Source organism: Clupea harengus, chromosome 3, assembly GCF_900700415.2.
Source record: "Clupea harengus chromosome 3, Ch_v2.0.2, whole genome shotgun sequence".
Taxonomy (NCBI): domain Eukaryota; kingdom Metazoa; phylum Chordata; class Actinopteri; order Clupeiformes; family Clupeidae; genus Clupea; species Clupea harengus.
The window spans coordinates 27,629,363-27,773,541 of record NC_045154.1 but is presented as its reverse complement, the minus strand read 5'-3'; the positions used below and the strand labels follow the sequence as shown (position 1 = coordinate 27,773,541).

The window sequence follows — 144,179 nt, the reverse complement described above, 5'->3', positions numbered from 1 at the left end:
TAGCTGAGCCGTGATGTCCGTTTTCTATTGATCATTGTAACTTGAAGTTAGCAAGTAATTGGTTGCTACGCAACACCTGAAACACATTGTGTCGTGAGAAGACTTTAGAGCTGAACAAAATTACATGTTTTCTATTTACAATTACCATTTCTTTTCATTTACAAAATGAAAGGAGCTAAAAATGCCATATAATAAACAACTTACTAACCTCAACCATTCGGTCATGCCGGGAAGTACTACTTCAGGAAATATCATACTTCGACTTTGGCGTATCAACTTCGCTATCGCTCGGTCGATACGTTAAAGCCTCAGTTTGATATTTCCCGGCATGACCTCACTCTCGGTTAGTAAGTAGTTAATATAATGTAGTTTGGATATATGCCTCATCCTATTGCAGAAAAGTGTGTACCTATAATACTATGAGAGAAACATTAAGAAAGCAAAGGCAGCTGACTTTAGCTCACTACCAACTATGTTTAATCAGTGCAGTTTCCCTGTAATAATCCTATGTTCATCGCCCATCTGTCTTCAAACCACACGTGCGTACACATTGTTTAACAGAATATACAAGAATATACCAACAGATTGCTCTCATACATATATATAAAATGTATTGATAAACAAAAATCAGTTGTGTTTTGGAGACTGCACATTGATGTGATGTGTGTGTGTGCACTGCTGTTCCTTCAGAGGAGATGCTGACTGATGTCTAATGACTATAGTAATGTAGTGATAATAATAGAGATGTCTCTAATCATCAATATATGTGTGTTCTTGTCAATTTGTTCAACACGGTTTCATTTGCACTGCTTTTATTCCCATTTATGATCTGTGTGTTTACTGATAGTGACCCTCTACTCCTGCTGAACAGCCACACTCTGCATCTCTGGTTCAAAATATGACCACAGAATGCAGTTCTAATAAACAGTGATCATTTTCCATGTGCCAAAACAATACAAAGTTTTCTGGCACTCAAAATCTTATATAATGGCAGCTCAGTAGCATATGACATAAGATGTTATGACATTTAAATGTCATGAAAATTCTTGGATACCAAATGTCAAGATGATTATTGACAGTACATGTTATCTATTGTAACATGTCTACAACATGGTTATGTCAGATGTATCAAGGATACTTCAAGTAAAAATTGTTACCAGGTTATCTTCAGTTTTGTATAACAATTTTATAGATATTAGGTTAAAATTGAAATGCTTGGGGGGGGGGCACTGTGCCGCGAGCCAATAAGCCCCCCATTTACGGGCTACAATGCCCGCGGGGACACAGGTTCGATTCCGGCCTGCTGTCGTTTCCCGATCCTCTCCCCAGCTCTTCACTCCTCCTCACTTCCTGTCCAAAATACTTCACTGTCCTATCCAAATAAAGGCTAAAAAGCCCATAAATAAAAATCTCTAAAATTGAAATGCTTTTCCGGCTAGGCAAATTATCAGCGAGTGTTTTTAATGCCATAACCTATAAAGTTGTGTCATACGTATAGAAACACGAGCAGGTTACAACAGATAAAGGATTCAGTGAGTGTGTCCCAGCCATCTATATTCCTTGCCAGCAGCTGTCACTCATGTTTCTTCTCTGCTCTGGAATCTGATATCTAGTGTAAACCCAGGCTGTCCATAGCTGGCCGTACATCCATGGAGCTGACAGAATGTTGACATGGGCAGTAAACACAGCTGAGAAACCAACAGTCTGTGAAATGAGCATGGAACAAAGTGCCAATATTTACTCTTTCAGTGGGTGACTTGGGGGTGGGGGGGGTGGGGGGCGGGGGTGGCAGAGGGCCCAGGTCTAGGGTGAAGTTATTGTGTCAAAACTCAAAACAACACCGCATTGGACGCTGTGATAGGTATGCCACTCTGTTTTCCGGGCACTCAAAACATTTTGCATCGCTGCATCTCATCCGAACTGGCTGGTCCCATTGTACCCAGAGGCCTTCTCCTTCTATATGTCTCAATGTCTTTCTGTCAAAACAAGGTCTGAAATAACTGTGAATATAAATTTGCCATGCACATTATCATTTCGGCATGACAAAAAAATAACATCTTTCCAGTATGATAATTTAGTCAAGATACACACAAAAAGTCTGCACTAAATAGGTTTAGTATGCTCATCTTTTTCTAGATTGGTTCTGTTATTATTCTACTACTACTACTACTACTAATAATAATAATATTATTAATAATAGTACTAATAATTACCTACCAATAACCTTGACAATACATGTTCAGAGTTCAGCTTCAGTGCATGTATCAGAGACACACACTGATTGTGAAATAAAACAAAAGCTCTATATTTACCCCGTCTATGATTATTGTCTTTACAAATGCAATTTGGCCATCTGTTTTCCAGTGTAATTGTTGATTATAGGACCCAGATCCAACTGGGCAAGAGAAGCAAGGTGGGAGGGAAGAAAGAGAAGGGATGCAGGATCAAATGGCCAATGTAAGATAAACATGGAGCACAGTTCACCATGCCTTACAGAGCTTGCCCAGAGAAAGGGGCACAGAGAAAAGCCAAGCATGGCAAAATCACACTTAAAGGTACACTTAAAGGTACAATAGCCCTCACCGCATTTTGAAAATGTGACAAAACTCAATTTTACCCGCTTGGACCATTGGTGAAGTGAGCACAAATGTCAAAAACTGCATTTGAGATGTTTGGCCTAGGTCTGAGCAAAAGCCTTTTTACTGTTGTTAACTTCACTCTTTGCAGATCCTAACCATGGCATTTCAGTGCAATCAACAGTGGTGTTTACTGCATCTTAAAGAAGTAGTGGATCACGTGGCCAGCGTGGGGAGAGGCATGGAAGTCAATCCACTAGCAGAAGATGTTTCAGGATTCTAGGAAAGGGGCAAAACATCAATGACTTGTGGCTCCCAGCTCAAGATCCTGTAGCTAGCCTGAAGGCACTGGTGGACGTGTGAGGCACTTCAATGTCCTGCTGGAATATCCACCAGTAGCCTGTAAATAAGCAACCAGAATATTACCGACGACAGAAAACACCAGGCTGGAAGATGTATACGTGTCTGAACGTTATGGAGCACGAGGAGCTATATGAATGGTTAATGAATGAACTGTTTATTAACACTATAAACTAAAATCTTAAATGTTTCAAGTATCAGTCAAAATGAATGTAAAGTAAAAACCAAATGGATAAGCACAACTGTGAATAACAACAATTGAAGAAACAGGTTGGATGCCAATTAGACCAAATATACTGGTATACCAAATAAATACATACGCCTGATCAACGAGAGAGTAAGAGAGAGAGAGAGAGAGAGAGAGAGAGCGAGAGCGAGAGCCAACAAGAGTAAAAGCAAAGGGAGTGTTACAAGATATCCGGTTTTAATATCTCAACACCCATTCCATGCATTTGCCACAATCCAATCCAATAGTATTGCTCAGTTTCCTCACAAGTTACATCACATGGATCATTTCAAGACTGAATATGAATATACTACATTCATATACATTTACAGATAGATTTAGGTGCTGTAGTCATCTTCAGATCCCTCTGTGCCTAAGTTGGTGGGGGATGCACACACAATGTGGGAGCAGTCTTCTCCTTCCCAGGGGGCGTGATGTATTACCTCAGAGGTGTGAAACTCTTTGTGGGGTTTTCTGCTACTGTAAACAATAAGTCCTTTTGTTGTGAGATCAGAGAGGAGTCCTCTGTCAAGATGACTTTTGGCCCTCCGGTCAGGCAGGAAATCAGGGTGTCCGTTTCATAGATTTGATAATTTTCAGAGTGCTTTCCACCTCACCAGCGTAATTTCACAGATATGGTGTGGGCATGTGTGACTCGTGGCAGTAACTCAAAATGGTGCATTGTGGATTTAACAGGAAGGAAATATCATAACTTGAGACTAAAAAAAATGAAATACAGTGTTAAACCTTATCTGAAATGTGTATGTCAATCTGTAATAATACAGTGCATTTTAGTAAGGTAAATCTGAACTTCTAACTGTAGGTCTTGTCCCAAAGTAATTACAACCTGAAGTATAACTATGACTAAACATATAGTACACGTGATTCTGTTTAGCAGAGCTGCAGAGAAAGAGTGTTGTCAGATGTTTACAAATTTAAAGAAATTAAAATACTATTGAAAATGACTTTGTTGTACTATACACAAGTACCGGGTGTGCTGGTACAACTTCTAACTAATCTAGAAAAAATCTAGCAAGATCATTGAAGGAGCGAATCAAGAAAGGACATGTTAATTCAAATGCTCTGTGGAGTGTGAACCTTTGTAATGCAAACCTGTATATTTCCAGAGTTTTCAGACATTGACAACATGCAATTTTCTCATGATTTACATCCCTGAAAGAGCCTTGATTCATTGCATAGAAGAACCATTGGTGAGTGACTGGTTTCAGTCAGCTGATGCTTGGAAAGTGCCTATACACTGAAGAGATTGTTGTTCATCAAATATCACAATATCCCTATAAGGTCTGTGAGGGGGAAATGTGATGTTTGTGGACGTATGGGTATGGGACAATATGGGTTGTATTGATTCCATATAAGGTTTAACATCTAGATGCTAGTTGTCAGCAGCATTTTTATTTCTTGACAGCAGGCCTGTAGAAGACACACTGTAGAGAGACAGGCTTTGATCCCCATTTTTGATTCTCTATTAAATCCATGAACAGAACCTTTTTACCAGCAGACATGTGAGATTGTGGCCCACCCACAATCTCAGAACCCTGAGGCTGTACATCTGCAACACGGTGATAAACACTGTAATTTTGAACCAAATAAATATTGATAGGCCCATGGCAAGTCAAAGTGACTTACAGAGGACACTCACACGCACGCTTATTTATTTAAAAAAATAAAAATAAAATTCCAATCATACCCAACCCATCCGAATATGATTTGCTGTTCCAGTTTCAATTCAATACAATTTGTTGTCTGTTTCTGTTCAGATTTGAAGCTCATCAAAACATTCAAGGATGGGCATCAACCAGAGACAAACAAGTAATCTAGGAAAAATAATCTCTATGAAATGTTGAAAATTGGAAATAACCAAACAATCCCAGAATGTATTGAGCCTGTGAAAGTAAGACCCTGTTAAGCCTGTAAATGGTTAACAGAGCTTCTTTCGTTAATCATCTGTTTTCACAATCTGAAAATGAAGAGAGCACATAAACAAAAGCTATGAATAAACAATCCCAATACATTTGAAAAAAGTAAAGCAAATAACAAAATCTCACAGATAATATGCATTGTCTCTTGAAAAAGATGAACACATTTCATATACGGCCACGTGTAGAAAGATGAACATATTTCATGTTCTGCCACGTGTAGAACGGTCTCTGGTCACTGAGTGGTATTTTTGGTGTGTGATCTCTCTGTCTCCCCTCAGTCATGCTCTCTCTCTCTCTCACTCTCACTCTCTGTCACTCTTTCTCGCTCTCTCGCTCTCTCTCTCTCTCTCTCTCTCTCTCTCTCTCTCTCTCTCTCTGTCTCTCGCTGTCAGCTTGGCAGGTAGCCACAGGCTAGTCAGGTGCTGACCTCTTTTCCTGTGGCCTATTTTCCTCCAAGGGCTGGAGGCTTAAATCCTGGGGTTTTCACAATGCTGGCAACATAGCTCAGCTCGGTGCTTATGCAGCACACCTTTTTGTGCAGATTTCGTCCATCCCTGGGTCTGGCAAATGGCTTTTCTGAGGCATCTCAGGTCTCTGAGTACTCCACAAACCCACGGGGATTATGGCCAGATCTGATTTTATTGATATGAAAATTGGGTCCTTGATCCCTTCATGTCCCACCAATAACCAAGTGAGCCTCTCCTCAAATCTCACTCCACATTCAATAACAGAGACACAGTGCCTTCAGAAAGTATTCAGACCCCTCCACATTTTTCACATTTTGTTCTGTTGCCAGCTACTGCTAGAATCGATTCTTTCCATTTTTTCCCCTCACCAATCTACACTCAATAGCCCATTATGATCAAGCGAAAACAGGATTTTTAAAACGGAAATACTGAAATATGACATTGAAATATCTCAAATATTCCGACCCTTTACTCAGTACTTAGTTAAAGCACCTTTGGCTGCAATTGCAGCCTTGAGTCTTCTTGAGTATGACGCAACAAGCATCACACACCTGGATTTGGGGATTTTCTGCCATTATTGTCTGCAGATCCTCTCAAGCTCTGTCAGCTTTCCCTCAACCCTGACCAGTAGCCCAGTCCCTGCCGCTGAGAAACACCCACAAAACATGATGCTGTCACCACCATGCTTCACCGCTGTGATGGTATTGGGTAGGTTCAAAGTGAGGCCTGGTATGGTGCCTAGAATTGAGGCCAAACAGTTCCATCTTGGTTTCATCAGACTAGAGAATATTGTTTCTCACCATATCCAAAACTCCAAGCAGGCTTCCTGTTGTCTTTTATTGAGAACAGGCTTCCGTCTGGCCACTCCGCCATAAAGCCCAGATCGGTGGAGTATTGAGTGATGGTAGTCCTTCGGGACGTTTCTCCCATCTCCACACAGGATCTCTGGAACTCAGCCAGAGTGACCATCAGGTTTTTGGTCACCTCTCTTACCAAGGCCCTTCTGCCCCGATTGCTCAGTCTGGCTGGGTGGCCAGCTCTAGGAAGAGTCCTGGTTGTTCCAAACTTTTCCAAAATTTTTTTTGTAGCTGTCACCAGATCCGTGCCTCAACACAATCCTGTGGCTTCAACCTCATGGCTTGGATTTTGCAATGTTGAGGTCATGAACCGCTGGCAGTAGCTTACTTTTCTCCCTGTATCTGCTCAAAATCTCCCTGTGAAATCCATTGTCATGGAACCACTGTTACAGGGTTGGAGACCACATTAGGCATAACTTATCTGGATTGTAAGTTCATGATTGATATAAATTCAATAAGGATATAGTACATTTTTGTGTTTTTGTCATGCAGTACGGAAGGCTATCGACCACAACTTATTATTCTAAGACCTACCCTTATAACCCCCTCCTTATAAATCTCTAAGTGTGTTCTTCTCTTGAGTACTTGCATATGCTGTCAGCAAGTCAAATATGTTGTTAAAATAGATGCAAATCATAAGGCATGAAGCCATTTGAATGAGTAATCACGTGGTGTCATCATAAATATTGAATGAATATTGAATGGAGTTCAGTCAAGAAACTCCTCCAGAATCCCTCTGCCAAATGCCGTTATATATGTCTTACTCAGGGCATAGTTTCACCTAAATCTATTATGTAGGATGTATACCTCCAGTGATGAGCTGTGGTTGCTGTAGGATACATGTACCTCCAGTGACGAGCTGTGGTTGATGTAGGATACATGTACCTCCAGTGACGAGCTGTGGCTGCTGCACCCAACATAATGCCATGTTTTGAGGGAAGAGCTGTTCCCGATGTGAACTTAACTGGCTAACATATTGCATTTTTTATTTGTTTTCATTTAGATCTGCTTTAATATGTGTGCAGGGGCAGGGATGTTAAGGTGAATTTGGTCGGGGGTTACATCATACCACTTTCATTTGCATAGCAGAGCATAAAAGCAAATCCAATCCCCTGCCAAATTAGAACCTTGTCATCCTATTTAAATCCTAATGATGTTACATTTACATTTGCTTTAAATTGGTGCATACATATTTCTGCTTCTCTGCCTACACACACGCACTGCTGCATTCAAATGGCAATGCCTCTTTTATGGAAATGATGTACCTCTACCGGAGTTGTCCTGACTAATCCTTAATTAAGTGGAACATGCATGACCCACTCCTGTTGTTCTGCATTTCCAGGTCACATTTTTGTTGGTGTGGAATCAGCAACCTGAAAAGAACTAATGTGGGGTTAAGACTTGCTGAAGACTGTACCTGCCTGAGTCAAATGGAAGGAGGAAGCGTAATGTTATAAATTTGTCAATTTGGTGTTGCATGACCTATTTTGCACAGAATTTTGTGTGATGTTATTTTCATGCAAACCAACACAAACACTCCAACTTGACATGTCTATTGCCTTGCTTATGACATGGAACATTCCAAGATCATTTTGCAATGCCTCAGAGTTTCGGACTGGTCTATGTGTGACGGAGGCCAGCAAGTCAGCACAGTGCAGTGTAAACCTACCTCTCAACACGCCATAGGACATAGCCATCAAGCTATCCATCACAGCTGTTTGCCTTGTGGTGAGAGCATCCTGTTTCCATGCCTAAAGTGCTGGGCTTGAGCCACAGGGGTGCAGTTATGACATTAGTGATGTACACCACCAGTGAGGTTAAAGAAGGTGAGCAGCATAGAGGGCAGTAAGGACATAGCAGTCTGGTGTGTAAACCTCATTTCCTGACACCTTTGTTATCAGGCTAGCGAATGAGTGTCATGGGTCATGGGTTTTAGCTCCCATGCTAGCACACGGGCGCCCTATGCCCGGCATTGCAGATTCAATCCCAGTGCAGGACGGGTCTTTGTTGAACACAAATTACTTTGGCGCTTTGACCCAGCTAGGGAGTTGATGTAACAGGGTGTGTTTAAAGGAGGCCAGCAGGTCAATGACGTGCAGGGCTAACTTCCTTTCCAATGACCTTTAGGTTGTGCTGGACATAATGCCAGCAGCCACAGCTTTTTCTCTTGCAGAAAGCCCGGGTCCACCTGTGTACAATGGTGTCATAGATCTGGATTTGGGAGATTTAGTTTGTATACCATTTAGGGCACTACTGATGTTTATGAAGTATCTAATACTGTTATAAGGGGAAAGATTCTTTTGAATCTTCAATCTTTGCTGGAAAATCAATTAGACATCAAACATCCAGCAGATGTAGTCAGCCAAATTACTCATCTACCAAATGCCGCAGTGGACTGTTTGAGTTCAGATGAGCATTGACAGCCCTCTGTTTAGAGCAAGAATCAGGACCGGCCTCAGAGTAATAAGCTATGAATTGCTTTGGAAAGCTTTTCTGCCTATAAGGCTAGAGTCTTCCATAAATAATTGCATTCTCGAACATGGGTACTTCTTTGATGTGACTGACGTGGTCTTACATTATGTTGTCGACTTTGAGTAGGTAAAGAGGAAAAGACCCATTCAAACCAACTACTGATCATATCCTTGCTTATCTTATTTTATTATCAGTTCATAGAGCTTGAAGAAGACAATGACAAGCTTGATTTAAATTCTGTGAAACATGGTACCTATGCACCTATGGCAGAAATGTATGAAAATTCTTGAAACATAAAAACACATTTATAACAGGAAATTGCTATTCTCATCTCCAGATTCTCTCATTCTCTAGCGGGCATTATATGTGGAAGCCATATTTCACAACCACGAACACTACTTCCATCAGCTTCACATCGGCACACTGTGACGAAGAGATATTACTGTGGCCTTGGTATGGTATATTTTCCTTTCTTTTTCCAAAGAGAGGTAAATAGAATTCACACTGGCTTGTCTCCTTTACAGGAGGAGGGGCACAAATGCATTGATGGGGTTCCCTTTTTCATCACACAATATATGTCTGCCTCTGATGGAATGCGCTGATTACATTATTTTCACAAATGCATTAAATCAATTTGCAATCTCTTTTTTGCTCCAAGGAGAAATTTGTCATTCTTTCAGAGATGATGAGAAGTTTACTCCGTGAGTGTTAGAGAAATGGAAACAATGTATGTTGCCATACCAACCACACTGACACACACTGAATGTCAGTTACCAACTAAGTCTGGAACCGAAAGTTTAGAGCTAGCATGTCTTTTTGAAGTACGAATATTGCAGAATAGTGCTTTAAGAGATTGATATAGATCCATAGTGTGCATTCAAGTTGGATTTGTTAGGTGTATTCCACAGATTAAGGGGCACAAAGCCCCCAGAAATAATGACTCAAGTTTAGACCTCAGTCAAAGTGAGAACATTTGAATTTATGTTTGTATGTGAAAGGTGTTGCTGACCATAAACAAAGTCAAAGTCAAAGTGTTTATTGTCGCATACACCAAATTTCTTCAGCGCAGCGAAATTCTTATGACTTGGCAGCCAACATCTACGCAGTAGACGGCATACAACAGGTAACACAAATAACATATACCAAAATAACATATACCAGAAATAACATATAACATATAACATATAACAAGTAACAACAGTTTAAAATACAAGAATGGCAGTTTCCAGGGTGGGGAATATTAAATTAAATAAGATAAAAAATGTGGGTTTATATATATATATGTAGCAAGTGTATTTGTATGGGTGTGAAGTACAAGGTGATGGCGACTGTTCAGTGTTGCTGATTCAGCAGCCTAACAGCCTGGGGGTAAAAACTGTTTGTGAGTCTGGTAGTCCGTGCTCGGATGCTCCGGTAGCGTCTACCAGACGGCAGCAGTGTGAATAGACCATAGCCTGGGTGGCTGTGGTCCTTGACAATGTTCCGTGCTTTTCTCAGGCATCTACTGTTGTAGATGCCCTGCACGGAAGGGAGATGGCCGCCGATGATACGCTCCGCTGTCTCTGCAGGGCCTTGCGATCGGCAGCGGAGCAGCTACCATACCAGGCAGTGATGCAGCCTGAGAGGATGCTCTCAATGGTGCATCTATAAAAGTTTTTCAGTGTTTTAGAAGACATGCCAAACTTCTTGAGTCTCCTCAAGAAGTAAAGCCGCTTCTGTGCAGTTTTGACCGCCGAGTCCGCTTGCATGGACCAGGTGAGGTCATCCTTGATGTACACACCGAGGAATTTGAAGTTGGAGACTCTCTCCACTGCAGCTCCCTCGATGTGTATGGTGTTGTGACCCCCCCTCTGTAGCTTCCTGAAATCCACAATCATCTCCTTGGTTTTGCAGATGTTTAGAGACAGGTTGTTGTCTTGGCACCATGCTGCCAAGCCCCTTACCTCATCTCTATAGGCGGTCTCATCGTTGTTAGAGATGAGACCCAGGATGGTAGTGTCGTCTGCAAACTTCAGGATGATGTTGGAACTGTGTGTTGCCACACAGTCCTGTGTGTACAGGGAGTACAGGAGGGGACTGAGTACGCAGCCCTGGGGGGCCCCGGTACTCAGGGTCAGTGAGGAGGAGGTGTGCTTGCCCATTCTCACCACCTGGGGTCTGCTCGTCAGGAAGTCCAGGATCCAGTTGCACAGGGGTGTTTTAAGACCCAGGCTCCTGAGCTTCGGGACGAGCTTGGCAGGCACAATGGTGTTGAATGCTGAGCTGTAATCCACAAACAGCATTCTCACATATGTGTTGCCCTTTTCCAGGTGGGAGAGAGTGGTGTGTGTTGCAAGGGCGATGGCATCATCTGTTGATCTGTTTGTGCGGTACGCAAACTGAAAGGGGTCCAGGGTGTTTGGAAGGGTGGAGCAGATGTGGGTTCTGACCAGCCTCTCGAAGCACTTCATAATGGTGGAGGTCAGTGCTACGGGGCGGTAGTCATTTAGGCAGGTGATGGATGATTTCTTTGGTATGGGGATGATGGGTGCCTGCTTGAAGCAGGTGGGGACTTCAGACAGATGTAGTGAGAGGTTGAATATGGAGGTGAATACCTCCGCTAGCTGGTCGGCCCACCCCCTAAGGACGCGGCCAGGAACTCCATCGGGCCCGGATGACTTCCGAGGGTTCACCCTTTGGAGCTCTCGCCTCACGTCAGCCACATTCAGGGACAGAGTGTAGTCGTCTCGGTCCTCGGCCAGTTTTGCGGAAGGAAGGGGGTTGGTTGCCTCAAACCTTGCGTAAAAGGTGTTGAGGTCGTCAGGTAGAGAGGCGGCAGGCTGATCATCACTGCTATTTCTCCCTTTATAGCCAGTGATGTTCCGCAGGCCACCCCACATGCGTCGGGTGTCGGAGCTGAGGTAGGTGGACTCCAGCTTGTCTCTGTATTCTCTCTTTCCATCTCTGATGGCCGTCCGTAGGTCACATCTGGACTTCCCCAAAGCCTCCGGATCACCAGAGTTGTAGGCAGAGGACCGTGCTCTGAGTTTGGCACGGACATTACCATTTACCCAGGGCTTTTGGTTTGGGAAAGTCCTAACACTGACCCAGGGGACGACATCATCGATACATTTGGAGATGTATGAAGAGACAGAGTCTGTGTATTCACTGATGTCCCCATCAGCTGCATCACAAAACACCTGCCAGTCTGTTGTATCAAAGCAGTCCTGTAGAGTGCTAATGGATTCAGCACTCCAGCGTTGAACTGCCCGAAAAACTGGTTTTTCCTATTTTAGGCGTTGCCTGTAGGTAGGGATTAGCATGATGGAGGTGTGATCCGACTTTCCAAAAGCCGGGCGGGGGAGGGGTTTGTAACTGTTCCGTATTTGCGTGTAGCAGTGGTCAAGAATCTGCTCGCCCCCGGGTGGGAAAGTTTATATGTTGATGGTACTTTGGTAGTACTTTCCTCATGTTAGCCGTATTGAAGTCTCCAACAACAATAGAAACTGCCTCAGGGTGAGCATCCTCAAGTCCATTATATATATTTCAAATCCATTATATATATTTCAAATCCATTTCATAAGTAACAATAAAACATTGAGTGATTCTAATGTGTGCTCTATTATGATGCATAATTTTTTCATAAATACAATTTGGAAAAGGTTGTTAACATATTTTATAGATGACACAATTTAACACTACATTAAATATTGCCTAGGCAAAAGTTTGTGAAGTGATCAAGAAATGACTTTGCTTGTTTTGCAACAAGTTTGATCATTACTAAATTATTTTTGAGCCAATATGAATACTAAAAAAAAATGGACAACTGCTGCCAGACAGAACAGCCAAACTTGATTAAAACTTACTTAAGACCAGTCTGATGGCTTTCCACTGTCAATGCAAGACAGTTAGCAGGTGAGTCCATATGAAGGGACATCTTATACCAGTGCAGCACTGCTGAATCAAATGAACTTAGCTGAACCATTTAGCTGAAATGAATGCTGGAACCTTTCTTTCCTAGCACTTCACTAAAGCAACTGACGATATGATTACATGAATTGTCAGTAAAATAAGTACCTTTTTGGATATTTCTAGATAAGGAATATATACATAGAAATATAAAGAAACATTAATTTCCAATGTCATAGTCATCTTTGGCTGTTAATTGTGTATTACTTGCATTTCATGTACAGATTCACTTTGGAAAAAGTGCAACATGGAAAGGGTTAATAAGGATCTGTGAAATAACACAGAAACAATAAAACAAAACATCAATGACAAATAAATCTGATGAAGAGTGCTCTAGTGAATCCAGCCAGTTATTCGTGATTACTTTATTCAGATGTACTACATTCAGCATATCAGTTTCCACGCTCTGTATTATTATTTGATAATAATCACTTTTGTAATTAAATTCCTTTCCGCCCAGTATGCGGACGTGCAAATCTTCAGAAAAATACTGCTGCTTCACATAATTAAAAAAAAAAGCTGGACTCCCAGGAAATTCACCTCCTAAGTGAGTGTGGTCTCAAATCTTGGTGTCTTCTTAATAATATTCTATCCAATGTGCAAGAAAAGATCAATGAAGTAAAATTATCGTAGACAACTACGCGTTCATTTCCATGAGGATTACAATTTCTGAATACAAGGTTGGATTTAACCTAAAGATAATAACGTTTCTCAATACATGGCTAATTAGCTGGTCAGATTCAATGGAAATGCAAATATGTCACATTTGAACTCCAGAGTGTCTTTAATATGCACAGATTTTCAGATTTCTCACCAGCGGGTAAAAAGTTCATAAAACAAGTTGCATATTTTTCCAACATTAGTAATGTTTACAGTTCATTCACTCATCTCAACAGCTGTTTAAATAGAAGTGATTCATCACACACTTCCAAAGTGGCTGGCAGCATATTGGCAGTGTACACATCATACACACAATAATCATCATATCTGCCCGTACTGGGTCAAAAGAGACACTGGGAAATAATGGTCTCTGTGCAATATCGAGATGTGGATTGTTTACCTCCGGATATGACAATCCGACTGAAGTCTTCCAAAAATAAACTAAAGATGCACACTGCGATGGCAGGCCCTGATGGAGTAGGAGGTGTTGATGTATTCCGTGGGGAGCGGGCCGTGGATAAGTGGGTGGAGGGTGTTTGCAGATCAATGTTCCCCGGCTGCTCGCGAGGCCCTGCGTGAGGTGGCACACGGTGGGGAGCTAATGGGTAGAACCCTCATCTCTCATACACTTTAGCGCTGCTCTAGAGAAGGGGGCGGGGGGGGGGGGGCGCATGTCGGGCCTAATTAAACCAGAGGCAGAAATGTGTGTATCGTGTTACGGTTAAGGTTAGGAGACTCTTCTTTCTCGTTCCCTTCTTCCGCTCTGTCTCTGTGTTTCTTTCGTCAGCATAAGCATGCAAGGAGTCTGCATCAGAGGCACAGCTGGGGGCAGATTCTCAGTAAATCTCCCAGATTAACAACACCTGTTGTACTTTGTCTGCTGTGTTTTGCTTTTCTGCAACAGACAGACACCATTTTCCACAGACAACAGTCTATTTCATATACTTAATTGTGTGATTTATATTGCAGCAAAGAGATGGATGATGTTACACAATGATCAGTTGACTTCTCAGAAATAGGAAACATATTTACCAGGCCTTTTGTGCCTTGTTCAAACACAAACAAACAATGCCCTTCTCCCAAAACATTGACTACGCGATTGGTTGTACTGTTTGTAAATTGCAAGCCTCTTTAACACTGATTGCCAGCACAGAGTAGACTACAGCCTCATCAAAATCCCTTTATATAGCACTGTCTCACATATATACTTACATCTAAATGTAAACATTAAAACATAAAAGACTAATTCTGACATCTCAAAACCCCATCTAAAGGCATGATTGCAAGACACACATACCACCACAGAATATGATAGGTGCCTGGTGAATAAAAATGTAAATGCTTTAAAGCTTCACGACTCTGGTCCCTGGTCACTGAGTTTTTGTTCTGACAACCTGATGCTGTTTGGCTGCTAAACACGGATCAATGTGATCCCTCAGGAGCCGAATGCTGCTGATGTTTGTGTTTGCCTGTCACGTAGCAGCTGTGGGCTTTACCCCTGTGTGCTTTACTCCTGTGGGCACAGCATTGGAGCTTCCTTTCCCTATGTCCATCAATTTGGGTTTAAATTGGTTGCAAGTTAACTCTAATATTTAGAAGTACTCAAGAGCATTTCAAGAGCAGGCATGGGCAGTAGGCATCCATCTGAAGCTATTTTAGACCGCTGGTGTAATACACTACAGACAGGAAAACCATTCGCTTTCAACCACATACTTTGGAATGAACCACGCCAACGAGGGAACTGAACTATAATGAACCCAAAATGGAGTATCTAGTCTGATTTGACTACATAACAAGCTAGGTTTCCTTCCAACTTTTTAATTGCAAATGTTGACCATTCGAATAGGAAATCCTAAGTGGAAACGCTTGAAATTCACATAAAAATATTCAAAGTCAAATAATAAATGTATTCGCTGGAAGGGAGTGGATTAACTCCCAATTCACAAAGAGTATAATGCGACTCAAGTTGATGGAAATCAACCTTAGTCGCTTAAGATTCACTTAAACTTGCATTTGTTGCCAATTTTAATAAATATCTTGGGTAAACCTTACGTTTTTATCCCATAGCTGTGCAACTAAGCAACTGAGAATGCGCACACTTTTCTTTCGCTGAATTATCATTTAGGATGGAACCCCAGCTACCCTCTCCCTCCTCTCCATTACTTATTCACAGACCTGGACTTTGCAAATGGCTTGAAATGGAATGAGAATAATTGCACTAACAAAGCAAACTGTTGTGGTTTGGGTTTTTAAAAGCAATTCATGCTGCAGGGAGATTTTCTTTTTTTTGGTACAGGTTCTACTTTAAACAGTGGAAATCTTTGTCCTCATCATGCCGAAACAGAAGAATGATTCAGCCACCGCAGAACTTCAAAACACTCCCTCTGCAATACACCTCTGGCATGTTTGACATTTTAAAAGTATTGCACATGTTGCCCCAAGCCTTAGGTAGGGTACAGATGGTGATTACCTTGTTATGCAACCTATCTGCCTCAGGTTTGGGGCTTTAGTGGTGATTAATTCTCATGTCCCTCTTGTTTTCTTTTACATCATTAACATACATTCAGATCTACCTAGGCTTCTCAGCATGCTCGATGGCTCCTCCAAGCTGATAAATTCATTTGGACTCCTGCATTTGAGTCACAGCGTTTAGGGAATGGCGAACAGATCCATTAGGGTTTAACTGAGTTGATGGAGCAAGCCAGACAGACTTGCTTGTGGCTGTGGAAGGTAATGATGCTCGCCATCTCATGCTATCAGGCACGATCAGTGAAAAACCACCGAGCCATTTGCAGTGTGACAAAGAGATGACTGATTTGAGAGAGCTCATAGGCTGAGGTGGCTTGTGAAGTCTGACAGAAGAAAATGCATGTTTCTACGGTGATGTTTATGCGACAAGGCAGGAGTTATCTTCAGAAGGCCTGATGCCACTTTTTGTTTTTAAATGTGAGAAGGCCTGGAACATTGATTTGTTTCATGCCCAGTTTTCAGATACTGACAAGAAAGCAAAAGTATTAGACCACACCATGTCCACCCAGTATTAGACCACACCATGTCCACCCAGTATTAGACCACACCATGTTCCCCAGTATTAGACCACACCATGTCCACCCAGTATTAGACCACACCATGTCCACCCAGTATTAGACCACACCATGTCCCCCAGTATTAGACCACACCATGTCCACCCAGTATTAGACCACACCATGTCCACCCAGTATTAGACCACACCATGTCCACCCAGTATTAGACCACACCATGTCCACCCAGTATTAGACCACACCATGTCCACCCAGTATTAGGCTGACAGTTACAAATTGAGAGAGTTATCAAGAGAATGTTGATGAAAAAGTTAAATTTTAAAAGCACCATATGACATTCTAAACGGATGTTTGGGAGGAGTGTGAGGAAATGTGCCATACATCTACTGTCATCCTCTTTCAGGCAACTTATTCCCAGCCCACCTGTTCAAGCTGCAGCTTTTGCTTCAAAACTCACTCTCATGGATCCGGCTGACTCCTGCCTGCACAGTAGACTCCTGCAGGATCCCTGCAAAGCACTCCAGGACCCTGGCTAGAGACCCTGTCAAACATGCTTTTTGCTCACTTCTCTTCAGGTGAATTTTGAGCATGAACTGGTAAAATTGGAGTTATTTGTCATGTTGGCATTTCACAGTGAACTCCAAGCCTAACAGGAAACAGTTTTGACTGCCATTTATATAAAGCACTCTCAGCTTGGAAAAACCCCACAATGGAAGATGTCTGTGATGTAGTCCAATTTAAAAGCACTTATTTCCTGTCATCACATCCACTGAATACCCATGAAAGATGTATTTGTTTAAAGCCAAACAAAATGCAAACTTGAAAATGTCTTTATGTCAGTGATGTGATTCATATCTTTCATCAAGGAGTCTCTGTCTAATGATGTTATAACGAAGAGTTACAACATTTACATGACTGGATTTGCAGTTAGACAACTTTTTTGATGACTTTGTCTGTTGTATCCAGCTGAGTGGTTCCAGATTGCATGCAAGGATAAACCTTCTCTTCCTTCTGGCTGCTCTACCAACTGTGAGACATCTTGGCACTGTACGAACTTTAATGTACTGGATGGGATTGGACATTATCACCTATATCTGAAAGAGGTATAGATAGAGGTCTGTGTTTAATATCCAAATACAAAAATGCATACTTAATATATTTTAATATTTGGTCATAAATACAAGGGTGCAAGAAGGAAGTAGTTGGGATTTTGTAAATTGTGAAAGTACACATAGAATATACAAGATTGTACATTTTGCCTCTTTCAAAGCAGTTCCGTTTTCACTCTAAAATGCATCAAAGCAATATTACATAAATTAAGGTTTATAAAATGTAAATGTATTCAACTTACATATAGCACACAGCAGGTGTCAGGTTAAATCTATACACTCAATTTAAACTTCAGATTGAATGTTAACTGCTGTGTGTATTCTCCAGGGTTGGCGCACAAGGCTTGAATTTTAAAAAGACAAACATCTGCACAGTACAAGGTTATTTAGAAGAAGAAAAAAGTCAAGTCTGTGTCTCGTATCGCTCATCTTCTTCCAGAACTCAGCCCAAATGGACTCGTACCACAGGTCACGTGTGAGGGTGGATAGCTTCCTGTCTGGAATTAGCACACTGGTTATGTATGGCTCGATAATGAGCCAAAAAGCCAACCTGCGATCATTTTAACTTGTGCTCAAAATATCAACTCTAAAAAGAAATGTCATTAAATATCAATGTTCCCATTCATATATTCAGAGGGTACACTCCCTTTTGTGCTCCAGAAGCAATGTGTTGATTAGCTGGGATTGTTTATGGCTTGGTCAGACACCATGTTTGTTTCTCATTTACAAAGCCTTTTTTTTTGGAGTGCATGCGCTGCATGGACAGCTAGAGAACCATGATGAGCAATTTGCTCAATTTGACAAAACAGTGTATTGGATTCGAATCATGGCCTCTACCTTTAGGGCTTGCCTGTGGAGATGGTTGCTAGGAGAGGTAGTGCGATGGTTCCTAAGCATCAAACTATTCCATGTGGGGGTTGGGATTTCAGGCAGAAAGGAGCACTGCAGTCATTGACGGACAAGTTACACTGATGAAACTCACACAAGATCAATACATGAGATACAGTAGGGGACAGGGGCATGAGAAAATCTTTTGCTATAAGGTTCACTATCAAATGTCAGAAAAGCTACAGAGAGAAGGATAGATATGTGGAGGCAGTGAAGAGATAGAAATAGAAATGGATAGGTGGACCGATGGGTGAACGATTAGACGGGTTAATGGCAAGATGGATTTTTTTTTTGTAACGTGTCTATTCATGATAACAGAACATTCAACAAAAATTGACTCATTTCATAATGATTTCTGTCTTGATCACTGGTATCCTCCATGTTGAATTTCAAACAATGAACATACTTTTAGACTAAACAACAAGCCCAGTTTCAGCATTTGCTCCTTACTTTACACACTTGGTTGTATCTATATTGTGAGCTTTGATACAGACCTAAAGTACATGCTATTAAAATCATATGTGCATTCCATGAAATATATGAAAAACAATTTAAATTTCATGAAAAGATACATGGCCCCTGGCATACTGCTGATGTGCACATCATTTTATCAGCATGCACAAGCTCGCTCGCTTTCACTGAGCCAATGCCAAAAGTTCTCCAGAGAAAGCAGATTTGTCTCGTGTTCAGCCTTAAATGATGCAATCAGTCAGCAAAGCCGTGGGTCTCTTTGAACCCCCAACCCCCCCACCCCCCCATCTCCCCATCTCCCCCATCTCCCCCATCTTCTAACAGAGACATATTCCTTTCAGAGAGCAGTATGGCGGTCACCATTTTGGACACTGGAGAACTGGATAGATTTGAACAGTGAGTAGGAAAGCAGCACCCGTATTGTGAGAGGTTTTCAAAGAGGTTGTTGGTCACGTTTAGCTGCATGAGAGCTCCATGGCCATTTGTAGCCATTTCTCACACCTTAACTTCTATTTTTAGCTTTTTAAAAGCCACTTCATGGTAGCCCTACATGATAAAGAGCTGCTGCTTTGCCCGGGGAAAATGTTGACATCTTTGAAACACATAAGGTTGGTGGTCTATGTCAGATCCAGTGTTCATATCTGATGTAGGTTGCTAGTAGTGGATTCTCCACTAAGTGCACAGCCACAAATTCTCATGTACTATGGTTTGGTGTTCACTGAATTCACTATTTCCATTCATGAACATTAACTTTTGATGGAGCTTGTAGACCCACTTCTATCAGTCTTTGTTGTCGAAGTGTGATGTGAATTATTGCTAAATTCATGGCAATTGCAGCCACTACTTGATTCTCCCGAAAGCTGAGAAATTCAAATCCAACAGTGCACTAATACATGGTCCATTTTTTTCCTTGAGTATTTACAGCTAATCACTCATTTCTATTAAATTCAGCCCAATTTCACTGATAAACATATAATTAGAAACCAAGGGTCTTGGAATTGTTGCACTGCACACTCCATTCACATGCGTTTGTTTCAGTTAATTAGATAGTTGCTATTTACTATCTGTAGCAAATTCTTAGTCTGAGGAATCATGCACTGAGCAACACTGAACTGTTTCTATGGAAACCATAGAAGTGGAAGACACTTCTTATATCCGAGAACATGCCTGGCTGAATTGCAGGACTGATATCTCAGTGAGGATGACAGTGCATGTGTGCATTTACCTCATTCTGATTGCAGCTTGCACACATACATGCCTTATATATAGGCATAGCAGACTAATACATATGCTAAGATATTACATAAATAACATTTTGATATAAAAAAAATGCCTGTTACTTTAATTATCTTCAGAACCTTCATGCTGGGCTTTGACTTCTCTCTCTGTCTCTCTCTCTCTCTCTCTCTCTTTCTCTCTCTCTCTCTGCATTCCATAAATTGTATTTCTCTTATATAAAATAAACAAACAAATAATAAAAGTACAGACCGTTCCTGTGGTCATGCATTTCTAGCGTCTCAAGGCAAACGGAGCACATCCCCACGTAGAGGAGACAGGAGCAAGCTGGAGGGGAGGAGGAGCCGCATTGTTTACCCTTCCCTGTGCCTTCCTCTCACCGCCCCGGCGTCTCTTAAATCAAAGAGCACACGAACGCTTTATTAAATGTAAAATATTGAAATCCAGACATTTCTGTTTTCATTCCACTCCTCCGCTCTTAAATTGATTTCACGCTCCACGGCTATCTGCATGGGAAATAATGCACTGAATTATTAACTGCAGGGACGGGGAGGAGGCAGAGGGGAGGGGGAGGAAAGGGTCTCTCCTTCACATGTAATCACAGATAAATGGCATCTGTCCATTAGGGGGACACAACAGCGGACTGGACATTAAAGATGGACTAGTCACTGGCCCCACATGATGACACTGCAGACTGGGAGCTGACAATGGGCGAGATCAAATCTGCTCCTGTCACTCCGGTTACATAATTAAACCTGTCGGCTTCAGGCTCAGTCAGGCCATTTGGTTTTTAATCCAAGCCCAAATGGAACGGCTGGAGTTTAGAATGTGTGGTTTGGTTCAGCATCGTGACAGAGACAGAACCTTTCTCTTTCTATTTAAAATCCCACAGACAGAAACAGACAGAAGTGTCATATTTCTTAAAAGGGTGTCATCATTTGTGCGACATTAGGATGTTATGTAATATTATCGTGTTTTACTTTATTCCAGTTGTAAGTGCTATACTAAGACTAGAAAATAGAAAAAAATGAGCACATTCAAATGTTAAATGTGTTATTCTTTAAGATGAAATTGGAAAAAAATAAAATGATCCTTGGTAAATGCAGCTGTCAGCCACAGGCATTCCCTATCATGTACTCATGCAAACTGATGTGTCCTCATCACAAATGAATGTTGCCTTGACACACTCAATGTGCAGTGTGGCCTTGCAGCAAAAAAAAATCAACTCAAAAACCTTACATTTTATACCTCACATTAGATTTTTAGCTTTCATTTTTTTAAAACATAGTCTATAAAGGTAGCGCAATACTTAGGACTTAATGCTTTTTAGTTGAAGTATGGATATTTTGTTGGGGACTTCTCCTGTTTGAATGTGTTTCAGCATCGATGAAACAAAGCCTCTCACATAAACAGCACTCGTAAATAAGCAGCACAGGGGGATCACAGGGCTGAGGTTAGTCATGACACAGAGAAGTGCTTTTTAATTTAACAGAGAGCATTTTATCTCTGAATTAGCACGCTTGTGTAAAAGGCCCTTAATCCCCCCCGTGCTGCTCTGAGTAAGAGATGATGTGTCCTACACTACAACCCCGCACAGCCACATCTCATGGGGCCCCTTGAATTTCAACAGACAGATGTAATGTCCAGCTGTCCTCCCACACTGGATCACACTGGCTCTCCCAGGAGAAGTGGGAGGCCCAGGAGTCAGTGCTGAGGGATAGTAACAATGGCAGGTCCAAAGACGATATCCCTTTGGGATGACAGCCCTGTAATATCAGCCATGCTTTGATACAGCCCAACACAAACACACACACATGTGTGCACACTTCATACTCATGCACCAATGTGAACACACATACACACACACACACACACACATACAGGTAGCATGTATCATTACTTGATATATTACACTGTACTTAATAGTTTACTAAAGGTGCTGCTATATCAGCAGTAGTAGCAGTTGTTTGTTTCTGTAACACAACATATAACATGAACATGTACTTATCTTTGACAATGAAATTAGAAGCCATTGCCTTATACAAGTAACAAACAGCGGGTTGCTTTTTTGATGGAGGTTCTTAAAATGCATGAAAAATGTTTTCGTAAATTGGGGGGGGGGGGGGGGGGGGGGAATCAGCTTTCAATATTCTTCCTGGCTTACTAGAGGGTATCATTATTATGCATTAGAAATGACAAGAAAGAAATGAAAGGTTGTAATTGATACCTGCAGCTACTGAATTGCCATTTTGAATCCTAGTCCTGATTCTGTAAAACACGATTCCAAGCAATTGGCCTTTAAGTCTATTAATAATTCATGCATTGTGTTCATAATCATAATGTTTAAAATTTGAACATATTCACCAGAAATAAGTATTGACTTCTAATACTGATATTTATGAAATTGATTCTGATAGCTCACTGTGTAAGGAATAACACTCCACCAGTCTGTCATCATTGCAAAAGCCTATCAGGGTGTTGAGAAACCCTGACACTGAGTAGAGGTGTCTTGTTACCATGAAGGCATTCATTTTTACATGATGGAGGCCAGCTGTGTGATAGTCATGTTATTACACAGTTATCTTCCGAACCAAATCAATAATCTGACAAAGAACATTATTTAGAAAGAACTTTGTAATATCTTTAAATGCAGCACTGGACCTGCTGCTGTGCAGTATCAACTGCAATGGTGTTCTTTTCTCCAAGTAGGCAATGAAACACATCAAGACAATAGAATATCTGCCCTGGCTCTATAAGAACTGTGTCAGGTATTTCAAGCTCCAGATAGTTTATTGTCTGCTCATAATGGGTCATCAACAAAAATTGCTATCATGACACAATATGCAGGGCCAGATTAACAACAGGGATAAAGGGGGCTTAAGACCCAGGGCTGACAGTGCCCTGGTTGACAGAAAAACTAGGGTAGGCATACATTGGTTCAGTGTAAATTTGAAGCCCACCTTGTGTATCTCGGATCAGTATCGGGCTGGGGACTACTTGAATCTGTACTCGTAGCTGTCGGGAAAAGTATACGCAATAGCCTACCATCATATATGTACAAATACAAATACAAATATATGATTTCTGCAATGGCAGGTCTAGCAACAAAACTGCACGCATGTCAGAATAGAGAATTATTTCAGACTAGAAATCAACTGGACAACCAGCCTTAGCTGTTTAAAAGTATTCTAGCTGACAAGTTGATAAGAAGATGCTGATTGGACTAATTCCACTTTTCCTCTCATCTAGTTATTAACGACTTGTGTAGCTGATTTGCCATGGGATAGCCCAGGCTACTGTACCAAAACGTGTGTGTCTGTGTTGTGTTTTCTGCAGAGACCTGGTCTTTTGTGTTGATTAATCATGTTGTCATTATGTGGTAGTTGTGCCATTGTTTTCTGTACATTGAAGGAATCAGCATTTCACATTTAGAGTTTATAATGATATGCCATAGTCAATAATTCAATGTATCTTATATATAGTTGTAATTGTGCTGCTATTTGGATTTAAGCTAGAATGTAACCATTTCTGGGTGAATACACTTATGATGGTTTGACCTGAGTGAGGAGTGAGGTGTGACAAGTGGTCTCACTCCCTTCCCCCAGGTCAAATCAAAGTGCCTTGTCTCCAAGGCCTATTGAATAGAGGGTGACACCCCTTATACGCAAATCTTTGACTGGATAATCAGATAATCTTAGGTGAAGCTCTGGGTGAGTGGAACTCAGGCTCTGTCTCACAATGGTGGCCACTATTGTTCAAGATTAAAACCTGTTTCATTGACTGACCAAATCCAAGACTGGATCTCCAATATATGGTATAAAATTAATTACTATTAACATTTAGCCTTGATTTTGTCCTTGTTTCAGGTTTGAAAATAATTGTTCAAAGAAAATTGTTTACTAATTTAAAATCATACCTAAACATCTTTCTGAATAGGAGTATTGAGTGTTACGTTTTTGACATTGTAATTAGCATCACCTCGTATTGTTGCTCAAAATTGGCTCAGCTGAGTTGTGAGTGATGAGATGCAGCTCTAAGTGTGCATCTGTTGTGTTGTGTTAAGGGTGTGTGGGTCAGGATGGCGCATTTTCATTGTGGTTGCAAATTGGTGCACTTCCTAGATGTCCTGGAAATATTGTGTGATCGTTTTCAGGCGTCCCTTTGAATAGGTGTAGTCCTTGCTTCATGGGTTCTGCCTTCCAAAACTTTTATCTATCCAGCATCCATGTATTTTCCATGCATTAATTGCAATTGGTTTGCACTGTGTCCATGTCAACATTATTTTTATTGCAAATGTTTATCTTAGGACTTAATATCACCATTCATGTTTTAGGCAGACTTTAACCAGGTTTGCTGAACATAGTTCTCTTCAAACAGAGATGGACAAAATGTCAGAATAGTAAGGCCTACTCGTTTAGAGATGGGATGGGGGTTATTTGAGCGGATGATGGAAAGCTGTTCATGTAGATAGGAACCTGATCTTGTCTGCCCTGATCTTGTATCTTGGCATTGCCAATTGTGTTCACAGAGACAAAGATAGTGCAGGTCTTTCTGGTGATTTTACTGGTGCATGCAGGCAGCCACCCACTGCCGAAATCAAACCTTATGTCTCTGATTATGTTATTCAAGAAAATAAGAGGCAGGGTTTGAAATGCACAAATCTTTATTAGAAGTAGAAGTGTAGCTGTATTTATCAGGGCTCAGCAAAGGATTGCAGTTTAATCAAAGAATGCTGACAATGATTTCCTTTTGGATGATGGTGTGATAGCTTTACTAGTTCCCTGGAGAAATCAGGTAGTTAATTTCCTCAGTGGAGATATTGCCATAACAACTTAAACTGCATACATCACATGCGATGGATGGGTGTGTTGGTAGTTCTCCCAGTAGAGTGTTGAATGGTTTTTGATGCAGGTAACTGATTTTGTTGAATGTCTTTTAAAATGAGTTTGATCAAGTGAATGTTAATACGTCCATTTATTTTCAGGAAAATCCACTCTCTCTCTTACCTCTTTTTGTAGAGAGGTCACAGAAGTTACCTATCTTTGTGTTACAAACAAGGCTGACTTCAGTCAGTTCTTTTATTGCCACAAGCGGCACACTGCAACACACACGTGTATTTTATAGACGTGACACAGGACACACACACAAAAACACACGCAGGCCTGAGGTCGCTGTGAAATGTACGCTCTGCATTTGACCCATCCCGGACCATCCTTCCTCCAGGACCCTCCAGGAGCAGTGGGCAGCTTCTCAGCGCCCGGGGACCAAGTGAACCGTCCGTCTCGGTCACGGACGGACAGGAGAATGTTCTGTTTTTGCATGTTTTTCCTGTTGGGGTTCTTATTGAAGGAAACCCCTTGTGAACACGGGGAGAACATGCAAACTCCACACAGAAAGGCCCGGGAGATAGCCCACCTGAGCACTGAAGGTCTGGGGAGGACCTGCCCATGAACCCATGAGCTTCTTGCTGTGAGGCGGCAGTGCAAGCACCTGAGCCACCTCCTCATTCAGGTGTTCTGACTACTGGTTCAGTAGTGGAATATTTTGTGAAACTGAATACTGCTATTTTTATGTTAAAACTGTGACTTCTAAACAATTAAATTCAGAAAGAATTACATCCTGCTCCGAATGTTATTCGGCTCTTGTGTAATCTATTATTGTTAAGTCCCTATTGAGGTCAATGAACATTTATATTTAATTCTTAGTCTCTTACAATGCTAGTCACATAAATGTTTAATACAAGTGTTATTTTAGGAGAATTTTTGAAAAACACTTTTCAAAGAAAAACAACAATTAACTAGCCAGGGAAACCCCAAGGTTAACTTTGTGCAACCCACCATATTAATTATGTAACGGTCCCTGTAGTGATGTGTGGAAATACATTACAGCTCAGAAATCCAAGATATAGTTGTTTATCACATTAGAAGTGATACGCAGGAGAATGTAAACATGTCAACACATGAGAAGTGGATTGGCACTAAGGCCATGATCTAGCCATTTAGAACCTTTAACATGTTTTATTACACATACTTACTCATGTACTAACATTGATTCGATTATCTGAGGTTCATGTCTGAATTACTAATTGTGTATGAGTTGAGTATGATTACATTACTACCTCCTATTCTTTTGAAGGTACAACATTCACAAAACATACGTGTGAGTGTGCTCACAATTATGTATGCAAGTGATTAAATGGACCATTTGGGATTTTGGCTCCAGGATGGTTTTTTTGTATGCATGGAAATATTTATAGCCTCTAACTCTGTTTTCATTACAGTGCAGTCTGCTGGTAGTGGAACAACCTGCTTATCCATGACACGTCAAGCATGAAAATATTAACATGCCATACATATTGTATGCACATATTGGTACCTGAAGCTATTTTAAAAGGCTACTTCCACACTGGTGAAAGAAGAGATCATGCATTTCTAATATCAGGGACTATATAAGAGTGTTTACTAATCTGGGCCATTCCCTACACCCTGTCTTAATCTGGCCTTCAAATCTGGTATTCTTTACACAGGGCAGCGGATAACAAGGTCACTGGAAAAAAAAATCCAAATAACATTTAAGCATTGTCTTCAGACTTGTAGAATCCCTCATACTGTTTGTTTGGATGGATTCATTATAGCACACTCTTTAAGATAAAATATGATTATTTTGTAACATAGAATGTTATTTGTCCATTATTAAGTAGAATCCTTCTGGATGTGGAATGTTATGTCCCATTACATTCTGAGAGTTTTTGCATGACGTGTATTCTGTCCAAGTCATATGCTGTGGTTGTACCCTTTGGCATGTGTGATCTAGCCTCCTGAAGGAATCTTCCCACTGTTATACATTTTAAGCACTTAGTCAGTGTGTACTCGGTGTGATTTCGTTTGCTGACTGTCTGTCATGGGTGAAAGGAGATTGGGTTGTGTCCTGCTTCGTACACTGTACTTAAATTCTGACTATGTTTGTGACAAGTTAAAAACCGGGGAATGGTTCTCAGTCGCACTCTTCCTCAGCAATATGTCTAAAGGAAGGAGGCTGGAGGTAGAATATTTCCCTTGCTAGACCTAACTGTCAAACCTGGTGAGATTGTTTGCAAGGCGCTAACCCACCACTTTTTGTTTTGCCCTCTCGTACCACAACGCAGGGCCACAGTACATTTTGGTAAGGTGAATATATTCAAATCTATTATGAAAAGAGTCTAATGTGCCAGTTGAGTAAGATGAATGATGACCTCCCCAGAGCTGACACAAGCTTGGCCAACAGTAAAGCTTCTGAGGCAATAGATCACGGCTGCATAAAAGGCTCTTACTTGGTAGTCAATTTTCTGCTCTCGTGGCCGGTATGAATAAGCTAACAGTGTGCTTCCTCATGTGGTGCTGTTATGTTGCATAAATAGGCCCCTGCAACTCAAAATATGTTTAGTTGTGTTATTGTTAAGTTATTGTTATATGTTATGTGTTATATACACTGCATGTGCATGTTATCACTAGCTGTTATGCACATGCTGAAATGAAACATTCACCCATATTCATCTGACTATTCATGTAGGCCATTTCAAAATCCGGAAAACACAACTGGCTTCTCCGATAGTTGTTTTGGCTGTGTGTTAGATCTGCAGTATCAATATTTTATGTTTCTGCCCTACAGGTCAAATGCCTTGTAATCCTAATCAAGTGATTCCCCCTAAGCTTCACTTACCAATATTCCAATAACAGACAAAACATTTCAGTGTTTGAGTGTGATTTTACAGGTAGTTGCCTGCATTGGTCCTCTCCCCAAAACAAAATTGGCAACCAAAATTGGTGTACTTTGATGTGTATTGTCACACGTTCAGCACAACAAGATTGTGTACCAGTGTGCCTTTTGTTCCCGTATGTGGTTACAACCCCAACCAGCCATCACTCTTACACACACAGGGGGGGGGGTTCTTGAAGTTGGACAGCATGAGTCTCAACTCTTTGTGATGATTAAAAGTGGTGAACATTCAGGGAGGGCTAGAGAAAAAATACTCATTCTCAGTTTGGTGCTTCTTAGCTTCGTTTTTGGGAATCACTGAACTAGAGCAGTAAAAAAACAAATGCTTCGTGTGAAAAGTCTGAGTCTGAAAAGGGAAGGAAATTGCTTAGCATCAAGTGACAACAGACCCGTGTTTTGTGTTTGATGTTAATCAGTCCGTATTCTTAGTTATGCTGTGAATTAATTATATAACAAACTTAAAAGAATCATCCAAATGCTTGAAAGAAAATACAACTGACTTGAAACTGTGCTGCTCAAAAAGAACTACAAAGAACTAAATAATTAATAAAAATGGGCATGTCAGTCAGTAACTGATGACAGGACCCAAAATAGTTATCCTCTATTCAAAGCAGAGAAGAATCCTCAGAACCGAATTCAATGCCGTATTGAGAGACATCCTGAGAGCTTTTCTGTCATGAATATTTTTTAAGAAAAATTAGGATTTACTCATTCTGTCTCTCTCTCTTTGAGGCCACTCTAAGCAACTGAAAGCCCACTGAAGCTGTGCGATTGTTACGACTCCTGACGGAGAAGGGAACTACCCAAGCTCACTCTTATTGTTGAAGAAGAAGAAGAAGTAAATCAGGGTACAAATGAAAGACCTACATGGTGTCACATTTCTTTCTCTGCCGTTTATCCTCGGAATGTCAGAACTAATTCAAAGTGAGATGCTTAGTTCCATTGTTCATTGAGTTCTGATGAGCGTAGGCCCCTCGGTTCCATCATAAAGCCAGTGTTGTATAACAGTATTGTGTGTTAAGAAAATAATAATAATAATAATAATAATAAATAAAATGGTATTAGCATGTAATACAAAAAAATAATATTGTAAAAGGATGTACAATTTGTTTGTGGCTGAAAGTTTTTTACCTCAACCACTAAGGTTGGTTGGAAACTTTTCTTGATTCCTTAATAAAACACACTTTCGTAACTGTAGCTAATGCCAGCAAGAAAGAAATCACATGTTGAAATTGACTCAATTGTTGACGTTTTTCTACCTCAAACCTACAAAAAGGCAACTGACCCTTCAATTTCTACTTGAGTCAAGTCTGAGGCATTAATCAGTCCTGAGTTTGATGTGCTGAGATAAGACATGGTCCTATTAGGTCTTCTATGCCATCACTTAATAACACACTCGTGCAGAAGAACAAAAGTGCAAAGAGCACAGAAACCTCACCAATTCCCCTGGGCATCCCAACATTAAGTCCAAACCCATGGGTTGTCCATTGTAATTAACTTCTACTTAATGCAAAATTACTAAATTAACTCATGGGAGAGCAGTTGAGAACACCAGCTACCAGTGTATTATTATGTACTAACATTGTCAGTATTTTGTTAAACTTGGTATCATGATATAACACATGATATTTTGTTAAGTGTGATTTAGGGCAGGGAATGACATTCTTTCTGATATCCTTCAGAAGACTTAACAACAGTTATTCGCCCAGCCTGATGACCAGTGACATCAAAGAAGAGATACAAAAGGCTAAACTCAGCAGCAGAATTGTAAAAACCAACGCTGACAAATGGAGTAGCCTTGCTGTGCTGTGTTCACTGAATCACGCCATATATCACATATTGCCTCAGCCACGGCTGCCCCATCTAATTTCATCTGCCTGTTGTCCTTGAGGCGAGTGGGCCCAAGCCAAATAATGTTTGAGTGTGGTAATCTACTTCAAGGTGAAACAATTGTCCTCTCAATTATTTCAGCATGACATATTCAGGTCCCACATAGAGGGCCTGGAAATAGAAGCAGATAATGGAAGGGGTGGGCCTCCTCTTTGTGCGCTGGCCTCATATTTACCCTGATGTGAACTGTCAAATAACAATGGAATTGCATCTGCAACATGGCCATCTGAGGTCCACAGAAATAGACAGCATGGTAGGAAAGAAAGAAAAAAGAGAAGCACATACACACATGGGCACATCACAGGAGTGAGAGGCATCCTATTTGAGAAACGACCCCAATGAGGAATGCTTAATGACAGACAGATGCATGCTTTTAGCTGTCACATTTTTAGAATTGGAAGCTCATGATTCTTTCATTGGGTGTTAAATAAATGAACAGGGTGGATTGCACTGCCTGGAGAGATACAGAACGTGGCATATGTCCCAAAATAATGGGCCTCGGCAGAAGAACTTTTGGACGAGGTTCCAGCTCACTGTTCAAGGCCCATCTGACACTGGCTTGGCACTCGGCTCACAAGGAGATTCGCTGAACAGAGGAGAGGGGAGTGTGTGTGTGTGTGTGTGTTTGTGTGGAGCTTTTGTTTTCGTTTTCCATTTGGTTTCTAATGAGCGCTGGATGTGTTGGCCTATCATTTCAAAGTTTGAGGTGGGAGTCCCCAGAGAGATGAACCAGACATGAGCCTCTGGACTCAGAGACATAAAAGACTCAGAAGTCTACAGTCAAAGTCCTGCCACTGTTCAACAGCGTCTTGGAATACATCCATATTTTAATGTCGAAATATTAATGAGATGCTACCAACGGATGTCCATGCAACTTAGCAGCATCTAACGATTAGGATAGGTGTTTAATAAACAACAAATGTACTTCGACAGTGAGGTGTTCATCATGTTTGCAATGCCTGTAACCGCAACACCCAGGGGTGGGTTTCCCAAAGCCTTCTTGACAGTAAGAAGTTCATTCATAAGTTATACCTTAAACTGTGCCTTAATGTTTTAAGGTTTTTCCCAGAATATCTACCTTCTTTAAGAGATTCTTTGGTAAGGTTGGTCTGGACCAACAGATAAAACAAATGTTTTAGAGCCTAAAAGTGTTGTGTTGGTGTCTGGATGTGTGCACTGACTGTGATGTAAGATCAAAATATGTGTTGCACTACATTTTGTGCTTCATTAAATAAAAAGACAAAAACCTCAGTATAAATACATTTGCCGTGAATTTGTAATCCCTTGCTAATACAAATTTATGAGCAACATTTAGCTGTTCTTATTTGGGAACTGTTTTATTTTAACTCGCCCAGTATTTCTTGCTGGTGTTCCCTCTACTAATGATCACCGGCGCTCCAATCTGAGTCATGCTCTTAATACTCATCTCACGCATGTTCTAACCTACATGAATGACAATAATGGATACCAGAAACATGGTACTGACAAAAAATTGCTGGAACGTGTTCTTTTGATAGCGGTCTCCCACAGTGTATTCAGAGGAAGATCAATCAGCCAGTATCAAACCATCCTTTCAGACAATTTGTCCATCCATCACATGCAATGACTTAGTATCAATATCACACTTGGTATGCCATGCACATTTTTAATCGTGAATGATTCCATTGCCATGGGGCACAGGCTCTATTTAACTGTCCTGTTTTATCCTAAATATCTGATCAAAGTTTCCTTCACCTGTCAGGCAACAATTCAATTCTATCTTAGGGTTGTTGAGTGTAGGTATATTCACTTGCCATTCTCCCAGCTGCAGGAGAGCCCGCTGGACTAGAAGAAAGAACGCCAGCTCCAGGTTCCATCAGACCCCATGATCAAGGGTCATGTGTGGCCACAAATAATCATGCTATGGAAAGTTGCAGTGTGAAAGCTATATTTTAACTGCACAAAATATTTATATTAATATTATATCATAATCTAGTGCTTAATTTTTTAAATAATAAAACTTTGAAATATGTGAGTACTTGTAGTCATTCTGGCAAGCATACAGCATTTTAAATTATATGTGGGGGCCATGCTTAAGAATGCAAGTGTGTGTTTCAGAAAAGTCTTTCTGAAATTCATTACCATACATTACCACATTGTTCACTCACTGAGATAGTCTTACCCTACAAAATCCCATCATGCATTGGTGTTTGTGGTCTGTGACTTGTGTGAGTTCATAATTGATGAGGTTTGCATAGACATTTACAGTGGTTCTTACCCTTGTTCTTAACCCATGACATACTATATTGCAGTACTGTCAAAGATAACACTTGAGCTACGCTAAATTATTTTTCATGTTTATGTGTGTGTGTCCTAGTCAGCGTTTTTGAATGTCTCTTCTGACAAAATCATTGAAATCAGAGATGTATACAGCATAATGAGAGACAGAGAGAACACATATTTTCTTTCTGAATGGCAGAGTAGCAGAACTTCAGGTGACAGATTCTGTCTGCCTTCACATACTGTACATTTGTTCTAGTTCATTTCAAGAGCACAAATAAGCTCTTTGTGACAGGAGACTGAATATGCTTTTAGAACTGCAGGGGAATGGAGGTAAATAGAATTAAGGTTGTTGTACACTCACACTTTTTGATTCTCTTGCATATCTCATGAGGCACAAATGAGACAGAAATTGATGAGATGAAAAGGCAAAATTGACTTTTGTTGACCCCAATCAAATTTCAGCCATAAAAAAACATCCATTCAAATCAAAGTGTAGTGTGCTAGAGGGAACACCTGTTTAATTATTTAAGGGGGGTGACTAACCTGCATTACTCTGACTAAATTGCTATTGGTTAACATGGAAATAAAACTGACTCTCAACATCTTAGGTCTCCTTTTAGCACCTTCTCTGTGTTTAATTCTCACGAGACATTTGTAAGACAGAATATACACCAGGGATTAATGTGTATTGATTATCTTTAAGGGATTAATGTGTATTGATTATCTTTATTAATGTGTATTGATTAACTTTGCTCCTAAGTGAAACAAATGGCCAAATGGTCAGCGAGATGCCTGGTTCTAACGGGGAACTAACATCAATTAGAAACCTCAGCGATACTTGCTTCACATTCAATCAAGTTAGAAACAGATGTAAGATGCTGGGTAGAGTTCTTATGGACTGCTGTCACGGTGGTCATCACCTTGATCTTCATCTTCAGCTGATTTCACTCTTTACACCCTTTTTTATTTGTTGTGTGTGACTTTTGAATAATTTATAGGGTATACTTAAATCAATATAAATAGAATAAACAGATAACAGAATAAATAGCAATGAATACTATAACTAAATTTAGAAGAAACTTTAAAATGATCTTTGGATTACTACTTCAGCAATGTGTGTTTTACAAGATGTTTTGCAGGTGGGCTATCTGAATGGATAGATTGTGTCACTATGATTAGGAAGTACCCAACAGAAAGTGCAGAAATAACAGCTACACCTGCATGTGAATGGGCATTTAAATGGTGACATTTATAAAAATAGCAGTCTGACTGATTTTGAACTCACTTGTAGCAATTATTTCATCTCACTTTCACCACATTAACATTAACGCCAATAAGCGTAATCACAGCGACACTTTGCATGATGTTGACAACTGGAAACAAGTACTAATTGGCCTGAAATTTTGTTAATTTTGGATAGGCCAATCCTAATCTGACATTCAAAATATTTAAGGGACAGGGCCAGAAGTCTCCATTCATAAGGAATGTGACTCCTATATTTGCACTACATGAACATGTTTAAAGCTAAATTGAAAGCAGAGCAGCTTAGTTCCACTAAAACATCAAGGATCCACTAACCTAATTTACCCGTTGCCTCAAACTTTGGATGGCATATTCCCTGTTAAGAAGGGGTTAATTCATTATTCCGGTCAGAATTGCTTGCTTCAACAATGGTGTTTTCATTGTTATGTACCTCATTTTTTCCTGTTAAACTAAAACGTGTATGAATGTTCAATAGCAGCAATAACATTGTTTGAACATTGAAAGAAAGTTCTCTTGAATGAAACCCACCATCAAATTTGACCATTCTCACTTTTCCTAAGCGTTTTTATTTCATCCAGAGCTGAAGACTGATTGTTTTGAAACCTAAGAATAATGTTTTGTCCTCCTGTTTCTCCATGTAATGCAATTATAAGCCTATGGTTATAGAACTGCATTGAGATAGGACTAGTGAAACTTTTAGAAAATCTCCATAGATTGTTTAATACAACATACCATATTTTCAACCATTTAACATCAAGAAAATTGTTAATAAAAAAAATCTGCATATTACCTTTATTGCACAGAACAACTGAACATATGTTTCATTTTGTATTTTTTTTTTTTTTTTAGATATTTTAATACAAAATTGGCATGGACTACATATTCACATAGTCCTATGTTGAACTGAAAACAGAAAAAGAAGACATTTTCAGAGTTGTCATTGAACTGATGAGGACCAAAAAGGCTCAGCACAGTAGTCACATTGAAACAAAGAGAGCAGTTGTTATCGTCATGAGCCACATCTCACGCTTCAGAAAAACAGATTACTTCAAAGCCTTTTCAGATCACTATGGGTAAAACCATCTGTGACTCTTCCATCTGCATATCTAGTCCATACTTCCAACCCATTACTGTATCATTTCTTATGTCATCCATCATACATAACTGAGGTTTTATCCGTGGTTTCACAAATCCCAGCTGTTCACACAGTGTACTTGAAAATGTAAGGTCAGTGTACACACCACCACAACCATCATTAGACACCTATGTTGTTTTCCATGTCTCATTATACATGTCATACCTTGAACATTAGATCTGGTACGTCTGTTACAGGAACAGCGTATCCTGTTGTTGTTTGAACTTTGTTGGCAACATTTGACAATCAAACCTCCACTAAACAAATATCTAGGTCTGAATGTTTGCAGGGTTGCTGAGCACATTACTAGTTTGGCATGGTTGACTTTAGAGGTGCAAGACGTCTCTCTAGATGAAAATGATTAGATACAACATCCAGTCAATAGAAGTTGTGAATAAGTAAAGCTCTTTATCCAAAGCTAGTCAATGTTTTCTTTTCTCTCTTTTTTTTTTTTTACAAAATGACAATGGAATCAACACAATATCCCTCCCACTGATGAAGTATTCAACCGAACGTTCTCTATGGACGATGTGAATAGGACATTTTGAAACAGATTTTACATTCTGTTCATGAGGTGTTTCAGAATTAAACCTAGAAAAAAAGATGTCTGCATGCTTCATTTTGCTCCCAAATTTTAATATGTAACATTTCAACCAACCTTCAGGTCATCAGATCATCTTTCGACATTTTATATTTCAATCAGAAATGTTTAATGAGGTTGCTGGATATAGTTAACAAATTGAAAATCAAATGTATGCCGTAATATTATACAGATTAATGGACTAATGTGCTCATCACCCCTTCCATTCTTCTGTCTCCGAATGACAAAGCAATAAAACATATAATATACCATAGAAAAGAAAAGAATACAAAAATGCAGGCAAAAGGGCAGCAAAGGAGAAAGATGATCCTGCCTTTTGCATTCCAGTGATTGATAGGAACATTTAGAAGGGTTTATTTTATATATATTTTTCTTTACTTTCCTTTTTTGAATACAAATCCACAAGAACTTGAATGTCTTAGGACAAAATTCACTTTCAAAGTAATGGTCCCTGTAGGCCATGTTAATATCCATCATGTAGAGTTTGGGGTATTTTTTTTCCTCGTACAGTCAAAACAAAGAACATTTCTCCTTCATATCCACCTTCAAAGTAATTGGGGGGAAAAATCAAATGCCGTAGGCTACTACATTAACTCTGTATCCAGGGGTGGTCACTGGGGAATCCTCTTGTTCCTATTTTTATGGGTTTATTTTTTTCAAAGTCATTAAGTCCCCTGAATGTGCTAAATCATTTTCATGTTAAATTTGCGAGGGGCATCTGCGGTACTGCTGCTTATACCAGCGTCGGACTTGCGTGGCACATATTCGATCTCTATGTTGTGCTTGGTGTTTCCTTTACCCCTGCTCCACAAAAACAGCAGCACGAGACAAAAAAGAACGACACCAAGGAAAGAGATGAACCCCATGGTGGTGGCGATGATCAAGGTTTTTATGTCGAAGGGAAAGGGGACGGCGGCTTTCGTCCCATTGGCACCATTCTCATTGGGCTGGTTAGATATGAAAGCGAAGGTTTTGTTGGGCTGATGAGGCCAATCTGGAGAGTAACTGTGAACATGCAGGTGGGCTAGCGCAGTGTCATTGCCACCGGCATTGCTGGCTATGCACATGTATGTTCCGTTGTCCTGGATCTGCGCATACCTCACTTCAAGGGTGCCATCAGGAAACACTGTAAGACGCCCAATGGTCTTGGTAGTGATAAACTGCTTCTGTGGGGAGAACCACATGATGACTGGAGCAGGGTCACCATCTGCTTGACATACAAAGTGGACAGTGGTCCCTTCATCAATGAATTTCTGCTGTGGCTTGCGGTCACGGATTCTCGACCTGCGGCAAGTGAAGTAGTTGGGTTGGAGGATGTCCGGGAAATCCTTGAATTCCTTGCCTTGTACAAACTCAGGAGAGGCGCAGGTTGGTTGTTGCCGGTTGAAGTTGAGTCTCCATCGTCTACGGAAAATCCACAGAAGCCTACAATCGCAAGCCAGGGGGTTGTCATACAAAGCCAACGTCTCTAAGTTTCCTACCGAATGAAAAGCAGATTCTTCCAACGTGGTCAGAGTGTTTGCAGACACATTGAGGATCTTAAGATAATTTAGGCCTCTGAAGGCATAGGGCTCGATAACAGCAAGCCTGCCGCCCACCAGATGAAATTCTTGAAGCCTAAGGAGGTCATGAAGCCTATTACCCTCGATGGTGACAAGGGGGTTGTATGACATATTGAGAAAACGCAAGTAGACCAGATGTCGGAGAGCCACGTAGGGAATGGACGTAAGATTACCACTGGTGATGGTCAGAGAAGTGAGGTTTAAACCATACAAGCTGTTTGTTGTCATGGTGTCAAGGAAAGGCCAGTTGGCAATCTCAAGCACTTTGAGTCGGTAGAGCCTTTTGAAGGCATAATCCTTGATGATGTTAATGTTGAGGTTGCGTAAGCGGAGCGAGATCAAGCTAGGGAGGTGGGTGAAGGCTTCTGTGGGGACGGCAGTCAGGTTGCACTTCTCCAGGGTGAGCTGTTCTAAGCTGCTGAGGCCATGGAATGCTCTATGGGAGATGAACACCAGGTCATTGTCTCCAACCTCAAGGGACCTGAGGTTGTACAGGTCTTGGAACATATAATCCAGAAGAATGACTATTTTGTTTTCGCTGATATCCAACTGAGTGAGGTTGCTCAGACCTGTAAACACGCCCAGCTGGATAAGCTTGAGCTTGTTGCTCCGGAGCCCCAGTGTCCGTAAGTTATAGAGGTTGTTGAAGGCCCCTGGTTCAATGACAGAGATGGTGTTTTCATTTAGCTCCAGCTCCTCAAGGTTTGGGTAACTGGCAAACTCATCAGAGTCTATGGTTTTGATGCGGTTCTTGCTGAGGTCCAGCAGCCGCGTCTCAGCAGGAATGCCCTCTGGGACGGACATGAGCTTCTTGCGGTGGCATACAACCGCGCGCTCCTGGACATTGCACTCGCAGCGTGACGGGCAGCCTGTGGTGGAGCCTGACAGCACAGTGCCAAGCATCAATATGAGAATAGGCTGCCAGCAAGCCACCAGGTAGCTGTGCCCACTCGCTTCCGCGGCCACCATCCTACTAGTTACCTGTGAAGACATGAAACAGAGGGAGATGATTAACTCTTTGTGCTGCATACAGTGGCAAAGGCTAATTATGAAACCAGACCAATTCTATGATATCTTATTATTAATCCTAAAGTTTAATGAGATTGCAGTGAGTTTTGTACCACAAGGCATTTTCATTAAACCGTTATATTGCCACACAAAAAGCAAACCGCTTTGAAGAATCTTTAAAGCAACAATATGTAATACAGAACTTGTAATTGCTTGTAGAATTAGTTATTGTGCAGGTTGGAATTTGTCCTTGGAAGGGAGGAATACCGGAAATGACAAATGAAAATGTATATTTCATAAAAGACTTGGTAACATCAGAGTAGGTTTCTAGATGTATGTGTTCAGATTGAATTCTTGTCCACTCCTAATAGGGAAGTAAGGAAGTATTTTATAACATAAATAAATAAATAAATAAACAAATAACAAATATAATATGTCATACAATATATACATTCATATGCTACTCAAATGTACAAATACAGTGAATTGCTTGGTCTAAAACACTTCCTTTTACTGCACATTATAATATAATAAACGTATAAGCATAACATCTTTATTGTTACAAAAAAATGCAACATGTAATCCCCATTAGAATTACCTGCAACAAATAGTTTCAGAGATGCAGTATTCTAAAAACACAATAAGTCTATAATAATATAATTTGCAAAATTCATTCCACACATTGACATTGAGAGATTAGCTAACATATGCTTAGAGGACCCAACCTTTCCATTTTTCTTTACACTGAGCATCAAAAGACTGCTTGGATATGATCATGTGTCTAGGCAGAGCTAACCACTGGAAGCTAATGCAGCCATTACAGCATTATCATCATCATTGTAACAGATTAATATGAAATATCGTAGCCCCAACAACCGACAGCTACTGTTGGAAAAACATGCTTGTTCCCGCAACACTGTTGCAGTTAAACAACCTGGGCGATTTTTATGATGCAGACCTGCAAAACACCATGCTCAAGATCAATCATTTTAGGTGAGAACCTAATACTAAATGATGGCTCTTCAAATAGGGCCAGGTGCAGGTAAATTAACAGCATTTTTCAGCGAGTAATCTAATTCATGCTGTGTCAGGTATCCGTATGCTAGGAACATCTGTGCAATATAAGGTTTGCATAAAATAATCTTTGTTCCACTTTCTCTCTTCATCGTCTTGACAACGATATGTGCTTAGGAAACATTAGCTGGATGTAAGTGAATAATGTCAGGATTGATGTATCTTGTATGATTAACACTAATCTCTCCAAATGCATACACAAAACTGTTGATTGTTTTGAAGCAAGCATGCAAAGTAAAAGAGAAGGGTATTACACCTAAAAGTACACACTAAGATTGCCATACAGTCAATATTCCTTCTCCTGATGTTATCATGAAGATAAACCTCTTGCTGTATGTTCTGCTTCATGCATCACTCTGCACTCTGAGACTCGTGCCATATAATTCTACAACAGTCCATGTGAGATCACAAACCGGACCGATTAATAAGCCTATATCTTTGCTTCCTGTTTGTAATGGTATAAAAACATTTCTATTGGCAACTTACATACTAACACATCAGAGTAATAACACTAACCATCTTTATGAAAGGTTGCAGTGTTATTAAGTGCATTAGTTAGCATACAAATGTGTCCTAAGGAAACACTACAATCCAACTTGGATGAAAAGAAAGGCCAAAGAGCAATGGGTTGCATGACTAAATCGGCAAGGAATCATCCCCTGATAATTGAACAGTCAGTATTTCTCCGACATCTGCATTTCCCGAGGTATAAATGTCACTTTGTGATAATCGGCACTGTCTTGCCGAGAATTCCCAGGGTTCTAAACTTTTTGACCTCCTTATTAATTTGTCGCTCAAAACAAATGTCATGTGGGTTAGGCCATTGACTGCTTGCCAAAATCTTGGCAGGAACTGAAATATGAATGCTTGTGATCCCCAGATGGAGTCAATGGTCAACGTAACGGCTCAGAAAGTCAACTCAACACTGAAGAAACGTCAATATTACCAGGCATGGAAGCTAAGGTCAATGCAGCGTGACCACTAATGGTGAACTCTGTACATATGAAAGCAATCTATTCCATGTATGATCATTTTACTTAAGTTTCATTTTATGAAGGCAAACACAGTTTAATTACTTGTGTATGAGTGATTTGCCTGAACAGTCAATACCACCTGAGATTACTGATACTAATCAGGTAATGCAGAAATCCTTTACTGGTTGAACTGGCTGAAAACCCTGTCTCAGTAAATTTGTGTTTTTGCCAAGCTTGGCCTCTGGCTTAGGATTTTGCTAGAGGGCCTGACTGAATGAGAGCTCTAAGTGGTTTTATAACTGCAACTGAAATATTTTTGCAAATATCTTTGTCACTGCTGATAAATCTATACAGTAATTTAAGGTGTATCACAAAACAGTCTGTCTCCTTAAACACTTGCTATCATATCCTCAGTTTCAAGCCAAACAACAGTGCCCAGAACCTCTGTATCAATCTCTTAAAAACACACTTCATTGTTGATGTACAATAATGCATTTCAGGGTTTATGGTACAGCTCTGACCGACTGCTTACTACCTGTGTAATAACTGATCTAAGGATAACTGACCTAAGAACTTATCCTGGCATGTACTTCTAAATGCCAGTCTCCTGCAGCAAAACCACTACTACAAATACAAATACATGGACACATTTATTTTTAGTTTCAGCTGTGTGCCTCCTTCACAAACATCCCTCAACAGGGGGGACATTCACCTAAACTTTAACAACAAACTTTCCTCATTTCATCAGGAACCAAGAACAACATTCTTTATGTGTCTTAGTGCATCTATCTGTCAGAATACATCAGTGGCAAGCCCAACCTACATACCGTGGTTAAATACCTGCGATCTTAAGGAAAGTCCCTCTTATGCAGCTGTCAGTGGTGTTGGAACAAAGTGTTAAACTCCTAAGCCTACGCGGGGGATGAGACTGATGTCTCAGCACTCTGGCTAATCCTCTGGGGAAAGGACCTTCTGTTTCATTGGTATTCCATTTGCATGACTTTGAAAGTCTTCTCCAAATTAATATGCAGTATACATATGTCTCTTAAGTAAGATTGACAAATTCATTTTCAAATATGCTTTTCCCCATTTATTTCACTTAAAATTATATATTTTCTGTACCTTTCCACCACTTTTTGGCCCAAGAGCTATAATAAAAATGGGTCTATTTTTCACTTGATTATAATAGTCACACAGCTGCCTCTCCTTTAACTATAGAATTAAAGCTCAGCATTAAAACCTGGGTAGATGGCTGATAAAGTATGGTGAGCTCCACTGGCCTAATTCAGACTGATCATCCACCCAGTTTCACCGCTTCCCTGCGTACTTCAATGAAATGCAGTGGAAAGGTGACCCTCATGTTATTGTGATTGAAATCTGGATCAGCACTGTGGGTTGACCAGGCCGTCCACGATAGGACACGGCTTAAATCTGAGTTGACGCAGGACAGATGGGTGGCAAGGCTTTAATCCTGTGGAAGAAGCAGGTTGGTGCAACAAGGTGCAAAATTCCAACTGTGACCAGCTGTTTCCCTCCAAATACCTGAGGTTCACCTCCGTGAGGGTCAAAAACAGACCAGCACACCAATCCACAAACACAAAGCTCATATTATTAACATGGAGGGTTACAGCCTTAAAATCTTGTTTTTTTTTATCTCTCTCTCTCTCTCTCCAAAAGGCAAGCCAAAATAGGTATTTGAAATCTGAAGATTAAAGAAATATTCCGGAATTTTTTTTTTTTGGAGCTAATCTCAATCTGCCTGCAGTAGTGAAATGTTGATAATCACAGAGAATAACAATAAATAAATTGCTTGCCATTCCCAGTAATGTGGCGAGGTCAGCAATTCAGTAGGCACTGGCTTTTAACAAAAGCCATGTTTACTTTCCATTTATTACTAAACCCTGACATTACTGTAAATAGATAATGGGCTTTACTTTTACAGTTAATGGCATATGTGTTGTGACTACAGAGTTCTGGCTAACACATAGCCAATGCCATAATTGACCATTGACCTCCTGACCTTGGGTTAACCCTATGGATGATCCCTTCTCCATTCACAACAGTTAAGCTTTCAAATACTGGTGGTGGAAACTAAAAAAAAAAAAAAAACATATACGGTAGACATTTCGTTCTTAATAAGGAATCTGATTTCATATAAAAGTGAAATGTGACTTTTAGTTTCTAACTTGCTGTCGTTATTATGTTTGGACTGCTCGTTGTCTGTCTACCCAGTAACTTTCAAGGTGGCAGTGCCAAATTGCAATTGCCTGAATGATCACAGATGTTAATGCTAACTTCTCCTGATGCGCTCCTGAGGTAGTATTTCAGCACAGATTAGCTTAATCATTTTTGTCAAAATACTTGATTAAATCTAACATCTGCTCCACATTAAATGCCACTGTCTCATTCACAGGGGGGATGACTGAGCAAAATAACCCGACGGACCGGGTTCCCGCTGAGCTTTGGAGGCAACTGACCAAATGGCCTGAGCTGCCCAGGCTTTGAAACACACGCTTGCATGTTTCGCACATACAAGGCCCAGACAGAGATGCAGACACCAGAGTGCCAAAAACCCCACCGAGGTCTCACTCCTCACAGCAGTGGAGTGTCCTTCCAGCAGCTGTTCTACAAGGCGCGTGTCCCCCAAGCATCACCCCCGCCTTTTCCCCCAGAGCCAGTGACCTTCAGAGCTCCTCAAAGCCACTTGCTGTTTAACTGATGAAAATGAAAACCGCACACCATGAAAAAATGTATAAAAAGTAATAATTGATTCATGGGTCACTTTGCTCTGTATTTTTTATGGCAAGTAACCTTGAGTGATGATTTGATCCTTGGTCATGTACACACAACATAATGTGATGATTTTGAAATCTACATTCAACCATGTCAAGGTAAGACCTACACCATGCCAAAGTAGTCCCAGATTTGATTCAAAATGCAGTAAGCCTGTTTGCCTATATCTTACTTGAATATTATGAAACACGTCAATGAAACAAGTAATAAAAGAACTATGCATGCCAGAGTCCCCCAGAGCATACTTCAACAAAACCATTGTGTGTGTGTCCAAGAGGTTCTGTATATACACTCTCTATTCTCAAGCTGTTTCAGAAATCTGTTCCATAGATTAGATGTTTAGATGTTAGATGTTTCCATGGGCATGTATTGTTCAGTCACTGCATGCCAGTAACCACCTCATCATGATCTCACTGCAACAAAGATCTCACTCAAGAGGTTGAGGTGTACCACAGCACAGAGTATAATCTTTTCTCTATTGTTGCAGAACAGTGTATAGGAAACAGATGCTATGTAAAGCAGCAGGGGTGGTGAATGCCATTATGTACACAATGCAGTCCACTCAATGCCTATTACATAGAGCGCATCTTGACTGTGCAATCTATCTATTTGCAGTCAATGAAAACATCCAACACTGAATCTTTATTTCTGTATAATTTGTTTCATACTTTGCTATTTGTTTTCTGTTTTTCTGATTTTAAGTTTGATCAGTTTTTATACGTCATTATTACGCTTCAGTGGTAAAGATTGATATTTTCCTATGTGTTAATTATACCATCATATTAGCAAAAATGTCCACTGTATACCATGAATTCTAATCTTCCTGAGAGGAACTCTGTACAACACAGAGTATCTACAATACGGAATCAAGTTTTCTAGCCTGATCATATTACAAATATGCTACAATCCTTCCTGGCAAAGATGATGAATCAAAATAAAAAAAGCCCTAGAGATTCTCCTATCTGGAGATTCTACAAATACTTTTTTGGTTAAGCAAGTAATTCTGCCCTCTATTTTTATTTCCTTTGTATGTGTGCTGTGTGAGCCCCATGTGGAAGCGGGTGGGGAATAGGAAGAGAGGGTAATGTTGGGTAATGATGGTAATGTGGGGAGTTATATGTGTTTTCTCAGCCACTGTAAAATCCCCACAAAAGGAAGTAAGCGGTGAATTACTAAATCTACCATTAGCTGAGTTTCCATCCAACTTATTTGCATTTTTACGTGCATTCGTGAAAATGAGGCTAAAGAAAATGTGAGTGTGCGCGCGTTTCCATCCGCTGTGTTGTGCAAACTAAACATGTACACTCCCGTATCAAGGGAGGAGTTGTGAACAGTTGTAGGATCAAAACATAAGGTTGTCAGGGCAACTTTAACTGAGAAATCTAATACAATTGCAATAAATGTGAATTAATGCAGATAAACCCGTTTCCATCAACCTTAGTTATACCGATGCAAATCGGGAGTTAATCCACCCCCCTCTAGCGAATCAAATTCTTATTGGACTTATTTTATTTCAATTCCAACCGTTTCCACTCAGGATTTCCTATTATAATGGTCAAAATCTGCATTAAAAAAAGTTAGATGGAAACTCACTTATTGACTGTGAAAACAATTCTAAATCTACCCTTAAGAGAGAGGGGAATTGTCTGTAAAAAAAAAAAAAAAAAAAAATATAAAACTGGAAAGTAGTTATGAGAAATGAGCACTCGTCAGGAGCTAAACTATAAAACTGCCCTCACTCACCAACATTGTTTCTGTGAAGATATGAATAAAGACACTCAGTGGTGGCAGTGACTCATGCGCTGGGCTGCAAATGAGACGCAAGCCATCGCTCCTCCTTCGCTGACACACTAGCACACACTGTGGGACAGGCCCTTTGATGTACGCCCGTTACACAATGCGCCATTCTCACACGGCGAGGTGGGGGGAAAAAGTGCCTCATCTGATGATGAATAATTAAGTCGCTGCTTATTATGCACATGGGCGTGTGTGCGGTGCATGGCGTTGCCGAGCGATATTGACTTAATAACAGCTGGCATTTAAAGACTTCCTCCCGCTGCAGAAAAATGCTTTACTGTTTGCTGGCCCCTCGAGCTCATATAGAGACATTTTAAGAAAATGAACGGTAATTAGAGCTCACTGAAAGCGAAGTGAGCCTTCACTAAAGGAAGAAGTGAACCTCAAAGCTCAGCACGACACGACGCCCGCTACTATCGCCGCCACAGACCGAACGCCACCGAGGGATGCTCAGGACAGAAGAGATGCCAAGGATGCCAGCCCAGAGTCCTGTTAGACTTGGCCGTGCAGAAGCCTTTATAAGCCAACAACGCCTGAGTTTACTTTACAGCATCCTATTTCGTATGCTACAATCAGGAAGGCAGTTAAAAAAAAAGAAAAATGTCACTGAAATGCCACTGATCAACCTCATATTGTCCTCACACTAACTCTCAGTCATTAATACAATGAAACACACATTTCAATGCATTCAGCTATATGTTTACGTAACATAAACAAAGGCTTACATAAAAGTAAAATGACTGTTCTCAGCAGCCGCAAAACAACTGCATGTCCAGTTACACATGGCCTGATACACTATGCACATACATTTGTAAAAACTCAGTGGCCTGTGACACATCATTACTCAGTATGGTGCAATGCACTTAATAGGGTAATTAACAAGGGGGCTGTAAGGGACATTCCGTAAGCATTGGCCAAATGTCTTCCCTGTGTGGGGATACTATGCAAGAAGTTAGATACCTTTTCATTTCAGTGCAACCCATAAAGGGAAACAAAGCTGCTGATTTCCCCAAACCCTCCTTGATTTATGGCCCTGGAAGCACAGGCGCTTGAAGGATATATATAACCGCCAAGGCAAACTCACTTCTGTTTACTCATTTCAAATTTATCCTCTCCAATGCAGTGGCTTTCAAAAACAATTTCTCATGAGTGCTTTGTGTAAAAAAAAAGAAAAAGGTGAATTATAATAACTGCATTGTAAAACAGCACATGCTGAGAAGGAGGGGAATAAACGATGGCTGTGCTGAAACAAAAAATTGCCTTTTGCCCTACAATTGAAGCAGGTCCAGACCCATGTCACAACAGTGGCAGAGCATTATGTAGCTCCACTATGGCCTTATAGCCTTCACGGTATTACAAATATTTTTATAGGTATTTTACAGACTTTTAACACCAGGTTATTGTATTCTGAATATGGCAAATGTTATTGCTGGATTCACTATGGGAAAGTGGGCTGTTTAAAATTCTAAATGTTGCAGACAGTGAGTCAGTGGCCATGGTGTAACTACAATGAATCATCATCTGTTGATAAATGCCTCAAAGCATAGGAGTGTGGTTGGACATGCTTCACTAATTGTCAATGGAAAGGACAAGCATTACAATTTGATGAGTTACACACTCTCATGTTTTAAAACACCTTCAGGTGAATTTGTAGGTCATGAAGAGCATTTCAAATGGTCTAGAACTTCCCTGTCAGTTGTCAGGTGTTTTAGCTGCCTATTATTATTGAAACCCTGAAATACTCGGATTGCAATTCAAATTACCGAACATAATGTTTACTAAAATCCTTGCGGCCAGGGCAAAGATGATTAACACGGGACGTGCCTTTGCAGGCTTCCATTACGGAAGGCTATACATTGGATGTGCTCATTACAGTTCGAGCTTAGGTCTTAAGTTTGGGATTCTTTCCACTCTTCTCATCTTTTTTTCTTTTCTTTTTTTCAAACACGGCGGAGCTAGAGCGGCTCTATCTCTGTGATAGGATGGCCTAATCCATGTCCTCTGAGAGATCTCAAGCAAAGATGGGGTCTTAATTAGTCAGATGAAAAGACCTCTGAATGGGGTTATTGATACAGCCGGGTATCTGAGGACTAAGCAAAATTGAAACACCGCTATCGGGGTAGGGTGAGTCTCTGAAGTCCAGAAAAAGCAGGTCACTCTTGACTATCTTTTCTGCCAAGGTCCTCCTCCATTTTTTTCACCTGTACGAAATACTAAGAGGCTTATGCTGGGCTGCTGACCCTTGTTTTATAAGATTACGAGGAGGAGTAAAACAACAACAATTTGTTGAGTAATAAACATGAGACTCCAGGGAATTATGTGTAATTAAAGACTAAATTACTTGTCTAAGCTGTCCTCGTGTCCCCACTTTCCTCTCCGCCCCACTATTGTGTGAACTCCGGTCATAGAGATGGCAAGAGGCAACTGTGCATACTGCCAGTGTCTTTTAATCCCTGCTGTTCTTCACGAGACCCGAATTTCAGCTTTGACAAGGGAAATCTATTTCACACGTTTTATGTGTATCAGTGACAAGGTGACCCTGAGTGGTTATACGCACGGCTGTGGATCTGACATGGCAAATCCCCCTGTAACCCGTAAGAGATGCTAGGCACAACACACACCAGGAATCATAATGTGTTAAAGTAGGTACCAGTCAGGTACTATGTATTCCAGGCCATGCACACACAACACACAAGATAACAGGGGAGGAAACATTATGAAAATGACATATTGGAACTACACACCTTTTACTTCGGTAAAAAGTGTTGCTAGAGCTGACTGCCTTTCCACATTTCAGAACTGCAGAAAATGCTCACATAGCTTTAAAGATGTGCTTTCCAAAGAGTTCCAGTTCAAAGCCATTCAAGCAGCATTTATTTGCAACACTTACAAAAAATTGTTTCTGAGCAGAAATGCTTCTTAGTAGCTGGTAGCCTGCCTGAAGCAAAGGGTCCCAACCTGCCTATTCCTGCAAGTTGTGGGTGCTCGGAGCAGTAAAGGTGAATGGCAGTGACTCCCTGCCTTCCTTATCGCTGGTTTGCTACTTATTAAAGACGTATCAGGAGACGGCCCAGAGTCATGCAGAAGAGCGGAATTATTTATTTGATATTAGCATATCTGCCAAGGGCTCAGGCCAGGGGAAATTGTATTAGGGAAGATTAATTCTCAGGCTCTTTTTTACGCATAACACAAGCTTCACCAACTTACCGAGCTCATTATGTGTCATCTTAGGCAAAAAAAAATGTAATGTATGAAAAGGAAGAACATTACAGTTCGATGAGACTCGCCAGGAAAATAATCATTTCTTCACCTCTGATAGCCTGCTAATATTTCATTCTGTGCGTGTGACGTCCCTTATTCCCTGGGCCTGATAAACCTCACCTGCTGGATCGCTAATGATGGAGGATGAATATGACAGCTCTGGTCTCACCCTAACCCCCTATTCTGAAAACCTGCATTCACCTTGCAGGCTGGCCCATCTTGACAGACACCTTCGCACTTCTGTTGTGCATGCGGAGCCTCTAAGGCAGACAAGGTCAAATGGCATTTAATTTCCTGCGCTTTGATCGCCTCATCCTTTCATCAAAACATCACTACCCTTCTCAGGCTGCAGCTTAACCTGCTTCAATTGACCAATTTGAAATCGTAGCCAACATTGTTTGCAGAGGCTCTGCAACCTTGGAGTTTGACTCCATTTTCATGGACTGCATATATACAGTAGTATGTGATACAGTACATGTCTAACCATACTCCAATAATCTGGTCATTGAACTAAGCCTGAGTTGTTTGAATGAAATAAAGACATGATGCATATTGTTGTAGTGCCTTAAGATGAAAATAAATGTTTTCAACTTTCAAACTGCTTCCACTCAAACATTTGCAGCATTCCAACCACTACTCATCTTTGCAGATCCTTGTAGACACATACATTCAAAATGCTTCATTTTAAATCCTGTCTCACATAAATTAGCATTTTAGCTAATGTTTCACACATATAGACTGGTGATGGCCAATGAAGAAGAGCTTGTTGCCAGATTTTCCTGATGGCCAATGACCAAGCTGTGGACATGATGCAGTAAAGTATGGTCATTTCACATCCTGCAACAATGGCTGCTGTGGAAAAGACAAATATATTGGCACAGGTGTGGACACATTTTTCCACATTGCATGAATAAAATCAAAATCAACCTGGACAATACATAAAAAAGCCTATCTCAAGAGGAAAATGTAATTGCTCCTCTGTCAACTGAGCATGGTAAGTTGGATTTAGTAACTCACTCTGGATACCCTGGGTGCCAATTTAATTCTAACATTCTCAGTTTTTACTATAAGCTAATCCAGTCACTGTCAATATCTATTTTGACCAGCTTCCACTACTGATAGCCCTAACCCAATCAAACTCCAATGGAAGGTCTCCAGAGCACCATGAACTTAGTGAGAACTATGAACCGTCCAACCTACTGCTATGTGGCGAGTCTCTCTTACAGAGTCCTCTCAGAAACACACACAGGAAAAACCTTCACCCCCCTCCACATCTTCCACTGCTGGCCAGGGACACATGCATTTCTTTTTCCCCTCCTACACCTCTTGTGTCAGTTTGCCCTCGTCTACAATTGCATTAACATCAACCAATATGACATGTGACTCATGCTCCAATCTTCCCGAGTTGTCAGCTCTTCCAAAGCTTCTAAGGGTCTTTCATTTGCTTTGAGGGAAACAGGGCCGATGCTAACGCAACTAGGCTCACTGTGGTTCTGAGTCCCGGAGGATTACTGAGCTGATGAGATGTGGTACCATCATTTCAAGCTCAGTTCAGCTCAATATTCGCCCTTTCCACTATGTCATCTGACTCCTAAGGACTGACCATGATGCATCGATATGTCTAGGAGCAAGAGCATTACCACTGGTCTGAGCCTCCCTCTCCAATAACTAAGTGGGTATTGGACTCTTCTTAGATGCCGTGCCATTAGCAACCCCTGGATATATGACACCTCACTTCCTTATTTGCTCACTCACTCAGTAGACGGCGTAACCTGGCAATGTGTGTATGTTTGCATGTATGTGTGTGTGTGGGAGTGAGTGTGTATGTTTGCATGTATGTGTGTGTGTGTGTGTGTGAGTGTGACTTTGCGTTTCTCATGTTTCTTTGAAATTGACGGCAAAGAAAGGTAGCTCTGATGTGCTTCTATTTTTGTCACTGGTTACTGAGCATAACTGGCTGCTTCTACATCACTATGTCACAGCAATATTGAATGACACTGATACAGAAGAAAAATGAAGATGCAGGAGAGTTCGCTGTACGCACTGCACAATGGGTTTGGAATGTTAAGTAAACATCACATTTACTTAAAAAGCCTTTTTGTACTTAGATCTATCTTAGGGTACGGTGTGAGTATGTATGTGTGGAAAGAACCACAACAAGTCAGCTTAATGCACACTAATGAAAGACAGTTTTTGAATAGGGGCTATTCAAGACAGGCACTGGGAAATAATTAAAAGCCTTGTGTATGTTTCCTTGTAAAAGGCCACATTATGGCCAACTATGGACACTGGGCATGTCTCTGTTAACAAACACATTAAAAGCAAGCAAACTAAACAGCTGAAAGGATGTGAAAAAGGGGCTTCCGGGGCATTTAAATATTACAATTATCAGACAGGCTGTAATTCAAGTATCAGGAAGGGATCCATCCACAGACTCTGGAAGCCAGAGAGTGAGAGAGGGTGCAGGTCCTTAATGCACTCGAAAATTATTAGCTGACATTGATGGCTCTTCTTAATGGGCAACAAAACAATGTCTTCCATAAAGCTTTCTGAATCCATTTAGATGTTCTCACTTGCATTAAGGCATGACATTAAGGGCAGGTATAACAACCTCACTACAAAACAAAATAACACAACAGGTCTGTTATAAAAATAAGCCACAATCCTCACAGGTTTATAACAATGTAAGGTTGCTTTACACTTGACTTCAGAAGCTTGGTAATGTGCAACAAATATTTAGCCGTCCTACTGTTTCATCTATCACTCAAGTGTGAACTGTGAGGACATGAAGTGGCCATTCAGCGGGGTAATCACCACACAGAAGGTCTCTCGGTGACAGCAGTCAGGGAGGCCATCATAACAGGGGTAAATGGACACATTAATGGCCCTCAGAGCAAGTCACTCCACTCAAACGCCTATATGCCTTATATGTGGGCTCTTGCTTTAGACTACGGCAACAGAGCCTCTAATCTACTCTCATCAAGACAACATCCTGGGGAGAATCTGCTGGTTATATGCATCAACAAGAGCCCATTTATGCCATCTTCTTAACAACATCCTCTGCAATGAGAGAGGCTTTCGACTGGAGTGCCACAGGGAATCCAAATATGGGCCATCATATTTCTATTTCTGTTTATTTACCATATTTGCACAAATCAAATGTTGGATAATATAATGAATATTGATGCTTTCACAGTGATATATTTACTGCCAGGCCATATCAATATGGCCACCACAGATAAATAAACAAATCCAATTAGGGGCTGCATTCGCGGGGCACTGCTTACCTCAGCTATACTTCCCCCTCCAGATGCTGATGTGCTTGCCAAGCACCATATTCTGCTGGGAGCCCATGCTGGGCTGTTATCCACCCCCACCTAATGTAATTTACAGCCCCCCTGATCAGCCACTGACATGCATGTCAATCATCACATCTACCAAATGATGGGTGTTGCCTTTTAATTCACCCCAGCAACAGGAGCAGAGGCAGTGGCATTGATTCATCTACACGCGCTGAATACTGATTCAGCTTCCTGGATAAGCAAGAGACACTTTGTAAGCATAATCACACCATTCAAAGCCTTGAACCCTGACCCTCCCACAGGCCGGGAGCTCCATAAGGCTGCTTTGAAAATGGGCTGGAGGAGTGTGAAAAAAGCGGAAAGACACAAAATAAAAGACGACCTTGTTTTCAAACACACAGTTAGGCCTATTTTGCCATCTAATCTGCTAGAAGCCGCACATGAATGGCAGTTTTTATAAATGCTGTTTCACTTGACAAAAACACAAATACACATAAGTAGCTCCATGTTTTAACTACACTGAATGAATAGAGCACAAAGAAAAGAGCTTCTGGAAATAACATAGCAGAGGACATCATCTTGCTCCACTGCCTACTGCCCTTTTACAAGCCATGTTGTTCCTGAGGCCTTGGGCAGTCCTGGGTATACATTTCAACTTTGTAAATGTTTTTTAAAGGTAGCGTAGTTCTTCTGGGTATGATGCCACGACCAAATCACATGCAAAAATTAATCAATTTTTTCCCCATTTGTTTGTGTATATGTGTGTGTGTGTGTGTGAGTGTGTGTGTGTGTGTGTGTGTGTGCATATGAATGCCACAGTTCTTCAAAATGATTACCCCTTTACAGCTGATTTCTTCAGGCCAGTATGTCAAATATGTATGTCTGGTTGCCATGCGTACTGGATGTCCCGAGCGTCTCGTGACATTTCCCAGGGATTCAATCAGGAGTCCCATCTTAATTAACATTTTGAGGTTGAGCATAATCACAAATTTACTGAAAGTGGTTGAATGGATTATGAATGTACTAAATGCCACAAGGCCACAGCTGATGTTGCTCATACGTGATGATGGCGAACAATGTGTTTGGGTGTGTCTGTGTGTCTGTATGTCTTATGTGTTTATGTGAGTGCATGCATGTCTGTCTGGCTCCATGTCTGTGCGTATTTGCGTGAACTACAACTGACCACAGAATAGGCAGGCATTTAATGTTGACATTTCAAATTGGTATTTTTAGTATATCAATTTGATCAAGCCATATTAAACTAACCTATAAACACAGTAAATACAGCCTTTTCCCCTGGGGCAATTCTTTTTTTTAGATAGGCAGATGAAGGCTATGGGTTTACCAGCCAGCAGAAACTCCATAGCTCTAAATTAGTAGAGTATAGCCCAATTCATCATGTTTCTTTAAAAAAAAAAAACACACCCTTGACTGAAAGGACTGAATTGGTCAATTGTACCCATATACCCCAGAAATGTTTCCTGTCTGTGTTGAGCTATCAGTCTGACACTCCTTTGGTTTCCTTCCCAGACACTGAGGTAAAAAAAAAAAAAAACATCTTTTACAGTAGCTTAACCTTGAGTGAGTGGCAAGAGAGACATAGTGGAATAAACAGCGGAGTGGAGTGACACATTCAGAGACAAACAATCCACATCAATCTGAGTATTCAGGTTTCACTCAGAGAGTGCCACGCAGCGCACGGCTGGAGACCAGCACACCGCCAAGAAACACGAAACATCCTCCAAATTATACCGCTTCCAGAGCCTCGCAGCACTGCATATGTCCATTTTGAACCGTCTCACAGGGTGGATGCTGTTGCTACGATTCAAGTAAGGCCACCAAGGACAAAGCCAAACTGTGGGGATACAGAGAGTTTCCACACGAACTGAGAGAGAACAATAACAGAAACTAAGTAACAGCACACTCATCCTGACAGCACATTTGCCCAGGGATCCAGTGAACAGGCTGAATTCATTTCTAACTGGCAGCGTACAACAACAGTCGGCCTTTAAGCAGGCTTTTAAAAAGAAAACAAGCCAAAAAAAAACATGCTATGTCATCATGGAATTTTAAATGAGGACCTCACACATTGGGGAGCCGTCAGCAGAGCAAAAGGTGTTAACTCTACACCACAGAGTGAATCTTTAAGACAAAAAACCATAGGGGATCGTCACACAAGATGAAACCCAAGCTGATGCTCCATCACACCTGACTCTCAGACGACGCCAGGCCCATATGAGATTGGTGTGCTTATTTGGGATTAGGATGCATACATTATCTTCCAACTGAAAACGGTTTTGCCAAAACAAAAACAAAAACACACACACACACACTCCAGAAACAACACACAAATAACATTATTTAACAAAAGTACGTTTGAGTGTAAGAAAAACATAAATGAATCACAATGGAAAATACAAGTATTTAGCTTTTCTATGCACCTATATGTGCATGGATATAACTAACTGCAAGTATAGATCAACAACTTCAAAACATATCGGATAGATGACCTAAATGAGCTGTTTCCGTTGCCACCTAAGCGAATGCAGTTCGACTAATATGCAAGGTCACTATGCATCATTTAATGAACGAAGTCATGACGAAGACGACAGGACATTGTGGTGTTTTAACCGTTAAAAATTGAATGATTAAAGCATTTTGCATAAAGGCTGGTGGTTTCTTTATTCTGACAGATGGGAACACACACACACACACACACACACAGGCACACAACCAGGCGCAAGCAAGAATGTCAGAGAAAACAGCAAACAAACTGCCACACCCTGGCAGATTTGTATGTGAATATCCTAAATGTCTAAGCATTCATTCGAGTATATAAGTTACAACACATTTTGGCGTAAGACATAAAGTACTGAAAGTAGGCTTTTATAAAGTGCAGCCAGCATTAGTGGACACCTAAAAACAAAATGCTTCGCTATACACATATGTACAGGTAAGGACGAGAAACCGCATATGTTCACGCAGCTACGCATAAAGAATATACCACCTAAATGATTACTGATAGATTTAAAGCACTACTTTAAACTGGGCACTGTTCATTCGGCTCATCACAACCATTCGGCTCTTAAATGTGCTGCTAGATCTGAGGGGGATCATCAAACATCATCAAAAAATACACTCAAATACATCCCTCTCAAATTACCGGAGTGTCGACAACATGGGAAAGAGAAGATTGTGTAAAGGTAATGAAGTCACGAGCATAAGCACCGGGCGTTAATAGCTTACTGAACATATACAGCCTGTTAGTATTTCATTTTTGATTAAGCACATACGCGTGCGCGCGCGCGCTCACATAGTTAGATTTACATTTGTACATCTGACAACACGTTTAATATGTTAACACTTTTCCAAAATAAAAGAGGTTATACTGGCCATCCAACGTTCAACATTTTACCTGAAGAGGACGCACGGACTCACATAAATGTGAAAGCACCACTCTTGCACAGCGGGCTGCCAATAATTCCTTCACTTAGTAACTTGCAGTATCCAGCCGAACAAGGCAACAAAGATTGCATCCTACATCGTTTTTAAATTCCAACAACGAAGTGATGGGATACGCTAAAGCCGCGGTGAAAATATACGATGTAAACTGTCGTTGCGCCAATATGCTGTAGCCTATGTCAAAACACTCTAGAATTACCCTTTACGCGGTACCGACTCCATTTCACCAGAAGAATATTCGAATTCATGCTACAGCAATGTCTATGAACCACACCTTCGCTTAGTTCGGGCTACTGCAAAGCTCTGTTGGCTCAATGTTTATAGAAAGCCGATAATGATACTGGTGCTAGTCTACCTGCCGCAGTCGAGCGTGTGGTATTACGACTCACCTACTGATCCTTGCGAGCATCCTCACTCATCTCCTCAAACGGCAAGTCCCAACGCAAAAGACGAAATGTCAGTCACAATCTCAAGTCCATTGAGTCAGGTCAACGATTACAGAATTCATTTGGTTTCTCTCAGATCCCCGACTTTTTTTAATCAACGAATAGTCCAGTGGATCTGCAAAGTCATTCTAGGATATGTGAGTCTGTTCTTGGGATCAGGAACCTATCCTTCTAGGCGAAGGAGACTTCTCCAGCGTCTGATAGTGCTAGTCATCAAAAGAGGGTGGGTGTATGAAGAAAGAAAAGACAGTGTCTCCTACGCATCCGCCTTCCAGAAGACCGTTCGTTCGGCTTCAGTCTAATCTGTGCGTCTCGAAAGAATTCTGTGTGGCTGTATTGCATCGGCGGGAGGGTGGGAGGAAGTGAGAATTAGAACTGTAACGTGTGGTAGCCCTGAAAGTAGTCCTACATCAAGTGGTTATAAAGGGTGTATGCAGGCAAATGAAAAACTCTCGCAAATATATCATACTATCATATGATATGATTCAGGTCGTAGAAGAGAAAGCATTTTTAACGCAGGTGATTAATCACATCAGAAAAGGCTACACTAAGTTATATTCTTCTGTCTCTGTGTTTGTGTGAGCTGGGAGCGCGTCTGAGAGACAGGGCAAACAGAAAATCTAAGCTTTAAGAAATGGGATGGAACAGTGTTAGTGGCAGCGTTTAGGTACATATATTCAATGCTGTGTCACCTGAAAAGATATATTTGAGTAATTTCTAACAGTCACATGGTTTTAAAAAATAATCTTTTTGAACGTTCGTTTAATTGGTTACTGTGCGGTAGAAGGGAGATCAGTATAGCCATGTTCCCTTTAGTAAGGTCCGGCTGTAGCAGTACCCATGCTTGAGGGGCTGGGGGCACTGTGGGCTTCACACAGGCATTATCCTCTCACTCAAGCCATGAATACAGACATTCACAGACTCGGTGTCCAATAACGTGCTAAAATACAAAAAAAGAGAGCTCTCAGCACGTGGATCACATAGTAACTGCACCTGAAAATGTCTAAATGAAAAACAATGTTTGGAGAGAATAAGTGCGATTGCAATATGTCATCACACGTCCTGGCATGTATATTCCTATAAAACAGACATGCCTCCCCAAAAGGCAGCAGCAACTGAAGCATCAAATACATGTGAATGTCATTAGCATCAGTTCATGCACGGACAGAGAGCACTGGTTTAAAGGGAAGAGTTCACTTCTTAAAGGCCATTTGCTTGAAAGCAACAGCCTGGTTTTAAACCACTCTAAGGAGAAAATATGATTGGGCTTCCACAGCCAACATTGACTGTGCTTAATTGCAGTCAGGCCAACAGCTCTCACAGCGATGCTCTCACAGTCACAGGAGCAAATGAGGGCACTTTGTGCACTGGAAGGCTATCAAGGAGGGCTTTTACCAGCATGGTTATGTTATTACACTATTACTATCACACCATGTTCCATTGTTATTTTTTTTCTTATGTGTATCTTTTGATGGTTTGAGAAGAAAGAACATTGTCTGTAGTCATCAAACACATTATGGTTGTTGGGAGAAAGAAGGCTTGTGACAAGAAGGCAATGCAGGGAGATGAGGAGCTTTTAAACCCTAAGAAGCAACTAGAAATAAAAATGTTTGAAAGTGCATCCTCCCCCTTGATTACCTCAGAAACCTTTCGCCACAAAATCTTTTTTTTTTTTTTCTAAAAACAAAGAATAGCATATGTATAGCCACAGTCCAGAAAATAGCAGTAGTCCAATTATATGTTTTGTTTAAATGTATGCAATATGCATTGTAACAATTGTTATGCATGAATGACACAATGTTTATCAATTAGCAAATAAACCATGCATCTCTTGGTTAACAACTTAAGGGTCACATTCACATCATTTCATGTGTGTAATCTATTCTGTAATTTAGCGTAGAAATACAATCACATGATCAGGTAAATAATGTATGATTTCCAAATTCTGTCCATAGTAATTCATCCAAACCATATTATGTGGTGTGCGTAAACAATAACACCTGAGACACAGCATGGTTTTCTTTGTTGACAAAATATTTTGAAAACTGATGTGCTTGACCTTCCAGAGTGGACACACTATGCCTTTAGCCTTACTGGTCTTTAAGAAAGGTCACGGTGACCATTCCAATTTAGTGGAGGGTTACAGTAATGACACTGGTCTTGTATCCAAGGCCCCACCAGATTCCCGAGGAAGGTGAGAAACGAGAGGCTAAGATACTTGCCACTGATATTCAGATAGTTTGCGCTCCCATTGTCCAATTCTCAGTTGGGATTTTCTGACAGTGTTCTTGCCTGATACCACTGTGGTGGAAAGCACGGCTGCTCCTTTGTTTTCACTTAGTTCTCCAAGACTCTGACAAATGTGTTCTCTCGAAAAGGCCCTATTATGAGCGGTCCTCAGACCAAGACTGCGCAAAAAAATCCTACTCGTGGCCTCTGAAGCAGAGGCCCTTTTATTTGTTTTTTCCCTCGGCCTGGCACAATTCATTGCCCTGCTGTGGCCGTCAGCATATTGCCAAGACAATAGCCTCAAGACACTCCAGCCTCCTGTAAAAGATGTTGCCGGCTGGATTGTGCTACAGCACTCATCTAATCTCGTCCAAATCAAATCTCGTCCCTTCATTTTTCAAACAGGGCTTGGTTGGTGAGCACACCCACATTAAACACAGGGGGAGTAATCTCTATTTCAGAGGTTTGGAGGGAGGGAAGCAAGGCAATAAAAAATAAAAAAATTCTCAAGGGCACAGAAATTATAAGCACTTGATAGAGGGTGCTGCCATAGTACATTATTTGTCAGAGGAAGTTGAACCAAAAGTCATCATGAAAGTGGCCAGTGTGTCTGCTTTGTATACATAGGCACGCATATTTGAGACACTAATAAATCAAACCTATTTGCATTCAAGGCTTATTGTACCAATCTCTGGACACATCTTCTTTCTTTAAGCCCTTTGCTTGTCTAGTTAAAATTTAGAAAAGTTGGCAAATCTATCACACATGAGAGACCCCTAATACGTGGTAGAATGGAATATGTCTACATGTGCAGATATTCTGGCTGTGCTGGCTTGCATGGATTTCGTCTACATGCACTGACATGCTTACAGTGTGCTTTTAAATCGTATTTCTCCAAGACTTTGGATTGCCAAGAGCTATACATGTAAGAGGAGAAAAATGGCTGTCCACCTTATTGAAATGGGACTATAAAAATCTGAATTTTCATGGATTACTGTAATGCAAGCTGAGATGACATGGATGTTTTCCCCTATTCAAATATCTCAGAACATACTTCACAGATAAACCTTTAAGAAGCCTTTAAGAAGCACCATGGATGTCTGTGGTTTTGAGCGTGTTAACTTGCAGAAATGTATAGAACATCTGGTCTGGATAATATTGGCATGCAGTATGACTGACAACTCATGAGGCAAAATGCTGTTTGCCGTTGTTATTGCAATCACATTAGTGTTGTAGGGCATCAACAGAACCTACATGGTGAAATATTTTCCTTTACCATATTAATGACAATGGTTCACCTCTCTGAATTTTTCCATTCAATCAACCAATGCAAAAATGTGTTTGTTAGTTTGTTTACATGAACTGAATTGTATGACATGCTGACATGAGACGTAATCAGAGGTGTGTTTATTATCTATGCATAGCAGTAGTAGGTGTGCAACATTTTGTGCGCAAAACAGCCATCTTTCCATGTGGTGGAGATAATTAGCCATCTTCATGCATGTCCAGCCTTTATCTGATCAAAGATAAAAAAAAAAAGGTTAAGAAGACATGAAACCCTGTCAGCTAGAATGCGTCTCTCACCACAGTGATGACCTTATCAGCGTCTATTTAAATCTCAGACAGTTCAGGCGGGCCATATGGTCAAAATGACATGTCTGCCGTCTGCCAAGGCATGGAGATGCCTAGAACAATCACAGGCTTCCATCCCTACGCAGAGTTTTCACACAGCCGTGCCGAATTAACCTGAGCTGAACCTAGGCTTTCTGTTAGTTAGCTGGCTTATTGAAGAATTTGATGAATTACAAGGGGGCAGTTTTATCTATTAAATATTTTGGAGATCACCGTTGAGACTAACAGAAGAAGAATATGTTGCCAAAGGAGTTGAGACTTTATCCATCATGAACCAAAAAAAATATGAATGAAAAAATAAAAAGTATTGAACAGCACCGGTTCAAAATGAACTAAATGGAAAAAAATAATCAAAATACAAGCCAACAAGGAAGCATGCAGTCTTCACTATTGTTAAGCAAAGTGTTTTATGCTCAAACATAAAGAAAAACATTTTCCTTGAGGTATTTTATGATGTGTTCATTAGTGGCTATAGGGCTGCACTGTGGGTTTCCCAGCATGAGGCTCAGACAAACAACATGGGAAACCACAAGTCAATAATGCCTACGGTAGGGTACCTATGAAAGGCTGACAGAGCTGCCACAATGTTGAACTTAAGTACATGCAGGTGTTCGACTGATCGATGATGACATACATCAATTAGCTTTCCTATTCCTTCATTGGCTTAAAAACTATGATAAGAAACTCAGCTCAAGCTTCTCAAATTCAGGCCTTCTACATGTCTGCGGTTCACTGGCCTTTGTAAGAAATGTCATTAATTTCCGTCAGGTTGTCTCTACTCTGTTAGCCCCTGGTGTGTATTGCTAGCATTCTAGACGAGAAAATGCAATGGACTCCTGTTTACATAACCTGTTTAGTCCTTTCCTTTCATGGTCACGTGTTCACTCTTGCTATTGAAATGCACTTTCTGCTTCTGTCTGTGACCCCCACTGTGCCATTTTAAGCTGTGTTTTATAGCCTTAGTTATTGATTTCTTGATCCATTGTTTGGGCTTTTCTGCACTTTCCGTGCATTGGTTTCGATTGTGTTTTTGTATTTATGTTTGGTTTGTTTATTTGTGATTCAGTGAATATATTCCTTCTTTGAGAATAATTGCAGCCTTTCCTTACCAACCAGCTGTGCTGCCGCCCACTCACCACAATCTCCTTTCATTTGGATATCGCTTGCAGCAAAGAGCTGTACTATACCACGGGACTGTCAGAAGGGTCCTCTATGCCTTTTCCTTGTATGCACAGTTACTGAGTTGTGTAGTAGTAGTGTATGCCTCATTTTTGCAATTCCTTTAAAGCATTTGGTTGTTTTCGTAAGTGAAATCATCAGTACATGTTGGTGTGGTAAGTAAACAGGTAATTTGGTACTGTGTATCCAGGAGCTTATGGTTACTGACAGTAAAATGGTGGTTGATCACATCCATCGCTGCAACTGTATAAGTTAGTCATGATTACCAGCTATGGAATGATTAGATTAGAAGGCTTATTTCACGTATGGGACAGGAATCTTCATTAGAGTGGTAATATATTACAGTGTCAACTTTGTATGGTGGATCAATCTCCACCTTTGTAAGTCACTAAAACCAATTCATCTGACTCCATTAAATAATTTTGTTATTGGAAGCATTAAGGGTGCACTGTGCAGCATCTGGTCAGATATTAAATAAGTCAAAGCACGGCACAAGGGGAATAGTATGATTGCTGAATGAATAAACAGTTGATTCTTACAATAAATTCTTACACAAAAGGACAGAGTGAGTCAAGAGACCCTATTGGTTATCTGCTCCACCCTCCAATCTAATCCAATACTCTTTTGCCCAACTAACCCCTTGATTGGTCATGCGGAGCAGACTGGAACAGAGGTGTCAATAAGACTGATTTTCATTAGAACTAAAGTGAGATTCTCTAGTCAAAAACACAATCATGCACAAATATTTAAGATTGTCATGAATTAGATTTCCATCACCATAATCAAACTACTGCCCATAGTATAGGGTTCAATGCAATAATAAATGTTAGTGTGATACATTCAGATACATTTGCACATAGTTTTAGGTCGCCACAGCCATCTAAAGGTCAACTCTGTGCCTAGGTGACAGGGGTGCAGACACAATTACGGGAACCAGCTTTTCCCTCACAACAGGCGGTGTGCCGGATTAACCCAGATGTGTGAGATTTGTAGTGGGGGTTGTTGTTACCGTAGACACCGCAAGACCTTTGTTGTGAAAACATCAGAGAGAGGTCCTCTGATAAGATGACTCAGAATCAGAAATCTGCGTCCATTGTTAAGATTCAGACTGGTTCCTGCCAGATAGTACCCTCTTCATCATGAGCAAGCTTCTTTTTCGTGGGGTAAAACAGAATTCTTTATATTACATTTATAATATCACATTTTTGTTGTTTTTTGTTGGCAGTGTTTCCTTTCTGATATTATACTTCTTCATTTCTGCTCTTGAAGCTCTGTCTCCACAATATTTAAGTTGATCATATGAGTAAATTGAACCTTTGCAACCTATTTTCAATTTTCAATTCCCAAGCTGGTCTAGATGTTTAAGAGTCTGTAAAAAAAGCCCTTATATATTATTCTATAAAAAAGTAAAGGGCATCCCATTTATTTGATACTAGTTATGACTTAAACAGCAACATTGACCTCTCCATGACACTATCAAAGAACAAATATGAACAAATCTCAATGCTATCAAACACACTTCCTGTCAAGGGTACACACTCTACACACACTCTGCAGAGCCGTAACCTTACCCTGCACTGTTTCTCTAGCCCAGGGTATTCCCTTTTGTAAGCTGGCCCATAAAAGGTGACCAACCGGCTCAACAACCAGAGCAAAATCGTATTAAGGCATCTCTTCTACAAATGATTACATGCACATGTTCCTGACTATAATCCTCTTAAGAGACCATTAATGCTCCATAACCTCTGTCCCGTGTTGTCTCAAAAACACCACCTCAGTATTGTAGAATTTATACTTTAAAACCACTGCAACCACTGGGAAAAAACACTGCAAAACTGCCAGTCACTTCCGTGGTGTACATTTAAGTCCCATTTAACATCATGTTTCATAGATAAAAACCCATTTGGTATTGTCACTCTCTGTGTCAGCTCTACACCAGAGGATGTCTGCATGGGCTTTTATCCATTCTGAAACAAAAGCGCGTGACAAATATTGTCAGTCAAAGGGGCCGTTTCCAGAATTAATAATAGGCCTTCACTGGCTATGGGTTACATGAAGGTAGGCATTGTGATGATGCCAAGCTGTCATTCGTAGAGCTGACCCTCCCAACAACCACCACCTCCCTTTCCAACCTCCACTCTCTCCCCCACCTCCCTATCCAACCTCCACTCTCTCCCCCACCTCCCCCTCCTCCCTATCGGACCTCCTCACTCTCTCCCCACCGTTCGGCCGCCCTAAGCTCAGCAATGCACCTGATGAATTATCCATGGGCTTGGTTGCTTGAGTCGAGGAAGGCAGTCCCATTGTTCTTTATGTTGGATAGTCCGCCCACTGAGCCGTGGAGGCCATTACTGGGGTCTCTGTCCTATCAGCCCTAACTCAACGCACTGTATCCTACCATGCCTCAACGACACAAAGCCTCTGTAATTGGTGGTATCCATTATAAGTCTGCTCGCTGTCATCCTCACATACTCCATTTCTCACCTCACTTTATCCATGTATGATGGAACAGCACACCTGTACTTGAGCCATCACATGGGCATGACAGTCATAATGAATGGTGCACGCACATGGTGTGTGTTGTGCGGACGGATTCGCTGAAGAAGAAAAAGAGTATAAATTGTTGCAGCTGCCAAAATGACGGTAAACGCCCACCCCCCACCCACACATATGATCGGGGAGAAATGTTCATTTGAGTGTCTGTTGTTCCCATTGTGATGGGTTGATTCAGTTTTTACATTTCTTTACCCTGATGACGATCTCTAATACATTCATTAAGTCAGACAGTCGGCATTGTAATGATAATTGGGTATATCCTTTGTTGTCGCACAAACCACACACATTTTGTTTCAGTGTGATCTCCTGTAATTAAGACAGAAAAAGACTTTAGTTGGTTAATGTCTAAGAAGTAGATGAACACTTAGGAATGTGAATCTAGCAATTAAAACAATTTAAATAATTAATACTTTCTTTGTGCTCTAAAAGCTAAGGAATTCCAAGGCAAATGTATAATCACGTTCTCCAAATATCTGACTACAGAAATTCTTACTAGTGGCTAATCTGTGAATTGATTTTATAGAGGACATTTTTATTTTCCTCACAATTTTAAATGCACACTTTCTCTCATTCTCTCTTGTTCTCTCTTTCTTCCGCTCTCTGTTTCACACAGACAGACAGACACACACACACACACACACACACACACACACACACACACACACACACACACACACACACACACACACACTCACACACACACTCACACACACACTCACACAAAGTGTATGCACACTTTCTCTCATTCTCTCTTGTTCTTTCTCTCTTTCGCTCTCTGCTTCACACAGACACACACACAAACACACACACACACACACACACACACACACACACACACACACACACACACACTCACACAAAGTGTATACACAGCATTCTACCACCCGCTAGCTAACCAAATGCCTTCAAGCAACAGCCTGAACTCATATTTTGGAGGAATAGAATCAGGCAGCATGATAAGCCTGTCAGCCTTTTTGAGAAGCCACAGCAATTTCTTGTAGACTCTTAGACAAGCAAATGGACAGAAAAAAAATTAACTTTTGATGTGTGCCGAGAGACGAACAAAGCTATTACAAAAGTGCGCATAATCTTATAGATATCTACATCACAGTTTGTTGGAAGACTTTCTAAACATCTCTCTCTCTCTCTCACACACACACACACACACACACACACGTAACCAAATTTGCATTTCTAGCACATTTCTGTATGCAGGTTGAAATCTCATAAAAGAAAACAGAAACCCTTCCAACTATGGAAAGAAAATTCAACTAAAACCTGTATGGTGGTTTGTGGATTATTAGATCTGGGTAGGTAGAAAGTCAGCATCAAAAACATGATGTGATTTATTTAAACATCGCCACGTGAGCTTCAGCAGTGCTTAAGGTCAAATCTCATTGACACCCCATGTATTTAAGATGGTCAAACCTATGATCACATAACGTCTGTATGATACTATATTTGTGCTTTCATAATCTGGAGAGGCCCAAGGGAGCTCTAATTTACAGTATTCTGATTTTGCTGAAATAAATAAGATTCACAAAAATACAATCCATTTGCTTATTTTACCATGTCATGGTTTTTCCATTAGATTGACAACCTAAAGGCAATACAATTAAGGGAAGCGGATGGCTCCTCAGTCCTTAATCCCTTATGTACTCTAGGGATGATTAAAGTACCACGCTACGTTTCATAAATATGATAAATGCTTTGTGACCCAGTAAATCGTTCATGACTGGATGATTACTTGAAGACAGAGCACTTTACTAGTACATAAGAATATAACACATTTATTGTACTCAAGTGTATTTAGTATTGGTCCAAGCAAATAATATCACCGGCACCCCCTCCTCTACACAAAAATACTACTATATTACTACTTCACCACTATTGTCCTTTCCACAGTGCTCTGTAATAATAAACAATAAGACCCTCAAGTGGTCATTTTTTTCTTGAGACTCAACACAGGTTTATTTGAGACCATCTACTGCATTCGATAAGATAAGGCTTCTGGAGGACAAAGACTACTGCGAAATACTGCGAAAACAAATCTCTCTGGCATGACTTTTTAATGCGGTTGCTATGGTGTCCAGGTGTGGATTTCCCATCTCAGGTGGAATTGTAGTGAATAAGGTCAGAGGTAAATCTGGTCCAGAAGAGCAGCAGTGGTGATGTGCTGTGGACTGCAGAAAGCCCCTGTGGGCCATGTGCATAGCCATGCAAACCCACCGATCAAGGCAACACAGAAACCTGCTGGGCAGGCAGAGGTGGTAGGATCCGATCCAAGCACACGCTTATTTCTCTGTGTGGGCTTATCACAGAAAAAAACCCTTCCCCACAAGAATTGCGCTCTCAGTTTGGAGATATGTCCTCTCTACAAGGAGAGTCTGACCTTCAATCCTGCTCTCTGCTCTCAAGCTAAGATTAGAGTAAATCTTTTTCAGACACATTTTAGTCCAAAAGCTCCTTTCTCATTTTTTTCTACTCTTAATCCACTTATCCACTGTGTCCTACACAACAGCAAAATGCTTCTGCAACTATATATTTTAAATATACAGTGCACTTTTCCCAAAACAAGATCATATATTCCCTGGGTTTTTTCATTGAATTTCTGCTGTTCTACAGAAGGCTACATTCAAAAATCAAAGTACTCTTGAATGCCCTTTAGCGGGAGTCTTAAAACCATGACCTGGGGCCAGTTCATTGTGCATCTTACTGTAGATGAATTTGATTGTTAAGAATTAGACTTTTATAAAGATCTGAATCAGAATTCAAGGTTTTCTAGGTCTATGCTGAGGGAGTCCGCCGCTCTATTATGTGCTGGTGTTCAGTACAAACAGGAAAGGATGGCTACTTTGTGAGGCCACTCCATTCATGAACGACATTTCTATGTCCTTTGTCCAATCCTTACAGTTTACAGGAAATAAAAAAATGATGTCTATATAACTGTTACACTGCCAAATATTTTGCTGATGAAATTGTTTGTGATTCACTTTTAACAACACATTTCAACACTGTTATCACATTTTCATAGAGTGACCTTTTTCACCATCTGTAAATTTGACAACCTGAAGACCAACAGCTTGCATGCCACAGCTTGTTATAGTGAGTGATAGGCAAACTGTAGCTGTTGTACAAATAAGAGCATGCTACAGTTGTAGCACAAGTTCAACCCAGAAACCCTGGCATGTGCATATCCTGAAGATGAGCAGTGTATCATGTTAATCATGTTATTAATCATGATTTATCATTTGAATCATACTGTTCAAAATGATAGGGTCAATTGACCATGATTTCTCCATAACTTCATGTGACTTATCATGACTAATTATTTTAAGCAGGAGTAAAAGTAAGAAAATCATTCAGTATAATGCAGCATTATGGTGCTATTTACAAATAATAATAGAGATGTTTGTTCCTTCAGTCCAGCTCAAATCCCTAGTATTAGAGTTTCCATATCTGTCACTAGTAATTTCAAACCAAAACTGGACCTTTCTGTAATTTGTTGACAGACTTTCACAGATTTATATCCATTGCCTTTAAACACAGTTTTCAACCAGACTAACTTAACAATATAGCTCAGTGGTAACACTTTGCTTGAAGACACTGATTATTTGGCTACAAAACTATAGACCTTTATGAGAATTAAATAAAGCTAAAATAAGATGAAAATGATGAATACTTTTGTTATTAACCTCTGATAATAAGGCATAACCATGTCATAGATACGTGTAATATCATAAGTATTGACAATCAGTACTGCCTCCCCATTATCAGCCTTTGCCATAACATCTCTCAAAATGATATGGCAACTGATCAACTGGCAGACAGCACTCTGAAAATGTATTGAGACTCTGTAGTTAAAAAAAGTGTTCCATTTCTCACACTTAAATTGTCATTATTTTGGCCTCTGAGATTGAATTTTAGCAATTAAAAACACGTGTGGCCCTTGCTTAGTTCATTTTTGAATGTTTTAAACTAAAAACTAAAATGTATACATATGGCACCTTTAACAATTTATTAGTCAACTAACCATTAGAGGCTTATGAATAAATAGTCAACACACCTTTTCATAGCATTGTTAGCTAAACCTAATGCTCAGACACCTGTCAAATACCCTATATATTATTTGTGGCCCATCAAGCTAAAATGCTGGATTATGATTTGCAAACAATGCCGTTTCTTAAAAGGTGTTTTCACAAGATACAGTCAGTGAGTATCTTTCATAAACTGAGCCCTGGATGAGTCTCAGTAGAGAGTCTACCAAATCATTACAAACAGTTTCAGGGGTTTTGTTCATTTTGTGTGTGTGTTTTTTATTATTATTATTTTGTACTCGTTACCACTGGCAACACTGTACTTACACCCAGTATCCATAAAGCATTATAAATGTTAATAAAGTATTTATAATGCATCAAAGCGACTGAAATATGTCTATATAACCATTTATAAATAGACAGGACTGCATTCATAAAGTTATGATGTTGTAGTGGAATGGTGAATGGAGTCACATATGGCTCAATAAACTCTTAATATTTCACACCAGGCAAAGATGTCATCAGTGCCATTATCAAGAGTTAAAAGAAGCTTTAGTATGCATTCTGATACTTCAAGCTGTACTTATACTATAACATTGTAACCCTTTATGAGAGTCATTACTATGTATAAATAATTATATAGACTTATATCATAATAAGACATTTTAAATATAATTCTTTATGAATGTGTTTATAATGCTATATGGATACTGGGTTTAAGTAAAGTGTTGCCGTAGTTACATGGATGTCTATTCATATCTGTCAGTGAGTTCGGAAATATGTTGAAATCACATGCCTCAGAAGGGTTTAAAGGCTTCATCATAAACAATCTCTTTCAAATGCTGACACGGCGGCTCCCTCTCTTTTGATGCTGTAAAACCAGTTCAGATTTGCATGAAATTAAGTCAGTCACAAAATGACAAATGACAGATGAAAGCACCAATGCATCGACACAGTTCTCTATGGTCAATCCATAGAGGAGGACAACCACTTCTCTGGTAATAAAATCAGCAAGGTCACCAATTATTACACAGTAGAACAGCAAAACTAGCCATGGCAAAACTCATCTGTGGGTATATCTACATCATTAAACATTCAAATTGTTGCCTCACTCATCATAAGCTAACTATGAACATAAAACACTAGTGTTAATGGGGCATGAATGACAAAATCATGTAGCTTCACCTTCATCTTTGGACAGACCCTTACTAAAGATGGACCCTCATTATCATAGCCTTGTTCACATAGCTCCAATATAGCATAATTGATTGCTTGCAATATACATCAATGCACACTAACCTTCCATTGACACATTTGGAGATTTAATGCTGACATCTTTAATCCTCATTTTAGACAATTTTGTCAATGCAATGATCACCAAAGGTCTTTCATGTTAATGAAATATCTGAGTTCAATCTAAGGTAAAGGGATATTTGGATTTTCAGTACATGCATTACATGTATTAAAGCAGTCACTACAATACTGGCACTGTCTAGACGGATGACTTTTAGTTGTCTGGTAGGTTACCTTTAATTTATTTCCTGAAAACGCAAACACCAAAAATATGCATTGATGCTGCCCTTGTAACCCAGGATGGAGAAAAAACTCCCAAACTGTTGCATTTTTTGATTGCAAGACACATTTGTATGAATTCTCAGATACACAAAACACATTTTAAGGTTTCTCACTGGTCTTTCCAATTCTCTATCTAGTCATCAGGGTAAAACCTTTTAATGTCAACGTAAGCTTGGCTTTCAATTCTCTTAACCACTCCACTTTAGGGTTCATGACCGCATTCAAAAGTCTGAGCGCTTCACGATGCAATGCACTGTTTGGGTTTCCATCAATATTAATATTGGCTCTGGTGCATTTAAAGTAATTAAGATCATTGGCATATACACCACCACTGGCCTGAGTTGTTTCCTGACTGCCATTTGTGCTGATTGCTGTCTGTGAAGTTTACTGCACAGGTTTCTTTACAGCACAGCAGGAGTGAGTTATGGCCATAGTTCCATCAAATAGTTCCAGCGGGCATGATGAATACTGTATGCGTAAACCTCACAGCTGGATGAAAAATTGGCTGCTTTGGATGCACTTGAAAGGAGGCGGCAGAGAGTATTTATCTGCTTGTCATTCCAGATTTCTAATATTTAGGCTGGTGTTGTTTTAATTCTGCATTGATCTACATAGATCTGATTGAGTTTTCCTTGAACTATTGACAACAGTTATTCAGGGAAAGAAGCTGTAATTAGATTGTCATTTTAATGTAGGTAATACAAGGCCACTTTGCAATTTGGGAACTCTTCCAACAACTAGCTGTTCAACTAAGTAAACTCATCATAGATCAACTGTAGACTGAATGAAACAAACCCATATAGTACTGCTATATATACAAGCACACACTATCAAAAATACCATGACAACAGTGTCAGCTGATCTAGACATTACACAAAGTTATATCGCATGAAAACAGGCCAGGGCCCACACACATTCAAGGAGGAATTTCATCCAATTCTATTACAGCTCACTGCATTCTATAATAACAATCCCTAATAAACGTGTTGGCAGAGAGAGACCTTAGATAACAGGACATTATCTCATCACTGGAACATAGTCTATCAACCCTGTGCTTGACTAAGGTGCATGCACCTTTAAAACTGGCAGCACTTTATTTGAATAGTCCGCCTACAGAGACTTTTCTAATAGTTTGAAATTAAAGTTTAAATTAAAGTTAAGTGTTTCTAATCATCAGCTGGACAAATAATTAGTCTGTCATAAACCTTCTTTGGAGTTGGACATCAGCCAATAAGCCAGTGCACAGTAATGTCTGAGTAAGCAAGCTGGAATCCAAGTATACTATGAATACTTGAAATACTACGTTATATAAAAAGATAAAAAAGCTCAATATTTGGGACCCCATTCAGGGGTTTTCATACAATATACAGCAGAAACTACTACATGTTACTAAAACTGGTCCAAAGTTTAGTCAAATGTAATAGATGCTGAAAGTTTGTGTGTTGTTCCCGAAGTTACTTTTAATGCAGTGAGACAGTATTTATATCTCAAGACAACTCTATCAGTTGAGAGTTGTCTCTTATTTGACAGTTAATTCAGTTTTGTTTCTTCAGACCTTACGGGATGACTATCTAAGAGAATGCAAAGATTCCTCATCTATCACATTTCATTTCTGACAGGGTTCTTTCTAAGCCAGAGCAAAATACATTTTTTTTAACAGGGTCAAAGAGAGGCAAAGCCTTTTTTTTTTTTTTAAATCAGAAGCGAGCATAAAACCCAGAACCTCTTGGAAGAAATGTGTGATACTTACAGACAGTTCAAGTTTGCCTGTGGTTTGGGATGGGGTTCGCTCACAGACTGGAAGCGAGCAGATGAGAGTGAGACTGGCACCTTCCCTCCTCAAGCCACATTCTCACATTCCTCTCTCCTCTTCCTCAGCACACCTCTGGAATACAAGACAGATATGGGCTGACATAAGATTTCCGGCTACATTTTCCATACAGAAAGTATTATATATGAATTAACATGTAAGTCATTGTTATTAAATATAAATGTTATTTTTTTGTTTCCCAAATACACACTCAGTGTGAATGGCTGTAGTTTTAACTTGAGGCTTGTACAGTGATAACTACAAACTATTCTGCACACATTAGAAGCAAACAAAGCAACACGTGAGCAAAGTAACACGTCTAGTTTAACATTTACCTAAAGCTGGCAGATGAAAGCAGAAACAGACAGTGAAATGTCACAACTGACAACCGAGGCCCCGAGACCAGGCAGCGTCTTGATAATTATAAACCTAAACTAAAGACCCATAACCTCTAGTATATTATGGTAAATCTGTCAGAAAAAAATCAAAGGAAATAATAAATAAGGCCAAGGACCCTACTTTGAAAGCAACGATGAGTGGAGGGGTCGAGCTGAATTGCTATTCACATTTATGCACTTATAATACGCTAAAGTGCCACAAGGTTTGTTTGGCACAGTTAAAACACCATATTGATTTGAGGGTGTGTCACCGAGTTTGTGTCCTCTATGCCAATCATACCGATGGAAATGTTGGCAATGGAAATGATAACAAGCTCATTTGTGACGTTTGTTGGTTCAGGTACAACAGACACCAATGCTTGTTATGAAAATATGAAATTGTTTTAGTGAAATAGTTTTAGATTCTGTGTTGGCCTGACAACAACCTAGTACAGTTCAAACCATAACAGCAGCAATGTATAAGTTCAAGATATTATTAACTTACAACTGCACATTTCCTGGGCACACCTACGTAGATGACATCTGCAATCATTAAATTGATCATGTTTGAGATTTAATCTGCGCAGAGATCCGATGAGGTTTAAAACAAAGGTGGTGGCCATATTTCCCCAAATCAGCATACTGCAGCGTAACACAATTTTCATTGAATTCCCACATTTTTGATTCGACACAGCCACAGCCACAGCCAAGTTGCTCTCTTATGAAGGTGATAAAAATGAACATTCTTCGATAAATATAGCTATGCCTGCAGAAGAAGTGTCATATCAAAATGTGGGATGCTCAGGACAACAGATGGCTGATCACTAGCGGTAGATGTCCACCCACAGAACTATGGCAATGACTCAAGACAGTTTGTGGTATTATTGGAGGCAATGATACTTTATTACATCAGTTCTTTGCGAGTGACATGCCACATCCACATGAAGGCAAATACTAGCAGAGACACGTAAGTCTATGAGATGTAGGAGGAAGCTCCAATGAAGTGCTGATAACAAGACACCTTGTGTAATATGCTCTAAATTCCTTAAACCAGGGGTATTCAACCTTTTTCAGCCCAAGGACCCCTTGGCTGAGAGAGACACTGAGCAGGGACCCCCACCCCTGCCGCCCCAAATTTAGGCCTGATATTTATATATTTTATCTGGAACTAAGTGTCAGTCACACACACACACACACACACACACACACACACACACACACACACACACACACACACACACACACACACACACACACACACACACACACACACACACACACAAACACACTCCCCACATGTTTGAACATAATTATACATAATTTGTAACACACAACTTGTTTCAATTTATTCGGTTTATTATTGACATTTTTTCTCTGTATTCAGATAGGGACAAAGAATTGAGTAGCTTGAGAAGCTTAAGTATGGATGAAATATCTCATACTTAGTGAGAGGCCTGACGTTTGACAATTCATCACTCATGTCTTTGGCAACAAGATTCTCCCTATGAAGCATTCAGTGCGTCACACATGGCTCTTGCACCGTCTGTGCACATCGCGACACATTTTGGCCAGGGTATATCATGTTCAAGGAAAAAATTGTCGATCACTTTGAAAATCTCTGAACTTTTTTGTACGTCCATGCAGCTACTTACAGAATATAAATTCCTCCTGCATCTCATTTTGGTCGACAACCACACAAACGCTAAAAGCTGAGGGTCGTTTGACACGTCTGTGGATTCATCTAATTGTAGTGCCAAATATGCTTTCGGGAGTTTCACGACTAGTTGTGTCCTCACATCAGCTGCCAATTCATCAATAGGGCGGGCAAAGGGATGCTTTTCCTTCCCAAACATTGTTTTTCACATATTACTAGCTGCTGGCAGTATTAAACTTTCCGCAATTATGTATGGCGTTTTGGTCTGAGCGACACGTAATGTAACTTGATAAGAGGGTTTTAAAGCTAGCTCGCCAACTTTGGCTGATTGTCTGCTGGCTAATTCCAGCTAGGGAGCTCAGCTCAGCCAACATATCTGACCTCAAATCTAATTTTAAAGTGCTTTTGGTGCATTGGAAGACTCTGTCATTGTCATTTAAGGCGAGAGGATGTCTACAATGAAATCTCTGCCAATAACATGGAAAAATGGGCTACTGCACTTGCCTACACAGTGTGGCTTTTCTCTTGAACCATTCATCATGAACTGATGTAACTACTTCATAAACATGTCATGGCAGAAGGCATATCCTGTCATTAGTCATCGTGTCAGTAAGGGTTCAGTGTTAACAGCCATGTTACTCTAATTGGCAATTGTCATGGCAACCCAAAATGTTAAATGTGTAACATCATATCACACTCTTTATTAAGCTTTTTTTTTTTAACACACACACATTAAAGCTTAGTAAAATGAATGTTCCCAGAGTTTGTCCCACAGCATTGGTTTAAAGTACCAATAATTCTCTACTTAAATTGAAGAAGATATGACGGAAAAAGTATAACGGCATCAACAGCATGTTTTTGATTAGAAAATTATATGAGAACTCACTCAGATCATTATTAAGTTTAAAAAAAAAAATAAAGACTGGCCTTTTCAGATTAGATATTTAAGGACAGCCGTGGTCTGGTTCCACTTGGCCTAGGAATTGGCCAGCTGAGAATGTGAATGGACAAACAATAGGATTGCGTCAAAATAAAAGGGCTGTTTTTATAAATGGAATGTGAGCAGAACCAGGTGGCAGAGTACGAATGCAATGAGGATCCAATGGCCAACCTGAACATAATTATATTTAGTCTATCAACAACACTACAGCCGTCCTTTCCCATGGCCAGTTGCCATGTTGTGATTTAACGCTGTGATTTCAAGCGTGTTTATGCAAGTGCCTGTCCTGCTGTTAGTGTGTGTAGCGCTGGGCTCATTGTTTCTGCCAACATGCTTTCTCGCTTTAACTGGCAATGAATCTCAGACAGCATTAACCACATGCAGATTTGACTTGTTCTTTTTACCTCAAAAAACCTCCCTCCCAGTCTGCTAAGCAGTAACACCACTAAGCATTGTTATATCCAAGTGTTGCTAACTACCATTTCCCAATGACACTGACAGTGTCCCCCAACATGAGTGAAAATCACCTGTTATCACCTATCGCCACTCAAGGTGACACAGGCTCAATTGTATATGACTAGACAGATGAACAATTGAATTGGCAGTGTAGGCATGCAAGTCAATGAATCTAAAGCTAAGAGTTAAGAGCAGTATGTTTTTCTAGCCACAAGGCTACCCTATCAAAGGAACTGCAAAGGCGAGGAATGCTGTCTGTCCTTCCGGGCCACACAGCTTTATCTAGTAGGCTACCATATGGTACATACAGTATTTGCAATACTATTTCACAAGACTGAAATAGTTTTTTTTTAAATATTTATATTTACAGGATTGGCTTTGCCATTTGAAAAGGATGAATCTTGGCTGTATTTGCATACAGGTGGTATAATTACCTGCTAAGCTCCTTAAAGATTTGATACACAATTTTGTTTAAAGGCTATATATGTAGACTCAGGTTTGTGCTATAAGAATATGTATAATAGTGTGTATTTCATGCTTTGACAAACCTAGGTTTAAATGATGGATTCTCATTTGAAAATCACCATACTAATATACATACATACAAGTGTGCTGTTTTCATGTACTTAATAAACATACCATGTGATTCCCACGTGATGGCCAGACCAAGGTCACTACAGATACACACCCATGAGAGCTAATTTGACATAATAAAGTCATGAGCAATTATAGTAAATAATTAGCAATAACCAATTACAACTTATTGATTCTCTGACAGATGCAGCCCTGCTTGTAAATTTGGTCCAATTATGGTCTCACAGCAAGGAGTCCTCCACCCCTCTGAGGTCAGCTGTTATGACTCCAAGAACACCTGCATGGAGGTTGTCCTTATGAATGATGCAACAATCTGGGAACAACATATCGCTATGCACTATTGATTCACCCAAAACGCTGTAAATCATCCTGGTTATATCACTACCAGGTTAAGTATTATGTATGCGTCTGAGCATGTCAGCTTTATAAGGCATATCTGTGTTTAGCTTCCCTTTGATTTATGGCTAATGTAACGTGGTGTAAGTGAAACCAAAGAGTAGGTTAATTGTGTAAATACTAAATAAATGCAAAGTTAATTGACTTGATTATGATTTATGGAGTGAAGATGTCAGTGGTGAGTTAATTGCAATGCAGCTTATCTTCTTGGACAAGGCTCTTATATTTCTACTGCTACTTGTTATGGCTAAGCACTGTTTTGCTTTTTCAGATGAGTGAAATCATCTTGCAAACTGGGATTCAAGATGGTCTGACTTCTGTCTTGCGTTCCAAGCTGGCAAGATTCCTTCTTTCAGTGAAGCAGAAGTATCCGTTGAAAGGGAGCAGTGGATTTAATTTCCCTGTCATTCTCATCACTATCACGACTGCCACTTTGTCGTTCATCTGGATATGAGAATTACTCTATTCATCTCATGCTACGGTCATCTATCAGTCTTGGAGTAATTATTCTTGAGGCTCCATCACACTGACAGGACTACTGTTGGTGCTTCCCCTCTGATAGCTTGTACAAAAGTCGCTAATCCCTTTCACTTTGGAGGGTAACGCTGAGAGGAGGATTAGGCACACAATGCCAGTCAAGGAGAGCACAAATGACTGGGGTGGAGTGCTGTGGCTTGGGCATCTTTCCAGATTTGCTCTGGAGACATGACAATTGAGAGACAATGCTACACCTGGCCTTCTTGGCAGACGCCCGCAAAAGCAAATGATACATTCTACCTCCACACTGGCCAGAAATAGGGGAAAGAATCCAATCAAGACTAACACTTTTGTGGTAAATAACCAGGTTAATGACAAGTTGCATTGGAAAGAACTATCACATGCATTCCTCATGTTTTAGAGCCACATATAATTTGCCAAAGTACCGACTGCTTCTGTCACATAGGAGCTTCTCCTGTTCCCTTGTGGCCATGGTGTTCACACATGAATGACTGGCTCGTAAGGCCTCATGCCTACCCTCCTGTCTTCCACACCATAGACTAGGAACACATTGTGTGCCCCACTTCCCCACCGGCCACCTGACACCTGAAAACAGGATTCTCAGACTACAGAGAACTGGCGCTTCTCCAACGCTGATCAAGGTTTCTGCTTTCACCTCTCCTCCCAAGTTGAATAATGTAACATCCAGAAACATGAATGGAAATAACTCTAGATAAAACGAATCGTTTGCAGAACATGTAAATAGTATGGCCTTAACATCTTCAATCCTTTACTGGCAAACTACTGATAAACCAAGGATACAACTCCTTATCACACTAGACCATTATTAATGTTTGGACTGTGCAACAGTCATACTTTCAAACAAGTTCGTTGCCAGGAGTTGAAAACATTTGGGGCTTAGCGCAGTCCTGTAGAGGGATCCAGGGACATCCTCTCCCGGGATGTTTTTATTTTTTTCCTTCTGTCAGCTAAATGCACCATTTTCGCACAGTTTGAGACAGAAACAGTGCGCCTAAAGACAGCCCATGGCATGCAGGGCCCGTTGTCTGCCTGACTCACACGAGCATCGCCTCATCCATTATACCACACTGCTTGTCTACATGAAAACACTTTTATGCTAGGTCACACTGAGACGGGGCATGGACATCATCATAGGTTACCCACAGAAAACATTTATGAGGTTTTTATAGACAGAAATTATATTTTATGTGAATACTATATTGTTAATATCAGAAAACCAGTGCTGAGGAGTAGGGAACTATAGGTAATGAAACTAGTATTTTAACTACATTTTGCAGTAGCTTGCTGGTAGTTCAACTACATTCATTAGATTCAACTAAATTCAAGTATACATTTTTTGCCGTTTTCTGTGTAGTTAACTATGGAATGCCTGATACGCATGTGATACAAATTGAAATTGAAATTATTATGAGATCTTATGTCATTATTTCAAGATATTAAGTTGTTATTTCAAGATTATATCTGAAATTATAACAAAATATCAAATTGTAAGATACTATCTCGTTACTTCAAGAAAAAAATCTTGTGGTACTAAATCTTTCCTATTCCAATGGTCAAAACACAGATTAAAAAAGTTGGATGGAAACCCTATTTGAGCTACTGGGCTCAAAGCATTAGTTACATTTCTAATCAGGAGAGAGCAGTTTTAATGGACCTGGAGAACATCATATCCACTTTAATTAGAGGAGCAACAATTTATCAATTACTGATTTGTTGGCTGCAAGGGTAATTAATCAGAATTTGCTAAATTTAATTTCAACATTTTAGTCACTACTTTGAAAAACACATTGTCCCACTTTGAGGCTCTTATTTTGTCACAGCAGCCGTCGACAAGGGTCAGTTAGCGCTGTAAACAAATACATGCATTTAAACTCCTGGGCAGAAGGGCAACTCCTGATCCTTTGGCTTGTGATTACAACAGTGTCATGAGAGCAGAGAGCAAGTGGTTAGAGTTACCAGAAGCCAGGGGGTTGCAAGGTTATAACTACACGCTGTAATCCAAAGTGTAAAAAAAAAAAATCCTTGTAATGTAAGTGTGCTTATTCCATTCACACAGTCACCAGATGTTCAACCAACCTCCCCCAAATGTATCTTCAGTCTGCAACAATTAGACTATCAGGGCATCATGTGTCTCTGAAAGTGGGAAGTAATTAAAGATTCCATTAATGTTTTACATACACAGCTAACACGTACAACCGAACAACAGGAAGAGTTCAGTGAGGACTAGCGCATCCTAAACTAGACACGTCTTTCCTATGGCATGAGTCATACAACTTAGAAGCAGCTTTCAAGGTCGTTCTTTCAGAGTCGAACCGTTCAGTTAAAGCTTTCAACTAACATAAATCAACGTACAATGTTCCAGTGTACTGAGTATGACCCCCAAGGTGGACTGTGTTTGTGACTGAATGGCAGAGTTAGCCTGACTATGCTCTAGGTGTAACTACTCGCTGACATCTCTACAGAAATGTCCCCGTTGACCCTTCTCTTTATATACTTGGTTTATTGAATGGTGTCTGGTTGCTTTCATTAGAGGTGAGAGCAAGCTACTTAATTACATTTCTACATACACTACCACAGTCCTGATTATATGAGTCCTTGCCTTAACCTTGACATCCAACCATGGAGGTGCAAAGATTCACATCTTCTGCTGACTCAGGACAACGTGAGCCCCATTTCAATCACAGATACTGTCAGCCCACCAACATACTTAACAGCAAAGTCTTGTAGGTGAGGGAGCAAAACAATATTTCCTTGAACAGTATGTCCAAATGGTTCCTGCGAGGGCTAAACTATGAGACACCAACATATTTTTTATATTTAAAATATATATAAATGTTTTGCTGAGCAGAACGCGCACATACACATACACACTCACACACACACACACACACACACACACACACACACACACACACACACACACACACACACACACACACACACACACACCCACAGACAATTAACTACGTATGTTGTGAAAACTTGTTTTACTGAAGTGAAAGATTTTTTTGAGCTTGAGTTTGTATGGAGCTATAACAGAAACTGATGTTGGCATTGATCGAGAAAATAGAACATTGGCATTCAAACACTTGTGTTGAAATTAACTTTCCAATTAACTTAAAGACAAATATTCAAATAATCCAAGCTTCCAATGAAAAAGAAATGTACTACATTTCAAATTGTAATATTTATGTTAATTTTGATGTTTTTTTTCAGTTTATTCTGATGTGCTTTTTCAATGGCAATCTTTATTTGTTTCTACATGTCACCCTTTTATCAGTGTCTATCAGTTGGCAGAGAGGACCATGTCTATCTATGGAATTCCCGACCCACACATATGCAATGTAGCCTTTGCAATTTCAACATTTTACTGTAGCATACGGAGCCCCTGAAGCCCCTAAAACAGTCTATTTTTTATCTGGTGTGCACAATTTATGACCTTGTGAGCACAATTTCTGGTCTTATTTGCAATATTTCTTATCTTGTTCGCACTCCGAAGTTGTCTCGTGCACACAAAATACTTGTCTTATGTTCACAAGACAATCATATAGTGCTCAATTAGGTGTAACACAGGCTCTTGCCAGACTCAGAAATGAAGAGAACTTGGTTAAATGTAAAGTCTGCAATTCAATGTCATACACTTCAGCTAATTGCTCCTTAGGGTCCTCCAGCTTTCATTTCAGTGTCAAAGTGTCTCAAAAACTCTGGTGTCCCTGCCTAGTCCTGAGGGGTATTCCACGTACATGGATTAGTGAAAAACCTGGGTAAATGAACTCAGAGTAAGTGGTAAACCTCACAATAGAAGAGCCCAATGGCTTCATTCTCCTAGCAAAACATAGGGCCATAGGGCTTTTCTTTTATTCTTTGTATTGGGAAATTGGATTATTTGAAGGACTGTTAGTGGCCTGTTAGTTCAGTGGAACTCTTTTCAGTGCCCAAAGTTAATTTCAACACAAGGGATTCAATGTCAGTGTTCTATTTTTCAGTTAGTTTTCTTTTTTTTTTGTATTAGTCAATGCGTTTTCTTTTTTCAATACCAAACTTAAAGTCTCTGTTTAAGCTCCATAAGTATGATGAAGCATGAGTCAGTGAAGCAGAGCTGCAAAACTAAATTATTTTGATAACCAATTATTTATGTGAATAAAAACGATTAATTAGCTTAACAGTGAATGGAACTGTCAATGGAAGAGAACCACTGTGCCAAGGTTGTTTGCTAGTGAAAACACTAATGAGGATACTCTTGTTGTTTAATGAGAAAACTGCAAGAAAAAACTTCAAGAACTTCACTTCAACATGCAGTGCATGTCGCACACAAAAAATAATATGCTTAACAAAGCCCTGGATATATAGATAGCTTTGCTGCTTTCATTTAGCTTATTAGTATCCATTCTACATTTCCAGCTACACTAACCAAGACAGCCAGTATAGCACTTAAATACAGATAATGGACTGATAGATGCTAGCTGGTGACTAGAGACTACAGAGATCAGGCAATACAGACTATATACACAAACCTTGAGTAAGGAATATAAAAATGCTGCAGTTGTTATGTAATTGAAATACAAATACAAAGGTGTGTGTTGAAGGAACACAAATATCAGTGGCTCTGACACTATAACTGCTTGTTTGGTATGGCAGCCCTTTCCAAATTATGACTTGTTGTTAATTTCCTGTGACTAATGCAAAATATGTAAATATCTTCCATGTTAGCCCTGATCATTACAGAAGGGGACAATGCAACGCTTGCAATGCTTTAAAACAGAATGCGGATTATTCCATTGGCACAGGATAATGTATTTTGATTGAGATGCATTGGGATGATTACAAGGTCTCGTTGTAGGAAATAAGAAGAATTGAAGGAAATCAGAATATGCTGTAATACATACTGTATTCACATAGTTCCAGAAAGGTTGGCTTTTATTACTCTATGTTTGGGCTAAAATGATAATTCAAGGAGATTTCAAATAATTGTAATCAACCTTACCTCCACACATTTATCCATCTGTATGCATTTGATAACTCTGCCTTCCTTCAAGACAAATGACAGCTCTAGCCTTAATGATGAAATTGGATTTGGTCATGAATGTTATTTTCATCTTTCAGAACAAAGTAAAATTCATATAGGCAACTGTTGCCCTATTTTAAATGTTTACATTTTGGTCAAAGAGGACAGCCAGTTTTAAATTTCACTGTGATGTCATCTGCTGTACTCTAAGGCTAACTTCGTAAACCACATGATGAATGATGCTAAAAATGCAAAATCACAAAATCTTCAAATGGCAGAACTTGGATTCAAACACACCAGTTTCAATGGTTTGCCTTCAAGATAAGCAATTAATGAACAATCAGAGGCACCTTGACTCAGTTTAATAGCTGACGGGGAGAAATGGGGTTTCGGTTCATCTGTTCTGGGGAGAGATAAGGGGTGTCAGTCAGTGTGATTGACTCATGAGAAGGCAGGTTCATCCATTGTGGGAGACCCAATTCTCAATAGACTCTCATTTATCAACCTCAGCATTCACCATGGCAATTATCTAGAAACGAATCCACTCAAAAAAGAAGCCCCCCAAACCTCTCTTAATTTTAACCTTTTTTTAAATGAGGCAATGCTCTCCTTAACTACTCCTCACAGGCAAACATCCTTCTATTTCCTTTTCTTTGAAAGATGCTTAACAGTCCTCCTCTAATGGCTGTGTTATAGAGTATTGGCCTGAGGGCATATTAGCAAACAAGATGGAAGTAGCCCACATAGTGATGGGGATGGCACCTCTGCTGTGGACTATAAAACGCCATTAACTGATCCAAGAACTGCTGGTTTTTAATCACAACAATCATTCAGAATATCGCTTCAGGACATGTTCTGTTCAATGTATCTTGAGTAAATTAACAGCAGTCCACTGAGAAGACTGAAGGGAAAGGACTGTCCACTTTCCCGGTTTAATTATTGTGTTGAGGACAGGCAAGGAGACCTGTACAATATGCCATATGTAAAAGCAATGTTTAGTACATCAGGTCACCCTCATTGAAGGTGAAATCACTGAATGTAGGAGAGGGAAGTGCGAGTCATCAATAGATAACGTTTCAATACAACACTAAATTAATTATATCCCAAACAATTAAATGAATTAGTAACAAAACAAAGCATGAGAAAATAAGGAAATGGAACATACATATTGAGAGTGCATTGGCATCGGTAAGAGATCAGTCAGTGGCTCTTAAGGCCATCTGCATGAAAAATAACAGTAGCAAAATGTTTTACATTCACCTTGAAGTCCTGTGAATGTAAACAAGAGTGGTTTACACCATGTGGAGCACCAGCTTAAGATGACTGCCCAAAATCACAGCCTCCATATGTATGGAGGGGAAATAGTGACGGCTTCCCTTGGTTTCCTCAGCAGGGAAATAAACATACCACATAAAAATAGACATGTGATAGTCTACCCCCTAACGTTTGAGATGTACTGTATCAAACAGGTTCCCAAGGCTGTAAAAGTAGTTTATTCAGTGTCTGAATGCAAAATGACAAATTGCGCTTATCTGACTCAAGATTTAGTTTGTAGATTTCCAGACTAATTATAATATAATTATATTATAATGTCACTTGTCAGTTTGTAAACATAATACCCAATCTGTGTTTTAGAAAAAAATATCAAATGGCCCTCAGATCATAGTGAGAGCCAACCAAAAAATGATGTTTTGAAAATGATGTTTTTCCTTTGCATTTTCAAAAAGATTGGCATCCACATGACAGTTCTTGAGAGTTTATCCGTGCCCACAAAGAAACGCAAATATGACTGAAAACGCTGTTGCTAGCTAGGCCCTTTTAAAATCACATATCTTACATAACTTATGCTGCTAGTTATAGCCAACATTGAGACAAGGTTATTATCAAAGCAATGACACTATGAGACTAGAGAAATTGTTTATTTTTCAACTTCAGCAAAACATGGTTTGGGTGAACAGATGTTCCCCAGTGAAGTGAACCTACTCTGCTGAAAGCTGCTAGCATTTAGTATGACTCAAACAAACCCAAAAAAGAACAACATAGAACAAACTGGCTGGCAACCATGATGTGCCCTCACAAACAAAAATAGATTTTCTAATCATTGCCACTGAGGACATGGTGGAGGCTTTGGAGGGCACAGGTCAGCCTTCATGGAGAACGAAAGGTGATTGGATAAAGTTGGGGCCCTGTTTTAATAGTTTTCAGAGAGCTCCGTTTTTGCCTGTCCACATGGTGACGTAAGGGTTGCATTTGGAAAAGTCTCCACTTCACTGTGGACGAAAGGCCAAAACGCAACAAAACTTCTCAGTTTTCACCAAACCTCAGTTTTCACCGTATTCATGTGGACGCCACCTTCGTGTCCATCCTCACTCAGTTGATAGACACAGCGCTCAGGCATCACTAAAGCTTGAATATCATTGAGAAAAATTATTCCATTCTATCTGGTGGTTGCAGAATGGCTGCCATCTTAGTTACTAATCTCTTTTATCCCTTTAGCATAATAGCAGTCTTTGTAAACTAGATGCTAATTGATTATCACGTGTTGTTGCCTCATAAAGTTTGAACTACTCCCTAGCTCATCAAGTATTTGTTTTCTTTTGTATGCATACCTTATTTTAATGTGATAGTTGGAATAGTTTCTCCACAGAGTACTTTTGAATACCCTTAATACCTTACCTTAAGATATTCAGTAAAATGCCCACACCTCACCATAACATTTCAGAAATCATTATCTCTCTCAAAACCTGGCAAGTCTGACAGCCCTTCACGACTGAAAAGAAACAATTAGGTATCTATGCATATCTGCTGTATAAATTATCTTTCATTTTATTCAATTGTGTTGAACATTTAACCATACATGATATCAAGAACCTAATGCAGTAGTAATCGTAGTGATCGGAAAGAGTATATATATATATTCACAGCACTAAAAATGGGCATCTTTAAAGACAGAAAGATGTGAACGTGTTCAGAAACTGAAAATTACTCCTCATGAAATTGGCTGCCTGTAGTAATTGGAGAGGCCTATATGTATGATATCTGCATTTATTTCAGTCACACAATTGATTTTATGAAAGCTGGCAAAGGTTATGCTATGTCATTCACATGACAGGCAGGTGGCATTATATTATGAATATCAATGGATGAGATCACCGTAGGCCTGCCAGTCAGATCCCCAGCACGGCAGCCACTGAAGAGCATGTTGTTCAATTAGCCTCAAGCAAACCTAAGAAATGTACCAGATAAAACCAGAAATAGGCAGAAAACAGAACCATGATGCAGATGAATCCCTCAACAAGGTTGTTATGTTTGTGATTTAATTTCTATATCAGTCTCAGACATTATGCATCATATTCTCGACGCAGAACAGATTGAACAAGCACCTCTTTGTTCCCATAGTGTATATCATTTTCAGCTAAAGCTATTAGTGGAATGAAACATTTGGCATGTAAAGGGTTTTATTTTATAAAATAGTCTAACCTTTATTTTTTTCTGTTGCATGCATGTATTTCACAGAACGTTACATAAGTACAGAACATAAGTAATCATAAAAAAATTGAAAATAGGACAGAGATAAATCTAAAAAATCAGCATAAGACGAGGTTGCTCCAAAAGTACCTTTCTTATGCTGCTTTCAGCCTATCACAACTCAAAGAAACCACGTCTTGCATCACTTTTACAGGTCTGACAAATGTGGTACGGCCGATGAACTAGCTGAAAAGACCTTATGCAAGGGCATCAGAGTGGTGGGAATACCGGGAGTGACAAACCAATGTTCTCCGTGGAAGAACACATTCACTGGCACACAAAGTCTTCCTAACATTCAGCATACATTAGCTTCTCTCTAATTTTAGACTGGTGATAAACAACAATAATCTCACTGCACGGTGAGTCTTATGTTTTTGTAGTGAATGTGTGCAGGTGAAAATTATGCTGAAGGTGAGACGAGTCAATATGGAGTCCTACTACCCAAGCAATATCATGAAAGTCTGTTTGGGCATGCTTGGTTAAATTGCACTTTCAATTGATCTTTTTCATGTCATGTACAGTAGTGCTTGAAATTTGTACAAAGATGTTATGCAGCGCTCGGATAAGACAGATCAATGTCGACGCTTTAGCTATTTTTGTACAGTTTCACTACTTCCATTGTTCTGTTTACTTAGTAGAAAGCACTGCAGTAACATAATGATCACATTAAAGGGGAACTTCGGGATTTTTCAACCCTGGCCCTATTTTTAGATCTTTTTGGGGCCACATTTTTTTTCGGGACAAAAACGATCTAAATCGGTCTGGTATTGAGTTAGAACGCTAAAACTGGCAACTGCAAAACGGCTATACAATGGAATCCTATGGAGCAAGCAGATACTTCACAGTAAACCACTTGGTTTAGCCCCTGACAGGCTTGAAAATGCTATTATAACATTGTGACTGTTTACCTGAGCGCAGTCCGGGTCAGATATTAGTTTCAGTTTGCCTTGCACTTTTGTGCTCCTTAGTTGACACAGTGAGGTGGGGTTTGGGTCAGAGTACCTGGAACCGCACAGAGGAGCACACAGCCCTGCACGCTACCAGTGTTGGGGAGGAGTCAACTACGTGTCATTGAACTAGTAGTTGAACTACATTTTGCATTCGTTTGCTGGTAGTTCAACTACATTCATATTTGCATAGTGATTCATGTAGTTCAATTACTTGTTTGCCATTTTTGTGTAGTTAACTTCTGAAACTACAAGTAAAAGGATAGGAATGCTTTTTTTGTTTTATTTTAACATTGTTTCTCTAGGTAAATTAACCCCCTTTGACCAGCCCCACCCACTTTTTCTTTCCTCCTGAGCTGTGAAGCCCAGGCAATGTTGTTGTCATTCAGCCAAAAGGGCGGCACTGTTCAGCACCAACACAGAGCCACGTCATGGATACACCACCTCCAGCACTGTTCAGCACCAACACAGAGCCACAGCATGGATACACCACCTCCACCTCCTCCAGCACTGTTCAGCACCAACACAGAGCCACAGCATGGATACACCACCTCCAGCACCTCCAGCACTGTTCAACACCAACACAGAGCCACAGCATGGATACACCACCTCCAGCACTGTTCAACACCAACACAGAGCCACAGCATGGATACACCACCTCCACCTCCTCCACCACTGTTCAACACCAACACAGAGCCACAGCATGGATACACCACCTCCAGCACTATTCAACACCAACACAGAGCCACAGCATGGATACACCACCTCCCAAATCTGCCTGAGCCTGAGGGAGAATCACCGTGGTCTTACTTGAACAATAACGCTGACGCTGACTAGCTCCAACTAAAATAGTTCAGGAAGACTGACCTCAGACATGCTCAAGCCGGGATGTCCATGTTCGCATGAAAGTTTTTCCTGTTGCTGTTTCATAGATTTGCAAAAAATACTCTCTGTTAAATTCGAAATCATTTCAGGTGAGGCCCAAATGAAGTTCCAATATCGCGTTTTTCGGGTGGGTGGGGTCATGAAATCTCTCAAGTGCTTCTCTCACAGCCCGTTGTCCTAGTTCAGTGTCAATATTTGTATATAAAGAAAGAATTAATGTAAATTAAAAAAAAAATGGTTACAAAATCTTGTGTCTTTAATAAAGATACAATGATGTTGTGACAGAGGATTCAAATATGCATCAATATATTTTGCAATATGATATGATTCAGAACCACAATCACTTGGCCTGGTGGTATTCCTTGATTGGGCCACACCTCAGTATTTTTGTAAGTAAATAAAATTATCTTGAGTGTAGACTATCCAGGCCTAACAAGTGAAGCATTTGACGATAAGTGATCCCAAGTACCCATCCTCCCATAAGTGTCTATGATCGGTCTTTGCAGATTTTGTGTCTTTGACTAGAGGGAATGGGTGAGTTTGCTATAATGATTGATATTGGTAAGCTGTCTGTAAGCCTCCAGTAAATATTGAGTGTGATATAAGATCACAATTTTCGAACCCTTATCCGCTGCCTTTCAAACAACATAGTTATTGTCTCAAAGACAGCAGAGGGCAATACATAGTTCTATGGTAAGGTTTGTCACATCATCCTCTGTATTGTCTGATCGCACACGTTTCACTACCACTGAATCATTTTCAATTAGTCTTTTTTTCCTACCACATATCATCACTTCCGGTGATTCCCAAGTCGATAGATCTTGAAAAGGTATATGCTCCTTTCAAACTGGAAGAAGACTTCTATATTAATTATGTAGATCTTTTAATCACATATTTTTGTTAAAATGATTGAGCGTAGGAACAAATGTTAGGCCCTTGTGTAAAACCTCCATTTCATATTTATCCAATGTGAGTAGTTATGAATTAGGAATGCTGGTCAGGGGAGGGTTTTTTGTTCCAAGTTTTCCCCCTGCCAACTTTAACCTAGTTAGCCAAGTTGAAAGAATTTCTCTGCTGTTCTCCATTCCTGGTATACTGGATTGCACGCTTCAGCTCTGAAATCGAGGAGATTAATAGCATGCAGATGTGTGCACTTATCTTTCACCTGATTGTTGAAATCCTGCAAAAGGGTCTGCGTCTGTCTTGGCAACTGACCTGAAAAAATTGGCGGGGCAAAAATATTTCACTGACCAGCTAATGTTGTGCTTGCTGACATTAACTAATGTTAACTGACCTATTCATACTATTCTCATGATGTGTTTTGCCACCCATACAAAATGGCACAATGCAAGGGACCGCTCTATCATGTTAATCACCAATTATTTTATTTTATTTTTTTAAGATTTATTTTGGGCTTTTTTGCCTTTAATCGATAGTGCAGTGAACAGTGGGACAGGAAATGAGCGGGAGAAGAGGTAGTGAGTGGACAGGAGAAACGACAGCGGGCTGGATTCGAACCTGTGTCCCCCATGGCCGTCAAGCCCGTATGTTTCTATTTCTACTAGCCCGTACTATTTCTATTTGAATACAGTCACCTGTGTTCAAATAAATGTCTGGCTAGGCTGAGGTACCCTAAGGTTAATATTGTAAGTTAACGGCAAACATCTTTAAGTTGATCTGGAGATATAGAGGCTAATTCTATGAACCATTCTAAATGTCGTGCAATTCTATATTCTGGAGATATAGAGGCTAATTCTAAGGACCTTTATAAATGTCATGCAATTCTATTCTTTTTATTATTATTAAAGCAAGCAGACACACAAATGGGAGGAAATGGAAAGACTGCAGCAGAAATTCCCAAAAAGGGCGCAGCTGTTGATAATGCTGTCAGATAATGAGTCTGGATCTGCTAGGCAGCAGCCAGGTACAATGGCAACGTTTCTCACACGGCAAACAGTCAGTGTTGCTGTGTCCCAGACAAAATACAAAAAAAAAACGTATTTGTTGTGCAAGGCCTCTATCCATTCAGCATTGTTGACAGACCAGAGTTTAGAGAGTATTTGCATGAGTTGTTACCTGGAAGGCCGCAACTGTCAAGAAAGAAACTTGTGAAAATGGTGTAAGAAGAGTTTGTGCACATGCGCACAAACTTCTACACTACTCTCTCTCAGCAAGAACATGTAGCAACAACATCTGATACCAAGATTGAAGATGGAAGATCGAGCACAAGGTTAGACTCACAATCACAGACTGTGGCCTTCCAAGTGTTCCCGACATGCAAGACATTGATGAGAGGGAGGAAGAGGAAGAGGATGGAGACCTGATCTTCACCAAAGTTCCAAACATTCTCGATGGAGAGGAGGATTATTACTTCCCACAACAACACAGATGTGCCAGTCACACACTGAACCTTGTGGCAACCAAAGACACAGAAGAGGCTGCCAAAGTTTCAGAGCCATTCAAAAAAATATCCAGATCCACCCTGGGGAAATGTCAAGTCCTGTGCAACAAACAGCCGCAGCACGCATCATCCAGAAAATACTTGCATGCCAGCTGGTCATTCTAAATCCAACTTGCTGGAACTCTGCCTACAATCCCCTGGAGAGACTGAATAGAATCCCCACTGCAGGAGAAAGAGACCTGGATGATGTGTGTTGAGGTACCTCGCTTCAAACAAGCAGAGGAGACGTTCATCAGTGGTAAATGTTACTGATATAGCGGTTTGGAAACACGTCTACAATATACTCTCAGCATGTGTTGTAGTGTAAGAGAATTTTTAGGTCATGTTGGAACAAGAAATCCAGGGATTAGAATCCACTGTTGCCTATAGCAGTGTATTGTAGATGATACATAAAGGCTATATAGATTGAATAGATGAATTCATATCACATCCTTTTAAAAACTGTGCCACTTTGTATTTCAGGTGGTTGCTCCATTGGCAAAAGCCCTTGATATCAACCAATCTGACAAGATGGCCTAGTATGGAGTACTGCTCTCCATGATTGCAACCCTTATAGAGAAACCACAGAAGATCAAGATAGAATCCAAGCTCCAGTATTGCCTGTCGTCGGTTGATGGTCTCATTTGGGGGGTAGAAGCAGAAAATCTTCTAAATCCAATAAGAAATCAATTTGTGAAAGGGGAGTTGGATTAACCCCCGATTTGCCTAGGGTATGATGCAATTTAGTGTGTTGGAAACTGGTTTATTTGCATCAAATTGCATTTGTTGATATTTTATTACTGACCACTCTACATTTTAAAACCACAGCTGTTCGCAACTCCTCCCTTGATTAGGAGATTGTCTATTTTTAATTTGCACAATACAGTGGATGGAAATGCGCAGACTCGCATTTATTTTAACCGGATTTACATAAATGTGCTTAAAATATCCGAATTAATTGGATGAAAATCCAGCTATCAACAACTTTTTTTACTAATTTATGGTTAAATGCATGTTTGCTCACACACACAGCCATAAATCAAATCAAAACAAACAACAGGCTTATGAAGATGTTGTATTGCAGATGAGTAAAAGTATGAAAGATGAAATTAAAAGTAGAACACTACTGCAAATACGAACAGAATGTAACACCTCAACACCTTGGTATCTAACTCTAGAAATGACTTACCAGACTAACACATTGCACCCAGCTACTGTGAAATAACAGGAACTTCATAACAGAAGGCTTCATAGTTCTTATTTTAGCTACCTGATAACAAAGGAGTGGCAACTTAATGTTTTTATTATTATCATTATTATTGTTACTATATAAAATGTACTCTGGTTGTTTACATTAGGTTATTTTTAGATCTCACACAATTTCATCATTAATATATGCAGACCTTTCAAAAGGAGAAATCATATAAAATACTGATTATTTCCTCCTTAATGCAAACCAAACAAAGATCAAAGAGCATGAGATACCCATTTGTTCAGAGAAACCAAAACAAAATAGGGGCGATATCTGTCACCTTTGATTAGGTACTGCCCTGCTTGAAGCCATGCTCAACTGCTTGTCAGTTATAATTTATGCTGCTGTCTTTTCAAGCATCCCCTTAATCAATGTCAAATGTCAAGTGCCACCCCTCTAATCAAGTGAACTAGTTATTACTGGTATACGGTAGATTGGTATGAATGGCAAATTACTGAAGAACAAAAAAACATGATGCAGTTACTGGTTTGTCTGTTTGTATTTATTATTGTATTTGGACTTTTCCTTTTGATCAGCATCACTTTTAAAATGATGATGATGTCAGAACCTTCCTATTCCTTCTCCAGTTCAGTGAAATGTAATTAGAATATTAGTAACTTATGTGGTGAACTGTGTTAGTTCATGTATATTTAAAGCTACAATATGCAAGGCCTGCTAGTCAAGGTGGCACTAGACAGTGATCTGACAGGAAACTGTCTGCTCCCCTCCCTCCCTCCCTCCCCAATGCTTCACCCAGCCCATCCCCTGCATCCTCATATTGGACTGACATTCCAGAGGCCCAATCACTCCCACATCCTCTAAGCATCCCATTGATATGGATGGGAGCCAAATAATTATAATATTCAACCATAGATTTGATGCCCCTGATTAGGGGATATATACCAGTGTTTCCCCTAGGTTTACAGCTTTGGGGGGCGTGTCTGGCGTGGCGCGCGCGGTGCGGCACAGCCACCGACACAAACACTTAAAGGAATCATGGTGTTCATGTGTTTCTTTTAATGACAGCAGTCAATATAACAACTGAACAATTATTTGAACTGTACATTGAACTGAACATCGAAACATGTCTTTTTATGACAATTATCCATATCCAAGTGTGCAGCTTTTGTCACTGCAGTGTATCTTTCTGGGCTTCTGTAAGACATTTTTTTGAGATATTTGCGGCCTAAAATTCCTGATTTTGCGGGACCTTTTACAAAAAGTTGCAATGAAAGTTGCTGTGTTTTTAAGTGTTTGTTGCGATGAAGTTACCGGAGCAAGTGAAATTTGAGATACACATTTTCCTCTTTGTAATTATAATTGAGTTATTTGTTGAAAAATAACTGTTATAATAAACAAACATTAATTCATCAAGAACAAAACGATTGAGAAATGGTCCTCTTAATAACTTCACCAATATGCCAAACTAAAGATTACCAGGACGAATAAATGACGAAAAAAAACAGCCTGTGTCACTGTGATCTGTCTCGTCATCTGACGTCCTGCCTGCGTTTCTGCCGTTCTCATTCTATGCTTATCAATCTGTTTTGCTATCCTTGTTTATTTATTTTATCCGTATAGGTGTTGATGTTGTTCAATTTCATATATTAATTTAAAGTCGTCCAATTTCAAGTCATCCATTCTTCAACACTAGCTGCTACCTTATCTTCAAACAGAAAGTAACGTTAAATCTCCATGGCAACAGCTCTCGAGGGTATGTGAAATAATCTGATTTATTGCTTCCTTCATTATTCACAGCAAAATAAATAATTTTCATTACAATTCATAGATTTATGACCAGACTCTATTTAAAAAGGGCCACGCACAACTCGCGGAAAATGATAAAAAAATGGAAGCCAGATCTATTTCTGAATTTTTGGTGCGGACATGGGCGTACGTTCTGTTTCCACGTCTGTTGTAGCCATTCTCATTGGGCCTCATTCTCGAACCTACCTAAGAAAAGATCTCCGCGGATTCATAAACGCCTGGAAATGTGTTCTTTAAGGCTTAAAAGTGTACGTAGCTGTGCACTGATTCTTAAGCCCAATTCTGTCCGCTGGTGGGAGCGTGCTCACCTGTGTGTGTGCGCGCACGTGTGTGTTTGTGTGTTTGTGCGCATCGGGGCGGAACTCCGCCATGCGCGATACAGAGAGCAGAGGAGAATTGTAAACGCGTGACCATGTAGAGAGAGAAATGACATGCCGTCGTGTAAATAAGATAAATAACATTAGGCTATTTATGTTCTTTAATAAAAGAACACGCTATATACCTGTTCTATAGGAAAGTTAACCTTAAATGACTTCCGTTGTGATCTGGCACTTTATAGAAAATAAAATTGAACAAAATTAACTTGACCTTCCAGGGAGGGCGGGGGGTGTCGTTGGGGGGGCGGGGCGCCCCCCTAATATAACGGTAGGGGAAACACTGTATACAACTTCTTCACATATTCACCTTTGCACGAAAGATATTTACAAATGAAACACTGTTCTGGAAGAAATGTAGTCATTTTAATGTAATAATGCAAATTTACCATGAGCAAAATACAATATTGAGATCAATTTCTGTCTTTAAGCTAAACTTTTGAAAAAATAGACAGTGGAACTTGGCTCTTCCGTTGGCCAGAATATGAACGGCTATGGGAAACCACACCAGGCAATGCTAGTAATGTTGAAATGATGTAGTATCACATAACCACATATTTGAAGTAAAACTATTGATAATACATAGTCTAATAATACACATATATATGGTGTTCATTTTAGGACATCCTCAGATCTCAGACTCAAGTGTCAGACTCAAACGAAAAGGCGTCAGGTCTCAGACCAAAAGTCGTCACACTCAGGCGAAACGGCTTCATTCTCAGACAAAACGGCGTCATTCTCACACAAAACTTTGTCAAACCAAACGGCGTCATCCTCACACAAAACTTTGTCAAACCAAACGGCGTCATCCTCACACCAAACTTTGTCAAACCAAACGGCGTCATCCTCACACAAAACTTTGTCAAACCATTCTCAGCAGATCATTCAAGTTTTGTGTGAGAATGACGCCGTTTGGTTTGACAAAGTTTTGTGTGAGAATGACGCGGTTTTTTTTATGGCGTTTTGAATGATGGCGTTTGGTTTGACGAAGTTTTGTGTGAGAATGACGCCGTTTTGTCTGAGAATGACAGAGGTTTTTCTGAGACTGACGACTTTTGGTCTGAGACCTGACGCCTTTTCGTTTAAGTCTGACACTTGAGTCTGAGATCTGAGGATGTCCTAAAATGAACACCGTACATATATCCAGTGAATCACCTCAAATTTACCTTTGAGATACAGAAACCATTACAAGAGGGTGAAAAAGTGGTCAAACAATATTACTGAAATCTTTGAAATAATCGAAATGTCAATGATAAAATCACTGTGAAACACAGCAGAAGGGACAACCAGCTGATAACAATATTTACACCACGTAACTGCTTCATATCTATAGAATTAGCAAAGACAAGAATATTCAATAAAATCCTATGAGCTGAGTCAAGTTGCTTCACCTCAGAACTAATTTTAGAAGCCATAGTCAAATCACATGAAGATTTATTTTCTACAAACTTATTTGCCCCTTTAAATTCTAAAGCTCTTGTAAAAGTTGCGTAACAAATCTGAGATCACTGTTTCAAAAATATGTTAGCACACATTCAGTAGTATTAGTAGTAGTCAGGTGTCAATTCAGTTGTCTACTTGTCTTAGATTGAGAAGAAAAAACAGTCCGAAGTTAGAAAATGAACTAACAGAGTCAAAGAGTCAAGTGAACCATCAGAGTGAAACCATCAGAATGTGTCTGTGTACGGTTTCAGACGTTGGTGGGTGAGCCAATCCAAACCCTCTAGATTTGGTTTGGGAAAGCATTATCCCACAGTGCACTTTTGCAGAACATTAAAGTCTCTCCGATGATTACTAATCTCTACACATACATTTGATGAAGCTGAAAATGTGTGACTACTGCAGCAAAAAAAAGAAAAAATAATTACACCTTTTTTTCTAAATTAGTCATTCTTTGTCATTTAATGGTGACAGGCAGTGCACTTTTATATTTGGCATTCCCAGTTACATTTCTACTAAACAACTTAGGCCTTTGCACGTAAACCACAGCAGCTGTGCCTAAAAGAATGACTATATTTAAGGAATGAACAGATAACATAAATAAACCCAGGAGAATAACCACAAGAAATCTGCAATTGACTTCCCAGTGTCTTTCTCCACAGACGTTTGCTCGTATGACCAACAGTCTCTTTCCTTTTAAAGACCAGATGGAAGCTAAACTGAGGTGTGGTTCCATTTTGCTATTGGGAAGCACCATATGTTTTCTGTAAGGAGCTCATCTATGTATGTAGTGCAGTAAGAAACTTCAGAGCCAATAGTTTGTCCCTCATCTCTGCTGTGTTGCCATGGAAACAAGGCAGAAGCAGAGTGGAACATGGGGAGTGACACAAACTGACTCGATATTCAAGGCAGCAAGACTTGTGTGATTTACCTCTTAAAACATATTTTTCACTAAGTGGTAGGCACCTCCAGTTATGATTAACAAAGGTTAAGGGAGGTCAAAGCCATAAACCACAGAAAACTGAACGCCATTCATATCTTAGAAGAGACCACAGCTGAGGCTTATTTCACCACCATTTTTCCGTATTACAAAAGCTAACCTTAAAAAGTCTTTCAGTAATATTACGCAAAGGAAGCAATTAGCAATCCCATGACATCAGTACAGGCTTATTGAATTATGATGCAGGAAATAATAACACTGGTGCAGCCCCTAATCTGCACACATACAATGTGCTAAATAAGATAGAAAGAATAATAGAATATTAGAATATTATTAGTATAAAAGCAATCAGAAAGAAGCTGACGAATTAAAATAAAATGGGTACTTTTAAACTTTGCCAACAGGGTGAGAGAATTGTTGTACACAGGTATGGCTATTCTCACAATGACTAGTGCACTTGATGTCACATGCAAGTCACCTTACCAAAACATCCTGAACAATATACTATAACACATCAGAGCTCACCGCACACACCATACTTACACTCAACAGTACTTCAAGGGGAGGTCCGTGATTCTAATCCCATACAGTTTTTGTGAAATTCAGTGAATGGCTGCTCATAGTCCTTTAGCTGTCTAGTTTGCGCTTAAAAAAAATGGTGTTCATACACAGCCCTGGCTCTGTAAATGGGGAAACAAACATAAGGGCTTGGGCCGAGTCATAAACAATCCAAGCCGATCAATATGGTGCTTCAGGAGCAAAGAAGGGATGGGTGTAATTTGATTGGCTGTTGAGCTGAAATATCAACAATCTTTCATAAAACCGAATCACAGACTGCACCTTTAGCAACAACAACAAAGAGGCGGCCAAGCGAGCTCCGTCCTCCATCAGGGTTTTGTTGAATTAGGCCCACAACACCTCCTAAAGGCCAACCAATAGTGCCTGGTGTCTCAGAGTCTCAATACAAAAGTATAACCCTGGAATGCAACAAACCAATTTTACTTCACATGACATCTGAATGTCATCACATGACTTGAAATCTCATGGAAGGTTAGAGGCCAGTTGTTACCTGTCCAGTTGGAGTCAACCAGACACAGCAGTAAATAAATTCACCAATGGACTCCCTCTCTGTTTTACTGACTCAAGAATGCTGACTGATATCGAGACCAGCCTAGGAAGCCTGGCTACAAACTAAGCCAACCAGGCTATAAGCACAAAAGGTTGCCGCCACTGTATTCATATAGGCTATGAAACACATCAGTTCCTATGAATCAGTTCATGACAGAATCACTAAAGTACATTAGTTAGTGCACAGTATATCACTTCATAGCACTATGAGTGGACAGAAGCGTGTCAAGGTTGTTCTAGGGAAAGAATTAGTCCCTGGACTTCTCTGCTACCACCGGCCAGAAGGCCAGTAATGAGGTATAGAAGGCCAGTGATAAGGTATATAAGGCCAGTGATAAGGTATATAAGGCCAGTGATGAGGTATATAAGGCCAGTGATGAGGTATATAAGGCCAGTGATGAGGTATAGAAGGCCAGTGATGAGGTATATATGGCCAGTGATGAGGTATATAAGGCCAGTGATGAGGTATATAAGGCCAGTGATGAGGTATAGAAGGCCAGTGATAAGGTATATAAGGCCAGTGATGAGGTATATAAGGCCAGTGATGAGGTATATAAGGCCAGTGATGAGGTATAGAAGGCCAGTGATGAGGTATAGAAGGCCAGTGATGAGGTATATAAGGCCAGTGATGAGGTATATAAGGCCAGTGATGAGGTATATAAGGCCAGTGATGAGGTATATAAGGCCAGTGATGAGGTATAGAAGGCCAGTGATGAGGTATAGAAGGCCAGTGATGAGGTATAGAAAGCCAGTGATGAGGTATAGAAAGCCAGTGATGAGGTATAGAAGGCCAGTGATAAGGTATATAAGGCCAGTGATGAGGTATATAAGGCCAGTGATGAGGTATATATGGCCAGTGATAAGGTATAGAAAGCCAGTGATGAGGTATAGAAAGCCAGTGATAAGGTATATACAGTAAGGCCAGTGCTAATACAAAGGTAATATACATTTTGGTGTAATGGTCCACCGGCCCTCAGACGCGTCGGCCCACTAGGGATTGTCCCAGTATGCCAGATGGCCAGTACACCACTGAGTGTAGTTACATCTCCATCAGCTTGAAGCTGACTTGTATTTGCTTGTGTTTACTATAGATGTTCTCCCACATTACCTCACTACTCCCTAAAACCGTTTTTTCCACCTGCCAGTGCTGTGACTGAGCAATGTGTGTTTGAAAACTACAATTCAAATAAACACTTAAAGAGTACATACTTATCTGTGTGTTTGGCTTTGCAGCTGCATGAAGATGCGGTAAAGGTTCTTCACTTTTGTTGGTTGAGAAGAGACTGAATAAAGATGAAAAATGTTTTTTATCATCTTCTCCCCAGCGAGCAGCATTTGGCACACCTTATATAGCACCGTGGTGCTTTTGTACTGTCACATAGTTATGTCAGCGTACCACAGAATTCCTAAACTGTTAGGGGAACTATATACTCCTTTGTATGTTTGTTTTTTACAGGAAACAAGAATTGACATAATTATTGCATCTGAAAATAGTTCTGGAAATAGGATATTGTTTCGAGTTTGAGTTCAGAACATTGCCTTAAGTATGTGAGCAGATGAGCATGTTTGGCAAGGTCTCTAACCAAGGTCCTGAAACACTTTGCAGGGATTGTGCGAGAGTCACTGCGTAGGCCTTGTTGCCTTGCTTTGTTAAATACCAAAGGAAGACAGTCGGTGAAAGAGGAGGAGGTGGGTTGAGTGTGAGCACCAAAGGAAGACAGTCGGTGAAAGAGGAGGAGGGTTGAGTGTGAGCACCAAAGGAAGACAGTCGGTGAAAGAGGAGGAGGGTTGAGTGTGAGCACCAAAGGAAGACAGTCGGTGAAAGAGGAGGAGGGTTGAGTGTGAGCACCAAAGGAAGACAGTCGGTGAAAGAGGAGGTGGTGGGTTGAGTGTGAGCACCAAAGCAAATGCTAGGGCTGTGGAGGTTAGCCGTGAATAAGTTACGTGCCGGGGTTAGGCACAAGACACATGGCAAATGTAGCACCCTCCTCGGGCATTAAGAATGCCTGATAAAATAGCTGCTCACCATTAATCACGAAGCAAACAGAGCAGTTACTAATGGAAGTTGAATTAAATGTATGGATGCCTAAATGTATGAATGCCTAAAGCTGAAATGAAGCTGTGGATTCTTTCAGTGGCTATGTCTGGCAGAATTTAGCTAGCATAGCTCTTATTGCTACTGAGCTATAACAGTTATGTACCTGTATAGAATTTCAAACTGAATGCTACAGATTAGATGCAATACAGCAGATACAGAAACATTCTACAGAGACATCTCATTGCTTAAAAAAGACTGATGTTAATAGGGAAGATAGTCTCTGCTAAATGCAGTGGGCCACTGGCATCTATTTTCACCAAAGAGTCCTAATTTTCAAGTTAGATATGGAGAATAGTAAGTAATTATCTAACTGGCAATCCCACACATAATGCACATTAGTTTAACTGTTTTTTTCTTAGCGCTTGATTTAACTTAACCCATGAGGCATGTGATTTTGTGTTTAAAAGACCGTACTGGGTGTCGGAACATGGGTTTGCTTTCAAGGCAATAGTGTTGGAATCTGAATTATTTTAATATTCCGTAACAGAAAACGGGCTTTCTGTGCATGCAAACAAAGGTATTCCTTTGGGAAACGCCCTTCGGTGTTGAATGGTTTTCCAAATGGACAGCACCGATAAATTATTGATGGTCTGTTCTTGCTCTGTGCCCTGTTCTTGGAACCACTTGTTTTTAATTAACAGCCAGTAGACCCACTAATCCTGTTTGTGCACCAGGGAAGGAAGGAAATCAGACTGGACAAAGAGAGTTAGTTCAGATCAAATCAAACTCATGTTAACTTTTAGAAAATCTCAAAACACATCTGCGTCTATAAACATTTACAGTTCTAGACAACAGCCACAGATTTTAAAAGCATTTTATGATAGTAACTGATTTTGATGAAAGACTGATTGTGATTATAACTGGAATGACACAGTCCACTCAATTCCTTTAGTTTTCCTTCGTCCTCAAAATCAGCATGGCTGCAATCAGCTCCTCAGCCATTTTGCAGTCTCTCACTCCTGCTGTGGGTGCCGGGTAGGCTCCAGCTGTTCAACATTACGCATTGTAAAACATTTCCTGGAGTACCACAATAAGTGAACTGACCTTCAAACACAGGAAGGAACCCAGGCGCTCATGGCTGTTTACTCTGTTTTAAAAGATCAAACCATTGTAACACTGTCCTTTTCAAACTCTTACAGGCACAATAATCCATAAAGACGAATCCTCTGAATTTTCTTTCATCAAATAGCATTTAAGGTATACTACCACCTCGGACCTGATACCCAACAAATTACATATTGCCAGCCACACACTTACATACACATCCCGTCATGTAAACAAATAAATGGAACACAACTATAAAAGTAGATCACTGATATTTTTATTCTATGCCAGAAACCCTGTGAGCCTTGCCTTTAATGAACGATAACATTTTTATGATTGATGGAAATCCCTTGCTAGTGCTGTAATCAAAGATAGGAAAGAAGAAATGTTTTTTTGTAGAACCAGCTCAAGGCAGCTAACAGTTGAGTGTAGTGGATATATCATGGACACACTTACACAAGGACAGGTCCTATTTGGTATCTGCTGCCATTACTAAATTGCCATTAAATGTGGTGAAGGAGGAAAGGATGCATCATAATTCTATTTTGGATAAATCTTATATGAATGAGCCTAAATGGAGCCTTTAGAAAATGTCTCTTCTCCATATTAGAACATGACTGATAGTATAGCATACCACTGAAGACATGTTTTATTACCTGCGTTTGGAGTGGAACAGCCTTTACTGTTTTCAGGCAGAACATTTTCTTTCTGATTCTGTGTCACAAGATTGGAACTTTTGTGTAGTGTTCTTCTATTAATGGTGAAGTGGGTAAGTCATTTAATACATGGCAAATGGCACAAAAACAATGAATCATGAATGGAACAAAGAACAAAATGCCACTTTACAGACATAAAAGCCCTTAATGGAACCCCCGGCAGGAAATTACTGCCCCAACACTTTCAAGGCAATGATCGGGATTTCTAGTATTGACACGACACGTGTGTGCATTTGTGTGTTGTGTGTGGACACCTTTGGAAAGGCATGGAAATAATGAACGGGTGTGACATAAATATTCCATTCAAATTTACATGTTATAATCGCATAATCTCATTTTACAATGTATTTTCCTTTAAATAACATGTCCCTGATCTCTCCTGCTTCTTTCATGTCCCTGATCTCTCCTGCTTCTTTCATGTCCCTGATCTCTCCTGCTTCTTTCATGTCCCTGATCTCCCCTGCTTCTTTCATGTCCCTGATCTCTCCTGCTTCTTTCATGGCCCTGATCTCTCCTGCTTCTTTCATGGCCCTGATCTCTCCTGCTTCTTTCATGGCCCTGATCTCTCCTGCTTCTTTCATGTCCCTGATCTCCCCTGCTTCTTTCATGTCCCTGATCTCTCCTGCTTCTTTCATGTCCCTGATCTCTCCTGCTTCTTTCATGGTCCTGATCTCCCCTGCTTCTTTCATGGCCCTGATCTCTCCTGCTTCTTTCATGGCCCTGATCTCTCCTGCTTCTTTCATGTCCCTGATCTCTCCTGCTTCTTTCATGGCCCTGATCTCTCCTGCTTCTTTCATGGCAATGGCAGAGCAAAAGTGAACCAGCATGCAGGTATTTCATTCACAAATTAATATCAAATAATGTCAGTACAATAATATTAAAATATTTAAACTTTTAACTACAAAGTCCATGTATTCTGGACTTCCTGTGAAAAAACCTGGTTGTATCTCTGAGAACTGAATAACATAGGCAGGTATATAATTGTGTACAGACATTAACCTTAGGATAAGAAGCCTTATACCACAGTGATGTCTGATTGGACAAGAGGCATTTCATGAGTGGGGATATCATTTATCAGTCCCACTTGCACTCTTTACTCTATCCATCCAATCCACTCACTCCATGTTTGATACAGTTTAACCATTACATTCAACTATATAAATATTCTATTCTTAAAAGTAGAGTCTGCAATTCAAATCCAATACGCTTTTTGTTAGATTCAGTGAAATTGCTTCTCGTGCTCCCCTAAATGTGGTTCTGTGTGTGCGCTCAAAACACTCTGGTGTTTGTACTCAGTCCTGCACTATTCCAGACAATCAACGCGTTGATCCAGGAGCACAGAAGGGAGGGGCATAATCTTATCCGCTGTTGTGTTTTAAAATCAACAGCCTTTTGCCAGAATCATGGACCGTACCCTTAAAAAGAAAGATGCTCTTTTTTTCAGCATTACATTTGACATTGTTTTCGAGTAAGGAAAGGGAGTAAATGGAATGTGCAAATTAACATGTACATACAAACGTGTACAAGTAGCCTCACAGCATTCGTTGCTTGCCATGCTTAAAAAGAGTGATAAAAAAGAAAACCATTTTAGACAGCTCAAATTGCTCGGGATGAAGACTGTCGGAGTGTTCTCAGTATACTGAAGGCTTTCTTTAAAGGTAATCTTTTAAGAATTAAAGAATTGGAAGTCCCACAGAGAGACCGTAGAAACTATAGATTGAAAGCAGGGAGACATGCAAGTAAATTATGAAGTTAACCTCAATTTGGTGACTAATCCTTGCTGTGCATACCAATCCTTTTATTTACCATTCTGCTAAAATAGACCATTATTCTCAGCACTTCACCAGCACCAGTTAGTGCAAAGAGATTAATCATGAGACCTACACGTCTTTAGAGATTATGCTGAAGTAAAATGTATTAGTTACTTCTATTTCAAATTCAGCCTGACATATCACAGTGTTCTCTTTACACATTGTGGGCCCGTGAAACTTCTTAATGATTTTATGTCCTGCAGACCACCCACACAAGAATATCCGTTTAACTCTGGTAAAGAAGGATGTTACGACGGAAATGTTGTCGATTGCTCCACTGCAGAACAATTACTGAGCTGCGTGTGAACGTTAATAAGGTATGTTCGATTCATTGTGATTGGTTGATAAAGAATGACTTTATTGCCCCATCCACTAATTACTCAACCCATTTATGCTTGATTGCACCCTGCTTTGTGTCAATGAAATGATCAAATATAGGTATCTGCTCCTAATCTCACAGTATTGATGGGGTGCTTGTTGCCCTGTGAAATTAGGGCCCTCCCCTTATTCATATTTGTCAAAATTGCATTATCAAATAAGGGGAACCAAGTATCCATACTTAATGAGCTGTTCATGGATATAAATAAATCTATTTCCTGAGGGTCAACTACATGCAAGACTTGTTTGTGATTATTGGTGAGAAAAGTGAGTAAGGGATAATGTATGGTCCGCCAGGATTTTCTTGAAAAAAAATAAATAGTGATAAGACAAGCAGGACCCCAACACACAACGTTGGGAGTGGTCAATACATTTAATGGAACATTCTGCAGTCTAGTCTAAAATAGGTCTATATATCTCATCACAAATGCTTTGTCTGATCTCAGCTCCTAATACCTCCTTTAAAAGCCCCAGATATATGGCCGGGTAACAGGCACCACCTGCTTTCCTCCTGGAGTGCCTGTCCAATTTGTTTCAAGTGTGGCTTGCTTACCCTAATCCTGGCCTAGACTCTCTCAATGTTAGTTGTTTTATTATGCAGGTCTCAGCTGTTCAAACATCTCTTCTTATCAATGCAAATAATCATCTTTGCCTTTGAAATCTTTTCAAGACTGAAGTTTGATTATTACAAGAGTAGTGTTAGCCATATATTGGCATTACACAAAATAACCTTTCTTGACCTCTGAGTATTACAGTTTTTTTAAGTGTGAAATAGGAGATTATCCAATTATACACAGCCATTTTTTCTTGTACTGCGTGTAATGAAACAGTATAAACCATTAAAGTGTGAAAACATTGTCTTTTAAAACTGTGTCCTCTGGGTACAGCCCCTCTTTACTTTGCATATGAAAGTTGAATGAATGTAAAATAGTAATAAAATAGTATAAATGTTTTATTTTATTTCATTTGAAATCAGGAAAACCTATTGCTTTGCAAAATAATTTCACTCTTCAGTTTGTTTTCAGAGTGCAATGAAGGGGTTGAAGCATGAGCTACTACCCGTGTCTCCAGGGTCATGGAATAACATCCTTGTCACATACCATCCTGGTGACAGTATTTGTTTTAAGGCAAGACACATTTGACACAGAAATAGCCTAATGGGCTCTGGCTATTTGTGAAGGTTTAGAAAATAAGCTTTCAAGCTCATTTAAACATAATACTAATAAACATTCTAAAGCATTCTCAATGTTAACTGGTCCACTATCAATGGAACTTTTCCCATATAGGACAATTAATATAAGGTCACACTTTATTATATAACCCTTGATACTGTGTAACTACACAGAGTACAGTTTAACATTAATTGTGTTATAGCACACTGATATTTAATAAACTAGGGATGGGACAAGGGAAGTAGGGGAAGCAGATGTCAATTGTTTAGTTGTACTCTTATAATATTGTACATTTGTAGACTAGACATTTCTAAATAGTATTCAAGTGTTATGCAATATAATGTGTTACCTTACAGTTACTTAAAAGCAATACATTTCCACTGGATAATCCTTCAAGTTTTCCTTATATCTGGTTGTCATATTTACCTACACATTGTAGTCAGCTCCCATGGTTCAGGCCATCCTCTGTGAGAGATTTTTGATCCTGATCATTCTGAGCAATTCTATACATTCTGGCATGTACCTGTCTACACCCTGTCTTTGCACACTTGTTTACATCCCGAAGGACTTTAATGACTAAAGCCCTTAAATATAACGTAGGCCCTATAAACATGTCACATTCAGGGAGGAGATTCTTTTTCAGAAAGGCCAACCAATCAGCAGTGGACACAACCAAAGAGGTCACTCTAATTGGTTTGGCAACTACACAAGGAAAGCGACAAATGAACGAAGCAGCCGTACACATCATCCTCGTGGAGGTAAGGGAGGAACTATGGGTGATATTGAAAACAGATATTTTCATTAGAGTACATGACAATATCGTAATAGGATCCAGTGCCAGGGGTCCAGACTCAAATAAATCAGTTTGTGTCAAATAAGTGTCAGGCCACTGGAAGGCCAGGGCCCTCATTGATGCTTCTAATGAAAACAAAAACACCAAGAGGTGTTCTTCATGGCCAATATGGAACCAAAATGCCCTTAGATACAGAATATTCTAGCTTATTTAGAATCAAAAGCACGAATGCATGGCTTATTTCCCAAAAACTAAGCGATTAGAAAATAAATAAGAGGTCTGCTAATCCAGAATTTAGAGCCACACTCACCTGCTTTAATTTGCTACTAAGTATCTCGTAGAAATACCTGTAGGACACATAGATGTCCTTTCAGATCTGCTATGACTATGAAGTGCTATCTGTGTTATCTGTGCGATCTTATGTTAGTGTCTGTGTTTGTTGCTGGGATTGGTGTTCGTATGCTGGCTCTGTGAACAAACACTACTATCTAAAAAAAAAAGAAAGAAAAAAAAAAAAAAGAAAAAAAGTGTACAGTATGATAAGTTGTCTCATCACTGACAACCAAAGCAACCTCTGGCTGCTGTTTCTCTGCACCTTTAAACCCTGATCTTTGGAATGGGGCTGCTTTGTGGGTCATTAGCTGGACAATGATTCCTATCATTCAGTGAAGGAGAGACATTCATATTTTGGGGGAAATTTGAATGGAAACGTATTTACACGAACATTTACTGGACAAAAAAAAGTAAAACTGACTCATCAGAAGTCATCAAATCTTGTTTAATTCGATAATATGCTACCTAACCTGTCACTAAAACATGAAAAAAAACTATTTTCTGTGCACTGGTAGTTTCATCCTTTCAGCTCCTCTCAACTGTGGAGAACAATAATCGTTAGCTAATGTGATTCTAGCTACATTTTTTGCATGCCTATTTAGTTTGTGCTTTGTTCTTGTGAAAGTGCATTAAATGAGTCTTCTGCTAGTTATCAAATCAGCATATAGGTGCCATTCAATCATAATACTGCTCACTGATTAAATGGCAGTTGGGGATAGAGAATAAGATTTTGGTTGACTGAATGTCTTTATAGACTCTCTTTAACGATTTGCACTAAATTTGAGTGGTTAACCACAGCCTCCTTTATCCAGAAGGGACCATCTCCTCGTGGATCACAAAGACTTGTGCTGGGATCCAGTTCTCATCATTGTAAAAGAGCATACACTAACATTACAGACAAGCAAACACTGGCTACTGGTCTAAGCTTTGTTTGTCTTCCATTTTGTTTTGGGGTTCTGTGCTGCTTTATGTAAGCCTGGTAAAACCACATTCATTCACTTTGTGAGTATAGTCTGCCTAAGTGCTACTGGGGATTTTTCCATCCATGGTGTGCTCATGGGCATTGACCTTGATTCAATTTGAAGAGATTGGATCAACCTTTAACCAATCTAAGGTCTGGCACTTGATAAACATGACGCCACATCCTCTGCGAAACTGATTATTTGATATCTCATAGTTCCGCCCTAGCTGGATATAGTAGTCAGCCTTCCTTCATTCAAGATTTATTATACAGAGGCTCAACATTACACTCACTCTCAATGGATTTTACACTCAGATCATGGAGCCAGCACTATACTACAATCAGACTACTGCTCCCAAGCTAACCAAGTTGTACCATAACAAGCTGAATAGCTTACCATAGGCATACTGAATACTGTTAACTCACTGTATCCCTTTATTACTCTATTCCTGTTCAAACGTAACATTAATTAAATGAACTCATCTGTTATCATCAGTTACAGATCAGAGCAGAGATACACCTGCGTTGTCATATAGGACCACTGATTTCAGTTTGGCCACACAGTGAGACTGTGTCACTGTGCAGATCTCCCTCTCTCTCTCTCTCTCTCTCTATCTCTCCATTTGCCTGTCACTGATTGTATATGGTTCTGTCTGTAAACCTGCCAGCGCTGACACACATTTCCAAATGAAGATTTCCAATCTTTCAAAGCAGTTAGTTAGTGGGTGGTGTTACCCCTTCATTAACAAGGTCAAGAGTTTTGCTATTACCTCCCTAAAACGTCAGTCCACATGGATGAGAGCCAATGTCTGAGGTCAAATGTACTATTGTGTAATAGCTATGTGCTGCAAGTAAATCACACAATGAGATTTGATATTATGAAACAGACTCACTAAGCATACTAGACAAATGGCAAAACTGGAGCAGCAATACATCTAAAATGAACAATCCATATAAGATTATGTCATTGGCATAAACTCCTTTTCCCAGAAAATATTTTACTCACTACTCTACTGAAAAGCAAGTCAATGAAGAAGTGTAGATATTTTTAGACACATTTCCTATTCACATCACTGTAATATATATACAGTTTATGTTCAAGTATTCTTTACTTTCAAATGAACACAGGGCATGAAGATCTGTATTTTCAAAAAGCAACATCTTAATATGCAATAACTCTATGCAGAAAAATAATTATAAATGAAATAGGGATGGAATCCCTGCCCACAGTTACATAATTGTATTTATCTTTTATTACTTTTCCGGCCTACACTGTGTTATTGTGGTCCCACCTCTGACATGGGAAATGTAATAAATATTGATGTTCTTCAGAGTAGAGGAAGTAGAAATTGCACTCTGTGTTTCTGTTGTTTTTTCCTGGTTCCTCTCTCTCTGTCCCTTTCCTCCCCTCCCCTCCTCTCTCCCTCTCTCTCTGTATGTGTTTGTGTGTGTGTGTGTGTGCAAGTGTATGCGTGTGAGTGTGTGTGTTAGTGTGAGTGTGTGTATGTGTGTGTGTTGTTGTGTCTGTGTGTATGTATCTGCGCATTTCATCCCTTCTCCAAAATGCTTCCTGCGACTTAAAGCTATATTCTACTTTTCCGCTCCCTTTCTGTCTTGTACTCTTTTTATGTATTTGAATGCAAATTAAATATAGACCTGAGATCACATGTGTATCTGTGTATTTTAATCGCATGTTGTAATTTATACTTGTATATATTTCTAAGGTTTCCATGTGACTTTATACTCCAATCAGTGAAGTGTAGTTTTCTAATGTAATCTATCAAATGAGTCATTCTAATACAGCCAGATATTTCAAGACTGATTGCTTTTGTCTGTTTCTGAACATCTGCAATAATAATGATGTTTTCATAGTTTTGGACTACATTTGTACAACTTGCCAAAGCCCCATCTGGGAAACAGTGTGTGTTTGTGTTTGTGTGTGAGTGTGTCAAGCAGAATAAATGCGGAACTTCAGTCTCGGACGAAATGGGCAATGACAATTGCCTTTTATCAACTGCAGAAATAAGCGCAACAAAACCCTTTACTTTAGATCCATGTTTGGTTCTGAATACCTTTACTTATAAAAGTCCTCTGTGTCAACCATCGTAAAGCCCACAGTGTGTTCTGGAGGCTGTAGACAGAAGCTCCCCATCTCTTTACATTACCCAGGATGTACACAATGCATGAAGTTTCCTCAAAGGGAATGAATTAAAAATAACTACAGATCAAAGTGAGATAGCAACACAAAAGGTTGCATTACAAAAGCCTTATCGGTCTGCCTCATAATCTGATATACTGAGGAACAGTCTTCTCACTCTCTGTTCCTATCTTTAGAATAATCCCAGTGCTCCAGCAACACACCATCACACAGAACTATGTAGAATGAGAGCTCTTACCAGAGCTGTACGCAGAATTCTGATTATGGAGCTGTCTCTTTCAATCCACACGGCTAGTCATTAAATCCAAATTGCTGAGTGAAGATTGAAGATGCCATCAAAGTGATATACAGGCAGAAAAATATGGTTCTTGCTATATCATAAAAAAACGGTCCAATCAGTCTGAAGAGATGGCGCGGGTGGCAAGCTGTACAGAATCCATGTCCCAGATACTTTAAAAGCCTACCTCCAGACTTCGGCTCGGATAAACGCAAATTTAGATCACGCAGCCAAACAGAACCACGGGGAGCACCAGCGGCAGGCGGACAGCGTCGGGAGGAAGGGGGATAGGGAGAGGAGAGTGAGGCAGAGAGAGCGGGGTGGCAGAGGAGGGGGCTCGGACGGCACAAGGTGGAGAGAGGGAGGAGCTGCAATGTAGAGAAGAAAAAAAGAGAGAGAGGAAGGGAGGGGGCTGCTAGAAAAAAAAAAATAAAGGAGGAAGAAAGCTTCTGTATGATCTGTGCAAACACTGGAGATGCAACTAATGAAATTCAATTCCCACATTTTGATCCGGGTGCTGCCGCAGCAGGAGAGCACAGAGACGCTTGGCAGCTGAACGCAGAAAAGGAAAAAAAAAGAGCAGGGATGAGGCCAGGACGCTGCAAACTGCTTAGATGCTCTCACTGCTCCAGCATCCAGTCCAGTCCTCAGCTGCACTATGCATCTCTGTTTGTCTTCCTCTTAGACAACAGTGATGCATACTCTCAGGCAAAGCAGGCTGATTATTGAAGAAGCCCAAAGTTGCAATATGACAACAGGAAAGGTTAAGTGCGAAGGTGTGATACTGTTTAATGTGGTGCTGTTAGGGATGGGCTGAGCATCACTGATCCAAACAGGGTATTGAATTGTACCAAAAAAAGGATCGGAGGACAGTGGAGGCAGTTTAGGAAGGTATCGACAGGATGCCTTTATAGCCCCATCCTCGCCGCTTTATTCGAGTATGCTGTAATAAGCAAGGAATTGTCCAAAAGTCAAGACAATAGCTACAGCGTTTGAGGCAACTCCACTGAAAAAGTCACAGCTAATAAAGCACTCATGCAGTGTAAGCAAACTGAGAGTGACATAGGTGCATGTTGAGTAGGATGCCTCGAAGAGAAGCACTGCACGCTCACACTTTGAAACCTGATGCCCCATACAATTAGAGGTGTAAAGAGACGTCATTATCCGTATCTGTATCTGTTCAACCAACAAAATCATCTGTCTTTGTACCTGTATTCGGATAGAACATCGGTTCCCAAACTGGGGTACGCGTACCCCCAGGGGTACGCAAAGTGGTTCAGGGGGTACGCGGGGAGAAAATTTCCGCGATAACAGAAAACGGACGGAATTCGCAGAATGTACCGTTTGAAACAGAATTGCAACTTTCAAACGGAAACATCATTTTGTGCATCAAAATCGCCCAAATTCCCCTGTATTTTGTCCTGCAAGGCTGTATTTCTTTCTTATAAACACAACAACGATCGCAACGATGAACAAGCATTAATTAGAAAACAAAACCACTGAGAAAATGTCACGTCTGTGCTGAACTCCGCTCCGGCCACGCCCCCCCTATTCAACACAGACCTCCGTAGCCTGTCAAATGAATTCGCTCATCTTCCCAATCGCCTGCAAATAATGTTTTTTTTAGTCTTCTGTTCTGTTGATGGCTGGCAAACATATTATTCACTCATTTTAAGCCATCAATCTACCTCTGGGTGAAAAAAATGAGCTGAAACGGATTAAAACGGAATTAAAGTAATAGGTGAAAAGGAAAACTTTTCTGGGGTATGCAGCTGGATATTAAATGTCTGAAGGGGTACGGCACTGTAAAAAGTTTGGGAACCACTGGGATAGAAGATCAATTTATACTCAAAGTCACAATAAATGTTGCATTTTCTAACCTAATATTCATTGGCAATGAAATTGTTGTGCCTTCAAAGCATAACATTGATTTAATATTGGTATGTATATATAGATAGATATTTTATGAACTTTTATGAACTGTCTGGACCCTCCTAAGTCCCCTTTTAACTAAGGGCCATTCATCGATCAGAAACGAAAAAAAATATATCCTTCAGTTTAAAGGAATAATCTTAAATTCCAATGATACTAAAATTAACCTACAGGTTCTAAACTCACTACTATTCGTGATGCCTCCTCCTCCTCGATACGAGTTTCCTTGAGTGACAGCTGGGAACGGTCAGCCTATCAGCATGCTGCCTGCTGTGCACTATCTCGGTGGGGACGACTACAGAATATAACCATCACTTCTCAATAATGTATAGTAAATGAAATGACTAGTTAGTGTCAAAATCCTATGTTGCAAACATAATGGGCATTTTTATTCTGTGGCCATCCACGATTAATCAATTTCAAGAAATATAATGGCTGACGCACAGACATGTCAATTTTTTCGGAATAATAAGGAGCAGCTTTGAGTGTCCTGTACAGAAGCGCGTTCCCATTCACATTCTGACATGGTGGAAAGAATGAACAGCATTGTGTAGACAGCAAAGGCATCTAAAATCACTATTAGCCTGTAGTTGTTTTTATGTGTGTGTTACAGTGTTACAATATTTAAAGGACTTGTGTGAAAAGTCATGTGACCTTGGCTGCTGTGGGAGAACAGTAGAGCTGCATGGACTGAAGGCATGCTGCACATGCAGCTGTTCTCCGCAATGGAAACAGATGCTTTTTGCAGCACCACGAAAAGCAAGCTGCTTAGAGCAAATCATACAGCCATGAATTATTTAACATCACCTCCAGCGATGCCTGATCATCCTGTCCACTGACCCAGGAAATTTCAGTCTTACTGGAATCCAGGCCTTCTTCGTCATACTATTTCAAAAATATAACATACACAGTGATAGCATCTGTTAGACAAACATAGCAAACCCCAAAAAGCATGGTGCTTCCTGAATTGATCTAGCTACTACCAGATACTGTATGTTGTGAAAAAAGGTTTCTCTATTCCCCTTTTCACACCAGTTCATCATTTTGGACGTACACAAGATGCACACAAGGTCTGCCATCACAACTGGCTGATGCGGTATCAAATCTGGGCATGTGTGGATCTAGAGGTGGGCATCTTGGAATCATACAAACTCGCCTACGTCCGCCTCCTCCTCAAACATGTGACTGCTGACCCGCTGACCAATACTCAGTGGTTGAGAGACATCATAATCTTCTAATTCATTGCTGTTCTCGTCCTCAAAGTAACTGCTGTACTCGGCATCAATGTTGCTCCCCTCGCTCAGGTTGTCAGCCATTGTTACAGTCTGAAGCACAACTTTAGAAACTTTTTTTCAGGTATTTCACTTGCACCCAGGGGCGGACTGGGGGGAAAAAGTGGCCCGGGAGTTACTGTCAGACCGGCCCACTCAATACAAGGCGTGCTGCCCACTCAATGCATCGCACGTATCGACCAGTCAGTGGCCTACTTGGAAAAATACCCATACACTTAACATTATTTTGGATGATTACAAAGAAATTACATCATATATGGTTGTTTTTTATAACATTTGGATCCACCAATTTGCCTGGATGGACACTGTACTGGCAATTATACTGGCTATTGTAACACTCCAAGGTAGGTATACAGTAGTTTGCTAGATGAATATGCTTAACTCTGGGCTAGTATCAGATGGTTATACGTATAACTACAGAGCCTTAAGGAATGAATGTCCACAAAATAAAAAAACTGGAATCAGAGGGTAGAATTAGTATGAACTATATTGTAGAAATTAACAGAATAGAACATACGATGGGGTGTGAACATCAGTGGTATCAGTAGTGTTGCATGATGGGTGTGTGATTGTGTGTGTGTGTAGGGGTGTTGAAGGTGCATAACAAAACAATACGTTAAGTAACAGAACCTAGACTCTGCCGGCCCGGGTGCATTATAGTCACATGGTAATACAAAACAATATCAATATACTCATGTGTTATTATTACCTCACTATCTAATCTAGATAACATATTAACATTGTTTATAATGTTAGTATTGTGTGCAACACGGTGATTTTAGCATAACAAGCTAGCTGGTTAACTTATTTGACATAAGTTATTAGAAATTATTACACGGCAATCTTATAAGTAAGGGATAATGTATTGTCAGTCAGTCATTACTCGCCCAAACTCGCCCCGTCTGGATTTATTTTTGGATAATGACCTCCGGACAATACATTATCCCTTACTTATAAGATTGCCCTCTTTACAACTACCACCATGGATAGCTTACTCATCGATTGTAAACAAGTGACTACGGCTAACATGTTAAATTAGATCATCTCGATGATGACAACAGCGCCAGCTTGCTTATTTTACCAGATAATAACGCTCTCAATTTTGGACATTTATCTACCTAACGTTAGCTAGGCTAGCTTGTAGGGAACGTTACCTCATCTGTGAAAAGCAAGCTAACATTGGCCAAGTCAATTCCACAACTTACCTTCGTATCACTGTCACCAGTCGGTGGTTTCCCAAATAAATCAGAGATTTTTAAATATTTAGATGCACCTTCCTCCAGACATCTTTTCTTTTTCTCCCTGAGCTTTTCAGCTCCACCTTTACGTTTTGGTGCCGATGACATGCTCTCACTCTCAAAAACTTTGTCTGCGAGCGAGTGACGCAAGTGTTGAGTAGGCAAGGCAAGGCAAGGCAACTTTATTTATTTATGAAACTCAATGTGCTTTACATATACAATAACAGGAAAGACAATAAAGAATTAAAATAAATAAAATAAAATGTAGGTTAGAGTGATTGACATTTAATAACACCTAAAACAAAGTTAGACTGACGGAAGAGATTAGATGAGTAAAGAAGATGGAAACCATGGGCCTAATTCTCAAGGAATTTCTTCTGAACTCCACTAACGATGTTTTAGGGCATTCATCTGGGATTCGTTCTGAATTTAGACCAGAATTTCAGAATGCGAAATAACAGTCGTAAATGGCCCAGAGTTTTCTTAAATGCAATTCCTCAAAAAAAAACACCAGATGCCCCACAGGGCTGTGCCGTGTTAGAAGGGTTAAGGGCTGACTGCACACGTCACTACGGTTGTGTGCCCTTATAATGAGCTGGCGGGGCGTGTATGTATGCAAATCCAGGTGCACGAGAACGTGCGTTCAATTTAAGAATCCTCAATCCGCACAGCTGAGAACACTTTGGCTGTTTAAGAACCCATTTTCAGGCGTTCATGAATCAGGCGGAGATGTTTTCTTACGTTAGTCTTCGGAAGTCCGTAAGAACACATTTCAGAACATTTTCGAAAAATAGACACCATGAGTGTGAATACAGATCGCAAGCAGTAGTATAAATGTCAGTCAGGGATTTTTGACTACTAGAGATATTAGAATAAATTATACGTGTTCTGTGAAGCATAGAAAATAGTCGGTGCCGGCTATGTCAGAGGGAGGGCCGGTTGGTGATGGAAGTGGGCTGGTATTTTGGACCACCCCAACCCCGTCGGCCCACCGGGGATTCCCCCGGTATCCCCGATGGCCAGTCCGCCCCTGCTTGCACCTGTATTTCAGCAAATCACAATGCATTTCACTGAACTTGAAAACAATGACATTGTCACATCGCATCTGGCTCTAAAGTGAGAAGCACGTGAATGTTGCACCTGGTCTTGATGGGTTAATATGAACCATGGACATGTATTAAACACCTTGAACAGTAGGGTATTTGCTCCTCTGTAAAATAAAAAAACTAACAGTTTAGATTTAGTATATTCAAAATACAGGCCCACCTTAGGAAGCTACTACACCTTTCAATACTGAGATTCAATTCTTTTCAATACTTTGTATGTCTACCTTAGTTTTTGATGACATAATCAATCCTCCTCGGCATGGAGGATACTCATGTTGTACACATTTCTGGAGAGATGTTCTGCTATTCTTCAGAGATTCCATTCTTCTTTCAGATGCTCTTTGCTAGAGGGGTTGTTTCTCTACCTTTCTCTTTAAAATACCCCAACGGCGTTTTATTTTATTTATTGGATTCAGGTCAGGCAACATTCTTGGACATAGTTCATAGTTTTAGTTTCATAGTTTTTCTCCTTTAGAAACTCTTGTGTGATTTTGGCAGTGTGCTTTGAATTGTTATCATGCTGGAAAATTCCTCTTCTGCCAAGCTGCTGCAGACTGGGAGTCATCTTTGGTGTATCCACATGCATTCGTGGTGCCATCTACAAACATAATCTCCCAGCTCACGTGCTCCTCACGTCACACTCCCACCTCCGTGCTTCACTGTCGGACTATGCATTCACTGTGGTTGTCCTGGCCAGGTTCACACCAAACATGCAGCTTTTCGGCACAAAAATGCAATATTAAACTTTGCTCAAGAACATGAAAAGCCTTATGAACATTGGGAGCACATTCTTTAGTCAGATGAGACCAAGATACATTTCTTTGGCCGTTTGTCTTGTCTTATTGTTTATCATAAAAGTATGCTGCCTTGAATAATTGAAATCACATTTATTTTAATCTTGAAGAGTCATAATGGAGTTTGTGCCTGAAACAAGTGAGCTATCTACCTACCAACCCACAGAGTTGTCTTGTAAAACCGACCAACAACACAGCCAGCACCTACAAAAGCTATCTGGCCTGCCAACTACTCTGCCAACTACTGTATTTCAGTGACATATCTCAAGGCATTGTGCTGTAAAAGCTGTTTTTAAATTTTCATGGAATTTCTTGCCTGGATCACCAAACTACATTGTGAATAGTGGAGGCAGCTATTGGGAATGACAGATATATTTATCTCCCCTTCACATTACATGTTCCAGCATTCACTCGTGTCTGGCTTGCACATACCATGTCTGAAATGCTGCCTGTGATGTTTTCAATCATATTCATTGTCATGGCACACTGAATTTACTGAATGTATATAATTGGATATAAAAAGATTTGATAACCATGGCCCATCCCGTCGCTTATTAACTTGGCCCAACCTATATGTGCGTCGTGCTCCTTATTGCATGGGATTGTATGAAAGAAAAATAATGATTGTCCTTGCAACACAAGGTAGAGAGGTTGCTTTGGTTACCTTTGTGAAACTACATTGGAGTGGGAGAGCTCATGTTGGCTGTTCTGGGGTGTGGTCACAGCAGTGGTGAGGCTTGTGCTGTGGCAAAAGGCCGATGCTAAGGCAATATGAATGCAACGATTTTCATGTAATGCTAAGCAGGTTTCCCATAACAAAGTAATTCATTTTATTCTGAATAATCATAGATATAAACATACGGAATAATCATAAAGCACAAGCAGCAGTGCATCTTTTTCTGTACATCAAGCAAGGTGATATGGCGCATGTAATTGCATACTGTCAGTGCGCTGTTATATACCCAACAGTCAGTGTGTTACTTTTACGATGTATAATTACAGTATATCAAAGGTAATACAAAGCATTGCCTCATTGTTTTAACAACAACAATTAATGTAACATCAGCCTGTGTTGTAACAGCTGACTTCTGTATTCCAGTAGCCATGGTCACAACCTTTTCCAGCTTCCGCTCGTTAGCCTGACCTCTCACCCAGTACTTTTATTCATCCCCAGTAAGACAGCCCTCTGCGGCCATGCATATTTATAAAGTCCTCATTATGCCATCACTCAAAGCAATCATTATCCAGGGGCCCATTACAGCTGGGTCTTGCCTCCGTGCCCTGACCAGATGTATTTAGGTGGACACAGCATAAATGATAATGCCTCTAAGATGTGTTGTTTACACGGGTAAATCTCGCTGCATAACAGCATCACTTGCAACCTGTTGTACACTGAAAAATACATGTCTCTTGTAATGGTGTGTTTTATTTATGTATTACAAGATATATGCCATACATTATACATACAAGTTGTGAAGGTGAATCCATGTGGGATAATGCGCATGCAGCAAAAATGTGGGTTTTTTCCTCTCCTTTTTGAAAATCAGGGTCAGACCCCCCCCCCCCCCCAAAAAAAACACACACCTTATGTTTGTGGAATCAGCAGATACTCCCCAAAGAGGATACATGTTTTCTGTTTTAATGTCTCTCACAGTGTTCTCCTGAAATACCTATACAGCAAGACAGCAGCAAAATTTCATATGAAAAACACATTGCACTGTATTTAACGGTGACACCATGACAAGGACAACTTTTACCCTTTATCTTTTAGTAAAATAACTGTCTATACAGCTGCTGCCTTTTTTATGAGATGCAAAGAAATATGGCTGTGGTTCACCCTGATGATTCCTAAAATACTGAGGGCACCTGGGACTGAGGGTGTGAAGAATCAGAAGACATGTAAGAAGAGACGGTTGGAATGAAGCTACATGCAGAATTCAAAACCCAGTGTGAAAACACTCTTATTGTCATGACCATTATTTCAATCATCTTTGAAGCAAAAGGTAACTTTATCATTTAATTCCCTATTTTTGTGCATTTCTTTTAAACAAATTAAAGCTTTCACCTTCTGCTCAAAGCCAGAGATGCAGCCTTCAGGTCTGGAGACCGGGAGGCTTACAGCTCAGCCAGGGCCAACCTGAGCAGGGAAATCTCTCAGGCTAAGCACACATATGGAGGATCGAAGAGCATTTCAACTCCTCAGACCCCCAGTGCATGTGGCAAGGCATACAGACCATCACAGAATTCAAACCACCCAGTACCGTGCCCCCTTAAAGCTTGCCTGCCAGCTCGCCGGCCTCCCTAACAAGCTTAACCACTTCTACGCTTGCTTGGACACGAGAAAGAAGGAGATCGCCCTCTAAGTGGATCTCCCACCTGATGAATTGCCTCTCTCGCTTTCTACTTCTAGGCCCGTATTCAGAAAGCATTTTAACTTATTGCAAGTCGCACTAAAAGTTTCTAACTAAAAGTTTTCCCATAAATCCTATTCACAAAGCTGCTGAGACCAACTCTTACTAAGGAAAAGCGACTCCTAAGCTAAGAGAAAGACTATGCTATGGTCAAGTCTCAAACACGAGCTTGCTCTCAATAACCTCTGTGATTGGTTGGTGACTGACAGGTCCATGCGCCACCCTGAGCAGTGTGAATGTACGGAAGACAACTGGCCCGGATGAAACACCCTGAGCAGGGTGAGTGTACGGAAGACAACTGGCCCGGATGAAACAACCTGAGCAGGGTGAGTGTACGGAAGACAACTGGCCCGGATGAAACACCCTGAGCAGGGCGAGTGGACGGAAGACAACTGGCCCGGATGAAACACCCTGAGCAGGGCGAGTGTACGGAAGACAACTGGCCAGGATGAAACACCCTGAGCAGGGCGAGTGTACGGAAGACAACTGGCCCGGATGAAACACCCTGAGCAGGGCGAGTGTACGGAAGACAACTGGCCCGGATGAAACACCCTGAGCAGGGCGAGTGTACGGAAGACAACTGGCCCGGATGAAACACCTTGTTACATGTTTAGAGCCTGTGCAGAGCAGATTCACATTTCCAATCTGGCCAGGGACAGGCAGTTGTCCTTTAAGACCACCAACTACAGCCCTGGATAATGTCCACACAGCTGTACTCACGATCCATCATTGTAAAGTGCTTTGAGAGACTGGTCCTGTCACATCTGAAAGCATGTCCACTACCTTGGACCACCATCAGTTTGCCTACTGCACCAACGGGTCAACAAAGGATGCCATCTCCACTGCCCTGACCCACCTGGACAGTCACAACTCTTACATTAGAATGCTGTTCATCATTCAGCTCAGCATTAAACACCGACCCCCCCCCAAACAAGACCCGAATCTTTTTTGTTATACAACCTTTTCCTCCTTCACTCTCACCCTGAGCACCGGCGTGCCACAAGGCTGCGTGCTGAGCCCTCTTCTGTGCTCCCTACTCAGCCACGACCTGTACATGGCTCTAACACCATAATCAAGATGACACCACGGTATTATGCCTGATCAGAGGGGACGATGAGACGGCCCACAGGGATGAGGTCCAGCACCTGGCCGTGTGGTGTGCTGACAACAACCTGGCCCCATAAGACCACACACATGCCCCATAGACATAAACAGAGCTGTAGTACCGCGTGTGTCAAGCTTCAAATTCCTTGGTGTCTACATCTCTGACGATATCACCTTGTCCCTGAACGCACAACAGCATGCCAGAGAGCAATCCCTCTGATCCCGTGGCACATAATGTGCTAATGCTCTTGTGCAGCATAAATTTTGAATTTGTTCTTTGCACGAAGACTCTTTTCTATTCTAGGACACGACTATTGTTGTTTGAGTGGAGACATACACTCTCCTCTATTCTAGGACACGACTACTGCTTGAGTAAGGGCTGGCATAATTCATATTTAGACCCACATTTGAGTTACAACAGCCCTGACATTGACTGATTTGACCCCTAAAAATGATGCCACTGAAGTTCACCGGTCTTGCACTGCTGTTCTCTTTCAAAAAAGTATTTCATGAGACATTGTACTCTACGATACATCTTTTGCTTAACTAGTGTATGGTAGTGGTGACTGCTATTTGATTGTGCAAAATATTTTACATGATGGCGCTGTATTTACAAATGTATTTCACTGTATGTCATATGCTTTTGAAGTCTCCAAAACAGTGAAAATGTCACTGTTGATTTTGTCTTATCAGTTTAACTCAGGGGTTTCACATGTTGAACATGAATCCCAAAGCTAACTGTTCTAAAGTGACTTCAGAAGTCCATTGACATCCCTCTGCATGCAACTGACACACCTTATATCACATTATATCATAATATCACAGTTTTCATATTTCAGTTGACTGACAGGTGTGCCCAGTCCGGCTTCCTTTCTACTTGATTACCTCAGGCAGGCTTGCAAAAATGCAACTGAAATTGTGCAAAGATAGTTTCAACTGACTGTCATGGACACTCTTGTTGGAAAACACGTCTGAACTTTTGAACTCGAAAGATATACTGTGTGTCTGTTTTCACACCAATTCTTCTCAGTTGATTAACTCTGAAAGTACACATCACTAAAGGCAGTGAAAAACATTAATACATAAGCGGGTGTTCGGAAAGTTAATCCCTGACAAGAAATTGCCAAACAACCTGCAGCCAATGTATGCAAGGAAAACTTGAAGAACCTTCAGGAGCTACCTCCTTCTCATGCACTGCCCCCTAGTGCGGTGAAGTCACCTGAAACAAAGTAGGCTTGAATTATGTCTCACAAGGCATGTTGTTTTGTGTTAGTTGAATGCTGTTTTGAGTATATCCCAGCCTTCAAGCACTTCAAATGGAATGATGTCAAGGGAGGATATGAGAGATGAGTTTTAATTCAGTTGCCAAGCCTCCATGAGTACTCCTCACAAACAAGGATTTTTGCAAGTTTCAGTTGAATTGTCTTTTGGCAAAAGGGCCAAAAGATGTATTTACTCAAGGCAGAAAATAATGAATTCGCCTCTCTGAAGACAGTGTGTAGGAAGCAGTTGAAAAAGCTCATACTAAACCTTTCTTCTCTTTTTACTGGGTGTCATGCAAGAAGCTCTTTGGAGATGGGTCGATGTTTACTTTCGGTTCACAGTCAAACTAGCTTCTCTTTAACATACATACATTTTCAAAATGTAGAATCCTCCCATTGTTATTATGATTATTATTATTATTAATAATAATAATAATAATGATAATAATAATACATTGTTTTTCACATTAACAAGAAAACTTGTATCTGCTCAGTACTATAATGTTTATTTTGGATCTGTGCCAAACTTTTCCACAACAGTTGTTTTGTCAGACAGTCTTCAGTTTGGAAATGGTGAGGGCTCCGTTGCCTCAAAAAGCCCATCATCTGAATGCAGCATGCCTCCGCCAAGCTTACTGCTGTCAACAGAACTGTCGGAAAGGGGATAAAGTACGCTTATTTTTAAAGGCACCGACATATCATACCTTTTAGAGATAAGTGAAGGTTAGCAGATGGATGGAGCTGTAAGGATAATTGACATTTACCTAAATGGCTCATACTTTAAATGAAACACTGGGAATTAATTATTGCCTGCTGAAGTGTCAATACAGTCATCTCTCCGGTTCTAAATGTCACTTTCACAATGGGGTGTGGGAGGTGAGACTCTCAGGTATTCTGGGACACATCCTACATTTCATCTAAACAAGAAGAGGACTACATTCATCTAGAGAGTTTTAATCAAAATCTTAATATTAAACCTGCCATAGTTCTTGAAATATCTTGGTGTGTACTCTGCATCTGATCGGTGTGAAATATTAGTGATTCCCATGGCTCTAAAAGGGCTTGTGTACATGCTGACACTCATAGGCTCTGCAGCCAAAGGGCATCTGCTTTCAGCCGGATTTCAACGTATCCATATCAAGGTCAGATTGTTTCAGTCAAGTAGACTTGTGCTCTGTTAACAAGGTGGGGCTGCCCTCGTGTCCAACAGAGTTTGATGCATGACTGATCCGAGACGCCATGGAACATGCAGCATCATGATGTGGTCCAAACAAATCAGCCATGGATGGACAACAGCAGTGTAGTCAGATGATGCCGTGAATACTTAATACTTATACTTAACCTGACAGCTTGGATAATTACAGGGGCATATAGTGAGTTTACAGGTGGACTATGGGCTGTCTCATCAATACTTTGAATGCAAATGGGACATCAAATTTTAAATGAATTTAAATGTATAATAATTTATCAAGAGTGGAATACAAGAGTGCTTTTGTGCAGTTTGCTGTAGTGCTTTGCAAAATGCTGCATTTTTCTGTAGTGCCCTTCTAGGTCAAGGACAAAACACCTATCCACTGGACCGTGTGATTGGCCTTTTTGGACATTTGAGGCTTAAAAATACCTTTTAAGTATTGGTTCTTATTTATCTTATCTGAGTGTGTCGAGCTCAGGCAGCAGTTTTTTATGGTCTTGGTACTGCATAGTTGCCTAATGCTTGTCATTTTATACATTATTAATGCCACAGTCCCCAAAACAGGTCAGACAGTTTGGTTGCTAAGGGATTTAGGAGAGGCTCTGGGTGAGGGTCCCATGCAAAATCTTGAAGTCCTTTTTACAGACTGTTATTGCCACTGTTTGGGTGACTGATATGACACTTCAGGGAGATTTTGATTCATCAAGACAAGCAATTACAGTTATGGTCAAGTAGCCTGTCTTTGCAAATCTATTACTCCACCTACAGCTAAGGCAATGTGTAAGCCAGGACTGTTTCCTACAGCTAAGGCAATGTGTAAGCCAGGACTGTTTCCTACAGCTAAGGCAATGTGTAAGCCAGGACTGTTTCCTACAGCTAAGGCAATGTGTAAGCCAGGACTGTTTCCTACAGCTAAGGCAATGTGTAGGCCAGGACTGTTTCCTACAGCTAAGGTAATGTGTAAGCCAGGACTGTTTCCTACAGCTAAGGCAATGTGTAAGCCAGGACTGTTTCCTACAGCTAAGGCAATGTGTAAGCCAGGACTGTTTCCTACAGCTAAGGCAATGTGTAAGCCAGGACTGTTTCCTACAGCTAAGGCAATGTGTAAGGCAGGACTGTTTCTACAGCTAAGGTAATGTGTAAGCCAGGACTGTTTCCTACAGCTAAGGCAATGTGTAAGCCAGGACTGTTTCCTACAGCTAAGGCAATGTGTAAGAAGAGACTGTTTCCTACAGCTAAGGCAATGTGTAAGCCAGGACTGTTTCCCAGACCAGTATTTGGGGGCCACCAAACAATACTGATTGGCACAGGCTCAGGCAGCCCAAGATGGTGACACCACTCCCCTCCAATAAAGATGGTTCCATTGCTTCAGATTTCATTTTGGTCAGTTTTGTTTTCCAATAACATGGATGGAAACAGATTCTAATGGAGCATCAGCAGGCCACAGTGAACATACTGAAATACAACAGATGTGCTCAGGTCACACCAGGTCTTAGCTCCACTCCACTCAACTAATTTCACTGTTGCAAAACACTAAGAGAGTGTCTAGAACATGTCTACTGGGGCTTGTAATCTTTTCAGTAACTGGAGAAGGCCTAAAGCAAATCTAAATCGATAATCCAAACCTGAGCCCTTATCGGTTAATGTACAATGAAAAAAATATTGCATCGAATGTACTTAATTGTAATATGGATGTCAGTTTCACAAGAATGAAATGTGCAACATTTTCTCTTTCAGTTTTCAAAATGAATTTAGGCAGCTTATAAAACAGAAACAACTTGACCAACTAGTTCCAATGAAACTGTTTAGATTAAGGTTACATTAAATGGGCAACTTCAACTTCATCATGCAACTTCAACATCATACTGTTATGCAAGATTGATAAGAAGCACATGTTGTGTATAATTTTCTACAGGTTGAATTGTAAGTATTGCAATGTCACTGCTTCTAGAAATGACACATTTAGAATAAATCGGAGAGTAATACGCACATGTTATCAGTACTTTCAAGAAACAGAATAATGGAACCACTGAGATATTAAGTGTTATCAATACCTGACGTTCGCATTGTGGGAATTAAGTATAGCACATTTCAAAACATAGACACACTTCATATATTACATTTTACTAGTATCTGAGAACAAACATAAACAAACACAAGTAAACACTCACTAATAGCTAAGCCTAATTATTTCAATGTTCTTGCAAAGGCTAATGGGAATCCATTTAACAAGGAAGTGGTAGCAGAAAGGTTCCCCAGAGACGCCATCATTTGCCTCAGTTGTGAAATGACTTCATTGCTTCACACTTGTTTTACATGATTCTGTTGGATACATTGAATGCAGTGTCAACGTGAGTTGGCTCAATATAATACCATCATATTTTTGAGAGAAACAAGACTATGCGTGTAATTCCAGTGTAACATGGTTTAGTAAATTTGACAATCCACCATTTCCCTTTTTTTCAGTGCAACCAACTTATAATTCTGAGCTTGGAAATAGGTATCTGTGTACACGAGTATTTAATCACTCACTTTAACTGTCTATTTTGGTAATAAGGGGATTCATACAAATTAACATTGAATTAGAGTGAAACGCCCAGCTGAATGTTCTTCTCTAAAGCTGTGTCAAGCTGCATGAGATGGCTAAATTAGATCAATGGTGTTAATTTAGACTGCAAGACATTGTTTAGTGGCAAGATTTCTTCGTTAATGTAATCAGTGGACTGCTAACATGGTCGGTGGAAAGTCATCAATTATTTCTCTCTCATTAGAGAGTTAAATGCCTAAACAAAATTCCTATCCAGGGCATAAACCTGGTGTCAACTCTTTGTAAGGTCAGTCAGTTGGATCCAGGTTCTTTTTAGCCTAATTTAATGTCACAGGGCCCAATAATGTGTGAGACTCATTATCACTGCTGCAGAAGGGTCACTGCCAGTCCAACCTTCTGACTTGGTTTAGGGCTAATTATAATAGCAGAGCATCTCTGACGGGAAAAAATACAAAAAATGTTAAATGTCAGGGTTCATTACTGTGGGCATAGCATGTGTTTACCTTGTCTTTCAGCTGTTCTTTTCAGTTGTTTTCTTTTATTATTAATGGTCTGTTCAGTGGTATGCACTGAGACAAAATGACATTGTTAAATATTTTCTCCTTCTTCTATATATTCTGTACGTTCTCAGATCTTGTATGTTTGCAAATTACAGTTGTCAAGGTAACAACTTTAGTTGGCTTGTTTTAGTTTCTGCCTTTTCTTAGTCTTTCACATATATGTTCATATATATAGTCTACACTGGATGCAGGATCCAGATTACAAGACAGTTTGGTTTTATAGTGATCTGCTGTTGAACATGTAAGAGTATCAATAAGACTACTGTAATATACAGAAAGGCTGAGATAGTTGGTTCTCCAACCATTTGACCTCCCAGTGGTTAGTTGTCAGTGCACACACACCTCAGGGACACAGCAGCTGTAGCACAGAGATTATGAAACCTAGTAATCTGTATGTCTGCAGTGTGGTTTTACGTTTCAACAAACGCCTCAAACGAATCTTGAACCCTATCATTGTGCAGAAGTTTGGAGTCAGCCATCATAACCATTCAGCTAGACAGCTCACACTTTGTGTGGCTTTGTGCATGCTGGCAAACTTCAGAAATACCCACAGCGATCAAAATTTAAAAATTTTGATTAAATACTTTGCTACGTCATGGTATATCTTATGTTGTGGCTATATGCATTCTGTCCAATGCCTTAGTGATGAGCATCAGGTACATTTTTTGGCAAAACTTTGTTTTATGCTATGCGATAGTACCGCGGTACTGTTATGCAGGAAATGACTGTAAATCACAGTTCCATTATGGGGAAATGTAACTTATTCAGTAGGACTGTTAGAAATGGCACCAATATGGAATGTCAAATGATCCATTTGGAAAGCCAGGCCTTTTTGTGTAATTAGCTTATGAGTTATGACTTTTGTGGAAATGTACTACTTGAAATGATTGTGTAATGATGTATGTATGTATGTATGTATGAATGTATCCTGGGTATTGAACACATGGTCTGGATGGTGTTTCCCTGCTCTACCTGCTGAGCTACAGGAATTCACATGGGTGAAAACATACAATGACTCATCTACTTTTAGAACCACTCTAAAATACATTTCAATCAATCTGGAAGTGCACTGTTAGAATGTTTAAGATACAATTTGTAATCATTTGTAAATTTCAAAGCATTTTAATATAGTAAGCCATTTCATTTTAAAGCTGGATCTTGTTTCAATGAAAACTTTGTTCAGGCACTTTGCAAGTCTACCCAAGGATATTGTTTTGGATAGCCACAGGCCCTACATTCGCTTGCGCCCTAGTTTGCCTGTGCAATGGTCCGGCCCTGGCACAGAGGTCATGGGTTCGATTCCTGAGATGAATGAATGATAAAGTCTGCAGGCTACTTGTACTTTCACTTTTAAATAAATAAATAATAATAAATCATTCACTCTTAAATAAGACAGGATAGGAAATGTGAGCACTGTAGCTTCTTTGGGATGTAAATTATACATATCCTACACCCGAAAACACACTGGCACCTGACCAGCTTAATCTCTCCATGTACTGTTTTTAGACATATGTCTTTAAACCTATACTGCAACATAAACAGACAAAACGCTTCAAAATACACATTGTCCTGAGTCTGTTTGTTACTTGTCTGCTAAGGAAGCTGGACTTGGCTCACCTGTCAGTAAATTCTTTATTTATTTAAAAGTGAAAGGATGAGGACAAACATTGTCCGACAACACTTCATGGGTTCTGAACCCCCTAGAGCAAGCTTCTCACAGTAAAAGGTTGTATTTAATATAATAACAATAATAATTTTCATCTTTACCTACAACAGTACAAGTCATTATTCAGTGGTTTCAAAATCATTGATGAGAAGACATATTGGATGTGTCAACATGTTTAGTTTCCTTTCTTTTTATGTCCCTCTTGTTTTAAAATCCACCTACATCACAAAAACTCCTCACAGCACAAAACAGATCAAGACACAGATACAGTCAATGGCAGATGCCTACCTGGCACTGATACACGTAACGGTGGTGTTTGGCATAAGTCAATGGTTTCTAGGTAGGGAACCCCCTGTGGAACCAAGGCACTGAGCATGCATTAATGGGGCCAGTAGAGTTAGTCACAACCTCAGTAACTTGAGGACTCCATATGGTACTGCTAATTTTAAGAAGGAATGTCACAAAAGATCGATATATCGATTATTGATCTGCGTGTTATTTTCAATACAATTTTAATCAATTCAGTCTTCTGTTCAATGTAGTCTTGAATTACAGCTTTTGGATACCATAAGGGGCAATATAAACTCTAGGCCTTCTATAGTTACTAAGCTACCTTGCTGACCTCTCTCACACCTACCTTTGTGCTACTGGTGGATGTTTGTGTGGTTTAATTAGGCTTATGTGTTGGTGGATAATCATATTGGAGAGTTTGGGGGAAAAGGAAAAGGAAGCAATATTTTGAGTCATATGTCAACGTTTGGAGAGATATGTGCAGCTTAGTTTAAGGTTGGCCCAATGTGTTGAGAAATATGTATGAAGACACCAGCGGTGTGCAGTCAGACCATTCTAAGTCATCTGAGAAGGGGTGACATATGTAAAACATAACAAAAACATCAATATTATATCCATTACGGAACACGGGAGGTGATACGCATGTCACTTTTATAAAGTGCGTCTGCGTTTTAGAACTCACACTCGTGCATTAGTAAGTCGCACACATGCTTTAAGTATGTGTCGGCCCCCCTGCCTGACCGCATGTCAGTGCTCAGTTAGTAGCTGGCCGGAGCTCCAGAGCAGAAAATGGTAAGGTGCACGAATAGCCTATTCAGGGGTGTCGGAAATAGAGGGATCAGGAGGGACGCACCCCCCCAAAAATGTTGGCAGATTCCCAACTCCTTCCCAAAACTAATAAATCCATACCGCATGAAAAATATCTAATTTTATATTTTATTGAGAAGTGCGAGTCACAAAATCCAATTGAGTCTTACCAGCAAAACCGTGGGAACAGAGCAATGACTGAAAAGCCCTGCAGAGTGAAGGGACAGTGAGGGAGAAAACATTAATGTTACAATGTAGCTATTCTTTGATGGCTGCCATCAAATTCTCACCTTTGTTGCAGTGCATTATGTTAGCATTATGTCCATCTAAAACACATGCTTTTCTATTGAATGACGTTATGTAGTTTTAAAATACTTCAACAGCGTTTCTATATAATGCTACCAATGCGTTTTGGTGCATTTGTCAGGCTACAGTCATTGTAATACTGACAGGTAGGATCATATACAATTCCAGCTATGTTCCCAACACTTTTCAAACCAAAATGCATAGTTGAAGGCTGTTAGCCTAGGCTGACTTGCGTCAGTATTGTTTATGCGAGAAGTATGACTTGTACAACATGACCTAGTAGTACAATTCTGTCCTTTCAATCCCAAAACACTTGAGTTTGAGTTCAAACACTGTAATGGTAAAAAGTTTCTTCGGGGGTGTCAAATCATTTTTCCCGCTACAAAACATTATAGGCTCAACCGTAATACCTAGGCTATGCCAATTGCTGCCTTCACAGGGTTTTCACCTTTGTTCACTAAAAGTCTTGACTTTATATTAACAAATGACCTCTATTGACATAAATAGGTCTGTTTTATTAGTCAAACTATTTTCATCTGTCTTATTTGGTGTAGTATGGAATAGCATCACAGTGTATAGTAACTACCACACAAAAACCTACAAAGACAAATAAATCCATGCTTGAACTTTGAAGTGCTTTATTTCTTGAACCTCCTGGTTTAATTGAACAACTAAACTGTGTTTGCATGACAAAACTACTCGTGAATTTAGACAGAGAAGACTGATGAAATTAAATGAAAGGAGTTGGGGCTATAGATCAGAGGAGGGAAATTACGACCGGACAATGTCCATCACCCACACCTTTAAATGAAGGAGTGCTGTGAATTGCTCTGCCATTTCCAACTAAGACATGCATGCAACTTACTTCAAGCATTAAGCCTTCACAGCTTAGATCATTTCTATCTAAGATAGAATATCTTCTATCTAAGATATCGATAATCATTGGGAAAAAGGCATCAATTTCAAACCTAGTTTTCAGCAGGCATGTCTGATATGTTTATAACACCATGAGTAGTTGGGCAAGTGTGTAGTATTAATTGACTGTAGAAGCCTTGGCAGCTGCCAGTATGTCATTGTATTGGCGCAGACCTGCACAGACCAGCGACAACAGATGTCATGTATGCAAATATGCAGATGTTTACATGCATAATCACTATTACATCTCAAGAATTGATATCATTTTTATCATCTTGCATTTTCTACTGTGCAGTTCTACAGTTCTATAATACTTAATAATAGCTTGTGTTATGGCAAGCAACGTATTGCCTGCTGACTTCTCAAGTACAATGAATTTCTGCTACAATCAGTGAATGGACTTCTTGCAGAATGATGTGAAAGATCAGAAACACAAGACCTGTTGCCAATGGAAGTGGTCATTTCTCATTTTCAGCGGACATTTGAATGTCAGGGTGGTCCTGGGGTTTCCTCCAATTCAAACATTCTGCAGAATTCTGAAGAGCCGTATAATAATAGACAATTATTATTTCACTACTATATTAGATTATATTAAGGTAATATTTGAGAGAACACTCAGGCATTTCTAAGTAATTTTCCACCTGAACACAAGGTCATGTGACCTTTATAACCACTGTGCCTTCTCTTTGGGTTTCTGTGCCAGATACATAAAAGACCAATGAATCCACTTCTACCCTCCTCAATCAAGCACCGGGTCATGACCACAGAGCCAGCGCATGGAACAGTGCTTTTTGGGGGATTAATTATTTACAACATCAAATGATCTCATCTACCCCTGCTGTGAATTAAGAGGGAGGAGAAAATCTGTGTAAATGAGAAAGTAGACTACCCGCTTACGATCCAGGAGTATCAAATACATCAAGTTTTAACATCAAAATCTAAACCCTTATTAAGGGCATATCGTAGTGTTTTAGGACCTCCTCAGACCTCAGCATTGGCTCTCAGACATCAAACAAAATGGCCGTATTCCTTTGACTGTAAGGTTTTGGGTCTGGGGGAAAAAAAAACGTTGTCGGTTTCAATGCATCACAGTTAGACAGCTGACAGAACAGTTACAGAAAAAGTTAGAAAATTACTTCAGACAAAACTATATCAGGCAAACCAGCCACAGACAAAATGGCTTCATTTCTGAGATTAAGTCTTCAGGTCTCAGAAAAAACCTTTGTGTGGTCTAAGGTGCCCAGCAGCTGGACATCAGACAGAATGGCACAGATGAATTGTCAAAATGACATGCAGGCATCAGAATAGAGATAGAAAGTCATGTCATCATCCATTAGGGTCTGGAGTCTAGTACAATATGATAGCTCGGCCACAGACAAAATGGCCCCGGCCATAAAGACATTCATCAAATCTCTATTGTACATGAATACAATACAAAATAACATGAAAAACCTTCATAAAGGTTTTCTCCCCAACCCTGGATATATAGTATCGAAGCAACAGCAATAGTTGTCGAAGCAAAAGTGAATGTATCGGTCATCATTCGCAGAGAACAAAACATTTCCCAGTAGCAGATCATGTAGGGTTCACACAACTGCATTGCCAGTGCTGTAACTGAGAAGGACAGGATTTGCCACACTTAACTTTGTTTTCCAATTTCTACACATTTATATGCATATCCTCTCTCGACTTGGCTGTTCTAAGTGTGCCTCCTCTCAATATGGGATTGTTCCATGGGCATAGTTAATGGAATCACAGAACAAAAGAGATCAACTACTGAATGCCTTTGAGTGAATGGAATACATTTTATTTTGCCACGATATTTTCTTATTCCCTTTGTTTTGAAGTGAACTATAATCTTCTGTTTCTAGTCTCTCTCAAATGAACAGCTTAGTCATTAACATGCAATATTCGGCACTAACTCATTCAGCTATGATGACAAAAGGCTGAAAAAGGGTTGTCCCCAAGGAAATAAGATATTTGATGAAATGTACACACGAAGAGCTTAGAATTTTGAGGAAAGATAAACATAATCTCAAAATCATATTCATGTACAGTATGTTAATAAATATGAAAAGTCATGTGTTACACAATAGTTGCACTCAAATTGCACTCCAATGTCTTATTTTGGTGCATTGTTAACACATCATTCTGGGCCAGCACACACTATGCACAGATATGAATGGAAAACAGAAGGATTTGATCCAACAGTCAATTCTTCAGGTATTAGACAACAGTCTAGCTGTCTGCTATTTGAATAATAAAACACACAAATACAAAAACATCTGCTGTGCCAGCCTCTGTTCCCTAAACTACCCCTGTCAATCAGTCAGCAACCATAATGTTAACGTCTTTAAAAAGTAGATATTCAATGACATTCACAGCCATTCTAATCCTGTCTGGAACACTGATGTGGCAAACTTACATACTGAAATGTGCCATTAGTGGCCTGTCATTCATCTGTTTACTCCAAACCATTTCAGTAGTGAAATGTCAAATTGTTCAGTCACACATCCACATTGCTTTTTTCACCCAAGCTGGGATTTACCGGTTAAAGAACTATGGAGGGCAGCTATTTCATTTACAGAAAGAATTGTCAAGGCAGTAGCATTCCTCAGGAGTTATGCTCGTGAGGCCTTTTTCCGCGACCCAAACAACCTCTTCATATTACAATCTAGCCAAAACAGTTGTCACATGCAATAACTAAACCATCAGGCTTTGTTTGTTGAAAACATACACAGAAACCCAGGGCAACAAGGTCAGTTATATGACATAAGCGAGGCCTATGCCAGCAGCAAAACTGCTTGACAAGTTGACTTTTTGTGGCCTTAGGGGTGCATTTTGTTGAGTTGTTTTTCTATCGCTTATGTCATTTTGACATTCAGGAAGCATGTATGCCTGACAGAAATACCTAAATTCATCTCAAGTACACAAGTAGTCCACTCTGTGAATGTAATGATCAACATACCCGTCTCTTATGTGTTATTTATTGCAATTTTATATTTGTTTCCCTTTTCATTTTGTTTGTATCATACTGTTAGTTTATCTATCTTTTGTTACCAGTTTCACATTTAATAAACATACAAATATACAGGAATATAAAATAATCCAGAATGATCAGTGTAGCTTTAGAAAGCATTGGAAGACAATGAAAAAGAATCCTGCATATCAAGTAGTTGAAGCACCCTATGGAAAGACATGAGCCAGCCTTTAACAATTAGCCTGATGCAGGGACACTGATAGACCTGCTAAACCGATCAAAAGCAAGTGTGTAACTAATGTTTTTCTTTCTGGGTTTGATCAAATGACCACTGCATTTTCATATTAGGTCTGTGATAACGGGAAAAAAAAGAGGCATATTGAGTTTGAATGTCAAGTGACTTTGCTGTCTTATTTGAGGGCAGTTTTGTTTTGCTGAATGGGATTAACAGAGATACCTGTCTACTCTGCATGGCTCCCCTGCACGGACAGCCCCAATAGGAAGTGAAGCCCTGTCTCATCCGACTTCTGTTGGACTGCTTAGTTCCATTTGCAATGGTAACAGTCAGTGCCAGAACACATGCCTCTGCTTCTTTAACAAATGCAAGTTTCAGTTAAAATGATCGGGGTAAAATATGCAGTTGTCACCCTGATATATCTACAAGCATAATCATGATGCATTCCACATTAAAATGCATTTCGATTTGGTGCGACTAAACTATTTGGAGTGTGCGTTTTAATATTTGCTTTTCGCTATGTGGCTGTGCTCTATAGAGAGTCACAACATACTCCATTAATGCTGTGATGATGGATGATTATGTAAGCTTTTGCATTGCATTTACACATATCCAAAAAAGCCAGACAATATGTCAAATGAGAGGCCTTCCACAAATCTTCATAATGCTTCAGGTACAACATGCATTTCAGATGAGATACTCTGTATGTAAGATACATTCAACTTCATTTTAAATGGTCTTGCATTCGTGGTTTTAAATAATGCTCTGACAATAATGCCTGACATTAAAAATGAAGGAGAAAATTGCACGCCGACATCCATGATGAAACCACTACACATTATTGTGTCTCAACAGAAGAATGTGTCCTTTTTCTACACCTGTTTTTTTCTGCTTGAATGACTCACCAAAACAGCAGCAACAACACTGGTGAAGTCCTCATTCATTTGTGCTAATTGTCAAACAATGCTCACAATGGGAGTTCTTGTATATACAAGATCGGATCATTAACTTTTTTGTTTATTTATTTTGGGGAAGAGTATTTTAAATGGAGGATGCGTCCTTGAGGGAGGTGAAGTGGAGATCTAGATAGTGAGTGCTGTCGTAGGTCCTTTTGTTTCCTGCAGGAGGCTCTTCAAACCTATTTCATTTAATGGTATCTGTACCTGTTTTAAATCACTAGAATTACAGAGCGTTGTCTGGATGAGTTGTCCAAGTGGTTTTCTTATGTGACCTAGACTGCTCTGCTTGTGTGGTGGTGAGTATTTCTATTGTGCAAGACTTGAAATGTAGTCCTTCATCTAATTGTGCATGTCTGATAATGCTGTCCTGTTGTGGATTTGTTCAGAGGTGTGGTGGTCTGCTGTTGTTCTGCTGTGGACTAATATAATTGAAGCTTCACTTAATATTACAATGATGTAAGTAGTTGATTGTTTTTTGAAACAGACCAGTTCTTCTTGTGTTGTGGGATAATATGGTGTTACCTTAGCCTCACCAATGTTAAGTAGAATTATTTCATTGATGTGTACTCCTGGGCCACCGTACGGTAGCTAATCAATAGTACACGAGAGGCAGAGGTATATGGAATATGTGCAACTGCTACAGGAGTTGTTGGCACAATGCAAAACGAAGTAGAGTGAATAGAGGAAGAGCATAAAGGCATTGAATCAACCCTGGATGAGCCAGGGTATCCTATCCCACAGGGCCTGTCTCTGTCCCAAGAGAGAACTACACTGGGTAGCATGTTGTCTTGCTACTGGCAAACAGATCTATTTCTGTTCCAAATCATCTGTACCCTCTCAGTGTTTTGGTGCGGTTGCTCCCAGGTGCAAGCCAACAGGAGACAGTATGTTTGTGTTCCACAAAATGCACTTGACATTTTCTTCTGTCTTGGGAAAGACAAAAGCCCTAACTGCTAGCCTTGCAGCGGCTCGCTCTTGAGAAGGAGCTCTGAGAAAACAATCAGCAAACCGAGTCCAAACCCGCGAGGTCGCTGCCGTGTTGACGCTTAGTTAGCATGCTGCTGGGCAGCCCTCAAATGGTCAATCCCGTGGCAGCTCGGACAGCGGTCATATGCTTTGGGGTTTGTCAGAATCTGCTCCAGGCTGCCATAGCAAGTGGGCCACTGTGAGTGTGTCTCACCTCTCCCTGTCAATGTAACATTACTTTTGCATGTAAGGGATAATGGGCGCCAAGGAGTCCTCATATACAGTATGAGCGGTCAAAGGATTTTTTTTTTTTTTTGCATATGTTCGCCCCAACATGTTTTTGGTAGTGTTTTCTTTTGTACTTTTGTCATTCATAATATCAGTCATATACTTTAGTATAGCTTTTCTATTGTTGCTAAGGTCACTTTTACTCAGAGTGTTACTGGATCCTGCATCAGCTGACGGGTATGCATAGGTCACACTGATGATTTTTGACGATTTGTGTTTGTAATTGTTTTATAATTTTTAAAAAGCCTCCTGAATAAGTCATACTATTCCTCAGTATACAGCCTCTCAGAATGTTGCAGAAAGTTCCATTAAATTGAATGCTACGGAACACCTGAAAGTTTAAAGTTCTATTTGTATGAATTTTTTTACTCAGCGGAAGCCACAAAACAGCAGCAAAATAAATCTGAAAAGACAAAAAATATATTGGAGAAATTTTATCAATTTTGGCAAGTAACCGTATAATAAATGGGATAATGTCCATATAGTTCTGTTCGTCCTGTCAGGATTTATTTTCCAATACTGACTGGTGGACTATATATTCCCCTTATACATATTATCGTCATGTTATGTATATATATGCACCATGCATGTTATGTATGATGTTAGATGCTTTAGATATTTACAAATATATTATGAAGTGTTCTGATAAAGTGTAAATATGCTATGTAGATATCCAGCACAACGTGGTTAAACTGCTCTTGGTATTAAGTATCTTGCTTTTGCAAGTCTAAATATTATTAACTTGTTCTTTTTTTTGTTGGTTTTCATCTCCTGCTATGCTGCATGCATGGCTCTAATTAATTGATACTTCTTGAAATTGCATGTCTTTTTATAAGAAGTGAGATGACTTGCCACAGTCCTCTCAATTGCTCAGCCAGGCTTAATTACTATGGTGATAAATCAGAGCAGTCACAAAGAAGTTACTCCAGAGACCCTGATAAGGGCATATCACTTCTGAATGTAAAGAGAATACTGTCTATTATGCATTTTAATGAAAACATTTGACCTTGCTGCCATTTCCCTCAGAAAGTACAGCTTGCTTCACTTCCCTCAGCCTGGTTTTAATACATGTCTTAACTAGTCTGTGATGTCTAGTCTTAAGTGTGGTTTGATTGCTGTGGTGCTGAGCATGAGAAGGTCTTGTCTTGAGACAGTACTATCTATAGAGGAGCACACACTCTCTGCAACTCACAAACTCAGACTCTTTTAATCTAGAAACAATGATTAATCAGCCTCATCAGAGTCTGATTATTGTTCATTACACATTTCCTGTGAAGAGGTTGTTTATCACATGGGCGATATGAGGGTGGCTTGGAAATAGGGGAATGAATGTGATAAATCTAGCGGCGAGAGATTTTTTATCCCCTCCTGTTAATCTGGTAGAATTTAATTGTATTCATTGAGAGACAATTCCCTGAATGAATTGGAATTAGATTGGCATTCATGACCCCATTTGTGTAAAACTCTGGCTAAAGATCAATCTTGCAGGAGGTCCCTTCTAATAGGGCTGTGCATTCAACCCAGACTGCATTCCTACCACGAGTGACAAGTATGCCTAGAATATTACCTTCAGTGCCTACTACATTTGTTTCATCAACCACGGATCATGACTAGCCTCATACAGAATCAGATTCCTGGAGCAACTTCAATTAAATCTTCAGCATAAAACTGAGTCTTGAAGCTTTTTTTAAATAAATATTCCCCAATGCTAACGTCACCCTGGCAATTGCTAAATAGGTTGCTGTTAGGAAATTAGTCATTCAATCTGGAGGCTCTGTCAAGCCCACTCCAAACTACACCTCCCACCAACATGCGAAGCCTGACGGAACAAGGTCATTAGGAGGCGGAAGGGAGAGGCGAGTGGAGGTGGTGCTGTCCGGGGGGAGTCTAGATGGATACGGCACATGATCCAGAGCTGGAGCAGAGCGTGGAGGCAGGCAGGCCTGTTATTGAGCGAGGCTGCTCTCCACCAGGTTGCCTTGCACCCCTAATGACCGGACTTCCTCGGGAGTCTGGTGAACATAATCACACTGAGAGGATTCTGGCCTTGGAGGGCTGAGCCGATAACAAAAGGGAGCAGGCCCAAGCACAAACAAACCCAAGTATGGAACAACTGCTGTAGCGTCTCTTGCTGCACTGTGTTCTGTCTTCCAGACAATGGTGCTACAGACGGACATTGCTGAGCACTCAGGGAGATGGCTCAAGCTATGTTATACAACTGTGAAAACAGCAAGAAAAAAAAAAGAAGATACCTGTGTGGCACAAAGTCTTTTACCCATCTTCACTAAAGGCAGATTAGTGTGCACTTAGGCAGGGTACTGTCCAGCGTAGGTCACTTAATATGATCCAACTTGGAGTCGATAATTACACTGAAAACAAAGCAAGAGGGCCAGCCTTAAAACTGCTGAGGTTGTGAGCCCTGAGGATGTGAGGTGAAATCACTTACTGAGTGTGAGGGCTATTTTTAAATCGCTAAACAGGAACATGGTACATTTGACTGGACCTGGCACTTTGGGCAGAAACTGGAATGCCAAGCACGTGTGAGAGGCGATATGTTTAATATCGTCAGAGTGTTGAATCATCTGCTGTTCCTATCTGACAGGCTCTGTGGGGAACACAGTTAAATCTATATTTAGAAATATCCACATTATGTATTCTAGAATTATTCACCAGGCGGTCTCACCCAGCAGAGCTGGATGGAGCATTCTGTTCCTGTATTCAGGGGAAAAGAAAGAGGTAGCAGTAATAATAATTACTAGAAATTATTAATACAATTCCTGAATCCACTTATCAAAACACAGGAAAAGTTCTTTGTTGTACACTGGAGATGGTATTGTAGACTTCGATGTAAACCTATTCCCTATCCACTTAAAAGTTCCACATCTGGCCATCTTGTAGGCTTCCTGGAAGGCCATAGGGCAAATTCTAAAACAAATATGATTGTGGTGATGGAGTTTGATTGTGGGATGGAACATTTTCAGACTTTAGGGAGAGATTAGTTATTCATTAAATATCTGTTATATTTTCAACCATTGGTGCCATCAGTAACGCACTACCAATATTTTGCGATGTAGACTGGGATGATTTAATTAATGTGAGCATTGTCAGTGGCATGGACAACAGGTGGGTCATGCTTTTCTTGGAATTGATCTAAATAAATTAGCATACATGCAAGTAGATGAGTAGTGTGTGATGCATGTGTGTGTGTGTGTGGGGGGGGGGGGGGTAGACAAATTGTCATAGGGCAGCCTCCGTGATTACCTCTGATTGGCTCTAAATAGCTCAGTATAATTTGCTAATGTAGAACACACCAAATTAAGGCATTACACAAAGGAACATGCTTATAGTGCTCAAGAATCACCTTTGAGCCATCCACATCATCAATATGTAATAAAGTGGGGAAGGGTGCACAACCAATGGGAAATGAAATCCAGACAAACTCAGAAAAAAAAGATTAGATATAGAATACTTTTGAGTCATCCAAGGACACTGCAAAATAAAACATAAATATTCCAGAAATCTAAAATCAAGTTAATTAACGTAAATAACAAACAGATACAACTAAAACATGGAAACATAAAATCGTGCCTATATGGCCTAAAGCACTAAAGCCCTATCATCAAATGTGCAGAGTGCCTGAACTGAGAGCTGAACCGAGTCTTTTCAGTTGTGACAGTAGAAGTCTAGTTGCTTACCATTGGTCCTGTAATAGTCACTGGATGTGTGAATGACTCACCTGAAGTAACATTTACATTTATGAAGTAATGAGGGTGGGGGTATAGGGCGAATATACTTACATTATCATCATCATTGACATGAAAACCTAATACAACACTGTAATAGCAGTTTCACAATTATTGGCGACCTACAAAACCTTACAGGAAAGAAAAAATCACTGCAAATGCTTTTGTCTGTTTTTGTCTGGTTCGCGCAGAACACACAGTAGAACTTAACTATTTTAAATGGACACCATGGACAAACCACGGTCACAGTGAATATTTATGTAATTCTTATGTTATCCCAGAACAAAGTGAACAAAGGTAGTTTTCCACGGCATTTTATTCTACGTCTAAGTAAGCTTAAGGTTTTCAAACCATATTTTTTTACATAGATATAATGGGAAACTTCAGGATATTTCAACCTGTGCCCTACTTTTAGATATTTTTAGGTCCAAATCTTTACGAGGGACAATTAACGATCAATTAACGATCGACAAGAATGCACGTCAAAGTAACCCGCTTATTTTAGACACTGACGAAGTTTCCCTTTAAGATTTAGGGACCACTTGTGTGCTACTGAATAAACCTTTCAAACATTTTCTTTTTCGAAATGCTGTGAACTGAAGCTTGAAACGTTTGAAAAATAAAAGTGGAGCCTGTTCAAACAGAGGTACTTCTCCACCTGCATGTCAAATGGGTATATATACAGTTAAACTTGTTATCTGGAAAGGAGGTGCTCTAATACGATAAGTGCCTAAAGGATTCCTCAGATGCAATCTGTTTTCACTAATAAGAAAATTGAGTATGATGTCCATCACTGATTCTAATCGGTTTAGTCATTTTCTAAAATCTCTTTCTTTCAAAAAGGGTCTGCTCTGATTCATGCTGGCTGCTCTCTATGTCCAGAGTCTTCAGCCTGTCTGAGAAGGTTAATTCAAGAGGTGCAACTTCAGAAATATCTGTTCTCTTTCAAAGCCACTTGAGAGTGCTGTCAACTTCTGATGCCAACACTTCAGGGCCACCGAGCCAAGGAGCACTTTGCCACAAACGTGCAACACTGGACTTCACCTCATGTTTCAAATTCATTAAAGAATGAATCAACGTTCTGTGTTATCTAGGCTCCGAACTGCATAGAAACAATACATCTCACCACTAAGAGTAAATCATAGATCATATTGAAGGATATTACTGTAAACAGAAATGGATGTCACTGAGAAAGCATTTAAATTGCACTTCATACCTGCATGTAGCCATTTTATATACATTGTTAGTTTTGTAAATTAAAGCAAATTGACCAAAGTTTAGACTAAAATAATCAATGCAACATGTCCAGGAAATGGGCGCATGGCATTGGGAACTCCCTTACCACCACTCCAGTCTGAGGAAGCTTCCACAGGTTCTTATCCAGTCCTCGTAAATTCTGAGCACTTGAAAGGATGTGCATATGTGTGAGTGCTGGGGAAACGTCTCAAAGGGAGGGCTCACTGCAACAATGGGAGGTAAGTCCATATTACGAGAAGAAATCATGATAGGTAATGATGTACCACCCAGAGCCTGGAGTTCCACACACATAATAAACGGAACGTGGTTATTCAGAAACAAAGCCTTCGTAAATATGAGCAGAAGAGGTCTGCAGAGAGTCCTATCATCATTTAACATTTATACAATCCCTATGAAGGCCCAACAGCTCTTACAGAGAGCTGAAAAGCAAGCATCACTGTTCCAGTTCTGCAAAAGCTATAATCTAAAAGACTATCTCCTCTTCAGTCTCCATCTGGTTGGCTCTGCATCATTGCCCTCTAAGCAGAAACCACAGTTCACCGTGCCGTGAGAGTGGAGGGAAAATTATTGGTTGCCAACTCTCACTCACTTTCAGAACTACAGCAGAAGAAAGCACGGAGAACGAGAGACAGCACACTTTGGCTACTTGCTCTATCAGTACTTCCTCCACTCAGCATAGATGGAGAGGGAGAGCCCTAGAGAACAGTAAGACCATTCAGCTCCAGAGCTGACTTCCTTTGGCTGGATCCCTCATAAGGACCACTCCCACATCCCACAGAACTGCTACTCTCACCCCTGGCAGGGTTTACGATATGTCACCTAATGCATTGCCCTGTATATGTCATTGCATGCATTATTTGCACACTGTCGATTTGATTCCATTCTACTACTACGTAAATTTCATGGTAATTTAATGCCCTGTGTACATTCGAAGAAATCTATATTTATAATCATTGTTTGGTTCTTTCTATGGACCATTGAAAATGTGAACATTGCGGTTCTGTATAACTATGTATACTGTTTGTAAACATGTATCATTGCAGTTCTGTATAACCTGGGTGCGATTAGTTGGGGGGGATTTCCCCCCCCCCTCTGGTTTTTACATCCCTACCTCAGGTTGATGAATTTCATCCACGGGGGGGGGGGGGGGGGGGCGGGGCGACGGGGGACAACCCTCAATTATAAAAAAAACAATGAAAAAACAGGCAAGTTGTGACCAAGTTTTCTTACACTTATAGCCTACACCGCTGGCACTAACGTTCACCTGACCCGAACTGTCCGAAGTCTCGGAATCATTGCGGTTCTAGATAACTGTGTATACTGTTTGTTTGTTATCCAAGATGCGTTACGCATGTACTGTATGCACACTTGTTATCGCACTACCATTTTGATCTTGTGGTGTTTGTGCCGACACCAGCACCAAAAACATTCCCATGTATATTTGGACATGGTGGAGAAATGATTCTGATTCCAAAACAGAGCAGGAGTGAGAAAGGTTTCCCTACGCCCTTCTGGAGCCAAGAGCATCTCCGTGCAGCTGTCATAGTGTTGGTGCCTGATGGTGTCTGGTTGGTTGTGGCAGTACCCTTCATATCCGAAGGCTGACCTCTCCATTTCCATTCACTTCTGCACCCACCCCAGTCCTAGGTCCCAATCTCTATGTATTACCACTAATCAGACAAGCCCCTATCTGTTCATACCTCCACGTGTTTACGCATACGCACTCCTTTGTGTGTGATGTGCAACTATGTTCACAGGTATGTACAGGCACAAATGCAGGTATAAAGAAAATGTCACAGGAAAATCACTGCTACTGTTATTGTTAATATATTATGAGACACACTGTATTTCCATATTCCTTATTTCAGGTCTGTGCTATATTTTAATATTTCAGTGATGTTGGCATGAGGGCATTTTGAGAATATCCAGGTTTTCATAGGTAGGTGGCTTGGTTGGGTGGACAGATAAAACCCCCTGTCAGGGAGTGTAAAGCAAACAGATGGAGAGGTTACCACTTCGCTGGCAACTGCCCTGGCTGGCACATGGATGAGGGTACAAAGCAGGCAGATTTTCAATTATTTATTTACCGCTTCCGCAATTCAGCATTACTTGAATATTACTAAACACCAGCACCCAGCAGTGACGTAATATGTTTACACTTCCGTTCTAAAAAGCTCACTACCATGGCAAAGGGGCAAAAGAACTTCAAAGCTACACTCAATAACACCCAGATCGTGGCCAGAAGGGAACAGACTGTGCAACCTACTGAGGCCACACCGAAGAGATTACAATGTGCCCGAGGTGCTCAAGGCGCTGTGAGAGTGCAAGCACCCAAAAGTGGCCACTGCATGTTCAGAGGTGGGAAGAGCATCGGAGTGGTGGAGTACGCCAAGAATCGAGGCTGCAGCCTGCAGGCACTGATGTGCACACACTGCAGCAGAAGAGCAGCTGGGGTCAAGGGGGACTCTGAGGACGTGGCTGTGCTGAGGAGCCCACTGCCCACTGCGGCCTCCGGCACAGAGGCAAGACTGGGATAGGGGCTATAGGGATGAGAGCCTATTGATCTATTCATAATGGATAGATTGATCAATAAATAGATAGATAGATGGATAGATAAATAGATAGATAGATGGATAGATAAATAGATAGTAACAAAGATGATAGATAAGAGTGAAATATGTGGGCAGATTGATTCAGAAACTAGGTAAGTCATTATTTAGAGACGTTAAAGGTTATATGAAAGCAAAACAAGGTGAGAAAATAAGGTTATTCAAATAAAACACATACAATGGACAGTGAGATAGACTTACAGACACATGAGTCTTATAGCTGGGCAGTGAGACAGACTTACAGACACATGAGTCTTATAGCTGGGCAGTGAGACAGACTTACAGACACATGAGTCTTATAGCTGGGCAGTGAGACAGACTTACAGACACATGAGTCTTATAGCTGGGCAGTGAGACAGACTTACAGACACAGGAGTCTTATAGCTGGGCAGTGAGACAGATTTACAGACACATGAGTCTTATAGCTGGGCAGTGAGACAGACTTACAGACACATGAGTCTTATAGCTGGGCAGTGAGACAGACTTACAGACACATGAGTCTTATAGCTGGGCAGTGAGACAGACTTACAGACACATGAGTCTTATAGCTGGGCAGTGAGACAGACTTACAGACACATGAGTCTTATAGCTGGGCAGTGAGACAGACTTACAGACACAGGAGTCTTATAGCTGGGCAGTGAGACAGACTTACAGACACATGAGTCTTATAGCTGGGCAGTGAGACAGACTTACAGACACATGAGTCTTATAGCTGGGCAGTGAGACAGACTTACAGACACAGGAGTCTTATAGCTGGGCAGTGAGACAGACTTACAGACACATGAGTCTTATAGCTGGGCAGTGAGACAGACTTACAGACACATGAGTCTTATAGCTGGGCAGTGAGACAGACTTACAGACACATGAGTCTTATAGCTGGGGCAAAACATCCCCCTCTTTAATCCGTTTAATATACAAACAGTATACTGTGTGTAATTATGTGCCATTATTAATTAATATTCTTATACTGTATTGCACTTTATAATATAACAAGCACCCTCTGATAAAGGTGTGCACATATGACCTTCCTCTGCTGTGATCCTTTAGTCAGCATCTGAAGCCTCTTCCCAGGTAATACATGTCATTTATTGGAGGTAAAGGGATTTTGCATTAGTGAATAGACACTCTCAAAATGTACACAGCAGGACTGCAGTGGTTTCCTTGCCTCTACTGCTTCCCAATCATGGGAGCTGTATGAAAACCACTAGGACAGACTGAAATCAGAACTCAAGCAGGGACCCAGTGATCCATGACCCCTTAGAGAGGTTGAAATACTCAGCAGGGATTCCACACTCACAGTTGAAAAGTTTACGTCATGGAACCTCTAACCTCCCCTTTCATGTCCTCTGCATATCCCCGAGAGCTTTAGTATATTTCATGGGTTTTGTCCTGAACAACTCCTCTAAAGCGAATGGTATTGTCCCGTGGAAATCAGGCATGAGCTGCTGAGAGCCTGTCTTCTCCAGTCCGGTAAATGCCAAATGGTACTTTAAGCCTAATTGGCAGGATGTGTGCACTCAAGCCTGTGCCCACTGCTTTACTCCCATTTCAGGGATAGCATATGAAATACAGAACAGCACAGTGAGCAAGATTAAATAAAAACCTGCAAAAGATTAATTTTCCCATGGAGAAAACACTTTTTTAAATCAGTAGGTCATACTACTTTTGAAAATGCTAAAAAAGATAAACATTATTGCCAAGGACGATAAGATATCTTTATCATATCGTTTAAGATCTTATATCTTTGCTAGAGAACCAAGTGTGCTCTGATTTCAATCCACTCAAGTAAGGGCTGTAAGGAAGGATGCTGCATAATTAACCATGGTCTAAAGAGGCCTTGTTTATCTAATTAAAGACACCTGAACAGTCAGATCAGTAGAATGTTTGATGTGACCCCACAGCCAAAGCTGACGCAATGTCCCACCCGTGTTTAGAAAGGAGCCTCGGCGAGAAAGAAGAACATTAGTGCAGTACAGCCTGTAGGCTATAAGAGAATTAAATAAGCAGAGGGGTGTCTTATAATCAAATCTGCAGCCGTGTGAATAATTATTTCACCTGAAAAAAAAAGAAAAGAAAAACAGTGGATGGGTGTATGGTGCAATAGTCTCAGTGGTAGGTCAAAGCTTGAGGGCAGACTAATTAAAAGCATTATTCACTGTTATCCAATGGAGTGGATTTGTGGCTGTTAACGAGCCAGGATCACCAGAAGCTCCCTTAATGTATGTGGATTAGGAGACATAATGGGGGACACACAAATGCACACAAACACAAACCCCCTCTGTTGCTCCCAGCTGCCTGGGACTGCGGCAGAGAAAGGATAAACATGCAATCTCCTGGCGACCGGGTCTCCTAGCACTCACCCGTGCCACAAATATAGCCGAGAATTCCCCAAAGCATGTCACTGCTGCTCAGTCACCTGCTCAAGGACACAGAGGACACAATCAAGGATTGAAGCGGGTCCATATATTCCCAGCCTGGGCCATTTCCCATCCACAGGAGCAGCCCTCTGCAGAGTCTGTGAGTGCCTCGTGTAGATTGGCTGTGAAGGCCCGCCATGCTAGTTGCCTAGGGTTTGAAATGAAATTCATAGCCAACCTCTTCACCCCCACCCCCGCCAACCCCTCCTCTCGCTGAGTAACCTGTCTTGCATGGTGAAACACCGCCATGCTCCTCGGCGGAAATTATTTGAGTCAGCAAAAGCACATGCAAATGCCTCCTACTGTCAGCTGCACACTGAGCAACATCTGTAGCAGACAGCCTGGTAATAGCATCTCCTCCCATTTCAGTTGAGGCAGCATTATTGCAGTTAGCAACACAGACAAAGTATCTTAATTTAGCCACTTATTGCAAAGATGGGTATGGACAAAGTATCATAAGGTCAGCAGAAACAGAGAGGCAGACTGGGACCATATGTTTCCGTAACTTAAGGACACATAAAAGACAACCTGTGAGGAGGACATGGGTTTCAAAGGCAGTGTTCAACCCAGCAGGCTGTCAGACGTCCAGCACAGGTCATCGTCTAGTGCTGAGAGCAGCTTTGTATGGGACGTAAATCAGGACACCGTTGACCTCTCATGAATAACTTTCTGCCTCCAAAATATGTGCACATATTGGTACAAATATGGCCAGGTCAGTGAACATTAATAATGGATTCACTGATGTAAAAAAGACCAGGAAATTAAAAAGGACAGGAAATGAAAATGCAGTGACTCATCAGTGGACATTCCTAATTTATTTTTCAAGGTTTTTTGACCATGGATACATTTGTCCTTTTACAGTTACTGAATGGTCTAGAACAGTTCTTTTTATTTATTTTTTTACTGTTTTTTTTTTCTTTTCTTCTTCTTTTGGCTGATATGTTGTGGCTCCAGCCTGGTCTTTTTGCCTCATTGTTTTTGATTGTGAGGCAGTTTCAGCTCCTGTCCCGTGGGGTTACGCACTGACGAGTCAGCCATGGTTGCAGTTCTGCTCTGTTTCATGAACTAAGAAGAGACAGCTGCTGTTGTCATTTATTTTGTAAACATATCTTCAATTATTCATCGTCTCGTTGAGAATTTGGGTTTGAAAAGAAAAACGCTGTGCCATATTCCTGTATGGAAACAGTCCATGATAATGAAGACCTTCACATGGCCAAACAAAACGATCTAATAGGTTAGAAACAAATCATTACGCATTTCTCTTAAGTGGCTTTCATCCTTCCACTCCCCACCCTCCACTTAATGTCATTGTTGCCTTTGTTGAACGGTGTCATTAGAGGCAGAACGCCTGTTATTACATTCATGCTGTATAAACGAAATTGTGATTTGATCTTGATACATGACATTGTTTATCACCAAATGGAATAATCAATAATTATCCCTCCTGCTGCCGTGTAAATTGGCCTAATTGCCTACAAAGGATTCGTTTGGAGTGATTATAATGTTATGTATGTTGTGTATTCATATACTGAACATGATGAGGATTTCTGAACAAGGTGTACACTCTGTTACCTCTGGCTCATCATTATAAAATCATCAAATGCATTATCTGTTAAACGGCTTGGGTTGTCAGTTTTTCTGAAGCTTACATAGGAAAGATACTTAAACTGCCATTAGTTTAAACAAGCATGTTTACCCAGGCCTCTCGTGAGTACAAACTAAATGATTAATTGTGATCCACAGAAAGCAATCAATTTACTTGACAGAGAAGGAAGGAAGGAATCGTTCTGGACCATAAGCTGTACCATAAACCTGGTTCCAAACACACAGAGACAGATGAAGACTCTACATCTTGTGCAGGTTACACATCAGTCATATAAATAAAACATTTTAAAAGAAAACTTTCATTATGAAAAAGTATATACTGAGCTTATATCCAACTGCACAACCACAATCAGTTCAGTGCAAAGAAAAATATTAGCAGAATCTGGAAATTGTTTTATATGTGCTAAATATGCACCAAATTGATCACTTTCACTCCTTTATAAGTCTTTCAGTGTTCTAGTTTGATCAGAATCAATGCTGAATGCCTTAGGCTGTGAAGAGTGTACAGAGACGTCATTATCTGTGTCTGTTCAACCAACAAAATGACCTGTCTCTGTATTCAGTTGTTGTGTATTTTCTAATATTCATTGGCATTGAAATTGTTGTGCAGCTGTGCATCAATGCATTACATTGATTTAATATTGGCATATAATCAATTATAAAATATATCCACATCCTCACTATTATCCCTTGTTGAGGGGGGGGGGGAGGATGACTAAAGAATGTAGCGATCACTTTTCAATAATGTGTTGTAAATGAAACGACAAGTTAGTAAAATCAGCCAGTTTTATCTTGTGACCATCTACAATGATATGAATCGATTTGAAGAAACATAATGGCCTAACCCTAGACGTACTGACAGGTCAATCATGGAGCTAACTTTTTTCCCAATAATATTGAGAAACTTCAGGTAGAAGAAATAGGTTTCCATCGCATTATTTGTGCTTTCCAGGACAATATATTCAGATTAGGGTACATCCCTATAAGGCAGTACAACATTATACATGACTTGCATTGTTTCTGTGGGGAATGTTGCTGTCATGATGGGCAAAGTGAAATGTTATGTTGAGAATACAGAAGTGCAATAAGAGCTCCACCATATACACTACACCAGTGGTTCTCAAACTTTTTCTGTCATTCCCCACTTTGAACAAGGGGGCCTTTTCAAGCCCCACCTGTCCTTCATCACTCCCATAAAATGGTAGGCCAAGCTTAAAATTGTCAATTATTGAAATAACCTCAAGTAATAACAAATAGCATCTTATTTAGGTCAGCAAATGTATATTGCTTGGAGTGATTTCATGTTTCATGTTGTAGTGTATTGTTGTTATGGACACGCACACATGGACGGATTATGAAACCGTGGGTCAGGACGTGTAACAAAATACACCGCTTCCAACCACAAATAAGAGATACATTTAAGCCACCTCTGATATTAACAAATACAAAGTCTAAAAAC

General features: G+C 40.2%; 1 protein-coding gene across 3 annotated transcripts; it reads right to left on the bottom strand.

The window, feature by feature from the left end:
• Window positions 1-33,971: 33,971 nt before the first annotated feature.
• lingo1a (leucine rich repeat and Ig domain containing 1a) lies at window positions 33,972-107,059 on the bottom strand. Of its 3 annotated transcripts, XM_031565230.2 has the most exons (3): window positions 106,199-107,059; window positions 69,795-69,929; window positions 33,972-37,700 (listed from the first exon to the last, which is right to left on the bottom strand). In XM_031565230.2, exon 3 carries the CDS (start codon window positions 37,686-37,688, stop codon window positions 35,841-35,843), a length of 1,848 nt encoding a protein of 615 aa, XP_031421090.1. In that variant the 5' UTR covers window positions 37,689-37,700; window positions 69,795-69,929; window positions 106,199-107,059; the 3' UTR covers window positions 33,972-35,840. The 3 variants fall into 3 exon arrangements, with proteins under 3 accessions (XP_031421090.1, XP_012671079.1, XP_031421091.1); XM_012815625.3 differs by lacking the exons at window positions 69,795-69,929; window positions 106,199-107,059 and adding an exon at window positions 54,344-55,644; XM_031565231.2 differs by lacking the exons at window positions 69,795-69,929; window positions 106,199-107,059 and adding an exon at window positions 54,780-55,643.
• Between the last annotated feature and the right edge of the window lie 37,120 nt (window positions 107,060-144,179).

What these genes read in the sequence shown, in the direction of transcription:
- lingo1a (XM_031565230.2), bottom strand. Translation starts at nt 37,688, where the DNA reads ATGGTGGCCGCGGAAGCGAGTGGGCACAGCTACCTGGTGGCTTGCTGG.